Raw genomic sequence first — 131,497 nt, forward strand, 5'->3', positions numbered from 1 at the left:
GGGGGGCATGTTTTGAGACAGTGTTCTCAGTACACTCAGTACATTCTCAGTATGTAGCCCAGGCTGACCTCGAACTCATGACCCTCCTGCCTCAACCTCCTAAATTCAAAAATTAGGCATGCATCACCACACCCAGGTTAAACACTATTTTAATGAATTCATCTTTATTCTGTATATCCTTCAAGGGGAAGGGGATAAGGTTTTGAGTTTGTCCAATAGTCTTACACTGTCAAAATCAACTCAAAAAAACTTCTGATCCCCCAATGTGTGGTGGATTTCTCTCCAACAAGCAAGCAAGCATTCTGCAGCAGACACCAGCTATGTGTCTTCTAATCCAGTTTAGTTATGTATGATACTACCTGCCTGGAGATAACATCAGATCACACAGGATGAGGGCCCAGTCCCCAAGGCTGCTCCCTCTCACTTCAGATGTCAATCACAAGCACCAGATTGTTTCATTGTATTTCAGACCAAATGGCCCAAAATGGAGCTCACTATAATCTCTCCTCTTGTTCAATTAACTTGCTTCAATGGTTTACAGACTCATAAACATATTTTTATGAAGGGTAAAGTGAAGAGGTGATAGGCCAAGGTATGGGGAAGGGGTGTGGAAAGTCTACACCCTCTCTGGGCACACAGAGGTCAGCAATCTGGATGTTCTCCAAATCATGGCCTTTTGGAGTCTAAGGAGACTTCATTGCGCAGGCAGGACTGCAAATAGACTGGATGAAGAAACCTAAGGAGGCCTGGCCAGATAATGCAGTATTTCTTCTCTATGGGCCTGGGGCAAGTTCTTCTGGAATTAAAAGGATCTAACGACCTCCTGTTAAACAAAGGAGAGCAGACTTTCTTTTGATGACCTGCCCTAAAGACAATAGGATAAGATTAGGATGTATTTTTAGTCTCTGTGGTCTTCCTTGTTAGATTGCAAATCTAGTTTCTCTGGTCTGCCTTGGAGAGAAAAAAACAAGCAGGTGGAATGGCAGAAGAAGGAGAGACAGAAGGAGGAAGGGAGGAAAAGAGGAAGGGAAAAAATGAGGGAGAAAGGAAGAAAGACTGTTTTCTGGGGCTTTGGAGGTTTGCTTTGGAGGATGAAAATATCCTAACATTATTCTGTGACTTAGAAGACTTAGAAAATAAGAATTACAGGAGCAATGGGCCAAGAGTCACGGATGAAAACCAAAGTATGTATATCATAGTATCACAGACACTCTGAAAAGCCTAAGAAAAATAAAACCCTACAGACTTGAACATTACACAGACTTCAAATGCATTGCCTACACTTACAAAGCCATTAGGAGAGCCTCATTAATGTCCCCCCAGTCTGACACTCAGGTAACACCTGCTGCTTTCTTTTCTACTTCCTGAGTCTCACACAAGTGGAGACCAGGTGCCTAACAGAGAAAGTGATTCTGAGAAGCAGTTTCCAGTTGAAACTAAGTTGACAATTGCCAACACCAAAGCTGGAACCACCCAAGTGTCCATCAACGTAAGAATAGCTAAATAAATAGTGATACATTTGTATAGTGAATTTGACCAAACAGAAGAAAATCAAATCTTGCTTTGGGCAACAACAGAGATGAATCTCACCAATGTAGTATCGAGTAACAGGAATCAGACACAGAGATTGCAAACAGTGTTACTCTATTTACATGAAACTCAGAAGCAAATAAAATCCATGCTGATGACAGAATAGTGATTACTCTGGTGGAGGAGAATTTGACTAGGAGGCAAAAGACAAGCAATGGGTATTATTCTTTGAAGGACTTCCAGCAATGAAGAGAGTATTTTTTTTTTTTAACTAGAGAATATTTTTTTACCTTGCCTGTGTGGTAGCCGTGTGTAAAAATCAATAGACTTGTATGTTTATGATTTGTGCACTTCGTTGTAAGTTGTATTTAATTGTAAAAGTCCCTAAAGTCAATAGAAAAGACATTTGCAACACAAAGGAGGCAGTGTTAATATCAGCAATACTCAAATAAATCTTACAGATTTACGAAGGTTAACAATTCAATAGAAAAACGGGCAGAGCAAATGATAGATCATTTGAAATTTTTCAAAATCATTATTTTGGCTTAGCAATCTCCCTTCTATGTATTATCTTACAGATACATTTAACTCATATATCATAGTTGAACTGTATTTGCACCCATATGATTGATGACCTGTTTGCAGACTTATTGACTATTTGAGAAACATGTTTGCTCCTCAACTTTGACTTTAATACTTAAATCCTCAATCTATGAAGAACTTATTTATTTTTTAGTATAAAGATAAAAAACTTTTCTCCATAAGCCTTTACAAATGGTATGTTTATTGAAAGCACCATCACACACACACACACACACACACACACACAGTAGTATTAGCTTTGTTAAAGACAGAATTTGTATGGATCTTTCTCTGAATTCTGTTCTGTTCCGTTGATTGCCTTGCCTATCTTGGTGACAGTTACATTCTGATTACTATAGCTTCATAATAGGTATTGATTGGGCAGTTCAAATCTTCCACAGTTTTCTTCAAAATTGACTTCGTTATTCTTGGCTTTTTGTATTTTCGTTTGAATTGTAAGAATCAAATAGTCTTTTTTTTCTTTTACATTCTTAAAACCTGCTGGGATCTTACGCTCCACATACAAGGGACTATTGACGTTTTTATAATATGAGCTTTCCAAATCATGAATATGGCATCTCTCCATGTATTCAAGTCTTTAATTTCCTCTTTCTTTCACTAACATTTGATAGCTTCAGGGTTGGGCTCTTCAACATCTCCATTTCATTTATTTTCTGATATTAGGACTGGTATTTAAGTTCCCTTATCTATTTACTTGTTGGTGATATTTAAATATAATTTTGGGGGGCTGATTTTTATATTTGGGACATTATTAAATACATATTTACTTGAATTTCATATTTGCTTCTTTCCTCTGACTACTCATTTTAGAGCTCATGTCTATGAGTGACTTAAAACTACTTTCTGCTGCTGTCAAATCACAGAGGCCACAAATGGCTTTTATCTCTGTCACTGAAATTTGATTCTGATATTCAGATTCTTCTATTTCTTTTGTCTTTTGTGTTTCTAGAGAGTCTATATCCATCTTGTGTGAAGGACATTTTTCTCTTAGACCCTTAGCCTTGTTTGAGACCAGCCTAACAAAAACAGTAGAACACAGCGAGCATCTCATACTGCTCTAAATGATTCTTAGCATCAGAGAAGCTGAATTTACCAAAGAAAGACTCAACCTTAAGATTCCTTACGTCTCTGATGTTATTTGATTCTGCGAATACTGTTATTTTACTGGCATAATCAAAAGACAAATTTTGGGCTTTGGGATGTGACTCAGTTAGTAGAGCACTTGCTTAGCATCCACAAAACCCTGAGTTCAATCTCCAGCACTATATTAACTAGGGGTGGTGGCTCATTCCTGGAATCCCAGCATTCAGCACAATGGAGGGAGAAGGAGGGGGATCTGACATTCAAGGTCATCCTTGGCTAAATAGGGAGGTGGAGACCAGGTAAGACCCGGTCTCCCATAAAGACAAATTTCATAGGAATTTGTTTGGAAATCCAAGTTCACACTCTGGAGTTGGGTGATCAGGAGACCTCTGCGCATGAGTGAATTGGCGAATTTACATACGGGCACTTCCAAATTAAATGCCATCTAGAAGTACAAGGCCAGTGCAAGGGAAGCCAAAATGTAATACCATCTAAAGGCACGTGTGCCTCTACTAGTTAACTTGACCAGAAACTTCTACCTACTTTAGATTTAGTATTTAACCAAGGTGGGTCAGGAAAGGCAATATTTCCTAAAAGAATAACTACAGATTAATCATTAATGCTATGGGCAGAAGTAAAGCTGGACTATTCCTTGGGTAAAGGTTGGTGGGAGAGAAAACAGATGAAGAGTTTAATAAAAGCTGAGAAAACCTGGTCAAAGTCCAAGTTAAAGTTTAGAGGGGAAAAGATTTTATTTGCGGAAAAATAATTTAAATAGGTAATGTAAAATTTTTTCAAGAAATAGGACCATAGACTTTTCTTTTTTTATTTTTTAGTCAACATAGAAGATAACGAATTTCTTTATAAAAATTGTACATGTGCATTTTACTTAACTGATATTTGCCCTCTGCCTACATTGCCCTCCTTCTCCTTATCCCGCCACTCTCAATTTTCCGTAGTCTCAAGGGAAATTACTCATGTAGATATTGCCTGACTTGGTGGTTTATGCCTCACGGTGCAATCTTAAGGTTTAGAAAAAAAAATTTATAGCCTTTGGCAATATTTTCTCCTTTGCTTTTGACTTATAGTTGCATGGGCACTATGTTCTTTTGTGCCTCTCTTACCTCTTTGAATTGACCAAAAAATAATGCGATAAGGGGAGTGAGAGAAGGCAGGGCGGGGAGACTGTGTTCCGAATATATATTGTGCCTCTGTGGAAATGTCCTCATTAAAGCCAATACTTCTATAGAATTAATATATGCTAATAACATTCCAATGTTTTATACATTCGATTCGATGTAGAGTATAAATGTATCTATTGTCATCGTGTGTGTTCTAGCCCCTTCTTCTCATACGAACTAAGATTAGTATTCTAGAGTCAGAATAAAGTCAATCCACTGAAAGTTAGGAAAATGGAATGTTGGCAATAATACCTGGAAAGGAACTGGTTCATAATTTTTGCACAAAATTAAATTTTATTTTTTAAAAAAATGAATGGATTAATCTGGAAGTGAGAAATTGAAAATTCAAGGAGTGGCTTTAGCAAAGGACATCACCAACATTTTTTTTCTGTCATTCTCTTATATTTTTGGTTGTGAGCCTAGCCTTTAACAGCCGAGCCATCTCTCCAGCCCCTCCATCATTTTCTTGTCTTTTCTTTTTTTCTTTCTTTTTTTTTAATGGTTTTTTGAGACAGGGTTTCTCTCTGTAGCTTTGGAGCCTGTCCTGGAACTCACTGTGTGGACCAGGCTGGCCTTGAACTTACAGAGATCCTCCTGCCTCTGCCTCCCAAGTGCTGGGATTAAAGTCATGCGCCACCATCGCCCAGTGATCCATCATTTTTTTTTTAGCACTATCTTTTTTATTTACAGGTTTTTCTAGCTGAATGTTGCAATATTGAAAACCCAGGTCAGTTTCACCCTTATTCTCAGCTTCAGTTGTGAGATGATTTCCCCTGTTCAAAGAATTTTGATTTCCTTACAGTCCTACATGTCCATGGCTTCCATACCTGCAGAGCCTGCAGGGTCAGTGCTGATATCTATCTCTGCCTTTCCTATCTGTTGCCTCATAGTGAAAATTCCAGATCTGCCACTTTACTGGCCCTTTGATTTTTAGATAAGCTTCTCAATTTCTTGGAACAATAATTTCTGTATAATGGTGATAGCAGTAAAATTTATAGTAAACAAAATTATAGGTTGTATATGCACCCATATAACATGCATATAGCTCATATATAACATGTAACATAATTATACTAACATTGCACATGATAAGTGCCCAATAATGGCAGATATTATTAACCTGAAATCAACCTTCTGTATTTAAGATGTTGTATTCTTTTTTCCCCCCAAATCATTCACGATCAGATCCAGGACCTTGCATAGTGCTCTCCCACTGAGTTTTATCCCTAACCAAGATGTTGCATTCTTGAGTACTCTCTGGTATTCCTTCACAAAGACACTTCCCTGAAACAGATACCCCTAATCAATTCTCTAGCACTGTTTCTTTTCGTCTTGTGACTTGTGACGTGTTGTTCTTCCTCGTACCATACCTTTCACACAAACATTCTTTTGAAGTTGGTGTGCCCACTTTCTCCTCGCCTATAGCTTCCAGCTCTGCTCTGAGGCAAGCAGCTCCCGAAACTGACACCCACAGGGTTAAACCTAGTTGCTGTAGCCATCCCTCCTCCTCCCTAGTCCCCCTTTTCACTTAGGCTGGCAGCTATCCTAACTGCCTACTGAAGCCAAATGCTTGAGGAGAGAGAGAGTAAGGAGCCAGCCATGAATCCCTTCCAGAAAAATGAGTCCAAGGAAACTCTTTTTTCACCTGTCTCTACCGAAGAGGTGCTGCCTAGACCTCCAAGTCCTCCAAAGAAGCCATCTCCGGTGAGTCCCCAAATTCAGTTTGTCTCTTGACAATAACAGCGAACGCACTCTTTTGAAGTTCCTCCTTGGCTGTTGGAACTTCGCGCTGAGCTGTAGTAGAGTAGAAAAACTACTCTCTCATAGAATTAGAATTCACCTGAAAACTAATTCTAGCTTCTTCTGTTTCCGGAAGGAAGCCACGGGATAGGTTAGCCAGAATTTTCCTGTTGGGCCCCAGAGTTTTGCTGTATTTCATTGCATACTCCCTGGGGGAGAAAAAGCACTTTGAATGTCCAGGGAGACTTGGCAAGCATTCCTGTCTGGAGAACTGTATGTGATTGTTCTTTTACCAATCCGAAAGCTCAGCCTTTAGTTCCCCTTGTGTGCAGAGCCTTCTCTTTTGGGACACCAGCAGAAGTTTAGAATAGACCCACTCTCTGTTTCTAAGTGTCCCTACTTTAAAGTGGGAGGTTGGAGAGAGGAACAAAGAATAATATCTTGCATTATGTGCTTGTTAAAGTACTTCCGAATTTATCACCTCAGTTCATCCTCATATAATAGTAAAATCCTCTCCATAGAGAGGCTACAGTAATAGTAGCCAATATTTGCTGAATTCTTACTATCAACCATGAGCTTAGTATGATTCTTATTTATTTGGAATAACAGAATTGAAACACAGAGACAAGGTAGCAATGTAGCTTAAGTAAGGTTTGAATGTTAATCCAATTAGTGACAGTGCACACAGTTACTGTTAAATAAATTCTGTGTTCTGTAGTTCTCAAGCTGGGAGCTGGGAAGATAATATTTCAATTCATTGTATCTTTCAAGTAGTTATTATCATTAGTAACATGCGTGTAGAAAGATGGTTTATTCATATCTACATGGGAAGAAGACAGACTCTATTAATTTATTATATATAGTTAATCATATTATGTCTTGTTAAAGATGATTGAAAAGAGGTACATAGCTATGAAAAAAGAACATATAAATCTCTTGTTAATGTTTAATGTCCCAAGAGACAGATTATCTGTATCCATTTTCCATATTAGTGGAGCTATTGTAATGGAAAGAGATTTGAAATAAAAACGTGATATTCTTTATAGTCTGAATTACATAATGCATAAAATAGTACAGTTCCTCTAATGTGCAGGCTGCAAATGAACATCTTGGTGCTGGAGAGATGGCTCAGCAGTTGAGAGCACATGCTGTTCTTCCAAAGTTTGGCTCCTAGGTCCCATGTCAGAGAGCTCACAACAACCTGAAACTCCAGCTCCGGGAGATCCAGCACCTGTTTCTGGCCTCTGCAGGCACCCACATACACATGGCATACACTCCCACGTATACAAACACATACATGCATAAATACAAATAAAATTTAAAAGGAGATATTACAGAAGCGTACTAGTCGGGAGGGTGGACAATTTCACAGGATATCAGAATTCGCTTTCTAGAGTTAAGGTGATGGATCAGCTTACCCTTTAGGAATGTCTGGCCTCCATTTTGGTCTCTATGCCTATGAAAAGGAAGTCATCATATTGTTAAGATTTCTCCCAGAATGGTAAATATGGCAGTCAGTCTCTGTAAGGCAGCCATGTGAGATAGTGAGATCTGGCTCTGACTGCTTGCATATCAGGCACTCCAAAGGCCATTTCTTCATTTTATTCTTAACAACAAACATGATCGTCCTCTTGCCTAGAGCCATAGCCTTTAATTGAGATACTGTGGGAAGATGAGCAGGTCCTGATCAAGGAATGACCAGTTCCATGTTAAATAACAGACTAAGTAAGCTTCTGATTTTTTTTATCCCCACGTTGACAGTACGAGCACAGCTAGAATGACAATATATGTTTTATGAAGAGACCACTATTCCATGTTAACTAACAACAATGATTTAAAAATGAGTTTAGCCAGGCATGGTGGGGTTCACCTGCAACGTGAGCTCTCTGGGAGCCTGTGACAGGCATATCACAATATGGAGTTCAGCCTGGGCAACATGATGAGAACCTCTTCATACCCATCTATCTGAAGATACGTTTTTCAGGTGTAGACTTACCATGAAGTTTAAATGGGAAAGCAGCTCATCCTCCCCTTTTGCCTCTTTGTTGAATAGAAAATCTTTGGCTCCAGCTATCCACTCAGCATCGCCTTCATCGTGGTGAATGAATTCTGCGAGCGTTTTTCCTATTATGGCATGAAAGGTAATTCTGTGTCCCAGAGTGTTCTGCCTTACGTTTACAGCAGCCTGCTCTCCTTACAAGCACTTGTTTCCTTTGTCCATTCTTTCTGCCTTGGTATAAGTCTATCCTTCCCTCTGGCCATGATAGTAAATGCCTCGTGAGATTTTATTTAATAACTCATGCCAGTTAAGATCAAAAAGGCCAGCAGATCCAACACATAGCCAATGAAAACACAGTGGAAAAGCTCTCATCATGTGAGTTCCATCGAACTATGTTGTTGCTGGGAAGGAGAGGAGGAAGGGCTATGGGAAGTACCATGTTAACTTCTCACGGTCTAAATGATGCTATGGGTGCACCGAGAGTGAAGGGATGAGTATTGTGTTTGTGTATCCAGCATGCCTCATTGACTTCATAGTTCCCATGGGCCCTGCTTCTCCTGCCTGGCAGTCATCACTCAGTGATTTCACTAGTAGGAGTGCTGAAGGCCAGGCACATCTGTAAAGCCCTGAGATCAAATCTATTTCTCTGTAAATTGTTTTATTGCATCTATCTTATTTTGCCTCCCGTTTGTTTTCTTCTGTTTCTTCTCAGCTGTGCTGACCTTGTACTTCCTGTATTTCCTGCACTGGAATGAAGACACCTCCACATCTGTATACCATGCCTTCAGCAGCCTCTGCTATTTCACCCCCATCTTGGGAGCAGCCATTGCTGACTCATGGCTGGGAAAATTCAAGTAAGGATAATGGCAGGTCACAGCCTCAGGAGCCTCATAAGTTCATTGTCCAGAAAGTCACCTACAACTCCTAGTCTTTTATTTTCTAGCAAAAAAACAAAATAAAACAAAACAAACATCAACAAAAAATGAGACCAACACCAAAACCAAAAGAGCTCATGGCTACGACAAATACGTATCTCTCCAAGACTGACAACAACATAAAAATCTATTCTTTCTATGCTCACCCCCCAATATTTTCACATCCTTTTAGTCAAGAGTTCCCTCTTAAAATCTAATTTTAGTCTTCTACTCTGTAGCTTAGGACTGAATCTTATTTTATCTCAGCGAGGATAAAGATTGTTACCCACTGGGAAATGTCTATTAGTAAAGATTTACTGTGATTATCTAGTACTTTCTCCATGTCTTCTCCAGACTGTCACCTCACTCACTTTAGCATCTTATTGCTCTTTCTTCTCAGAGGTTTTTAAATCATCTCTGTGTACCTTTATCACCTCTTTCTGTAGTTTCCTTCTTTAGACTCTAATAAAGATTTCCACAAGCTAAAATAATAGTCCATTTAGTTCAGCTCTTCTGTTCCTAAAAATAGAAGCAGCAGACATGGTATAATGGTATAGTTGTCCTCTATAACATTGTCCTCATAGGCTAAAGATAAGCTTTTGATATCTACTATCTAATAATACTCTGTGGGTTTGCCATCCATGGATTTGTCTGAATTAGCATTTCTCGAAATACACTCTTTAAAACTTGATGGTATAAAGATATAACGAATTATGTAGGAAAATAAATCCTTTATGGCACTTGTTTAGAAAAATCCTGTTGTTTTGGAAACATTAAAAAAAGTTTCCTTACTGTATAACTTTTTTCAGTCTCCAATAAGTTAATATGTACTGTAAAGTCTCCAAGTGAAAGTTAAGTGTGCATTGTTTCCTAGAGTAGCTTGACTATGCGATATTGCATTTGCAGACCTAGCGTTTGAAAGACCTTGTCTCTGTTTCACTCCTGTTGCTATGACGAATACCCTGACCAAAAAAATCAAAAACCACAGGGAGGAGGGGGGGGGTTATTTGGCTTACAATTCCAAGTTATTGTCATCGTTTTGGCAAAGTCAAGGCCGGAATTCAAGCAGCTAATCACATCACTCCCCGTGTCAGAAGCAGTGAGAGAGTAAACTCGGGCCTGCTTGTTTTCTCTCAGCTAACTTTTCCCTCTACTATGTTCAGGACTCCCTAAGGAGTGGCACTACCCACAGTGGATTGTGTCTTCCTTCTACATCAATTAACAATCAAGACAATCTTCCTCCCACAGACATGGCTAATGGCCAACCAGATCTAGATAATTCCTCATTAAGATTCCCTTCCCAGGGGATTCTAGTTTTGTCAAGTTGACAGTTAAAACTAACCACATAGAATTCTAACTGTAGTATCTTAATTTGGTATATTTATGTACACATACATTCATATGAATATATGAATGCAGTCTCTTCGGAGAGACATGGCGGGCAAGTGGCTACATCTGTTACTTATGTAGTAGTAGTCACTGAATTCATTCAGCTATGGATTGGCATTACATGAAGAGTAAAAAATACAAGCTACGGTCTTTTCATTCAGTTATAGAATAAAGGCTGACACTGCAGTTGTATTTTTAAAACAACTTCCTTTGAGATTGAAGAAGTACAACCTCAGGATTTGGTGAACAATAGCTTCCTGAATATTTCAGAGACAATTTAATACTCTCTACTTGTACTCTTAATTCAATCTGACTTGAGTTTTTTTTTTCTTTTTAAACTTATTTTTACTGCAGTGTAACTTATATGAAGTACACAAATCCAAAAGTCTTGTGTATACAACTTGAATTTTTATAGAGATATCACCGTTGCCTCAACTACTTTCGTTAGCTTTCAAATCCCTAGGAGCTAGAATATTTTTCTGTACTGCAATCAGGTACAGGTTTCTAGTATCTCCAAATAAACAAACAAAAATCTCGAATGAATTCAGATTTATTTTCTCCTCTAGCCAGTCCCACAGTTTTAAAATGGCATCTCTAATGTTAGCCACTTTTCTCTCTCTCCATCAGCATTTCATATGACAGAGTAATATAACTCAATGTAAGGGAACACAATATAGTTCAATCTGATCCAAATTTAAATGTTAGTTAAACATCCCTTATTTGTCCAATTAATTATAAGCATAAAGAGATGAATTATACATACTATGTTTTCACATTGTTTGAGTTCAAATAGCTTTAATAAAAGCAAATTATGGGAGCTTTCATATGAAATAGTATAAATCACCTTTATTTTTTCATATTGGAATTTCTCAGAATACTGATGACTTCTATTAACAAATTACAGTGGCCATTTCTAGATTCTTGTTCATTCTGAACTTATATTTTCACTAATTCAGCCTGTTTATCATCCTCAAACTCTTGAAACTTACTGGCCTTCTCGAATACTGTATTTTTCTCCTTCTCTGACTTTTGTTTTTCTGGGTTGTTTTTAATCCACCTCCAGTTTTGCTTTTCATTTACTTAGCTCTTTCCTAAGTGTCAGATTTCTACCAGATGCTAACTCTCACTACTTACTTTCTCCAAACTGACTGCCCCTTCGCAAGGCTGGAGGTGCATAGTTTAGTCATCTGCAGACAGCTACTCCAAGTGTTGGAACATTGAGTTCAAATTCATCATGCATTTATAACTGCATATTCTTCTCAAGTTGACTGTTCTTTATACTGGCTTCCTTGTGTCCCCACATTGAATCAACTATGTGATTCTATGAATTCTGAGTGTGCAGTAGTACTTAGACTTATCACCTTCAATATTAACTCCAACTGCTATCAGTTGCCACCATTTCATTTTTTTTTTCTTTGTCTCTAAACCGGGAGATGGAAAAGGACACTCAAATGTTTTCATTGCTGTCTTTTTTCTATAATTGTGTCTACAAACTATTGTCTAAAACATGATTGAGACTGAGAATAGGTATGAAGAGTAATGAAGGTGATTTTTATTTACTTTGGGCCTTGTCTTTTTTAAACAACACACTTTGGGGAATGCTTTGAATCTCTTTCAAAAAGGGGATGATTTAAAATTTGAATAATTTGTCCTCCTGTAGACGTGTGTGTGTGTGTGTGTGTGTGTGTGTGTGTGTGTGTGTGTGTAGACATATATGTGAGAACCCTTGTACACAAATAGAACCATGACTACAATCTGGTAGAATAACTAGGTATTTCCTTCCAGCATACCTTATTCTTGATTTTTAAAAACTGGAATTGACTCCTCTTTCACTTTTTAAAACCTGATGTGGCAGCCTTGCTTCAGTGGAGGAAAGGGAATACTTACATGTTCAAACTTATCCCTCTACCCTTATCTCTCTGTCTGTTTTGTGCTTTTACCAACTTTCCTCTCTTTCTCCTTTTCTTCTTGCTCCTCTCTGTCTCTCTGTCTCTCTCTGGGTCTCTCCCTGCCCCCCCCCCCCCCATACTTTCCCCAGTGTTATCTTGGAGGTAGAAGACTTATGTTAGGAAGATGGTTTAAACATTCAAGGAATGATTTTATGGATTCCCCTAACAACTGCCAGAAGCTTTCCCCTGCTTACTAGCTGGGAATCCAAGCTCTATAAGAGGAAATGGGCACCCAGAATCCCCAACTCTTGTATAAGGAAATCTTAAAGATTTAGCTTTAGTATTTTTATGGTATGTGTCTGTGTGTCTTTGTGAGAGAATGCCACATGTGTGTGCATGCTTGCAGAGGCAAGGAAGAGATATCAGATCCCTTGGAGCTGGAGTTACAGGGGGCTACGAACCACCAAATACGATGGGATCCAGTCTCTAGAAGCACTAAGAGCTCATAACCACAGAGCCATCCCTCCAGCCCCATTTAGTTTGTTTCTCTCTGGTGATTTAGCATCCTCTCCTAGAGGTCCATAATAACTAGTTTTCCTTCAGTTTCTTTTTATTCCCTTTCTTTCTAATTGTTCCTTTTATCTCAATAAAGATTCCACCCCCAGGAAGCCAATCTAAGAAGATTAGGCATTTGGAATGAGGAATTCCCAAGTGGAGATTTCCAGTATTTCTGTGTACAATTATATAGAAACTATATAGTTCTGAAGGTTTATTATAGCATTAACCTTCTGCTTATATGGTAATATACATAATATACATTCCACTTATGGTAATACACACAAGGAATATAAGCGATACTGTGCATGGCAGTGTGCAGAGCTCTACATATGTTCTTATTGGAATTCCTTAATCTGCTACTTATTTGCTATTCAAGTTCATTGGGAAAAAAAATAACTCAACAGGTAGGGGTTTTTTTTTTTTCCCAAAAATTTCATTAATTTTTTTTTTTTTTAATCACCGAACAGCTTCCGTGTGGAAACTGTCCTGGGGTTTACAGTTAGCCCGAGTGCTCCAATTACCCAGATTTAACCTAAAATCCCTTCGCCTCTCTGTACATCTCAGTGCTTGTTTAGAGAAAATCCTTTGTATTAGTGCTCCTGTGTACTTGCAGTCATCTTTCACTCTTCCTGCTTCCTAGAGACAAAAGGTGTTGCCTGAGAAAAACAGCAGGGGGAGGGAGGCATCCTGTCCTACTGATTTTACCAATTGAAAACATCCCTGTGCTTGCTACAAACACACTTAGTTCTCGCAGTATCTGTTTAAAAGTAGGGTTGCTCTGGGAATGCAGAGTAGAGTGTAGATCTGGGAAGAGAACTTGAAAGACGTGCCTATAAATACTACATCCAAGTAAATACTACAGGCTGAAGAGTCACACACCTTTTCCCGCCTCTGTTTACCATTCACCATTGTTTCTACCTATGTTCCCAAGCTCTTTCTTTCCTCTCCACTCCCTTCTCCATCCTCCTCTGTTTACTGAAAACAGTGTGAAACCTGACTCTGTATTATTCATGTCTCGGAATAGTGTACTGACTGATTTAATTTTCTTCACAGGACAATCATCTATCTCTCCCTAGTGTACGTTCTTGGCCATGTATTCAAGTCTTTGGGTGCCATACCAATACTGGGAGGAAAGATGCTGCATACGTGAGTAAAATGGAGCTAATTGAGCTGCTTGCCTGACATCAGACAGGTGTACGTCTTAGAAAGCCACTACAGATGGCTTTCTATTTTACATCAGAGAGTCTCCTTTATTTTCTAGTGTATAATTATATTGCCAAGCTTATTAAAAGAAAAGGTTTTATGAGCAATTGAACCCTTTCCTACATTATCAGGTCTCATTTTTTTTATTAAGTGAACCTTTGAAGACACTTAGAATGCCTAATTAGTATTGTTCTCATAAAATTCTTCATTTGTTTGAAAGTAAGTAAAACTTTTATACCTTCTGTTTTCCTTCACATCTAACTATGTATCTGCACACTATTACAAACTGTATAAGTATTTACTTACTATATATTATAAAAGTGATATTCAAAGCTTGAGGTACTTCTATTTATATGTAGTACTGTATATTCCCATTTTACTGTCCCTCTTCACTTCAGATATTGGTTTTTATAGAGTAGAGATATTCGATAGATTTTAATATATATAATCAATTTAATGTAATCACACACCATATATGTACTCTGAGTTGAAGTTTTTTACTTTATTTGAAAAGTAATAAACATTAAATACCTTCTTATTATTGCTCCATAAAACTTATTGATGCCATTCCTGTTTATTATGATAAATTTTAATATTTTGCTTTGTAGTTAGTATGCAAGACTAGAGTCCTTAAGATCTTTCAACTGAATTGTTAAAATAATATTAAAAGCTAGTGTGCTAGCTTCCCAGTCCCAGCAGTGTCTTCTTCCACTTGATGCATGCGAAGGATAAAGGGAACTTACGGGAATCTTCCCAGAAAATACAATGTCTAGCAGAGGCACAAATGTGAAGACCATAAATTCTCATGAATAATGATTGAATTGAAGGCAAGTAGAAAATACCCACAAGGTAGACATGCAAAGAAGATATTCTCTTTAAATATCTTTTTTTCTCATATGCATCTTTATAGTCCATCTCTACAGTTGGTTTGGTATCCACATGGCTGTAGCATCCTTACCTCTCCATTTCAGAATCTTATCATTGGTTGGCCTGAGTCTAATAGCTCTGGGGACAGGAGGTATCAAACCCTGTGTGGCGGCTTTTGGTGGTGACCAGTTTGAAGAAAAACATGTAAGAGTCTTGTTATTTCTGTATTTCAAGAGTGTATAGCCAGCATCGAAATGGGGAACCAGTCAGGTGGCCATTTCCTAGGACTGAAGTAATCCCACTGATGAAGTCCTGTCTGGGGAGTTGAGTTCTGCACTGCATGCTGGTCATCAGCAGAGAGAAAACTAAATCTCAGTTAAAGGAAGGAAACAGAGTGGGAAGTGGACATGTCATATGACGAAAGACTGAAGAAGATGAGGACATATAGACCGAAGAAGACAAGCAGCAAGGGAGCTTGGATGTGGCTCAGTCAGTAGAGAACCTGAGTAGCACCCACAAAACCCTGGGTTCAGTCCCCAGCAAAGTATAAACTGAGTCCGGTGGTGCATACCTATAATCCCAGCATTCCATTCGGGAGGTAGAGTCAGAAGGATCAGAAGTTCAAGGCCACCCTCAGCTACATCTCTATTTCAAGGCCAGCCCAGGATATACAAGATCCTGACTCAAAAAAAAAAAAATACAAATTAACAAACAAAACACAAGGAGAAAATTACGTATAGCTGTTCATAAATATTGGGGGAGTGACAATGTTTAAATCTGAGCCCAAGAAATAAAAGCTATAGGAAATCGGGTGCCTGCTTCACTGAAGGAAAAACTTCACATAGGATTTGGAAATAGCGACCTTACTTTCACTTGAGGTACCTAAAAATTAATGTGGTGAGTACTTCAGGAATGGAAAGTATAATACAGAGATGATTTTGTGAATGATTTATTCTCCTAATGCATCAAGAAGAGCTAAAATGCCAGAATGAAGTAAGTACACCCTAGGTAGAGAATCACCTATTAGAAATATACTTGAAAGTTGTTGCTTGTAGTAGCTGGCCCACAGGTGTATTTCAATTAATAGAGCAAACTCACCCCCAGGCTTCTGCAAGCACTTCTGGGCCAGTAGGTGCCCCTTTACACTCTCTGGAAGATCTCCCTGGGACACCCTCCTAGATCAACAGCTTACCACACTGTCCTACCATATGCCCCACAAAATATATTCATTAACTTGAGGAGTCATTTGCTTAATTAATACAATCAGTAAACATTTATGGATGCCTAATACATGTTAGTGTTTGTTCTAGGTACTAGGCAATCCTGAAGGAACTCACAACATACTGAATAAAACAGATATTTAATACAAATGAATTAAAAGTATAATAAACATGTACAGGATGCAAGAATGGTATTGAGGACAGGTTGATCACTTTTTGTCCAGGTTCTAAGGGGCTTGTACTGGAGCTTAGAAAGTGAGTAAAAGCTTGTTCAGGGTCAGCCAGCCACTGTGTTAAAGAGCTAGCGAGAGGGTCACATACCATGGAAGCACTATCTGAAACCTGTTGATTTGTATGTACCTTCATCTGAATTTGAACATGCAGTGGGGGTGGAGCTAAGAGAACATTTCTCTGATGATCTGTCTCATTCCAGGCAGAGGCACGGACTAGATACTTCTCAGTCTTCTACCTCTCCATCAATGCAGGGAGCTTGATTTCTACGTTCATCACACCCATGTTGAGAGGTTAGGATTCCTTCTGTGGGGCTGACTGTGCAGGGCTTTACTCAACCAACCAAAAAGCTGTTGACAGCTGCAGGTGGTCCAGCTTCTCCTTTCATATGGGCTCATAAATATATGAGAGGTTGTTTGAGTTTTGATTTGTCTGGCCTAAAATAAGGGGTACGGGTTAGATTACGAGAAGAAAGAGGCTAGCTATGTCTGCACCAAGAACCCGACCTAATAGAGTAAAATATGATGTATAATTCATCATTGCTCTTCCCCTCCTGTTTCCTTCAGGAGATGTGAAGTGTTTTGGGGAAGACTGCTATGCACTTGCTTTTGGAGTTCCGGGATTGCTCATGGTAGTAGCTCTTGGTGAGTAGAGCAGGAAAGGAAACTGGTAGCGGTTGAGTCCTGCTACGTGAAAGGCATCGTGTAGGCACTCTACATGAACTGTTTCATTGAACCCTGATACTAGCCCTATTAAGCAAGTGGTATGCTAGTGATTTCCCTTTGATTTTGGAGATAAGTTATGAATGGCATCCGAATTTTCTTATTTTTATTATTTGTGTATCAGTTTATGTATGTGTATCACGTGTGTGCTTAGTGCCCATGGAAGCCAGGAGAGGGCATCAGATCCTGTGGAACTGGAGTTACAGACAAGTGTAAGCAACCATGTGGGTACTAGGGCTTTAATCCAGGTCCTCTGAAAGAGCAACAAGTACTCTTAACTTCTGAGCTGTCTCTCCAGTCTCATAAACAATTTTTCAAGGGCTACAGTCATGTAGTTAATACATTTCAAAGGAGTTTTTAAAAACCCAATCTTTGGAGCACATGCAGAACTGCCAATCAGGAGTTTGAGTGCCTAAAGATTTCAAAAATCTCAGGTGATCTTTTTTTTCCCCACCTGCCTCTGCCTCCTGATTGCTGGGATTAAAGGGGTGCACCACCACCGCCCCTGAGTTCTCAGCTGATTCTTGAGTGTAGTCAGGATCAAAGTCCATTGATTATTACTGAACTATACAAGGAAGGAAAGAAGATAATTCAGCCTCTATCTCAAACTAGTTTATGTTATCTGACACTTATTTTTCTGGTAAGTAGATGCCACTTTTGATTACCTGGGCATTAAAGTAGCTTCCAGTTTTAGCTGGTTTTGCTCTGCTCTGCAACGCTCCCCAAGGAATTTCTCCTTGAACAAAGAGAATTAAAGAGGAGTTGGATAAGTAGTTAGGGAGTAATGCAATTTAGATCAAGTGACATTCTTTCTAGCACTGAGAACTTTGTCCTGGAAAAGACAGGGGATATGTGGGCTTGTTGGCTTAGGCAAGTCCCCTCAGGGGAGGCTTGGGTGTGATTGTTTCTAGTCAATGACCTGGAAACCTGTTCTCACTCTGGGCCTCTGAGTGACAACCCTCTGGAACATATCCAGTCCAAACACATAAAGAGCTCAACAGAGGCTAGGGAGCCCAGAGATTCAATGTTTGGTCTGATTCTTTTCTCCCAGAGAGGCTGAAAGTAATACAGTTCCCAATTCCAAAGAAATTTATTCTGCAAGAGCCATGAGCCATGATCAAATACTCTCTCCTTCCTTCTCCCATCAATGCCAAAGGTTTTTCCCAAGTACTTTCTTATTTTTTCCATTTATTAGCATCATGACAGCTTCTCTATATTACTGACTGGTAATAATATCTAGACATTAAAGCAATTACAGAGTTCAAAAAAGATTCTGTAATTAGAATGTTTTATCTTAAATAGGTAGTATCTATCATTGTTAGTCAATTGCTTCATTTTAGGGTGCTAACAATATTTACTATGTGATCAGATTTTGTGCTAGGTATTGGAACCATATTGATGATTTAGACAGTTATAAAGTTCATATTCTCAAAGACTGTATATAGTACATGAAGAATAATACAGACAAATAAATAGGGATTTGCCGTATAGTAAGTCAATGTCATGACCAGGGAAGTATAGTGAAGGCTATGGAGCTCATAGAAGGGCTTCCTGATGAAGACGCTGAAGGTTGTAAGGGTTTGCCTACAGAGAAGACTTCTAAGATAAGCCCTCAAGAATGAACAGTGGTTCATCAAAGAAGGGACCATATGGAAAGACAATGTGGTTGGTATCTTTAGATGAGAGACAGCATGGTTGTTCAAAAGCCTTGGATGATTCAAGTTGTCTGGAGCACAAAGGAGAGAGACAAAGAAGAAACATTGCCAGAAACAAAACAATGAAGGATAATTTAGGCCATGAAAGAATTAAAACTTCATTGTGAAAACAGTGGAGAACAATCAAAATGGGTTCTGAACAGAGAAATGACTGTTAGATTTTTTTTTCATAGCATCTTATTTTTCAAAGGTCTGCACTTTTGAAAGATATTGGAGAAGATATTGGGTTGAGGATTGATCTAGTTTGTTCCATCTATTATACTCCTTTAAATTTTGTACTTGAGGTGAGTGCCTTACTCAGCTCACCCGGTCTTGGTCCCTGTTGAATTGTCAAGCCGTGGTATGATTGGATATGGGAAGTGAGGGAGAAGATAGGACGCCATTGAATACAGGGCTCTGACTTGAACTACAGGCTAGATAGATAGATTATTAACTGACATAGTGAGGATGAACAGGTTAAGGCAATGCGGATGGATTTTTTTCTGGGATAAGTTGTGTTATAGGTGCTCTTGAAACATCTAAGTGCATCCCCAAATAGTTATTTGGAAATACTGTCTTAGGGCCCAGAGAAAAAACAATTAGGTTTTAGACCCAGATATGGATTCATAAGGTGCAGCCAGCAACTAAGCCTTGAAAATAGACAACTCTGAGATAATTAGAGGACGGTAAAAAGAAGACCTAGGCCCAAACTTTAAAGGCACGCCACCATTTAAAAGACAGGCAACACGGAGAAGTTGACACATTTGTAATTCTAGCACTCTAGAGGAAGAGGCAGGAGGATCATGAGTTAGAGTCCAGCCTAGGCTGTATTAGTGACTTCCAGGCCAGGGTGGGCTATAAAGAGATACTCTGTCTCAAAGATGGAGGGAAGGAGATAAAGAACGGAGAGTGGATAGAATGGGTAGGAATTGTTCTAGGTAAAATAGAGGAAGCAATGGTAATGTAAAAGAACAGCTGAGCAATGCACTCAAGAAAGAAAAATAATCAAAATTGGTATCATATTAGATATGGAGATGGACCAAAAAGAAAAAAAGAAAAAAAGAAAGATAGAGGAAACCAAAGATGACTTCTGTCTCTGCTATCCCTTGAAAGTCTCTCAATGAATATCTCTTAACAATTGACCACTCTCTTCTCTTGGCTACTCTGAAGTTAGGGAGTGAGAGTCAGTTCTCTGTGGGAGGTGATGCTGACACACTGAATATTCTAAATGAGTGACTAAGAACATTGTCTGTGTATCACCTGCAGTTGTCTTTGCAATGGGAAGCAAGATGTACAGAAAACCACCCCCTGAAGGAAACATAGTAGCTGGAGTGATCCAATGCATATGGGTAAGTTCCTGAACTGTCTGCCTGCCAGCCTTTTTCAATAAAAAAGAGAGATGCCATGCTGAGCGTGCGTTTCTCCGCAGGTGGGCATATGTTTCCCTCTACCACCTTTCTTCTATGTGCCTACCTTCTGAAAAACTGAGCTTAATTTATTCTCCTTGCCACCACTTGACCATTAAGTTTCAGAAGCAGTCACTTTTTTAATAGGCAAAAAATCTTCTGAGTACAGTTATCTATGATGTTATTAGGAAATAAGGAGAGATAAAAAAAATTATACCTCAGGTATTGGGATCCGATGTTTGATGAAATTCAAAGTACTTGTTTGGGGGAAGGGGGAAGGAACCGGGAAAAATCAGGGGATGCTTTCTTTTGGTCTATCTCTGATTCTGGTCCCCACCCTAGTTTGCTGTCTGCAACCGCTTCAGGAACCGTTCTAGGGACGTTCCAAAGAGACCCCACTGGCTAGACTGGGCAGCGGAGAAATACCCAGTAAGTAGGAACTGCAGAAACACCTCATAATTCTGTGAGATCTTTCCAATTTTTTTCTTCTTCTTTTACTGTTTTGACCATTTCTACTCTAAGCAAGAAAAGCACATTTGGAACCTCTGGCAATTCTTTCTTCCTCCCTGCAGAAGCATCTCATTATGGATGTGAAGGCACTGACCAGGGTCCTGTTCCTTTATATCCCACTGCCCATGTTCTGGGCTCTTTTGGACCAACAGGTAATAGTGGTTTTTTTTTTTTTTTGAAAGATATGTCTTTTTTTATCCTCTTTCTTATCACAGGAAAAGGATGTCTCACAGCAAAATCTGTCTGCTCTAGGGCTCACGATGGACCCTGCAAGCTAACAAAATGAACGGTGATTTGGTGAGTGGACAAAACTTCCAAAGAAGCCTGTTAAGTTCTTCACACATAATTTGTAATTAATTTAATTTTTACGTAATTTTTATTTCTACATATTTAATTAATTTATTAGTTATTTTTCTTAAAAAACTGACTTAAGATCATTTAGAGATGAACATTAAGCCCCAAAACACTGAGCAGGTGAAGATAACCAAAGTTTGCCTAGAAATAAAAATCATAATCTTGTCTTTAGAAATTGGGGGGAAGGGTGAGACATGTGCAGCTACCCCCATGATGTGCTGAAAGGATACCAGATGAAGTCATGCAGGCCTGGTTGACAATTTTCTTACACTTATGCCTGTCCTAGACATACCAAGTGAAAGCTTGGTTGGTGCTTCTACACAGCTTGCCCCATTCGTTAGTCAAGATCAAGCAAGGGGAAATTAATAAAATATCTGATCTGTGGCTATGGGAAAAAACATTGTCAACATCATTTTCTCTTTTTTCAGTGTTCATTCTTTGGTCCACTCCGTCCTTTGGTCTATTCTCCATCTTAATCATTCCACCTCTGTATTATTATATTGATAGCTTTGAAGAAGACAGGGTGGAGTGACACCAGGATCCTCTGCCTTCCTCTAGCTGTCCAGGAGTTACCATGACAGTTCTCTTAGTGGTTCTCTGGAGAGCAGCTTTGGAAGTTAAACATAGTGTATCAGTGGCAACTTCACCCTGACCACAACACCCATCCTTCTGCTGTTACAACTATTGAATGTTGTTGAGGTTCAGTAAAGCATACCAACTCTATCACTCTCAAGCAAAGTGTAGTTCAGGTTGAACATCCCTAATCCAAAAATCTGTAATCCTAATTGCTCCAAAAGACAAAACTACTCTTGAGCAGCAACATGATAACACAAGTGAAATTTTCCCCACCATAAAACGTTCATGCCCAAAATTGTTGCCAATTATTGAGTAAATTACCTTCAGGCTAGTGTATGAGTCATACATAAGACATAAATGAATTTCATGTTTAAATTTCAGCCTCACTGCCTCTCCCCCAGTCTCACTATGCACATGCACAATGATTGCAAATCCCAAGCATTTTGGAGAATGAATACGTAACCCAGACACAAAAAGCAGTCTTCTCCCTAGGGCCCATCTGCCCTTAGTGAACAGTCACAATCCATCCCAAGTCTCTTCGCAGCCCATATACCTTAGCTAGTAAACAGGATATCTTGAACTGAAGGTTTGATGAATTTTCTTTTATGTGCTTCTTATCTACTATCAAGATGGGTAATTTAGGCTTTCGTTGTCTTCGGCTGCCATCTAACTATAATCTATTATGATGTGTGTTTCAGGGATTTTTTGTGCTTCAGCCAGACCAGATGCAGGTAGGAAACTTCTCTGTAGGCATGGGCATGTGATCCTTTCCTCCCCTGTACCTCTACCTGTTACTCGGGTTGACAACCGTCTCCCGATACACTCCTCATTGTGTGCCGAGGAGGCCCAAACATAGAGATGAAAACAGTTTCTTTCTCATCCTTTGTTAAAGTGTAGCTCTGTCCAGCTCCAGAGAGACTGAGTATGAGCCCACAGGTAGAGTGTGAGCTAAGAAAGAATTTGCTTTCTATGTCAAGAGAGTATAATTGAAAATATTGTCAAAGAAAGTATAAACCTGAGGCTAGTGCTGGAGCTCAGTGGTATGGCACTTGCCTGACATGCAGGATGTCCTAGGTTCAATGCCCAGTACTACCAAAACAAACAAAAAGAAAGTATAAACTTTTACTGTGTATCAAAATCTCTGCTTACCAATGGCAACCTTCAGGATACTTTTTAGCCCCTTATTTTTCCCTTTAGGCTGTGAAACTGAAGAGAAGGGACAATGGGAGAGAATGCTTTCTAATTTGACTGACAGAAAACAGGCTCAGTAAAACTAGTCCCTTGGTATATTTGGAGGTTAAGATGCTTTGCAAGAGAAGTAGAGCCATATATAGAGAGAAATGGAGACTCTCTTACCTACTAAGGTGGAAGTGAGTAGATGTGAGAGGATGCATGCAAGCAGATGCTCGCACTCACAACAGAGGGATGCTTGTATTAATCCTTGTTACCATGGTGTTTCAGGTACTAAATCCCTTTCTGGTTCTTATCTTCATCCCATTGTTTGACCTTGTCATTTACCGGCTGATCTCCAAGCTCAGAATTAACTTCTCGTAAGTGTTCACTACGCCATGTATTATTGCATACTGACTCAACATTTGTTCATTTTGGTGATGATTCAAAACTTGGACATTTCTATTTAATGATTAATTATTTTGATTTATCATTTATCTGTTTCTACTTTTCCAATGTTGACAAAATTCTAGTAATGTGGAAAAGTGGAAGTTAGAACTAACTCTTGGTTGTCAATGCCAGTGCTGCAGACTTGTGTGTCTGGTGTTGAAGGAGTAGGTCTAGGCAAGTATGTGATATCAGGTTTCTGAAAAACCATGCTGCTTTGCCCTTGAATGTTGCCTCTGCAAAGAAGTACACTTATTTACTTATTTCATGTGGCGGGGGAGGGGTTAATGTATGTGCAAAAGCAAGTGTATAGAGGTCAGAGGAAAGCCTGTGGGAATCAGTTCTTTCCCTCTACCATGTGAGTTCTGGGGACTGAGCTTGGGCCATGACCCTTCACAGAATTATGCTCTGAGCCATCTTTCTGGACCAAGTCCTAAGGTTTTTTGTTTTTTAGTCCTAAGGTTTTGATGATAACTAATTCTTTTAAATGTCCTGCTATTCCTATGAAACTAAGAAAGGACCTTGTAGGACTGAGTACAGCATCATTTTTAGCTAGTATTCACTGCAACCTGCCCCATGCTGAGTAGAAAATTTCATTTGTAAAGTTTGGCAGGGAACAGGTCAAGTCTCCTTCCATCTCTGATTTAACAGCAATCTAGCTATGACAATAAAGTGATGCCCACTTTACCACATACAAATGCCCCTGTCAGTTACCTACTGATCAGATAATAGGGTATCTAGGACCAAGTTCTATGCAAATCTATGTAAATACCATGTAAATCAAGTACACAATTCTTTAAGGTGTTCACTGGTTAGTGAGGGAACTAGAACATAGGCAAAGCTAACCATTACATGAGTAATGTGGTAAATACCCTGGGAGGGGAGGATGGGAATGCCACAGAGGTCAGCAAAGACTTCTGAAGAAGAAAATGAGTTGAAGAATTACAGCAGTTGGTGTACATTAAAGGACAAGGCCTGATTATATTGTTACTGTTATGTCATAATGGCTAAAAGTCATCATAATCATAAGTAAAGGTAGGAAAAGCGGTATATTATAGAGAAGAGGTGTTAACTGGTACTTGAGTAAAAAGGCTGTTTGAAGGAGAGTTCTAGAAATACTTTGAGAAGTCATTGGAACTAGCTAAGAAAGTCTTTCTGGAAAGGCTAAGGGGTCTAGGCTTTGTGCCTTAGAGCAATGGGTCGATATAACGGTCTCCCCTTTCCCTCCGCAGCTCACTTAGGAAAATGGCTGTCGGGATGATCCTAGCATGCCTGGCATTTGCAGTTGCAGCGTTTGTAGAGATAAAAATAAATGTGAGTTCAATAAACGTGAAGCTCCCAATCTGCTCCGTTCACCCTCCTAACACGTCCAATCTCGATTCCTCGGGACTCACCATTGTATCCATTTCACAGGACAGTCGTGGTAAACATTTCAGTGACTAGAGCAACAATACAAAAGGAGGCCCGTTTTCCACCTGAGTAATTCAGGGTTTATTTTCAGGAAACTCCACAACACAAATACCCAAGACACCCGGGGAACAAAGGTTTATCCGATGCCTTTGAAGCTCTACACATAATCCTTCTGGCCATCAAATAGCCACTATTAGTTAATGAACTGTAAGACCACAACTGAAGGGATGTGTTTGTCACCTTCCATTGGTGCTTGCTTCATGGGACTGGGTCTTCCATGATAAAAATAAATAAATAAAGTTTCCATTTCAGATTTCTAAGTCAACTGCTCTTCAGAGGGATAAACTTGTAAATCTTGGCTAGAAGGGCTAAGCTGTCAAACATAGGACTAAGGTATGTGTTCTTGTACCTAAAGGGTTATTTATAGGTAGTTCAAATAAGTATTGGCTGTCTTTCAGGGAATGACTCATCCCCAGCCAGCTTCCCAAGAGGTTTTCTTACAAGTCTTGAACCTGGCAGATGGTGAAATAAAGGTGACAGTGCTAGGGAGTAGAAATAATTCTCTCTTGGTGGAGTCCATCAACTCTTTCCAGGTGAGGTATGGGCCCAAATGAATTAGAAAGTGTATGTGTTATAGTTATAGCCTTGGTTGTGTAATGACATTAATCATATAATCTGATCATCATCGTCTTGTGTTCTTAAATAATCTCTGATAACTTTATTCCAGTGGTTGCATAACATCCTATCCTTTAACATAGTTCATTTAAGCATTGTCTTATAGATATTTTGTTGTTGTTCTTGTTTTTGTGGCAATACTGGGGATCGAACCTAGGGCAGCAAACATACAATGCAAGCATTCTACCATTTAGCTACAGTTACAGTCCCGCAAGGGCGGATGCATGTCTGTGTATCATATATGTGCCTGGTGCCTGCAGAGGTCAGAAGAGGATCTCCTGGAACTGCAGTTACAGATGGTTGTGAGCCACTATATGGGTGCTAAGAATCAAACCCAGGTCCTCTGAAAAAAGCAACCAGTGTTCTTAACCACTGAGCCATCTCTTCAGCCCTGCCCCTACATTTATTATTATGCATAATGCTATAATGAACTTCTCTACTCTTCCTTATGTATGCTTCTATGTCCTATGCCAGTGTCCTAAAAATGAAATAACTGGTTTAGAGAAAGAAATGACTGGGTTAAACATCCTGATGTCCACACTGAGGTAGAAAGTGATTATAACGGATTCTTCATTCTATAGAACACAACGCACTATTCCAAACTACACCTGGAAACAAAAGTCCAAGATTTACGTTTTCATCTGAAGCATAACAACTTGTCTGTCTACAATAAGCATCCTGTAGAGGAGAAGAACTGTTACCATTTGGTCGTTTATGAGGATGGGGAAAGTATCTCCAGTGTGCTGGTAAGTTAGGGAATTGCACAAGTTCTGTTTTGAAGTAAGATGGCTGACTCATCACAAGCTTACAAAGGATCTGCATGAAACTGGAATGTTCTGGTTATATGTTTCCATTTGTCTGCTCCTACTGATGTTTGCTTTTCTCTGTTGCAGGTAAAGGATATGGAAATCAAACCAGCCAACGGAATGACAGCCATCAGGTTTGGATGTTGGGGACTTCAGATGAAGAGGCCTCACATTTTACTTTTCTGAGCAGCGATGTTCCCCTCTTAGAAAGTCAAGGGTTCTGGTGTCTGTGGAATTTCCTATGACAGTGAAAGGCAAAGGGTGTGCTTCCTCCAAAAGGACTGGCAGATCACCCTGAATTAGTGATAGCCTTTTCTCCCTACCATAAAATTTTTTCTACTTAATATTTATCATACTCTCAGGAAAATACCTGTGTAAATGTCCGTGTTCATCAGATAAACATTTAGAACTGAGCAAATACTCCCACACCATTTTTTGTAGTTGGCTATCTGTCCTAAAGGGACAGGAATATCAAAAGAGTTGCTTTTTAATCCAGATAAGGCCGATGGTCTTGTCAGATGGCATGGGACAGATAGACAGGTACTCACCTGCTCTCTGTGGCTGGAATTGGATGTGAAACGGAGGAACGATGGCCCCAAGATCAGGTAGTTATTGTAGAAAGTACAGGAGAACCTGTGAAGAAAAGTCTGAATTCACTGAAGAGTAAAATACACGTAAGAACTTGCCCTTGAAAGGCTTCAGAAAAGACAACCCACACAAAAGTAAGTTAGACAAGAAGGGCAGCAGGCACCGATTGGTCTGCACAAGTGAAGGAAGACCTAGGAATCAACTGTTAGAACACTAGAAGGACCTGCCCTTCTCATCTCTAGAGCAAGACCAAGATTAAAATCATTAAAACAGAAAGATAACAAGACCCCCATTCTGAGGGGGACTTACTTTTAGAATACTAGAAAGAAGATTCTGGAAGGGCCCAAGATTCCTGAAGACTGGAATATAGTGACAATACCTCCTGTGGGCTGGGTCTCTAAATTTTGTGCAGGTCAAACTAGACTCCATTTATAAAAAGATAATTGCTTTCTATAAAATGTTATGTCTTTATATATGCTTCTATTTCTCTTGTTTTTCTTGAATCTTACTTGAGAAATTCCATTAGGAGGGAAAAATGGCTGGGGAGGTAACTAGGTTGGTAAAGTGTTTGCTGTGCAAGCATTATGTTCCAAGTTCAAGCCCCAGAACCCATGTAAAACACTGAGTGTGGTGAGGTGTAATACCAGCAGTGGGGAGGCTTGACTAGCCAGCTGCCTGGTCTTAATGAGTGGACCCCAGCTCTCAGTGGGTTACGGTCTCTGACAACAAGGTGGATGGCCATCCTGAGAAACATCTGTGGTTGACTTCAGGTCTCCATTCAACATGTGTACATACATGTACATCTGTATACACACACACACACACACACACACACACACACACACACACACAGAGTAAAAAAGAAAGAAAGAAGTTAGGTATTTCTAAACTAGATTGGAAAGGAAAGTCAGATTGCCATGTGTGACTGTGGCAGCATCCATCTAGCTGGCCATCTAGTGAGTGTCAGTCATAAGTTAATACTCCAGAAAAGTCTATTTTTCCTAGAGTAAGTTAAGGTTAGTGATTACTTCTTACATTAAAGGTCCTTGGATTGTTTGTTCTTGTCCCAGCCACTATTTTATGCACTTGGACTATAGCTATGAGCAACACAGTATCAGGTATCCTTCTTTGGATATTTTTGTCTGACATGTAAATAATTTGTCTACCCTCAGGTTTATTAACGCCTTGCACAAAGACATCAATATCTCCTTGGAATCAGATGCTCCTCTCAGTGTGGGCAAAGACTACGGAGTGTCTGCATACAGAACTGTGCTGAGAGGAGAGTAAGAGAGCCTCGTCCTTGTGGACATTTTACTTTTATCCAAACAGTCTTCTTCGAGTGCTGATTTTGTGTTTGGGTGATGGACACAGGCATGGCTGTGCTAGTTTGGAGTCTAGGAGGATTTCTGCTCCTTTTTAATCCTTGCCTTTTCTCCCGGGCTCATCTTCTTTCTGCATTGCTACGCTGAGACTGTGTGAGTTGTGCTGAACAGATTGTGTAGTTAATACAGTCCATTCTGTGAAGCTCACAAAGTTCACTGTGGGTTTGGGCTCCTGTTCTTTGGTGCCTGTCATCAGTACCTCATCACTTACAGTGCTAGTTCTCAATCTTCCTAATGCTGTGACCCTTGAATACTGCTCCTCATGCTGTGGTCACCCCACTCTCACCCCACCCCACCCCCGCCAACCGTAAAATTGTTTTTGTTGCTACTTTGTAACTGTAATTTTGCTACTGTTATTAATCATAATGTAAGTATCTGATATGCAGGATATCTGATATACAACCCCCAAAGGGTCATGACCCACAGTTTGAGAACCACTGACTTGGAATTTCTCTCTCACATTCCCTGTTTTATACTATCCTACTAAGTCATACGATTTACATGAAGAATGTTCACGGGCCTGAAATGCACAAAAGTTGATCTGTACAGTCTTTCTTCTGGATTAGGATTTTTAAAATGTACTTGGCAGGTAAAATAGAGTGCAGATCCAAGGCAGAAATCTGGGTCTATCTTCAAAGACATGTGGCTTAACTAGTTTCCTCATTAGAGTTGAGATCTCTCTTCCCCAGAGATGGGAGTGGTTTTCTAAGCCATGCTGTTTATTCTAACACCCTCTCATCTTGTTGCAGGTACCCTGCAGTGCACTGTAAGATGGAAGACAGAGACTTTTCTCTCGACTTAGGTCTCCTAAACTTTGGTTCAACGTATCTGTTTGTGATCACTAATGTAAGTAGCTTACCGCCACCTTCCCTTCCTTCTGTGTGCTTGTCTGCCTATGTCCTATGTCTCCTTTCTTTTTTTTTTTTTTTTTTTTTTTTGGTTTTTCGAGACAGAGTTTCTCTGTGTAGCTTTGCGCCTTTCCTGGATCTCGCTCTGTAGACCAGGCTGGCCTCGAACTCACAAAAATCCGCCTGCCTCTGCCTCCCAAGTGCTGGGATTAAAGGCATGCACCACCACCGCCCGGCTGATGTCTCCTTTCTTTACACACACACACACACACACACACACACACACACACACACATACACACACACACACACACACACACATCTTGAGATCTTCTTGGTGAGGACAAAGTGCGCATGAGAAGACTTTGTAGCAAAACAGGATTACATACTTCTTTCTGGTCCAGTATCAGACTTTCCCACCACTGTGACAAATGTCTGATAGAAATGACAAATGACAAGTGTTTGGTGCAGAGGCAGAAACATTGGTCTTGGCTCACGGTTTCAGATGTTTTAGTCTAGAGTTGGATGACTCGATTGTTTTTAAGTCTGTAGAAGAAACATCACAATGGAAGGACATGGTGGGGAAAAGGTGCCGGAAATGCCATAGTGACCAGGAAGCAGAGAGAGCAGTAGGGAAAGGAGTCAGGGACAAGGTGGACCCTTCAAAGGAATGCCCTCTTTGACTCACTTCCTCCACACCTATGCACCACCTCCCAACTGTCCATTCAGGATTTAAATCCATCAGTCATTAATTCATTGGTTAGGTCAGAGTCCCCATGATCTAACTGCACCCTTGAAGCACCATCTCTGAATATTCCATTGGGGACCAAGCCTTTAAACACGCCTTGGAAGAACATTTCATGTTGAAATAGCAATCATTCTGTGGTGGCTTTAGAAAGCCCACCATCTCTACTGGGCAAGAGGTAACATCAGAAGCAGGCAAAGAGTGTTGGGAATGGAGACATGATGTGTCCCAAGATATCACTATGAAATCTCATGGTCTGCTCCAGTATCATTATGACCTTAAGAAGCTAAACATTATTCATGGAAAATTACTTGTTTTTTTGTTTGTTTGCTTGTTTTTTTTTTTTCCCCTGACTTGATATATAGGTCTCTTGGGTCCCTGGAATTTTGATCTACTACTATACAACAGTCTGAAATATCAATCTCCACACAAAGTTTGGGTGTTATTGGTTGTTTTATTACTCTTTTGGGGGGGGCGCCACCCAGCTCCCAAATAAATACACACAGAGATGTATTCTTACTTATGAATGCCAGGTTTTCTTAACTTAAATTATCCCATCTACCTTCTGCCTCTGGGCTTTTCCCATTCTCTTACTTCTATAAATCTTACTCTTACTCCATGGCTTGGTGTATAGCTGGGTGGCTGGCCCCTGGAGTCCACCTCTTTCCCTGGCTCCTAGCTCCCCTTCCCCCAGATTTCTCCTTCTATTTATTCTCTCTGCCTGCCAGCCCCACCTTTCCTTTCTCATGCCTTGCTATTGGCCATTCAGTTCTTTATCAGACCATCAGGTATTTTAGACAGGCACAGTCTCACAGCTTCACAGAGTTAGTTAAACAAATACAACATAAACAAAAGTAACACCCCTTAAAATAATATTCTACAACATTTGGGGATTAACTGTGTTCTGTCAAAAGTAACTGCCTCTGGGCATAGTGGCACACACACACATCTTTAATCCCAGCACTCAAAAGGCAGAGCCAGGCAAATCTCTGTGAGTTCGAGGCCAGGCTGGTCTATGTAGGGAGCTTAAGATTAGTCAAAGCTGGCCGGGCGGTGGTGGCGCACGCCTTTAATCCCAGCACTCGGGAGGCAGAGCCAGGCGGATCTCTGTGAGTTTGAGGCCAGCCTGGTCTCCAAAGTGAGTTCCAGGAAAGGCGCAAAGCTACACAGAGAAACCCTGTCTCGAAAAACAACAACAAAAAAGATTAGTCAAAGCTATATAGTGAGACACTGTCTCAAATAAACAAATAGTAATTTTCTCAGTAACTAGAAGTTCTGAATCTTAATTTAATTTTTTTTGTGTGTGTGTGTATATGTTCACCACATGCATGCCTGGTGCCTGTGGAGGCCAGAAGAGGGCATCATATTTCAATTAACTTTTGTACATAAGGATATTTTGTTAAAGGTTTATATTCTACTCTTTCACACACAGACCTATAATTCATATAATAATTCATATATATGCATGATCTCCAGTTGTCTCAGGATAATTTATTGAAAAGACTGCACACTAAATTGTCATGATGCTCTTGTTGACAATCAATTGACCATAAAACGGTGTCTTATGTGTAGATTCTCAACTCTGTCCCATTGATCTACGTGTTCATCCTGGGTTGATTTCACATGGTTTTTGTTTCCTGTTGATTTGTAATCTATTTTGAATCAAGAGCGTGTCAGTTTCCACATATTCCCCTTTTTTTCTCTATCAAGCTTGGTTTGGAGGCTGGAGATGCAGCCCAGCATTATAGCACATGCCTGGTGTATGCAAAGCTGTGGAATCCATCCATACACTAAAAAGAAAAAGAAAAGATCAATTGTTCTGTATGACATGAATTCCCTACAAAGTTAGGATTAACCAAGATCAGAAGCCAGATGGGATTTTAATGAGATGAGACTGTACTGACTCTGAAGATTATTTGAGGAACCAGTTGCTATCTTAATAATCTTCATCCTTTTGTTCAGTGAATAAGAAATGCCTATCAATTTGTTTAGGTATCTATTCTTCCAACAATGTTTTTGTAGTTTTTAGAGCATATCTTTTACATTTACTTTATTACATTTATTCCCAATTATTTTATCATTTTTATTATTTCTTAAGTTCATTTTTCTAGTGGTTATTTTAAGTCATAAAATTAATTTTGTGTATTAACCTGTGCATATTATTATATTGAGCTAATTTGTTAGACCTAATACAACTTTAATGGAGCCCTTAAACTTTTCACATATGAGGTCACGTCATCTGTAAATAGGGATAGCTTCACTTTCTTTTCTGTCTAAATGCTTATTTTTTTTTCCTGCCCAGTTGCTCTGGCACAGTGTTAGACAGAAATGATGAGACAAGACATCTCTTGTGGGAAGGTCACCCAGTCTTATCACTAAGAAAGTTACCCATGGAGTTTAAGTAGATGCCGTTTATCAGATTGAGGACATCTCTGTCCACTTGTTTCTCAGGTTTTATCTGCCTGTTTCCTTGCTTGTCTATTTTACCTCATTTATATGGGGCTGGATTTTGTTAAATGCTTTTTGTGAATTCATTTAGAAGACAATGTGATTTTTGTCCTTTATCACTTTGATACAGTATATAACATTAATTGATTTTCAAATAATAAACCAATCTAGGCTTTACTTTTATGACAAACCAACATAAGCCAGGAGGCTTACAAAACAGAGGTTTAGTGTTTTGTATATATGTAGGCTTCAAGTTTGAGATCAAGATGTTTGTAAGGCTGGTTCCTTCTGAAAGCTTCGAGGAAGCCTTTTCCATGTCTCTGCTATAGCTCCTCAGGGTTTGCCAGGAATTTGATGTTTCTTGGTGTATAATATAATCAGCCTATTATCTACCCGTATCTTTGTATAGCACTTTTTTTGTATGCTTTCTATCTACATTTCCCCCTCTCTATTTAAGTATGCCTATCATATTCAATTAGCCCATCTTAATGACCCCATTTAACTTGGATAATTACATCTATAAGCACCCTATTTCCAAATAAGCTTATATTCTCAAATACTGGATATTATAACATCAACAATTGAATTTTTAGGGACACAATTTGACTTGGAAAGGTTGTATTCCTTGTATTATTCCAGTCTTTTCTTGTCCTGTCTCTCTAAATGCTTTGGAATCCCAACATCTACTAGGCATCTAAAATAGAAGTCTAAATTGAAGGTTGTAGAACCCAGTTCCTTCCACAGTCCTAGCTTGCTTGGCTTATACAGTGTTGACAAAAATGATAAAAGAAGCCAGGTGGTAGTGGCGTACCCCACCACTCCCAGCACTCGGGAGGCAGAGCCAGGTGGATCTTTGTGAGTTTGAGGCCAGCCTGGTCCACAGAGCAAGATCCAGGAAAGGTGCAAAGTTACACAGAGAAACCCTGTCTCAAAAAACAAAAACAACAACAACAAAAAAAAACCAAAAAAAAAAAAAGATAAAAGAATCAATGGCTGATGTTTAGAATTTCAGAGATTTTTACCTAAGAATTTATATTATTTCCATTGTAATAATGTCAGAAGATCCTGTGACAGATGTCACCATGTCAAGGGCTCTGCCCTTTGATGATTCAGTTCAGCAAAGTCCTTATCATTTCCACTCAGCAAGTTAATTACTTACCTTAGAACACTTGACTACCTGACTTTTAGAGGCTCTTTTAATCTGCTCTTATGCTGAACACACACACAGAGAGAGAGAGAGAGAGAGAGAGAGAGAGAGAGAGAGAGAGAGAGAGAGAGAGAAAGAGAGAGATTTCTAGATATTATGTACATTCTCAATTAAAGAAAAACCAGGATTCTTTTACTACACTATTTTGAATCTAATTCCCTTTTGACTTAGAGCCAGAAGCATTTGGACATTAAAGACTTTTAATCTCAGAGATTTTGACTGTAATTGACTGAACTGAAATGAATGTAGTGGTACCGAGAGAAAATTCAAAACAATGGAATTGTAAAGAAATATCTAATCTCTTGAAGGTAGCAGAGAAATGAAAATAAAAAGAAGGAATAGATATAGATGATAGGATGCCATAGTTAGATATATTTGCTTAAGATTACTGAGAAGTCCAATTCCTGTTTCTCCCACTAAGACCACCAGTCGAGGTCTTCAGACTTGGAAGACAGAAGAAATTCCAGCCAATAAACTGTCCATTGCATGGCAGCTACCACAATATATCCTGGTTACAGCAGCAGAGGTCATGTTTTCCGTCACAGGACTCGAGTTTTCTTATTCCCAGGTAATATTTTTGCATGTAGAAGTGGTGAAAATAGTGAGGTTTTTAATTCTGATACTTCTCACCTAGGTATGTCATCCTAGGACCTCCACCTCTTTAGTCTGTGAGTTCCTTATATATGACCCTGAACAGTCATCCTGATTTCCAGGATCATGACAATGCAGCATTTGACCCTATGTTGTTTTGCTCTGGAGGGGAAAAAAAGGATGAAGACTGAGGGTTCTAGGGTTAGACTACTCATGTTCAAGTGTTGGCTGCATGACCTGTTTTGGAACAGGAATAAGTAAATTATCTCTCTAATCCTGTTTTGTTTCCTTTTCTTTATGTTCTTTTTACTTTCTTTAGAGTACCACAGATTATCTCTTAAGGTTGTGACAATAATTATATAATAAATTAAAACATCCAATTAATAGATCCACTTTCTTCTTGCTGCTGTATTATTACCATCTTATGAGTCAACACAACAGCTGAACTTAGCGGAGAAGATGGGAAATGGAAGCTTTTCTGGGACATGTTTCATGGATAGGCTCATGGGGCAGGAAGGTGGATAAGGAGTTTGGATGTTTACAGATATGTCCTTCCTAGGCACCATCTAGCATGAAATCTGTGCTCCAGGCAGCCTGGTTGTTGACAGTTGCAGTTGGGAACATCATCGTGCTTATTGTGGCACAGTTCAGTGGCCTGGTACAGGTATGGATCTGAGGGGAAGAAGAGCTCAAGTCTATACAGTTTCCCTTCCAACTTCCTCGTCTCCCTTTTCCTCGGCCTCCTGATCCCCCAGCAGTGAGATGAGGGTTAGATGGATTAGATACCCGACTTCGCCAGGAAATAGACATATGCATGTGGCAATGATGACCACCATGTGCCTGTGGGAAAAGAGACCAGTCAACCTAGTGTTCTGCAAAGAAAAGTGGCTAAGGTTGTGATTCCCTAGTCGTCTTCCCATCCTGCCGCCCCTAAGTATCCCACACATGCTTTTTGTTTGTTTGTTTGTTTCTTCATAATATTCTCTTCTGTTTATTTCTCCTGCAGTGGGCCGAATTCATTCTGTTCTCCTGCCTCCTGCTGGTGGTCTGCCTGATTTTCTCCATCATGGGTTACTACTATGTTCCTCTAACGTCAAAGGGCGTTCAGGAGCCAACGGATAAGCAGGTTCCTCAGACCCAGGGGAACACGATCAACCTAGAAACCAAGAATACAAGGCTCTGATGACTCACTGGACTCGTGACTGATTCCTGGCTCTGGTTTCAGTCATCTCTTATCTTCGGGCCTATTTCACCCCTACCGGGTTAGGAGAAGGAAACAGCATTTTATCTGAGTGGATCTTCTCCATTTTTTTCTACCACAACAGAGGCAATTCTAGGATTAGGTTTTCAGGTATATCTTTAAACAAGAATCCAAGAGACTCTGTGTCCTCCGGGCTACCAATAAGCTCACTAAACATCAGGCAATGTTTCTCAAGCTAGCCTAGTATCTCCAAATGGCCATGAAAATACAAATGTGTCATAGAGATAAGTCTCTGTGGGCATGCTAAGTTTGGGAGACTCCTTTATCAGGTATTTAGAACTGATAACTCCATTTGTTGACATGTTGGTTTGGGAGCAAAAGTGCAGAATAGTAGAGGAATGGTATTTCACGTTTCTTTATCAGTAGTATAATTGTACTGTTCATGAAGATGTCAAGAATGGTATGTATGGTATGATCTAATCCAGAGGCCAGCTTGTCAGCCTCTAGCAAGTTTAATATGATTTTAAATGGCAGGCTACAGAATGGCATTTTATTACAGCATAGAAGATACATCTTTCTGATTACCACAGCGTTTCATCTACTCATCCAAACACTCCTTGTTTCTGTCCTGAACTGTGCTCTTCCGAGGACATCTGTCTAACAAACTAACTATAACTTTGCAACCCAGCTTTTTAAGTATTGCTGGAACAGCTTTATCTTATTATTACATCTCATTTTGCTTAGTACAGCAAATCTTCAGTAACAAAATGTTTTTCTAGCCCAACTTCCTTTAATTTTTTTCTATTTGGCTTGCTTGTGATGTATTTTTAGTTTTTTTCATAATTTTTGTTTACATTTCTCCCTTTAGTCTTAGAAATTTCCTGTTTATTGAAAAGGGATGACAATACTACTGTTTTGAATCTCTAAACTGTAATATTCAACAAATGGGCAAGGTCCTGCATGAGAAACCTATCAAAATCTGCAGGGGTGGGCAGAGCATGTGGACTTTCTGTTTGTGTGTGTGAACAAAAAGTGTCTGGAAACAGTATCTCACGTGCAATGTGTGGATCAAGGGACATGCTTGGGAGTAGCAGGACGGTGTCATGTGTTGCTAGGAGGAAAAATTCACAAGCTCTGTATGATAGACCTCATTTCCACCCCCTTTTACTACTTCGTTCCCATCTATAGCCACGCTGGATCGCATTTTGTTAATAATGTAATATATTCTTAAGAGAATCTGCTCCAGTTCTTCAAGCTTTAAATACTGTAGTTTTAATGACTAAGATTTCAGAAGCACAGAAGAGATCGCAATACCATTCATTTCCCCCAGATACCTTGTTGTGAACTTGTCCATACTCCTTTAGAAGATGTTCATTTCTAAGCAGCTTTAACTCAAACTATTTTTTGACTTTTGTTGTAAGAGATGTTAACACTGATCTGTGAATAAAAGGTTTTATGTACAAGTAAATTAGAGAAATTAGATATATTATTATCTTCTAAATATTCTATTTGTCTGTTAAAGAGTCTGCGATATCCTCAGGGAAGTCATAATGTCCCTGGATTATCTTAACATGTGGTAGTTTCCTCAGAACACCAGTTTCAGAAGAATCTTTACGCTGGCTAATGGCTTTACCTGCTTCCTGCTATTGAGCTGTGGACATAGCTCAATGGTAGAACATTTGCTAGTGTGCATAGGGTCCCAGATCTAATCCCCAGCACCACAAGCAAACAGACAAAGACTGTCTTACGACACTGGTTCTGTCCTTTATCACAAGTGAGGATAAGCATAGCTTTTTCTTTTGGGTCTTTGAGGTGTTTGGGAAAGCGCACCTTCGGTGTGAATTCTATGAATGGATCATCAAGCTAAATGTTCTCAGTTCTTGCAACAGTTCTTTATAAGGCATAGCTCTGTCTTTTTACCACCACAGCTTCTTTCTTCTAAAAATAATCCTTTATCTAAAATATAGCAATTAAGATTCAGATATGTGATGCCTAGAACCAACTATAATATTTCAGAAGTCCTCTGACCAACAAGGTTAGCACTATTTACTAAACAAAGCATTTTTGTTAAACCAGGTAAGGTAATATTTGATATTTTCTAAAATTATATTACTGTGTGAGATTACCTCAAAAAATTTAGAATGCTATTATTCATATTTTGAGTTCTACTATGTGCCATTCATTGAATTAGCTGAGAGAGACACAAAAAAGTAAACAATCCACTCTATCTATGCTCAAAGTTGCCTTTCACATCTTGTCTGACACCTGGTAAGCTCTTGGTGAATAGAACCTTAGGTAAGCAATGACACAATGAGATAGAGAAATAAACAGTGCTGTAAGAGTAGAGTACAAGAGGCAGAAGACTCATTTAGAGAGATCTAGGGGCCAAATCCTGTGGGGCCTTGAGACCATGGTGGTTGGGGAAATGGCTCAGTGGATAACATATTTGTTGTGCTAGCATGAGGACCTGAGTTCGGATTCCCAGTACCCACATGAAAGCTGGGCATGACAATACCAGTGCTAAGGAGAGACAGGCAGATTCCAGGGGCTCACTGGACAGCCAGTCTAGCCAAACCAGAGAACTTCAGGTTCAGTGAGAGACTGACTCAAAATTAAGGTAAAGAGTGATAGAGGAAGACACACAATGTCTTCTATATGTGTGAGCCCATGTGCACACATAGACACATTCCTTTATTGTTTTATTATCGTGTGTGTATGTGTGTGTGTGTGTGTGTGTGTGTGTGTGTGTGTGTGTGTGTGTGTAGAAGCCAGGAGAGAATGTTGGGTGTCCTTTTCTATCACTCTCCACTCCACTTGTATTCCCTTGAGTCACAGTCTCTCACTCAATCTAGAGCCAGGCTGGAGGGCAGTGAGCCCCAGGAATCCCCCTAACTCTATCCTCACACCACAGCACAGTGGTTACAGGCATGCACATGACTATGACTGGCTTTCTACATGGGTTCTAGGGATTTGAACTCAGATTCTCATGCTTGCACACCAAACATGCTTAACCACTGAGACATCTCCCAAGCCCCCATTCCCTTTTGAATAAAGTGTAATAAAACACCGAAATCTCCAAAGCTTGACATTTACAATTCAAGATCAACTTAGCAGATCATTAATAGATTAAAAAACTCTATCTTTAAAAAAATATTTATAGCCGGGTGGTGGTGGCACACGCCTTTAATCCCAGCACTCGGGAGGCAGAGGCAGGCGGATCTCTGTGAGTTCGAGGCCAGCCTGGACTACCCTCGACCCTCGCCCTTCACTACCCCCAGGAAAGGCGCAAAGCTACACAGAGAAATCCTGTCTTGAAAAACCAAAAAAAAAAAAAAAAATTTATAAACAAATGAACAACATCAGCAAAAAGTGCATAAGCAGAGAACTTTAGGCCCAGAATGGGAATGGCAGATGACTATCTCAAATGCTTGTCCCAATGGCTTCATAATGGCTTCTTGGAGAACTCTTTGTAGTGATTCTGGGGATTTGTACAAACTCAGCAGGAAAAAAATTAACAAACGGACACACAGAGTACAGGGAAGTGGACCGTCCTGGTTATGCTCAACTTTCTATTTTTAACTTCTTCCTGCATCTTCCAGCTTCATCCACTCAGCTACATTATCATTTCCCCAAAACAATTCTTCTCACCATGAATCTCACTGCTTTCGTAATTTCTTTCTTTCACTGTCTACACTGCTCTTGCCTGAACTTCCTCAAATGAGACTCTTTATCTTCTTCCTCAAGTCTTCCCCTGCCCGCCGCGTCTTCCACCCTCCTCACAGGGGACTTCTCAATCTGTATTTATTGGACAGCCCAGAAAGCATCATATGGGGAAGGAACAGGACACTCTAAGAAATCTTTAAGAGTTTTATAAGAGATTAAGTCACTGGGTCCAACTGACCCAGACAAGAAACAATACTATCAACATCATTGTTTATTAACCAATATCCACATGTTGCATTCAACATTTATGGTGGGTATTCATTTTAGAAGATTGCTTTCAATCTTTGTATTTGCTGTGTTCAGCTAATGATACATACACATGCGTTGTTCTGGGCATAGAAGAATACATAATTTAAGATTACAGCTATGCATTAGCTTAGTTCATAAAAGTTGGTTACATGGGCAATCCAAGGCAAGCAATGTTTGTTACATTGTTCTCTTAAAGGCAAATTAAACAAACAGGCTGAGTACACCGTCGGACAGCAGCCTTAAGTCTTAAGTAACTTCAAGGTGTGTTATTAACTCTGGCTGTGATGTCCAGCAAAAGTTCCAGTCTCTTAGAATGTGAAAGATATTTTCATAATATTGGCCCCACCACAATAAACAGCATTGCTGTGAACAGTAGCATTTGGGTATCTGTTCATGTTCCTGTTTTTTTTTTTTTTTTTACCAGGTGTCTTTCTACTTACTTCTTTTTTTATTTTTTATTTCTTATTATTAAGAAATTTTCTATGCATTTTACATACCAACCACAGAACTCCCTCTCCTCCCTCTTCCTGCCCCCAGCCTTACCCACCCCCCAACCTACTCCCCCATTCCTACCTCCTCCAAGGCAATCCTCAAGTCTTCTAACCAACACTCATACCACTTGGGAGCATGGGCCAACCTCCTTTGCTTTATAAATGTCATGTGTGTATACTATATGTTGTGTGAGTTTCTGCTTCTCAAATTGGGCAATAGACTTGTTGAAGACAGTAAAAAAAAATATTAAGTCACATACAGTTTTGTAATTTGACCAACAATGACTCACAGATGGGAGGTGATGGTACACGCCTTAAATCCCTGCACTCAGGAGACAGAGGCAGGTGGATCTCTGTGAGTTTGAAGCAAGCCTGGTCTACAAAGTGAGTTTCATGACAGCCAAGGCTACACAGAGAAACCCTGTCTCGAAAAAAGAAGAAGACAAAGAAGGAGGAGGAAGAGGAGGAGCGGAAGGAGGAGGAGGAAAAGGAGGAAGAGGAGGAGGAGGAGGAGGAGGAGGAGGAGGAGGAGGAGGAGGAGAAGAAGAAGAAGAAGAAGAAGAAGAAGAAGAAGAAGAAGAAGAAGAAGAAGAAGAAGAAGAATTTCTCCTCATCATAAAAATAGTGTGTCCAGTAGAAGCTGTAAAGGTGCATGGTCTCAGTACCATGCCTATCTTTGTGTGCTTGTAAGAACTGACCTGTGCCGAGGACTCATCAAGAGCCCAGTCAGGAGGACAATAACCTGCACCTGGGAACTCCACCAGCACAGTATCTGAATTTCTAGACTATTCCAGCTACTATTTAAAGACACCTACTTTCAAACTCGGGAGACAATTCAACCACCCAGCTTCTTCAGGCTCCATAGTTTTGCATCATCTGACATTCTTCAGTGGTCACCAGCACTTCCTGCATTCCTCTTAGCTCAGCTGTGGCAGAGAACACCACTGATATTCACTTAGGTAAGGGCTATTGTTTTACAGAAGTGTTCTTATCTCTGGGAAATTCACGTTGAACCAATTACATAAACTCACAGAGGCTTGGAGTCACTGGCAGTCAGCCCAAGCAACCATTTGTTGTGAAACTCCAAGTTTCCAATACCCACATGGCAGCTCAGTCACTTACAATTCCAGTTTCAGAGGATCTGATGTCCCCTTCTGGCCTCCTTGGTACCACGCACACCACGGAAGTAAATACTCATACACATTAAATAAAGTAAATCTTTAAAAAAAAAAAGTCTATTCAGAGAGATGCGCTTGGAATAGTATAGATAAATAAAAATGGAAATCTAGAAAAGATGTACATATAATCCACAGGAAGGTAGAAAGGGAAAAACAGACACCAGCATTTGGTGTCCTTAGTGTTTTGGATTAATAGGTGTCTACTGGTATCTCACTTTTTAAAATTTGCAGTTCCTTAATGATATGATATTGAACATGAGATGTATATCTCATTTTCCAACTGGATGTCTTCTTTGACAAATGTACTATTGATATACCTCTTTTATCCATTTTTAAACTGGGTCATTGTTTTCTTTTGAGTTTAAACTGTTCTTATTATAAGTTGGATATATATCCTTTATCAGATTTTTTTTTCAAATTCCCTCCCATATTCTATAGTTTGTCTTCTCATTAGTCACTATACTTTGAAGAAGTTTGTATGAAACTGAATTTGATCTGAATATGCTTTTGTACTTGAACCCTTCCCTAAGGAACCACAACTTAATTGAGTATGTAACTTAACTAAGCCTAACTTAGGGGTTTACCTATGTGACAAATTGCTGACTCTTGGCCAAGTTTCACAAATCACAGCCAGCCAATTGATCAGACCAAGTGCAAATAGAAAAATGCCAACTCTCTGTACTCACTTCCCCTTCCTAACCATAAATGCCAACCTGCCTGCTCTATTGAACATGCCTCTCTGAACTTCCCATTCTGAGAGCTGCCCAGTTTGTGAATGACTCCTTGCTCTATTGAACTCTATTAAGTTCAACTTGTCTACATGGCTTCTTTAAGCAATTGTTTGCCTTTACACAATAACACGGACATGGAAGACAAACATGACTCAGGAATGCATAAGATACCAAAGAATGATGTAGTTCTCAGAGCCGGCCTTGAATCCAAGTTTGCCTACCTTTCTTCCTTGATGAACAAAGCGCAGCAAGATTTTTTAAGACATAACCAAAGAACAGGACTTAGCTTTTTGTAAGCAGCAGACTGTGGGAAGGTAAATACATGATCGGTGAAGACTAGTTAGGAAAGGTTCTTAACAGTCCTTTGGTGCTGATATCCAGGCAATGGGTGGCCTAACATTGGCCTTTGCAATCCTCCTCTATTATTCCCGGTAGGCGAGATGGGAGAGGCTTGGTAAATGTATCTTCTGCTTTGGAGGCGAGAGAGATTTCCTTAAAACTTTTTCTGCATTTGTTCATTTGATTTTTTTTTTTGGGGGGGGGGTGCAGCAAGTGCTTCAAGCTGAGGGTGAAATTACCATATTGAACTGTCGTGAAGCTCTTAGCAAAAACTGCCTGAGCAGCTATTAGACCATATAAGGCACTGTTTCAAACCTGTTTTGATCCTCCATTTCCCAGAAAGCCTGTCAGGTAAACTTTCCAGTTCCCTTTACAGGGTTTCTGCTTTTGCAAAGGAAGATTTTTTTTTTCTAAGCTTGCTTTAGAATGTTTGTGCCACCACTTAACAGATGTACCTCTCTAATTAGATCTTTCCCCTGACTCAGTTCCCAAGCTTTGTGTCTGTTTGTCCCCACACTCAGGCTGCAGCTTATTGCCTGAGGCAAACCCCCTAGGGCTTCACTCGGGTCAGTGAGGCAAACCGAAAGCATTTGTTTCAGAAAGGTCCTTTCTCTGATAGAAAAAAAAGAGCTTCTCTCCTGGATAGCTCTCTATCTGGGTTTGGATCCTACCCCCCCCCCCAGGATCCCTGATGCTAGAGCACATCTACAGCTGAGAGGCTTGGCTTTATGGCTTTATCAGCAGCCCCTCCATCAGGGAGGAGTCTGCCTGCACTCTCCTCAGGCCCTTGCCTCAGGTGAAACTAATTTTGTTCTTACAGAAAAAGAAACAAAGAAAGTTCTGAAAAGCTTTTAGAGAGAGATTAAGTTTTTTCCCAGAGAGAGAGAGAGAGAAGTAAGTTTTCCCAAGACATCTGCTCTCTAAACTTTGGCTTCAATGGCCAAGAGGGAACTAACTCTGAGGGTGAGGTGTTGTACTTTTTTCATAGATATTTCCTCTGATTCTTCCCCAGGATTTTGTGTTCATAGCCCCATAGTTAGGCTTATCTTATCCCACTTTACCCTAAGCTTTTTCTTTTCTATATTCCTAACCCACTATTTCTATTTTCTACCTTCCTTAATTTTTATAGATAGGAGAGAGAGAGAGAGAGAGAGAGAGAGAGAGAGAGAGAGAGAGAGAGAGAGAGAGAGAGAGAGAATCTATATAGAGAGAAACCTAATGCTGCAGCCTTGAGGCATTTCACTCCCTAACCTATACACCAGAGAATAAAATACTGTTGCTTCATTTTTCAATTCCTTGTCCACATACCTACACTTGAAATGCCCCCTCAATCCTTTCACCAAGTCCTAGGGTTATTTTTCTTTTTTTAAATCTTTTTCTTTGTCTCTGTTCAGGCGCCATTTGTGGGGAACCAGCCCCCACATTTATTTACCCTTGAGGGACTCTTGAGGAATGAGGAATAAGAGACTTAGATAGAAATAGAGGGGAGAGAAACAGAGAGAAAACACAGGATAGATTCAGGTGGACCTGGATCCTTATTTACCGGCCCAGAACTTTATGCCAAAGGTCTATTTATAACAATGCCAAGGGGTGGAGCAAAAGACCTCCCCCTTGCTAGTTACCGTCAAGTGTAGACCCTTACAAACACCTGATACTCAGGCCCGTGATCCAATCAACCTCTTATGCAGTCCTGCTGGGTACAGCCACTAGGAAACCTAGTTGGCTCCAACACAACCTTATAGATTTTCTTAGTTTGAGTGCCTCACATGATGTCCAAGGGTATCCCCATGTGTTTTTTGAGTGACTTCCCCAGTAATGGGTAAAAAAAAATTATATATCAACTTCTGTGGTGATTCATCTAAAGTTTATTTTGTATTATAAGGCCTCAGCTCTCAGAGATTTAGGGTAGGGTAAAAGGTCTGAGCCCACTTCTGGGTTTGACTACTCCCCAAACCCCACCAACCCCTGAGCTCAAAATCCCACCAATCCTCACCCTGGAAATCTCCACCCTGGAAAACTCTTCCTCCAAGAAACCCTATGTAAGCCTGCCTCCTGCTCAGTTCCCTTCTGTTTCTCACCTGAGCAGAGGCAGCCACCCTGTGTGTTTCCCAATAAATCTCTTGTGTGAGGTTTGTTGTGTGGTGTGACTCTGTGGCATTCCTTGACTCCAGACTGACAGGACACCTTTCCTTTCAGAGCTGCAGCTCTTCCGTTGGGGAAACCATTCTTAGTGCGTCCTCCCATGTTCTCTAGTTTTGTGTTATCTCATTGAAGTTTGATAGACAAACAAAAACAGTTCAGTAGACATCCAACAAATATGCAACTCCTCTCAAAAGACAACCAAAAAATTCAAACTCAACAACAAAAACTTCTTTAAATTTATACTTGCTACACAAATTAACTCAGAATTCATAGATTTAGATATACTTAAAAAAATACAATTTTAATGAAAAAAATCACAGAGAAAAATCTTCAGGATATAGGTTTAGGCCAAGAGTTTTTTTTAGAGTTGGTATGCATGATTTATAAAAGGGAACAGGATAAGTTAAACCCATCAAAAGGTCTTTGGGAAAACTCATGAGAAGAAGTTTATTAAAAGACAAATTACAGACTAACAACAAAAAAAAGAAAACTTGCAAGCCACAATTCCAGTAAAGGACTAGTGTCTATACTATACTAAGAACTCTCAAAACTTGACACTAATAAAGCAATTGAACAACAAACAACTAAAATAAATTAAGAAACAGTTCTAAAAAATAAACAGATAGCAATTAAGCATGTAAGGAAGACATTTAGCATTATTAGCCACTAGGAAAGTAGAAATTAAAAACAACATTAAGATAGTAGCTACATACTTACTAGAACACCCAAAACAAAGCAAATAGTTGGGACTGAGGATTACTGCTCAGTGAGGCATCACATGCCTAGCACACGCAAGGCTGTTCTTCTTGGCTTCTCTTGTTACATTGACAAAACACTGACCAAATGCAACTTGGGGAGGAAAGGTTTTTTGTTTTGTTTTTGTTTTTGTTTTTACATTTTATAGGTTATAGTTCATCATGGAGAGAAGTCAAGGCAGGAACCTGGAGGCAGGAACTAAAGCGGAGACCTCCAAGGACCACTGCTTCCTTATACAGCCCAGTTATCATCTGCCCATAGTAGGCTAGATCCTCCTCCATCAATTAGCAATGAAATAAATGCCCCACAAACCTGCCCATAGGCCCATCTGCTGAAGGCCATTCCTCAACTGAGGTGCCCTCTTCCCACGTGTGTCAAGTTGATAACCTAGAACAGCACCACAAAGGACTTGTGGTGTTTGCTAAGAGGACAAAGAGCAACAACATTCAATGTTGCCAAGAACATACAAACAAGCAAATAAATAAGATATAAAAATAAATAAACAACAACAAAAAACTAACAACAACACAAATTCTAAATTCTGGTAAAGATGCAGAGAAACTACCACTCTTACACCTGCTGGTGTCAATGTAAAATGACAAAATTAGACTTTAAATGTTATAGTATTATGTCTGTGGAATAATTGTTCTGTATACTGTGAATATATATTACTCTGATTGGTTAATAAAAAGCTGATGGGCCAGTAGTCAGGCAAGAAGTATAGGCGGGACAGCCAGACACAGAAGACTCTGGGAAGAAGAAGGGCAGAGTCAGGGGAGACACTAGGATCTGCAGAGAGAGCAGGACATACTGGAGGTCAGGTAAAGCTACAAGACAAGTGGCAGAATGTAGATTAATAGAAATGGGTTAATTTAAGTTGTAAGAGCTAGTTTCAGTAATAAGCCCAAGCTATTGACTATATGCCCCACAAATCTGCCCATAGGCCCATCTGATGACATATAATTTGTAAGTAATATTCAGTCTCTGTGTGGTAATTTGGGAAGCGGCTACCAGTTATTTGAGAGCAGGTGGTCAAGACAGAAAAACTCTGCCTACAGATACTAGTTTGGCAGTTTCTGAAAACTTAATGTACACAGTTGGGGATATGGCTTGGTGGTAGAATGCTTGTGTAGCAAGCACAAACATACACACACACACACACACACACACACACACACACACACACGTAAATCCATAAATATGATATAACAGTTGCTCCTTGAGCATTCATTCCAGAACAAGGGAAATCTGTACAGAAATGCTTCATAGCAGCTTTACAGCTCTGTTGACCATATCCAAACCCTAGAAACACCCAGATGTTCTTCAGAGCACAAACAGTTAAGTTATAGCTATACTTAGCAAGAAAAAGGTAATCAACTGCTGTTTCACACAACAACTTGAATGCATCTCAAGAGAATCATTCAGTGTGCTAAGTATCAATCCTCAGAGGATGCATAACAATTATGCCATTTATACAACATTTTCAAATGCCAAAAACAGAAACAGAGAGCAAACTAGGGGTTGTTAGGGCTTAAGGAACTGTAAGAAATTTGTGGGCAAAAAGGAAGCAGATGCTGTGGTATGATACTGTAAGAGATCCAGTGACATTAGAAACAGTCTTCTTCACTGTATCAATGTCAATATGCTAATTTTGGTATTGCACTATCATTTTATATAAAAATATATTAATATATAAACATGGGTTGAGTATATGTTTAACGTGTTTACAAGCAAAACAATATATTATTTGGTTTTATATTTTAAATATAATCACATTTAGACTCAACATACCTCTCTGTGGCTTGCTTGCTACCCTCTTCAGTATAAACTGTGCATACAACTGAAATATAGCCAAATTAGCTAAACGGACATTTGATCCCACAGAGTTCACTACACATATATTAAAATATTTAAAAAAACAAAAATTCAATGTCAATTGCTAAGAGGACAAAGAGCAACAAGAATGTTCCTTCATTGCTTCTGGCAGTGCAAAGCAGTGCAGCCATTAAAAAAAAAAAAAAAAAAGTATGGCAGTTTCTTGTAAAGTTAAGCTTTATAGATAATTAAGCACATTCATATGCATATATTAATACAACCCATAAGTTGTCTAGTTGTTTTCTCAAGGGATAGGAGACTCATGTTCAAAGTAAAATCTGCACATAAATGTTTATAGCAACTTTTGTTATATTTATTCCCAAGCTGTAAGAAACCAAATTGTCCTACATCAGTTGAAACAATGAACTATGCAACTCTCATGCAACAGAACAAATAAAAAGAAACAAGAGACTGGTTTTCATACAGAGACATGTACTCATAACAAATAGATGAATGGTAGGTACGTTCCGCTAAGCGAAAGAAGCCATACCCAAAGGCTACATGCTGTTAACTTTATTCCTATGACTGCTGGAAGAGGCAGAACTCTAAGAGTGAAGAACAGATCAGTTGGTTGCTAAGGCTCTGAGACAGGAGATCTGCTGACTACAACAGAGAAGCACAAAAATGTGCTTCAGCTGAGGAACTGCTGTGTGTGGTGGGAGAGGGATGCTGACTACCACAACCAAGTCTCAACACAGAGACTTTGCAATGTCCAAGGCATTTTGCTTATCACAACTGAGGGTGCTTTGGGTGTCTACTGGGTGGATGTCTGGGATGCTTGTTATCATTCTGAATGGAATGAATGGCCCCTTTCTCCACAACAAAGGGCTATCTGACCCTTAATGTGCTAGAGTTCAGAAGCTGAGATCTATGCATAGCCAAACTTCACACCCCAGTTCATAAAGGCAGCAGAATTAGACTCAGTGGGTTAATAATAAACAAACAGGATGTGAAGTTGGGAGGAATATGTGCTGGGAGTTCTGAGGGAAGATAGAGAAGTTGCGAGGGCATAGATATAATCAAGATATGTTGTATACATAAAGTACATTTTCAAAGACTAAATAGAAATATTTTTAAACCTCAGAAGGTCACACAAAGTGAACACTAACATGTGAAGAAAAATTTAAATCAACTAAAATATCAAAATGCATCTACTAGATATGGACATAGATTAAAATATAGACCATTTCACAGTAAACAAATCATTATGGTGAGTATCTTAACTATAAAACATCGCAAATTTCTCCATGTATTTAGAGGTTTTAGTATCTTACAATAATGCCTCACAATATTTCCATAAGCCCCTTTCACACATTTTCTTATGTCTCTTCCTAGGTTTTTTTTTTTTTTTCTGTCTTCAGTAGGTTTTATTTTGAAATAGCTTCACTAACCAACACTCATATTGCAGGATCATTAATAAATACAGACATGTTAGCTTCTAGAATACATTTCCAAATGTAAGCACAGTCTTTGGCTTCTCGCCAAGATAGAAGAGCAGGAGTGGAATTTACCAGTTTGCCTCAAACCAACCAACTGGACAGAATCCATGAAGCTGAGTTTAATGACGCTGGATTCCAGGCAACCGGGACAGTACTCCCCGAAATGGAGAGTGACAGAAATGAGCCATACAACTTCTCAAGCTTGCCACCTTAAAAGAGATGAGAAGGGAGAACCTAGTTAGCCCCGTGGATGCACTGAAATAAGTTCAAAGATACCAGGGCAGAGCACCAGAGTGAGCAGAGCATCGTAAAGATAACACCTAGAGATCTGCATGAAGCCCCAGTTGTACGTTCCAAAGAACACTAGGTGCGTGCATGTGAGGAAACCACCAAAAGCAGGAAAAGGATCATTTGAGAGCAGGCGAGGCAATTGGGCCCAGAACTAACACAAGGCAAAGAACAGAGCATTTTATTGCATGCCAGATTAGAAAGTAGAAAATTCATGGGTGCTGGGCAGCGTGTTGAAGACATTTGTAAATGAGTAGTAGGGATTTATCAGACAGATGAACTACTCCAGAGCCACCTGACTAGCCATTGAAGTAAACTCTGAGAAGATGAAGATGCTCTTCCTTTGTAACTTCATTGTGCCCAAAAACAAATACACAGAAAATAGGACCACCAATGGAGGGCTCTGTTGGTGGTTCCCAGTTGCAGGCCTTTCTAACACCCAGTGAGGTATATGGAAGAGACCGAAGGGAAGCTCTAGGGAATTTACCATCATCCACTTGTTCCAAGATCCTTCCTCTCTGCTTCATCTTCCTATCCAGAGCTCTTCCTGTACTTGTAGGATTATGGCCAGGGTTGTTTTGTTTTGCTTTAGCTACAAGGAGCACTGGAAGGCCTGGGCACTGTATGGTGGTGCTTCTTGGTTATCAACATTACTGCATCTGGAACAAACTAAAACCTTACTGGCTTGGTATACCTGTGAGGTATTTTTTTCTTCATTAAACCATTTGAAGTGGAAAGACCCACTTTTAACCAGGATCTTTGAGGTGGGAAGATCCACCTTTAATCTGAGCCACACCTTCAGGAGGACTCAGATTAAAGGACATGGACAAAGGATGCTTGCACTCTTTGCCTGTTTGCTCTTGCTCTCATTGGCAAGTCCATTCTTTCACTGGCATTGGAGCCTACTTCTTTGGATTCTGACATAAAGTGAGGACCAGCAGGAGCATCCAGCTTCATGAACTGAACAACACACTGGGGATTCTTGGACTTTCCATGGGTAGACAGCCATCGTTGTACTAGCTGGATCACAGCCTGTAAGCCGTTCTAATCTCTGTCTCTCTGTCTTTCTCTCTCTGTCTCTCTCTCTCTCTTCCTGTCTGTCTGTCTCTCTGTCTCTGTCTCTGTCTCTCTCTTTCTCTCTCTCTCTCTTTCTCTCTGTCTCTCTCTCTCTTTCTCTCTTTCTCTCTGTCTCTCTCTTTCTCTCTCTCTCTCTCTCTCTCTCTCTCTCTCTCTCTCTCTCTCTCTCTCTCTCACACACACACACACACACACACACACACACACACACTGCCACAGAGTTTCTTGCTGATGGAGAGAGAGAGAGAGAAATCATCATACCTATTCAGGTCCCAGAAGTCTTTCACATGATTTCATTCTGAGACTAGAAGAACCAATTAATTCCCCCCTTTCTGTCCCCAACACACTTAAAGTCAACCATATGAGTTTTGTTCTGTCTTGCTGACCTTTTTATTTCTTCCACAGACTACAGCAAAGGGCTCTTTTGGGGTGACAGAAATACTTGGTATGGCAATAGGGGAAGGTTTGTCAGGTCTTCTGTGGTCCCCACGAGGCCTGTGCAGAGGTACATGGACTTAGGTTGTAATGTATTGCCTGAGTAAGGGCAGGTAGCCAGTTTCCTAGGCTGAACTCAAACCAAACAAGCCAGTCAGCCCAACCCACCCTTAGCAGAGCTGACATCTGCGTTGCTTAGATGCCATTCTAGGGCAGTAGACCCTTAATCTGAACTAAAGGCATGTTTGTTCTTGCTCTGTTCAGATGGGCACCTTTGTCCCCTTCCTGGCAAGAACACAGAGTAACAGACTACACTCTGGATTTCGATTCTGCTCTCTACTACTATGGTTGTCTGTATAAATATTCTTAATTTCTCTGAGCCTTGGGTCAAAGAGTGATAGTAACTTCTTTATAGGTTTATCAAGATAATAAAATAGGTGCCAAGCATCCGAGATAGTGCAAGTGCTCCATAAATGTTGTAATCTACCATATTACATTTAATAAGTAGGCAAGAAAGTTCAGTTCTTGGTAAGTTGGGGCCTTGTGTTTGTAAGCCTGTTCTGGGCCAATACCATCTGTGATCCCCATGATGTTTATTTACAGACACTCAAAAGGAGTCAGAAGTAAACACTGAGGCACAGAAGTCTCTGAGCTTGTGATGTTAAATTCCCTGATGACAAAGACCATATCTTGCATTTCTTTTACATTCTTCATAGGATACTATTTACTCAAGTATTTCTTTTTTTTTTTAAAGATTTATTTATTTATTATATATACAGTGTAATGTCTGCATGTATCCCTGCAGGCCAGAAGAGGGCACCAGATCTCATTACAGATGGTTGTGAGCCACCATGTGGGTGCTGGGAATTGAACTCAGGACCTCTGGAAGAACAGCCAGTGCTCTTAACTGTTGAGCCATCTCACCAGCCCTACTCAAGTATTTCTTTTATAAAAACTCTCCATCCACAACCCAGAAGAGGGGACTCTCTAGCCAGCACATGACCCCTGTCTTTCTTGGAGATTCAACTACAGGTTGATATTAACCCAAGCAGACTTAATAGTCTCTCGATAATTTAGAATTAAGACACAGTACATAGAATCAATCATATGTTGGGAGATATTAAACCGTTTGGGGGTGGGGCAGGTGTTGGCACCATGGTAACGTGGGCAGAAGCAGAAGTTACACAGGAATAAAATTAGGGTCACGTGCTGACGTGAGAAAAAAAGTGAGGTGGTCAACACAGAGTGCAGACGTACAAATGGTTCAGGAAAGAGGAAAACAAAAAAGGGAGGGAGGGAGAGAGAGGGAAGAGAGAGAGAGAGAGAGAGAGAGAGAGAGAGAGAGAGAGAGAGAGGGAGGGAGGGAGGACAGACTTCTAGGGAAGGGTGAGATAATTAGGTTAAGACTCCAATTAAGAAAACATCTAAGGTTGGAGATAGCTCAGTGGTTAAGGGCACTTACTGCTCTTGCAGAAGAACCAAGTTTGGTTCCCAGCACCTACATGGAGGCTCACAATCATCTTTAACTCCAGTTCCAAAGGATCCAACACCCCTTTCTGGCCTCCACAGGCTCCAGGCATGCACATGCACAGTGCACATACATACATATAGGCAAACCACTCATACACATAAAATAAAAATAATAGTGTTAAACGAAAGTGTGGAACCCATGAACTAGAATGTTACTGTAGATGACTCTGCTATATAATGGTACCACCTGTGCTATGTGTGCAGCAGAAGCCACCACCCTCTAATCCCCATCTGACGGTGATCCTGCTTTTGCGTAAAGACCTGATCCGAAGCCCATGTAAGTGATCATTGGGCAAATGTCAGTTGTCCTCATTCCCTATGCCACTCTCGCCTGTCCCCTCTGCGTGTACAGCTAAGAGACTGTCCTGAAATATCCATAGGGCCAAGCGCAAAATCATGATTAAAAGTAAAAGTTCTGTGTGGCAAAGGAATTAACAAAGTTTCTCTCAGCAAAACATGGAATTCTAAGAACACTGCCCTGGGATGGGGACAAACGAACAAGTTCAGCTGGGGTTATTACACAGGTACATTTCCCAGAGATTCCATAAGCAATATGCTTATGTGTGCAGCTGATGGTGTTCTGGTTGGATTCGAGGTGGCTTATGCCAAGTTCAAATCCCATAAATCTCCGGTTGATATAGGAGTAGAGGAATTTAGGGAGATGATAATATCACAGTGCAGTTGCTAGGTGTTACATCTAAGCCCAAAGGGCAAACTTGTCACCATGAGAACATTGAGAAATGCATTCAGGAAAACAATTCTGGCATACTTAAAAAGTACCATAGTGTCTGTCTTCTGAATACCAGAGGGGAGTGTGCAAAACACCGGTATTTGATAAACTTCTATCATTTTAATAAGGATAATATCATCTTGGGGTAGCAGAGACAATAATGAGCAGCCCTGAACTATCAGAGATACATTGGGCTGATTATTTTATTAACCAACTAATTATAATTGATCATAAGGTCTCCAGTGGTGAAATATAAGGGTTGTGGTACTTACCTGGGCAAAGCTCTCTGGAGGTGTAGCTCAGTAGTAGAGCTCCTGCCTAGAATATGAGAGGCCCTGAGTTCTATCCTAAGCACCACCATCCAATAGGGAGAAGAAAGATAACAGCAGCAAGCTTTCTCTTCAATAAAAGCTATTTGCTGAGTACTTACATATGACATAGGACACAAATACTCCCCTACTTTGAAGACACTCTAAAAATCCCTCCAGAAACCCATTTTTTCCAGAGAAGACACATTTCCCCCCAATTTGTTATCAGCCCTCATATCTTACTCTTTCTCTTGACTGTTCTGTTAAATCATTAACTCCTTCACACGTCTTACTCAGCAAATGGCTTTTATTCTTCCTCAGACCATCTTTCCTTTGGGTGAAATGGGCAATGAGATATCCTGCTTCAACACACCAGCAGAGATACTGCACTGCAAGTGTCCATCTCCAGCTTTCCTACAAAACTATAAACCAGGCTCATGGGTTTTTTTCCAGTCAACAGGCCACAGAGATCACCCTATGTGATGGTTAATTTTAATTGTCAACTTGACACAATCTAGAATCCATTGGAAAGAGAGCTTCAGTGAGGGATTGTTTTAGATCAGGTTGGCCTGTGGATATACCTATAGAGAATTATCCTGATTATTAATTAATGTGAAAAGCCTAGCCAACTGTGGGCAGTACCATTCCCTAGGCAGGGGATGTTGGACTGTATACATGTAGAGAAGTTTTAAGGACAAGCAGAACATGTATGCATTACCTCATTTCTTTCTGTACCAGACTGTGGATGTGATGTGACTAGCTACTTGGAGTTCCTTACCTTGACTTACTGCAATGATGGACAGTAACCTGGAATTAAAAGCTAAATAAAGTCTTTATCCTCTAAGTTACTTTTTGTCATGGTATTTTGTCAAAGCAGCAGAAATGAAACGATGGAAACCTATTTGGCTTAAATGTAAATGACGGCAGGATGACAGTGTCCTGGGAGCAGTTACACCAGGAGTGAACACCACTAGCTCATTCAATTTACTTTCAAGGCCTACCCAAGCCCAATTCTAAATGCTGTGTGCTCCTGAGGAAGGGGTGTTAATAGTGTGCCAGGCTCTTTGGCTTGGTATGGCCAGTGTGGCCAAACAGTTACTGGTAGCCACAAAGTTGCAATTGCCAATTAGGACAGCAGTTGCTTTAAGGGGCAGCTACTGAAATTAATGAAAAACAACAGTATAAAAAAAAGAAAGAAAAACAACAGTATATGGGCACCAATTCATGTGAGGCAGCTAGTATCCTACAGTTGATTAGATGTTCAGGCTTTATTATAGCCTAATGGCCAGTTGAAAGCTATCTCAAAATAAAGCTAGTTAAATTTCATAGCACATAGACATTCCTCCCAGACCTTATTTTTATTATCAGTTTGGTTGTTTTTTTAAACCTTTGGCTCAAGTTTAACAAAAAGAAAGAAAATGGAAATTTGAAAACTTCAAATTTCATTTCAAGAGATTTTTGTTTCTTAAAGGAGCCTACCCAGGTATGACCCAAAAAGATAAAGGAAAAAAATGAGCAGTTTGAGTCATTGTGTTCCGAACTTTGAAATGGACTTCCTGCATTATGAATGCCAGCACTCTTATAGTCTCTAATATTACTGCTCTTTCTTCCCAACTCAGTACTGTCGTTAAATAACACCGCCTGTTTGTTTTAGAAAACCCTACAAGGAGTGTGTTTATTCAAGGCTCTTCTCTAACTTCTACAGAAAGGAAACAAAGAATTCTGGTCAGCCTGAAAAAGCTACCTGGTCTTCTACAATTCTGTAAGAAAACAAAACGGAACCCTGCAGCAGGTTTGTGGAATTTCACAAAGGACAAAGCTTGTTGAACTCCCTTTAAGCTCGGGCATCTCAAGACATGAATTAGTTAATTATTTTAGGCATATTTCGCAACGCTTGACAAACATATTGGTTTACATGCAGGATAAGTCATTTGGCAGTTAGACAGCAAAAAGAGTCTTAATTTCTTCACACTGAATGGAAGGAAGGTAAGCAGAGAAATACCAGGTAAAGTTACAGTCAGGTTTCATATTCTAGGAACATAATCTGCCCCTGAGTTAGCTAGTAAATACAGCTTTATTCATACAGCTAGCACATAAATCTACAGTGCTCCCTAGGTTCTATTATCAGAAAAAAAGAGACTTACAACATAGTGTCTGAATGAAAAAAAATAAATTTTTAGTAGAAGTTGGAGAGGTGTCTCAGTGATTAAGGGTGCTTGCTGGTGGTTTTGTTTTTTAAGAATTTATTTATTTCTATTTTGCTTGCATATAACGTGCACCACCTGCAAGCCAGATATTCACAAAGACTAGAATAGGGAATTAGAATCCCTGAAACTGAAGTTACATATGGTTGTGGACTACCATGTGGGTGCTGGAAACTAAGTCTGGGTCCCCTGAAGAGTAGTGTGGACTCTTAGCTACTGAGCCATCTCTCCAGCCCCAGGAGTGCGTGCTGGTTTTGAAGAGAACCAAGGTTCAGTCTCTATGCAAGCTGGGGGGCTTGAGTTCAAATCCTTGGCATCAAGTAGAGACCCAGGTATGACCATGTGTGCTTGAGAACCTCATATGCAGGAGGGCAGGTGAATCTTGAGAACTCATTGGCTACCCACCCTAGCCAAAATGGTGAGCTTCTGAAATGTTCTGTATCAAAGTAATAAGGAAGTGAGTGATAGAAGAAGACAGCCAATTTTCTCTGGCCACGTGTCGCATATCTCTTAAGAGGGAGGGATGGGAGAGAATTCTCTTGATGGTGTCCCCTGCTGCCCAGGTTTGTCTGGGCCAGTGAATGGGAAGAGAATCTTGGTTCCTCAAAATGGCCTCTAAGACCAGGCTGGCAGGTCGGTTTTCCTGGTTCTACCCATCAGCCTTGGTGTCTCTGGGCAGGACAAGAGGCAAAGAGCTTTCCTGACTGAGCCTCCAGCTTTACCTTATCATAGACTTTTCTGACTTACCCTGTCTAGTGTCTCTCCACAGAAAAGGGTGGCTGGGAGCAGAGGGCCTCCCCTTGCCTGCTTTTCTTCAACAGGGCTCCCCACTGGCCCTCTTGTTTGACGTTGTAAGAGAAACTCTACCAGACTTGACCCAAGATGAAGAATCAAAGATTGTGGCTACTTTCTGTTGACTAGGGGATGAAGATGCCCTGATTCTGTGATAGTCTTGCAGCCCTATGTTCTCAGACACCCCATGCCCCCCATCCTAGCACCCTTCAGAGTTTTAGGCTGTCTTACGACATTTCTGGATTTACATAATTTGAAAATCAGGGATGGTGATACCTCCAGCAGTTCTTCTATTGCTTTATCTGTCCTGTGTTTTTTTGTTTTTCTATATGAACTTGAGAATTGTCCTTTCAAGGTATGTGAAGAATTGTGTTGGAATTTTGATGGGGATTGCATTGAATCTGTGGATTGCATTCTGGTAGAATGACCATTTTTATTATGTTAATCCTATTGATCCATGAGCATGGGAGATCTTTCCATCTTCTGATATCTTCTTCAATTTCTTCCTTCAAAGATTTGAAGTTTTTAACATACAAATCTTTCACACGCTTAGTTAGAGTTATCTCAAGATATTTTATAATATTTGAAACTTTTGTGAAAGATACTGTTTCCCTGATTTCTTTCTCAATCTGTTTGTCATTTGTATATAGGAGGGCTACTGGTTTTTTCAAGTCAATCTTGTATCCAACCATTTTGCTGAAAGTGTTTATCAGCTGTAGGAGTTCCCTGGTGGAATTTTTCAGGTCACTTAGGTATTCTATCATATCATCGACAAATAACAATGCTTTGACTTCTTCCTTTTCCATTTTTATCCCCTTGATCTCCTTCAGTTGTCTTACTGCTCCAGCTAGAACTTTAAGTACTATATTGAATAGATATGGAGAGTAGACAGCCTTGTCTATCCCCTGACTTTAGTGGAATTGCTTTGAGTTTCTCTCCACTTAATTTGACGTTGGTCATGGGCTTGCTGTAAATTGCCCTTATTATGTTTAGGTGTGTCCCTTGTATCTGTATTCTCTCCAGGATGTTTATCACGGATGGATGTTGTATTTTGCCAAAGACCTTTTCTGTATCTAATGAGACAATCATGGTTTTTTTTTCTTTTAATTGTTTATAAGGTGGGTTACATGTACTGGTTTTTGTATATTGAACAACACCTGCATCTCTGGGATGAAACCTGCTGGATAATGGTGGAAATTTGTAGGCAAATGTATGGAACTAGAAAAAAAAATTACCCTGAGTGAGGTAACCCAGGAAGACAAATATGGTATGTTTTCACCAAATATGGTAAGTAGTTATTAGATGTTAAGTAAGTGATAACCAAGCTATAATCCATAGACCCAGAGAGGTTGGGTAAAGTGGAAGATCTAGGAGGATGCATAGACCTCCCTGGGAAGGGGAAATAGAATAGATTTTATGGGTGGACTGGGGGCAGGAGGAATCAGGTGGTGGGGGGAGGAGTGAGTGAGAGAATCCTGGGAGAGACAGCTGGAATTGAGGGCTATTTGGGGTTGCTGTGGAAACCTAGTGCAGTGGAAACTTCCTGGAATCTATGAGGGTGATCCTAGTGAGGACTCCTAGTAATGGGGATACATAGTCTCAACTGGCCATATCTTGTAGCCAGGCAAGACTTCCAGTGGTTGGACAGGTTACATTTGGTTGACTTGTTGGCCAAGGGGTCTCATGGAGATCCCCAACAACCCAGGCTGATGCTAGGACAAATGATTGCTCTCTGAAAACTCACAGCAGGACCCCATTGCCAATGACAACATCCACAGCTCATTGAACACAGAGAGGTGGAGCTGGTGCCTGCATGGAGCCTTCATCTCTACTCTCTGATCTCTTTGGGACCAGAAAGGTATTCTGCAGGCTATGGGAAGAGAAACACAGAGACCAACCCAGCCACAAAACCCTTAGCCAAAAATCTGTCCTGCCTGCAAGATATGCTGAGACAATGGTAGAGCAGAACTTGTGGGAGTGGCCAATCAATTTCTTATCTAACTTGAGGCCCACTCCAGAAGAGGAAGCCCATGTCCTACACTGCTTGGATAGCCAGAAACTGGAGTCTGGTAAGCCCAGAGACCTAGGGTAGAACCAAACACAACTGTTAAACAAAAAAAAAAAAAAAAAAAGAAAAAACCCAAACATTTAACGAACAACTATGAAGTGATTCCTAATGATATTCCGCTATACTCATAGATCGATGCCTTGTCAGTCATCAGAGAGGCTCCCTCCCACAGCAGATGGGAGCAGATGCAGAGACACAGCCAGGCATCACGTAGAGAAAGCATAAACCAGAGGTCTCCATTAGGTCTCTCCTCTTGGAGGTTGGGGAATCCTGCAGAAGAGAGGGCCGGAGGACTCTAGGAGTCAGTGGGCATGGAAGACACCAGGAGAACACGACCCACTGCATCAATGAAGCAGGGCTCATGGGGGCTCACAGACACTGAGGCAGGAAGCACGGGGCCTGCACGGCTCTGCACCAGGCCCTCTGCACACACATTAGCTTGGTGATTTTAGGGGACTCCTGACTGTGGGAGCGGGTGTGTCTTTGACTCTTTTGCCTGCTCTTGGGACTCTTTCCTCCTTTTAGGTTGCCTTTTCCAGCTTCAGTGTGAGGAATTGGCCTTACTGTATTTTGTTTTGTCGTGTTTGACTGTTTTTCTCTTGTAGGCCTGCTCTTTTCTGATGGGTGATGGAGGGGGAGTGGATCCGGAAAAGAGGGGAGCTGGGAGGGAGCTGGGAGGGAGCTGGGAGGAATGAGAGGAGAGGAAACTGTGGTCGAGATGTATTGTATGAGATAAGAATCTATTTCCATAATTTTGATTTACAAAATTATACTTCACCAGGAAATAAGCTGAAAATTGGGTCTATGTCAACTCCTCCGTACAGAATAGTGCAACCTACTGAATTTTATGTCTACATTAGCTATTATTTTTTTTTGTTTCCTAATTTAAATTCATATTTCAAAAATCCTGAAAGCAACCTCTGACAAACAGGAATTTAGCTCCTGCCCCGCCCCCACGCACTTCTAATTATGAGTCTGGAGAAAAATGAATGAGTTGATACAATTAGCTCTAAATCGAGCTCACAACCATCCAGACAGGGATATTGCTGATTTTGTATAATATCAACATTGTTGGAGCCATCTCCTTTCAGGTTACTCAGAGAAAGCCTACACGTCAGTCATAAATCTACTTGTGAAGCAACCGTATGGAAAATGGGAAGCAGTGATGGTCCTACTATAGGAAGAGCTCAGTTCTTTCCTCCCGGGACTCTGAGTAGCAAAGCCTGCCTACATGCTAATGCTCGGGACACCGCAACCCGGAAACCTTTGTTAGTCCCAGAAGAAAGGTCGTTTCAGAACTACTCCCAGTGGCCTGATTCTTCTCTGAGATTTACTGGGGGAGAGGCTTAAATCAACAAAGAGAAGTAGAGACCCAAAGGAGAAAAGCAGATATTTACTTGGGATGCAATCTTTAGCCCATTACTTTTATTTTTTTCGTGTTTATACTGTGTGGTGCTTGAAAGTATTTAAAGTGATTTCAGCATTATTATACTATTATACATAAGAAATAAATTAAATGTAGGGGAAAGGAACAAGAAGGGAAAAAAAAGAAAAAACAAGAATACGGTTGGTGCAAAACTGCTTCCTTGTGATTTTCCGGAGTTGTGAAGAGCAGCCTATGAAAGGTACAGAGCCATCAAACTTCTGCTTGCCCTAGGACTGGAAACTCAGGGGTGCTCAGGACCGCAGGTGGAGACACTTAATGTGGAAAAAACCCCCAAGAAGTTCAAGAGAGGAAGGAAGTTCCCATGGGAATTTACCCATAATATTCCACAGGTTTCCTGTTCCTGAAATAGGTTTGATTTCTTCTTAAAGACTCCTGAGTTGTTATTATGGGAATGCCTTGGTCCTGAGCACTGTGACCCACTTCAACACTTGGGCCACTGTGTTCCCAAGGGATCACTTCCTAGCTAGGGTCCCTTACAAGTCAGAGATCATGTAATATGCAGAGGGCATAAACAAAGGGAGAACTTTCTATTAATCCCATAAACCCCTGTTTTGAAAACTCTTCTATTTGATGCTTAGAATTTATGTCCAAACTGAGAGACACAGATGTGCAGTGTCCTTCCCAATGCAGCTGGAAATCTTGGTGATGCTGAGAACACGTGGGATCCAAGAAGCAGCATTGTGCCTGGAGACTAAATGACCACACTCCGTCCACTATGGGAGCTCTCTCTCTCCTGAGGAACAAGAACACAAAAACTATAGTCAGCCCAATCTACAGTCCATGCGGATAATGCCCAAGGTGAACTGGTTCAACCTGCTAAGTGGCGGCTGACGTATTTCTTGACCTTTCACAGTGCCATTCTTTTTCTCTCAATGGCCTTCCTCAAACAATGTCAATTTCTGAAAATTTCTAATCTTCTTTACTCTACCCTCACTGTTGTTTCTGTAATACCTTTAAGTCTTCAGTAGACAGAAGAAAAGGCCTGCTTTCTGCTCAACAGTTCATCTCCTGACTTACCATGAAGACAGCTCTGCTCCCTGTTCATACTCGGAATTATTCCTCCCTAACCCTTTCATTCAGCTTCAGACTTTAGTATTCCTCTTAAGTTATTTTTCAGACTTTTCCTGATTAAACTCAACGGCTTGTCTTCCAAAGACCTCTTGTTATTTGTGGGTTTGCTTTTTGTTTGGCTGTTTCGTTGGTTTGTTTTTCTCACTTGATGAGGCAAGAATTATGGTTTAAGTTTCTCAAACCTCTCCATGCATTTCAGGTAGGGGGATCATTTCATTACATTTTTTACAATCTACAACTGGAGTTCAGGAAGGAGACCATCCGAATCTCATTTGAAAAGGGAAGACACCTGTGCTGTAATGAACAGTCCTAAAGACACTGCATAGGTGTGTGCATCAGATTGCTTCAAAAATCTGTTTCTCATTATTGGGAAAGTGAGTTTTAAGGGCCAAGGTTTCTAATCTGAATATTCTGTGGTGAATGTTCTCTGGCACAGAAGACAACACTGAAAATGACCAAAGGGACTTCGTCCAGGAAGACCTTGGCATGATCAAGGGATACTCAAAGTAGAAGATTGCAGATCCCAACACAACATTTTTTTTTTTAAACTAATAAAGAAGTTAAGGCAAAAATATAATACCTGGTGTTTACTACAGGTTAGCCCAGAAACAACACCATGGCTTTCTCCTCACTTAGAACAGATGTATGTGGGCCAAGTTTTGAAGATGCCAGAGGGTCTTGGAACTCATTCTATTAGGGCAAGATTGGAAAGAAAGATAGTCTGAAGGAGGCTAGGAACACAGGGCCCATTCAGTCTGAAGTCACTGGAGTGGAAAGCTTGAAGTTCCTGCTTCATTTTGACTGAATGAAAAGGCCACCAGTGAGCAAGAGCTCGGCCGGAGTCAAGCTGAGCGGGCGCTCCCACAGCAGAAGTTCATGTTTTCCTGGGCACTGAGCAAACAACACTTCTTGCCTAGTTTGGATTGCCATTGTGCGTTATGTGCACAGAAGTCTTTGTTTGTGTATGTGTATTAAACATTACTCTTGAGAGGGAGGGCCCCACATGAGCCTAAAAACATTTATTTCCTGTTTCTCTGATTAAAATATCTTAATGGATATTTATTAAAAATATTAAATATTTATCCAAAATATTTTAGTGGATATTTTATTTAAAGTTATGGTAAACCTGTCACTGATAAAGCCTGACTTAATGGTGATAACGTTATTTTTAAAGCAAGGAATAGAAAAACTTCAAGTGACACTCGAGCAAAAGTCACCATCTAGTGGCCTAACTGTGCACAATATTGAAAGTGCCAAGCTCCAGTGCCTTCAGAAACCCATGGAGGAAGGAAGCATGGAGCGCCAGTCAGCACAGAGAGTCTCCTTCACAGCAAAGCTACAAAGACAAACTGCATCCTCTAAATGAACTAATCTGCAGAGTCAAGCTTTGGTCCTGGACCTCTGGTCACTGTCAGAATGTAAGAAGAAGGTAGAGTCGGGCGGTGGTGGCGCACGCCTTTAATCCCAGCACTCGGGAGGCAGAGCCAGGTGGATCTCTGTGAGTTCGAGGCCAGCCTGGGCTACCAAGTGAGTTCCAGGAAAGGCGCAAAGCTACACAGAGAAACCCTGTCTTGAAAAAACCAAAAAAAAAAAAAAAAAAGAAGAAGAAGGTAGAATGCAATTAAGTGATATTTCTAAAAAAAACAAACTCAGACCCCAAACAATGGGGGGGGTAAATTATTTTAGACAAAATCTTTGCTTCTCAAAGATAACTTTATAAACGAAAATTGTGGTAGAATTACTTCTTATGCACATCTTGATGATTCTCTCTCTCTCTCTCTCTCTAAGTACTGATACTTGGAGAAAATTGGGAAGCTACAGTTGCTAGACAGCATTATTGATGTCAAAAATTGCCTTCTATCTGCGGGAACACTGTGGGTTATTAAAAAAGCTTACGAACCAGAGGGCTATGTTCAAGCTCGGGCTTCGTTCTTCATTGGCTATGCACCTTGTCTTTGGTGCTTTTCTGAGCCCTGTGAGGACTAAATAAGCAGGACTGGCTCTAGTGTCTAGAGCAAAATGTCTTGTACCCTTCCCTTAGATTCTAAGGCTTAGAAGGAGCTACATAATTTAACTGGAGGAAAACAAAGAAAAGAAAAAAGTATCTTCGAAGAAAATAGGGCTCAGACCTTGGAGCCAGAAACTTGAAAATCACATTTTTTCTGCTAAAAGGAAGAAGCATATTGAGTCACTATATAGAAAGGTCACCATGTGAGGGCGGTTCTAGACAGTCCAGCTTTAACTGGCTCTGTGCTTTTTCCAGGACTCCTTCTACTGACCCTATCACAGAGAAGCAACTATATCGTGTGTGGATGAGGTCACTCCTTAAGCTTCAGCTGAGACAGTCAAGGAGTGTGTGAGGGACCCACCCAGGGCAGAGGGCCATTGGCAAACAAATCTTTAACTCAAAGGCCTCACAGAACAGGACTGCTGCGGGGAGTATGTAACATGTGCAAACTGTACACAGCTCAGTGCCTGGGGCTGGTAGGAGTTTGTCACTTCTGCAGATCTCGGCGCTCACACGACGCCTGTGAGATGACGCCTGTGAGATGACGCAGGTGCCATTGATGATTTCAGAAGCACCATTGGGCTTCACTGCCTTCCTCACGCCACTCTTCCATCTCAGCTGGGCCTAGAGAAACACCCTGCACCTCCCCTGAAGGGCTTGCTCTTTCACACAGGTATTTGATTTAAAGTGTGTGTGTGTGTGTGTGTGTGTGTGTGTGTGTGTGTGTGTGTGTATTTGATGATGATGATGATAGGTATGTCCTTCAAAGCCCATAAGAGATTGCTGTTCTTAGATCATGCCCTTCCTCTGGGACTTCATCTAAGAGTGTCCTGAGACTTGACTGTCTCAGCAGACGAAAATGAGGAAAAGTTTTGGTCAGAGAAGATCTATTCATGGGTAGCCTGTAAATTGCCTCTGAGTAAGTAGTTCATTTACATTTGAGCAATGGCGGAATGTTTTCATAAAGTATCAGCTGGCACCTAGGTGGGTTAATTGTAAAATGATTTCTTAAAGTCATGGTGTTTCTGAGATGGGGGTCTCAGATAGTAGATCAGGTTAGCCTTGAACTTGTGGCAGTTTTCCAGCCTCAGCCTCCTGAGTGCTGGGATTACAGGTTGGGAGTAAAATTGTGCACTACCACACCTGCCTTAAAAATCATGCCTCTTGCTGAGCGGTGGTGGCGCACGCCTTTAATCCCAGCACTCGGGAGGCAGAGCCAGGCGGATCTCTGTGAGTTCAAGGCCAGCCTGGGCTACCAAGTGAGTTCCAGGAGAGGCGCAAAGCTACACAGAGAAACCCTGTCTCGAAAAACCAAAAAAAAAAAAAAAAAAAAAAGCCTGAGGCACTGATGTGGTGTATTTTCCTGCTACACAGCGACCCGCATCTTCAGTGTTCACAGCATCCCAAAGTTTTATTCCTAAGTGGGAGGCCAAGGGTGGTTTTCATCAGTCTGGTAAGCCTTTCCAGGGGTATCTGGGAAGACCTCATCCTCACACACAGCACAGTTGCTGCCCACTTAAGCACCCACAGCCCTGCCCATTTCTAATCTGGGCTGTGGAAATAAGGTTGCAAAGTCAAGGTCCAGGCGGCAGCTGGAACCCCACCAGCTCCCCACCAGGGGTGCTTAGTCATTCTGAGTCTCAGTTCCTCACCTGCATACCAGCAGAACCCACCTGACCTGCCTCCCGGGACAGGGAAGATGGCTGAATCCACACTGAGGCAGAGAAGGCCCTTTGCAAGCCCTGGGCCTCTTCTGCACCCTGCACTGACTCGGCCCTTTCATTCCAAGAAAAGGCAGTGCCCCGGCCTGCCTGGAACGTTATGCAGAACTAAGACCCTGCAGGGCCTGTGTCAGCTGTGGCCGAGACCGCTGGCTGAGGGGCTGCTGCCCATGCCCGACCCTCCACAGGATGCCCCAGGCTCACCAAGCGCCTCTCCACATTCCCTTTTTTCCTGTTGTTCTTGCCTGGAGTGACATCCAGTGAACGGTAGCTGGGTGGCTTCTCCTCAGGCCAGTTTGGGGACTGGGAACGGCGGCGGCGGTGGCGGTGGCGGTGCTGGGCACCCCAGTTCCTGGGCAGTGACTCTTTCTCCTCTTCAGAGCTCCAAGAACTGGGGCCCGAGGGCAAGGGAGGGGAGTAGCTGCGGTGCCTGTGTCTCCTGTGCCTCTGGGCACCTTCCCGGGGCTCTGGGCGTCTGGGGGGCCAAGGGGCCTCACTGGACGAGGGGCCTTCACTCAGGCTGTCCCAGTCTGACCAGGGCATGGAGGACTCGTTGGGCCTAGAGCGATGGTGCCTCCCACTCCAATTGGGGTCCAGTTCCCTTCTCCCTGGGGTCCAGGGTCTGATCCCCCGGTCCTGGAGCTCTTGGAGGAAATCCGAGTGATAGCGCTGTCTCCTGGCCTCACTCAGATCCCGGTGTCTAGAAGGAAGAGGGTCGAGCCACTGCTGGTGTGATGAGTTGCTGGTCCTGGAGGACAGTGGGTCTCTGATCAGCGGGGGCAGGTGGATGACTCTGCGTTCCACAACCTCTGCAGGGCCCAGGGAGGACAGCATGCTGCCAGGGTAGCCTGATTTGGCTCTGAGATCGGGAGGCTGGGCTGGGTTGAGGTTCCGCAATTCTTTCTCCAAATATTCCAGAACACCATTGGCCACCGGAGGGTGAGCGACCGTCTGGGTCATCGGCATCTGTGGAAGGCTGGACCGTAAGGACAGATCTGAATGGAGACAAGGGCAGAGCACACTGAACTGCGGGCCTCGGACATCCTTCTAGGAACCAGGGCATTAAGGGGTCGTGTTGTTTAGCAGGATTCCACTCCTTCCCACCCCATTGGTCATGCAGCTCTTCTGCCCGGGCCACACTCTGCCCTCACCCTCTGCCCTCTTCCTCCCATGACTTTCTGGCAAAGTTTACCTCGCTGCAGCAGCGGGTTCATTGCATAAGATGAAACTTGGGAGCTCCTGTCCGCCCCCCAGTACAGGGGTTTTTCCATCATCTGAGGACCTAGGGCCTGAACCTGCTTCATGTAGCGGTGGCGGGCCAGGGCTGCAGGGGGAGGAGGAGAAACACAGACCCTTAGCCAGCCAGAGTCCCACACCTCCCACCTCGCTTGGTCTGTGCTTCCAGCTTCTCGCCTTGGAACCCATTCTTTACCTATCTCTCATGGAAACAAGAGTTAAGGAACAATAGCTCAGCTATGTCTTTAGCAAGGGGGCTGGGAATGAATTTCCTGTATTAAAGGCTACACCTCTCGCACTTTAGAATGGTCTACGTTTAAAAAACTCAACTCAGCCTCAAAACATATCTTCTGCTCCTTGCTCTCCCGGTCACCTAAAGTGCATAGGCAGTATGCATGTACTAAGTAAGAAGTCAATCAAACTTCAGGCCTCACAGAGAAGTCTCACATAGTAAAAGGCTCTTGAGCCTTCAGGGCAAGCTCAGGGCCATCTGTTCTGAGGGCAAGAACAAGCCTACGGTGTGACGCTAAAGCATGTTTCCAGCTGGTACACCAGTCCTGGGTTAGGGAAAACACGTGGGAGGAAGGCCAGGGATACATAAAGCTGAAGTGCTTTGGAGTGGAGCCTTTACAACAAATAGGGATGGGACAGGCAAATGGAAAGGAAATAGCCCTGTATTGTGGGGACCGTGTAAATAAGCAACATAAGGGTCTATGAAATGTCACTTCGGTCCTCTAGGTGTGGCTGGCCTGAAGCACACAGTCCACAGCAAGTGCAATTAAAAATACAAACACTTATTTGTTTTCGTTTCCATTTTGAGGTAACTGTGGCCAAGTACCACTTGCTCCCAAAGACTCTGCCTATCCATGCGTGGAGCAGATGCATGCTGTGACAAACTGTGACAGGCCTCTACCCTGGGAGTCTCAACCAACTTCAGGGTTGGCTGTAAACCAGCCCCGCTCTGCCTCGGTCCCCCTCCAGTACAGAAGAACAGGGCAGAAGGCAGGTATTCTGTACCCAGCTACACAGGGTGGGAGGTCTGCTGAGGCCCTTGAGAGGCCATCTTCCAACACAACAGGAAGTGGTTGCCGCAGAACCTCCCAAAAGTGTCCAGGGCTCCAGCCCGATTGGTGAGTCACAGCCCAGGAGGAAATCAAATGCAAACTCAAAACAGCTCTTAGAGTTGCCACACCTTAACACCAGCCCACAGCTGTCCGGCCTCAAAGGAGACAGGGACAAGAGCTTAGCAACCCCCCACTGCTGGCCAGCTATCAGCACACCTGATAGTTTATGTAAACAAGTTAACCCTTCTCTCCCCTCCTAGCCCCTGTTTTTTTGAAATAGGGTCTCACTCTCTAGCCCCGGCAGGCATCAAACCTAATGATCTTCCTCGCCTCCGAAGTACTGAGCCACCACGCCTGGCCTTGAGATGTCTTTTAATGTGGGAAGTAGATGAGGAAGTTGAGATCACGGAAGTTGCATTCCGACCCAACGTCTCTTAGTGACCTGTGGTGTGATACACGGGAGGGTATGATGCAGTGTCTCTCAGCTTGGAGCTGGCTACTGAGGATTCAGGAAAATTCTGAGAAATGGGGCCATCGGGGATAGCCTTCTTTAAACAAAGGTTATGAAGGCCAGACTTCTAGCTGTGCGACTTGAAGTTTTTGGAGTCTCTGGGCCAGACATAATAGATCTCTCACAGAATTTCTGGAATTAAATGAGGCAAAACATATGGAGTGCCTAAAAGGTGAGTCAGTAGATAGAGACTATCATTGTTATCATAACAAATTGCTCCTTTTGCCTTGGCTCTAGGAGAAACACACACATATGGGGTCTAAACAGCACTCATCTTTGACTCTGAGAGAAGAGCCAGGGCATTACGTTTAAGGCATCTACTGGGGACAGAGTGACAACACTTCACCCTCCTCTGAGACCACTACTCCCTTCTCCACCTCCTCCCCGTGTCCCCGGAGACCTCACAACTTCCCTCGGCCATGACTGATCACCATTACTACCACCTCCTCTCCTTCTTTACCTCATGGCCACCCAGCCCTTTGCTTTTTCTCACTGGCCAGTCCTATCTCATCAACGTCCTCAGCAGCTTCTGGGAACACCATATTCATTTTAGCCTCAAGGAACTGTCAGCCGAGGATTCCTGGCCTCAGCCAAGCAATGGGACCTCCAATGGTCCTCCTCAGGATGGGCACCATTGGGAGATCTTTCTATCAAACATGCCTTTCCTCATCCTAGACACCCCACTGCTCAGGTCCCCATGAATTTCCAGCAGACTGCATCTTCTTTGCTAAGGACAGGAACTAGCCCTCACAGGGAGCCAACAGTGATGGGCCTAGATCGCCAAGGTCTGTGGAACTGGTGAAATCTCTCCGGGCCTCACTCTCCCCTGCTATATACAGAGAGAGATTCTCTGGGGAGGGGAGGCCAGAAACTCAGAGATAAGAGAAGCTGCTCTAGTTCTTGTAAAAAAAAAAAAAAATAGGCTAAATTTCAAAAACTTTCATCTCTAGGTCCTATGAGTGTTGTTTACCAATAGTAAGTGGATTATCTAGACCTACTAAAATGGAGGGCCACTTCCATTGTTCTCTGTAGCCCCCATCATAACTCAGGAAGGTGGGAGCTGGCTGGGGAGACGGACTGTGGTGGGAGATGTTCAAGAATCTCCAACATCCTTCTGGAGGTTTCCTTCTGTTGGTTTGTTTACGCTATTGGGATTGATCCTAGGGATCTTATCAAAGCCACTAAGCTGTGTCTCCAGCACTGGACTTTGACTTGCAGAAACTGTGGCCAGCTGTGGGCTCCCTCAACTTTCTCCTTCATACACTGACCATACTCCACCTGGAGTGACCTCTTTCTTCAGAGGTCAGGCTGCCTACACTCTTGTCTCTTTCCTTTTTAAGGCCAGCTCTTTCTTGGTAGACCTAATTCTGCTTCCAAGGGTAATGCCACTCATCCATGATCACCCCACTTCTTAAACGGGGCTTCCATATATTCCCTTTTGGTTCTTTGCTTATAAACATTCCTAGGGATGTCTCGGTCTAAAAATAAAATAAACCAGCATCAGAATCTGTCCCCTATTCAGAGAGCTTTCCTTAACCATCCCTGCCCCTCTCTGCCATCCATCTTGTTACCAAACTTGGCAGGAAAGTTAAAAACACGAGCTTGTCTGATCAAATCCAAGGACCTTAACTATGGCCTGCAGTTCTTTGTTACATAGGTTCTTTTACATGAGCAAACTCCAGCCACTGAAGAGAAACCAAACCTTTGCTTCTCAGCTCACTAACCACATGCATCCATCACCCAGGCCAGCTTTGCCTAGTCCTGCCTGCTTTTAATGCCCTGTGGCCTAAGGAGTCATCCTGTGAGGACTTATCTCATCTCCCATGTGACTACACCCATGACAGTGACATCTCCATGGTTTCTGTCCCAAAGGTAGGAAGCGCTACAGACTCATGTTGAGTTCTCGGCTATTTCCTCCTCTTTTAAGAGTCTATAACCTCAGCTAGTCCACAGAGGCTGTGACAGTTCCCATGTGGGACACACAGACACAAATCGGAGGTTTAACACTGTGCAAGTGACTGCTGCTTCCTAGCTGCGAGACTTCCCTGACCTTGCCTGTGCAATGGTGATGACATATGCCTTTGGTGGGTTGTGGTGAGGATCCATGAGGAAGTAGATGCAAAGAGCACACAGAACAGACATCCCATGGAAGCTATTTCTCTTTTCCTGTAAGACACCAGGCAACCTCTGAACACAATCCTGAAACCAGACTCAGACCACTGACCTTGACGTCACAGATTAAGGCGGGTGTCTATCATCATGAGTAATTCATCATGTTTTCCTTTCCAACTTCCTTCTTCCCCATGGACCATGATGACAGGAGTGGTTGTCTCTGGGGACTTGACTTAGTCTACTCTTTTTTTAATTTCTCAGATTTTTCTACCATGTAATACTTTACAGGAAAAGGAAATGTTACTTAAAACAAATACACAAAAAGAAAAACTTCCAGTTAAAACAGTTGATTCAACTCCCATCTCTTTACTAAGGAAAGAGCTCTACAGAACATTCTTTAAATTCTTTTGCCTTTAACATGTATTCTGCAACTTAAAATTTTAGGGCATATTGGAGCCATATATATATATATATATATATATATATATATATATATATATATATATATATATATATATATATATATAGTGTGTGTGTGTGTGTGTGTGTGTGTGCCAGGGCACACATGTGGAATTCAAAAGAGTCAGGTCTCTCTTTCCACCATACGGGTCTCAGGGATGGGACTCAGGGGGGTCAGACTTGGCGGCAAGCACCTTACCCACTAAGCTATTTTGCTGGTCCAAAATTTCTCCTTTATGGGATGAAATTCCAGTCCAAAGAAAGCTTATGCTAAGAGTTTCTGTTCCTTCTCCCCTTCCCCGGCACAAGTTTTACATCACCTGGGAATGTTTGAGAAATACACATTCTAGGACCCTACTCCCCCAGACCCATTGGGTTAGAAGCTGGGGGAGGAGCAGCAATTAATTTTGACCAAGACCGCTACATGATTCAGTGTGAGCTTCAGTTTGAGGACTAATGCTTTCTCGACTGTCCTGTTCTTTTCATCCCATCTTTATCCCATCCCTAAGTAATGCTGTGAAATTGTAGTAGAATAAGAAACATATTTGGCCTTTGTCCCTGGTTTCCAAACTACAACTCCTAAAATGCTTGGGCTCTCCAAAATGATGAGTATCTTCCACATACTAATTAGATGACTGGTGGCCGGGGCCCTTGGAGAGCTTTGGGATGGGGACAGGTTGCCAAAAAAGACCAAGGCATGGCTAGAGTGCTGGAACTTTCTATTCCACTTCTGACCCGGGAAAGAAAAGTTGACTTGCTCCAATACCCAAAAGGAAAAACTTGCATATAAAACAGTTGATCCGACTCCATCTGCATACTAAGAAAAGAATTTCGTAGGTAGAAATCCTATTATGGGCCTCCTTCCCTATGGCTTTAGAGCATTCCTGAGCATCATCCTCAGGGCTGCAGTTCCACATCTTCTGAACCTTCAAAGGAGGAAGGCATGAAGGAGATCCCGGAACGACGACGACGACGACGACGACGACGACGACGACGACGATGACGACGACGACGACCGTGAACTTTAACCTGAGAAAGCTAAACCCCTCTGCGTGGGGCATCGGGCACGTGTATCATCATGCCCAACCCACTGCCACTCGTGTTCACTTACCTTTCTCAGGGCAGCAGCAGCGGGCAGGACAGCAGGGGCAGCGGATGTAGCAGCAGCAGTACTGAGGGCAGCACTGGCACCAGCACACGCCAATCAGCAGCAGGAGAAGGAGCGCTCCAAGGATGATGAAGATCACTGTCAGCCAATCTACAGCGGAGCGAAAGCCAAAAGCGGATGAACTAACACTTCAGAGAGATGCCTCTACTCCAGCGTTCTAGACCACTCAACCTTCCTAACACTGAGACTCTTTAATTCAGCTCCTCATGCTGTGGTGACCCTCAACCATACAATTATTTTGGTTGCTACTTTGTAACTGTTATTTTTCTACTGTTATGAATCCTAATGGAACTATCTGCGTTTTCTGATAGTCTTAGGCAACCCCTGTGAAAGGGTCTTTCAACCCCAGAGGGGTCACCATCCATAGGCTGAGAACCAATGTTCTAGACCTTCGTAAATACAGCCATTAACCTAGAGGTTCAGTTCAAGTGATATGCTGGTAAAAAAGTTTAACTCTAGTAAGAGACCATTAGAAGCTCCCAGTCCAATGACAGCAATACAGACCTGTTTGTTTCTGGCTTTGCTGCTGCTATTGGTGGGTGTTTTTGCATGAAAACAAAAAACAAAAACAAACAAACAAAAAAGCACACTGATAGGTGACCTGACTGCGCCAGCAGCACTTACGCAGGACAATGAGCTTCACCTCCTTATCTGGGTCTCCTGATGTGTCTCCTGGAGCCTCAATGGTACAATAGTATACTCCATGATCCCACCACATCACTTCATTAATCACAAGATCTGCTCCTATGTAGGAGAGAATGGAAAAGGGCCAGTTACTGGGACATGGTAGCTTCGGGACCTCAGAACTGTCATTCCTAAGAAGGCCTGTAATTGATGAGAACGAGGTCCTAGGTCCCTCCTCAGATCTTCCTTTGTTCCCAGAGATGGGGTTGATGGACAAACTCCCCATTGAACCCCACCAGTAGTTTATAAGGCTCTGGATACATCATCTCATTTAATTTTCACTATATATCCCTGTATGTGGGTGAAGTAGAGTCCCAGTTGCCTCCCAAGGATGATGCTCCCTTCTCACAGGATCACAGAATTTTTGGGTATGTATACAGCTGCTATAGTTTAAGTAAATGTATGTTTGTTCCCTTTAAAACTCATGCTGAAATAAAATTGTATTTTATTAGTATTAAGAGATTAGGACCTTGATAGACTGTGCCCTGGAAGTTCAATCAAACACTTTCTGAGAAAGAGGGAGGAAGAGAGAGAAGAGACTTTTAAAAAAGCAGAATGAGCCATGAGGGCTCTATCCTCATGGGTAGGTAGGTTACAGCCATTCAAAAGGGTGAGTTTGGCTGGGTGTGGTGGTGCACACCTTTAATCCCAGTACTTGGGAGGCAGAGGCAGGCGGATCTCTGTGAGCTTCACACCAGCCTGGTCTACCCGCCTACATAGCAAGTTCCAGGACAGCCGGAGCTACATAGTGAAACCCTGCCACAATAAAACAAGAACGAACAAACAAATGGATGAGTTTGGTCCCCTCTTGCCCTCTTATTGCTGTGTGATAGTGTAGCAATAGACCCTCACCAGACTTCTTGGCCTCTATGAACATAAGCCACTGCATTGCCACGGATTATAATTACCTAGACTCGGGTACACTATTATGAAAGAGCATAAAATAGACTAAGTCGGGGACCACCTAGAATAAAGTCAGTGTTTTCCACCCTCTCTTCCAAGTGATGCAGTTGTGAATGTATGCAAGAGTGTTTCGGGAACTTTCTTTAAAAGAGCATGTGAACAGTCTTCTCTGGCTTCTTCATCTCTTCTACTTCATTCCTGGGTGCTGTGAATTGGATAGAGTCTGAGGATGTGTCCCAAAGTTTCACGTATGGGGAGCTTAGCCTCAGTGTGGCTTGTTGGAAGGCAGTGGAATCTTTAAGGGATGGAGATGAGAACAGTAATTAGGTCACTTGGATGATCTGTCATCCTGAGAGGAGATTCAAGTCGTCCTTACATCTCCTCAGTTCACAACAGAATGGGTGGTTACAGAAGAACAAGGATGGCCCTCTCTGCGCTCTGGTCTCCTGTATCCCCCTGGGAGCTCTGATTCTTGTAGGCACTTCTACAATAATGCTGTTCTCATGGTGGTGACCCAGCCGTGAGCCTTCATGAGACCAAACCAATGGCATCATCTTCTCTTGGACTTTCAGCATCCAGAGTGATGAGCTATATAAACCTCTTTTCTTTGCAAATTACACAGCCACGGGCCTTTTATTTTAGAAACAAAAAAATGGACCCATATATTTAGAAAGATGATGACAATCTGGGTAAGTAGAAATGAACTTGGGGCCCCCAAGAATTTAATGAAGTGCAGCCACCACCAGTTGTGGACTGTTTGTTTCTGATTTTATACAGAAGATCAAAGCAAGCTTCCCTTTGCTTACATTACTGATGTCTCTAGTTCCTGCTTATTTGCCAACTGAGATGATGGTATGATGACTTAGCTATATTTCAGATAAGGAAACTGAAGACAGAGAGAGGTTAAGGGAGTGGACAGCCAACACGCAGATAGCGCTCAGCATCGGTTCACACCCACAACTCTGCCTCACACTGGTGAACCCTGCTATTTCCTCCAAAACGGAGGGAAAGCGTCACAGCCTAGACCCCTTCCCAGGCCAAGATGATGGAGTGGCTCTGGTGTTTGAAGGGACAGCTGTGCAATGCCCTTAAAGGTGCACAGAAAATAGGGCCAGCGTTTTCAGAGTATTAGCCAAGGGAAGAATCTCCGTTCCTGTGAGTACCTGACGCGCCAGGGCCCGATGAAGAGCACCCAATGGTTAACATATACTTTCAAGTTAAGCGAATTTGACCAATGTTCTCAAACCCAATGGCTCAAACTGTTAAGTTACAACCTGTGGGGAAATTCAAGAGGAGCCAGCCCCTCTCTGTGCTGGCCGGTTTAAAAGCCAGTCAGAGCCCCAGAGCTGCACCAAATGATGGCCCGCAGGCTTCTCTCAGAAACTACAGAGATCAGACAGACCTCAGCGTTCCAAGGCTTGCTGCTGCACAGTTGGTGGTCCTATCTGCAACTGGTTATTGTCTGTTTGTCAAGAAATATCTACTGAGGAACCGAAACAAAAACGTGAGGTCATGCAAGACTGGAGCATACTTTGACTTCTGTTTCCTTCTCCTTTACGTCAGTCCTTGCGAAGCCTTTTTTCCTCATGATTCTCTAAATCTACCACTTTCCCGCCCACCCCCAGACCCGGTGGAATGATGAAAGTGCTGAGTGAGCAATGGAAACCTGACCCAACTTTCCTTGGAGTCATAAAGAGTTTCTGAGGAATGTCAACATGGCGAGGCTATTCAGACATGTTAGTATTTTAGACGACCCATGACCTTATGTGGCAGGGTCCTCTGGAATGATAGAAACTCGGACACGAAAGTGTCAGAAAACAAGGATTCTGAGCAGTCAGGCTGAGCCTGGAGGTAGAAATCCAGCCGTCGGGGAAATACTGCTTTCCCTTAGGAGTGAGAACAAGATGGGGTCTGACCAGAAAGTGGTCAGGAAGAGAGGTAGTGAAAGGTACTACTCAGAACTAGACACACAGGCGGCCCTCCAGATTCTCCACGGGGACTTCTCATCCTTCAGAAACTCTAAAGGAGACCAGCTAGTTAAAGTTGTGAGCCCAGGGGTCGGATCAGAGCCAATTCGGAGGAAGCAGAACCATCTAAGCCTCTGCAGATGCACATGGACACCGAGGGAGATGCAGATGGTCCCTAGGCTAAGAGTCAAAGGTGACCTTGGGGAAAATCAGAGGGCAAGTGTGAAAAGATCATATTAAAGTATTACAAAATTAGAAGCAATGGTTAAATTGGCCCTTTAAATGGTCATAAAATATTCACTAATTCCTTACACTGAGTACCACAAGCAGCCGGCTATGTGTTTTTTCCCTTATTGTGAGCAAATTTATTTTAAGATTTACTTTTATTGTTTTTATTTGAGTGTGTGTGTGTGTGTGTGTGTGTGTGTGTGTGTACGCTCATGCACGTGTGTGGTTTTGTGCATGTCAGAACAGTACTGCAAAGGCCAGAAAGAGAGCATTGGGCCTCATGGAACTGGAGTGACAGGCAGCTGTGAGCTGCCTGAAGTGAGTACTGGGAACCAAATTTGGGTTCTCTGAGAGAGCCACAAGTTCTGTTAACCACTGAGCTCTCCAGCCCCACAAATACTTTTTCGTTTTTTGTTTGTTTGTTTGTTCGTTTTTATGTATATTTATGTATTTTTATGTATATTTATGTATTTTTATGTATATAGGTGTGCTTTGCCACATGTGTCTGTGTGCATCACCTGCATGCCTGGTGCTCAAGGAAACCAAAAGGGGGTGTCAGGTCTCCTGGAAGTAGAGTTACAGACTGTTGCGAGCCACCATGTAAGTGCTGGGAATCGAACCTGGGTCCTCTGGAAGAATAGCTAGTGTTCTATTATTCTTAACTGTGGAGTCATCTCTCCATCCCCATCAATTTTTTTTTTTAACACGGCATATAAAGCTCACTGAAATAGTCTCTGTCACTATAACTTCACAGTAATCCAGGATGACAGGCGAGGAATGTGGGGCACTAGCCAATCCTTTGTGTATAAGAACATCCTGACTAGATGACTTAGGTTTACTCCGTATTAACTGTTGGGTAAGTGATTTTCATACACTACATCACAACTCCCTTTGAGATGGGCTCTACAGCCAGTCTCACTTAATAGAAACTGAGGCAAAAAAACAAACAAACAAACAAAAAAAACCCCAAAATGTGAAGGGGCTTGCTCCATGTCACATGCAAGTGCAGAACAGTCACCATGCCTGAGTCCAGCTGTGGGCCCAGTGCTGTGGGGGCTTCTTGTACCAGGTACAAAGAAAGGACCTACTTTAGACCCAGCTCCCAGCCCATGCATTTGATATTTACTGCAGCATGGGGACAGATGCCATGTGGCTCTCTCTCTCCGATGATAAGGAGAGGCAGAGAAAATGGCCAACCTGATGCAGTTAGCTAGGCTTGTGAGGGGAACCACTGCGACTCTTACCCAGGCTTGGGTCCAAGCCAGTGCTGTGTCCTCTGTCCAGGGATGGCAGTAGTCTCAAAGAATCCACTTGCCCTCAAGCTCCTGCTTTCAAGGCATCAAGAGTGACCAAGGGGACCTCAGGGACCTGGTGTGTGAATGGGCCCTGAGAGTGATTTGTAAAAAATATCAAAGAAGCCACATCTCAGCCTGAGTCTCAGGAAGCAAAAGAACCAGTGACGCCCTGACCTTTAGCCAAGGCTGAGGAACATCCTCTGGTCCACAGAGCAAGTTCCAGAGAAGCGGCTTCCGATGGTGGAATACATTCTAAGAATCCGGCACTTGCTTCAAACAACCCAGTGGCCAAGTCAGTTATCAGGCCCCAGAAGATCTTGGGGAATCCCGTGCTGACTCAGCCTGCTAGGCCTGTGTCTGGATCCTCTTCGAGCCTTAGTTCCCCTGCCACCGCCCCCGTACTCACGGTTCTGGATGGTGATCTTGCGCTGCCGGTAATCCACCCCCAGCACCGGCTCGTTCTGTCCCCGCCGCTGGGCCACAATGCGGACTTCCCTCTGGTTGTCATTGCAGTCGTTGGAGGGGTCCTGGCCCAGGGATAAGGCGGCCTGGTATGCTGAGAAGAGAGCAGCAAGTCACTCAGATCATTCAGATTCTGCAGGTCTGGAGGAGGTTAACAAGGCCCCGCCGACATCAGGAACTCCTCTCTCATCAATAAGACTTCAAATTTCTTGAAAGCCATCATGTCCAAAGCCTGTCTGCATGCGCCATCTCTCTTCCCAATTTCCCTTGTTTCATTTACAAAGTGCCCCCTCACACACGCGCGCGCGCTCAGCTTCTGCTCCAGTGGGAGGTCACTCACCCATCCTTCCCAGTAGAGAACCCCAAGGCTGCTAAATCTTCCAGGTGACTGCTGTCTACCACCCTAGTCTCCTCCCTCGTCACTTACCCAAGTGTTTAAGAATAACCCACAAGGAAACGATGCAGACTAAATGGGGAAGCTCAGTGAGATCTGGGGGCTCTGTCCAGTCCTGCTGTAAGGCATTAGCCCCAGAGCTACAGGAGGCACACAGCCATGCCTTCCTCCCTTGGCTTCACCTCAGAACGCCCACTTCCTTCCCCCAAACAGGGTACCTCCTTGTGCTCTCACACTCTCTATAGGTCTAATCACCACAGGCTGACTGTGGGGCTCCAGGCTCCTTTGGTGCTGGAGGGAGGTTAGAAATGGACATCTGGGAAGGAGGTGACGTGAATGGGCCCGTTGTTACTGAGAAGCAGGACTTGGCTAAAGTAACCTGAGGTGCCCGAGGGCAAAGAGGCTGCGTGGAGGCAGAGAGCTCTACATCACTCAAAGTGAGGCAGCAGCGGGCAGGGATCTTCCAAACGATGGCCACTGACGTGAGGTCCCACACGGCTCAGGGCTGGTTTGAATGAGTAGTGCCCAGGAGGCAGGACATGCTAGGTCTTTTACGTCTGCGCTGCCTGAACAGCATGGTGCAAAGGAACCGACATTGGCCCTTGAACAACTAGTGGTGCCACTTGGGTTCAGTTTATCTGAAAAGTGAAGGGACAGTGTCGGAGCAGCTCCTCGTGATGACAACTTGTGATCTATAATGATTCCTCGACCCCGATGATAGCTTACAGACAGATGCCTGGGAACGATGGGCAGAACAAGAACCGGGGTACTCACAGGCAGAGAAGTAGTCAAAGATGGGGTCCTTGCAGAAGGACTTGAAGCGCCATGTCACCACCACGTCCTGGAGCTGAGCAGAGGTGGTGTAGTCACATTTGAGGGTGATGGAGGCGAACAGGGTGACATAGCGTTCTGTGTGCTGAACTGTGACCAGCAAGGACAGACACCCTGAAGGCAGGAGCAGGAGACAATGCTAAAGGTGACCTACTTCTGTGCCTGAGCAATAAAAGCCATGCAAATGAACAAAAGCAGCACGGGCCCCTGCCCTCCTGCCCACCTCTGGCTGGGCGCTCAAATACGCAGGCTCCTGCTGAGCAGTCTACAGAAAGAAAGGGCCCAATTCACCACCCGCCACCTCCCAACTCGGGGGGGGGGGGGGGGGGGGGGAGGTGTGAGAAAAACTCCCAGAATTCAGTCTATTAACACGCCCAACACCAACCCAACAGTAACAACCACACACCCACCACAATAAAAGAACTGTATTTAAATAAGGCCACAGTTATAGTGGCGTGATCCTGCTAAAACCAGTTTTCCCCATCCCTTCTCTTCTAAAAGTGGTTCCCCATTTGTGACCAGGCTCAGGTAGCACAGCCTTTTCATCCCAGCACTCACAATGCCTAGGCAGGTGGATCTTTGTGAGTCTGAAGTCAGCTCGGTCTACATAGTGAGGCCTCCCGTCTTAGAAAAGGTGGAAGGAAGGAGGGAGGGAGTAAGGGAAGGAGGAAGGGAGGGAGGGGTGGAGGGAGGGAGGAAGGAAGTACAGAGAAAAGAAAAGAAAAGAAAAGAAAAGAAAAGAAAAGAAAAGAAAAGAAAAGAAAAGAAAAGAAAAGAAAAGAGAAAAAAAAAATGGTTTCTCATTTCCCTAACATTCAAACTGTATCCTCTGACCAAAAGGTGAGTTAGTTGGTCAACCTCTTCTCCCAGCTACCTCATCTCACTTCCTTCCCATCTCGCTTCACACATGCCTCAGCCCTTCTGAACTGAATTCCTCAGGGCTGGGGTTACTCCCCGCTCCAGATCTTCACACGGTGGCCACTCAGTCTGGACTGCTCTCTCTATCACCCGCCCCCACTCCCCTGCTTTTCCTGCTGTCTGTCCTGCAGCTCCTTAGAGGAACCCTTGTCCTCTCAGGAAGTCTTACAGGCAGCAAGGCTGAGAGAAGGGCCTCCCCAGGCCTTCCTCAAAGCGCCCTGCCCTGGGGGCAGAGGACACTTTCCCGGTTGGTGGATATGGAGGCTCTGAGAAAACGTCTGAATTCGTCTCTCACTCTTCAAATACAAACCCTGGCCTCTATGCCCATCGCACAGATGGCGGTTGGATACATGACTAAGGACATAGCAAGCAGTGGACATTGAGCTGCACAGACAGAGCAAATGAAACAGCAAGGGCCACAGAAAATAGCAAGAAAGCTTTGGTGGAATTAAGAGACTTTTTTCTGTTGTAAAATTCCTCGTAGAGCCCTGAAGCCATCAAGCCTACTTCAAGCTCCACGTGTCTTGATGAGGAGACAGGCAGCACAGAAGCGCCAGACGGAATGGTGAGAGATCTATCCACAGCCAGCATCTTGGGATGCTCCCGTGGGTTCTAGGTTGCATTGCAAGGGGCTCTTCTCCGGCCACACTAGTAGAAGCCCATGAACTGTAGACTAGTGGCTGTGGAGCCCCCATGAGACTAGACTAGGCCCTCTGGATACGGAAGATGGTTGTTTGGCTTGAACTGTTTGGGGTGCACCCAGGCAGGGGGATCGGGATCCGTCCCTGGTGCATGGGCAGGCTTTTGGGAATCTGGTGCCTGTGGTGTCACGCCTTGCTCAGCCTTGGTGCAGTGGGAAGGGGCTTAGACCTGCCTAGGCTCAGTGTGCTGGGCTCTGCTGACTCCCCATGGGAGACCTTGATTTGGGGGATGTGAGGATGGGGGGGGGCTTGGGAGAGAGGGCTAGAGGTGGGAGGAGCGAAGAGGTGGAATCTGTGGATGATATGTAGAGTGAGTAGAAATTTTCTTAATAAAGAAGAATGAAAAAACAAAAACAAGGGGGTCTTCTTGGGGAGCGGTTGGAGGGCTAGTGCAGAGAAGTGGAACTCAAGGCTGAGTTTATGTCACTATGAGGGCTGTTGACAGCCCAGGTTGTTTGGCCCTGTGCCAGGAGTTTCTGGCTCAGCAGGATTTGGGTGGGGCCCAAGAACTTACATTTCTAAGAGATTTCCGGGAGAAAATAGGAAACTGAAGCTTCGGGAACTTGGAGAACAGCCGGAAGAGACTACATGTTAAAGGTCAACTGTGCAGGCTTTGGATTCAGACACAGATCATGTCACTTGGACAACAGATGAACTTCTTCCTTCTCTAGCCTCAGCTATTGAGTAGGATAAGGATAGCACTACAAGTTGGGCATCCTTCATCTGAAAACCCAGATCTGAAATGCTCTGAAATCCTAAATCGCTTTTCCTTTTTGCTGTGTCTGTGTGTGTTGTGCATATCTGTGGGTCCCACGCAGAGGGCAGAGGAAGAATGTCTTGTCTACTGCTCTTCACTTCATTCCCTTGAGACAGAGTCACTGTCCATGGAAATCACCATTTTCTAGCACCCAACAAACCCCAGCAAACGTCTCCACCCTCCCCAGTGCTGAGGTTCCAAGCGCATGGTCTAGTTTTTCCATGGGTGATGGGGATGTGAACTCAGGTCCTCATGCTTGTACAATAAGCTCTCTTACCCACGGAGCCATGTCCCCAGCACCTCCCAAACTTCCTGAGTGCCAACATGACACTCAAAAGGTGTCTGATTTTAGACCATCTCAGAGATTGTATTTTCAGACTTAGGATACTCAGCCAATAAAGACTATGCAAATATTCCCAAATTTGAAAACCTCAATCTGAAACGCTTCCGGTCCCAAGCACTTTGGATGGGAGATACTCAGCCTACACTGACTGACTCTACCATGTCCTTGCAAAAGGGCATTCAGGGGTTCTGCTGCTCCTGCTCCCCTCTTGTTCCCTCTAGCAGAGCTCCCCAAAAGAACCACCTTCCCCTCTGCCATCCCTTTAGAGCAGTGGTTCTCAACCTTCCTGATGCTTCCGCCTTTTATTTAATACAGTTCCTCATGTGGTGGTGACCACCCCAACTATAAAATTATTTGTTGCCACTTCATAACTGTAATTTTGTTATTGTTATAAAGTGTAATGTAAATATCTGATAGGCAGGGTATCTGGTATTCGACTACCCCCCCCACACGCACATACAGGGGTCATGACCCACAGGTTGAGAACCACTGCTTTAGAAGCAGCTAACTGGACCTATCTTATCATCATCATTGTTGTTGTTATTATTATTTTTATTATTATTGGTGGTGGTGGTAGAGGAAAATGTGTGGAGATCAGATTCATACTCCGTGGAATCGGTTTTCTCCTTCTACCTTTCTGTGGGTTCCAGAGATCGAATTCAGGTCATCAGGTTTTCACTGTCAGCCTACAAGCCTGTGTCCGCTGAGCCATCACCTCTGGGACCGAGATGGGCCTCTTTTTTTTTTTTCTTTAAGTCCATCACTGTTTTATGCAATTCTACACTGTACCCTGCTTTGTGCCATGTGATGGCATCTTACATATTGCCAGTGGTATGTGTATAGTCACATTTTGGAAAACTGACATATTTTATCATGGTAACAAAATGATGCATAGGCTTCTAAGATGCAGCTGCCTGGGTCTTGTGCAGTGGGTACAATGGCCACTTAGAAACTAGTTTATGAAGAAGAGGCTGGGGGGAATCAACTCTTTAACCTGATTTTCCACAAATGACTCAAAGGTCAAGTTCTAGCTCTAATAGTGGTCTTTCGGGGAAGCAAATCACCTCTGACTCCAGGCGAACCTGAGACCCCCCTCAGAGATGGCCTGTCTTGAAAGCTAGAGCCACATGATTCCAGGTTGGGTGCTCCACCTTTGGCCATGGGTCTCCTAAGAGCCCTCAGACAAGATTATGCTGGGCACTTTTGTCTGCTTTTCTCACGTCTCTGGTCTCTGAAGAGACAGCAGAACACTGCTCAGGGCAGGCTCTGGCAGTCAGAAATGATCTGGCCAGTCTCTAGGACTGGGCTATGATCAGGATGCTCCGTGGCAGACAGGCTGGAGAGATGCTCTTCAGCAGTGAAAGCTGTGTGTGAAGACTGCACAGGAGCAAGACATTTAAGTCAAAACCCAGGGGCTCACTCAGGTGGGATTCAGACCACGTATCAGAAGCAGGGAGATGGAGGGAGACTTCGGCTTCAGGAGGCAAGAAAAAGAAGGTGCCAAGCTTCTCAGTAGGAAGGCATGTTGTTTAGGGAGCCTGGAGAAAACCAATCTGGCTGAGGCAGTTGAAGGGAGGGAGGCAGGGCTGGTGGTGAGTGGGTGACGGGAGGATGGAGGGGAGTCAAGACATATCCATTCCCTAGTTCATGGATAATCACTGATGGCGTCCCAGAAGAAGAGAAACGGGGAAGGGTGGGATGTGCTTAGGTGTGTTAGTCAACTGTGAACGGAAAAAAGGGACATTTTCAGAATAAACCTTCAAGAGTTTGGTGGGAATGAACCGCTGCCTTTACCAGCTGCAGGATTCTGAGAACTCAGGCCAAGCAGAACGGAACTGCTATGGCGGGACGGACCTCAAGCCTTCCATGGAAGACAACACAATGCTGTTCTTGTGCATGAAATGATTCCTGCTCCTCCTTCCTCACCATTGTGGTTTGAATGTGAACTGTCTCTCACAGACACACGTATGTGTACACTTAGTGTGCAGGGAATGGTGCTGTTCTGGAAGATTCTGAAACCCTTAGGAAGTGGAGCTTTGCTAGAAGAAGTGATTCACTAGTGGAGGGCCTTAAAGCATTATAGCCCAACCTTACTGCCTTTCTACTCACTGCTTCTTGACTGGGAAGAACAACGTGACCAGCTGCCTCACACTTGTTCCACCATGCCTCTCCTATCCTGATGCACTCGGCTGTTCTTAAACTGTGAGCCAATTTTCCCCCTAAATGTCTTCTTATTAGATAGTCACAGCAAGGGCAAAAGTAATGAATCTTTATTTTTAATTTTTGCTCCTCTCCCCCCATGCCCCATAAGAGACCTAAATTGTCCTTACAGCTTTCCCCCATCACGGCTTTCACACAGCTAAAAGAGAAGATGTGTGGGGGGTGGGGGGGGGCGGAGAGATGGCTCAGCGGTTAAGAGCATTGGCTACTCTTCCAGAGGACCAGGGTTCAATTCCCAGCACCCACATGGCCGCTCACAACTGTCTGTAACTCCAGTTCTAGGGGACCTGACACCTTCACACCAATGCACATAAAATAAAGTTAAATAAATTAAAAAAAAAATGCCCTTGCTAACACTTGTTCATCGATTCGTTTTCTCACTGCTGTCACCAAATTCCCAACAAATGCAGGAAGGCTCTGTTTCGGCTCACAGTTTGCAGGCACAGTCCCTTCACAGCAGGGAACAGTGTTCGTGGTGTTGGGAACACATGCTCCTCACATCTCGGCAAGACCAGGAAGCAGCGAACGGTAAATGCTGATGTTCCAATCACTTTCACCTTTGTATGCTGTCTGGGACAGCAGCCTAGGAGAAGGCACCACCCACATTCACGGTGGGTCTTCTCTCCTCAGTTAAATCCCTCTGGCAGCACCTTCAAAGACACCCCAGAATACCAACCACCACACACACTGATTGGGATACACAGAAAAATCACATGGTTCTAAACAAAACCTTCACTTCACACGGCACCTTCAGATACTTTCTTTTAAGCAATAAATGCGATCCGGGAAGAAGACTCTGCACGGCTTTACACTCAATGTGGACATGTGACTTGCCTGTGGTCACTCTAAGGGGCTCAGGGTAAGGATTCTCTCCCTGTGCTGTATTCTTGCTGTTCCTCTCGGCTCTCCTTCAGTTAGAGGGATGAGGAGGCTCGGCAATCCTAACTCATGTGCTCTCTATTTGGCTGAAGGGTAATTTGGTATTACTCAAATTCCAGTCAGCTTTTGTGCAAAGACAAGCACTTGAGAGGGGAGAATGTGTGTTGACAGTCAGGAAGGGGAATTTGGTGCTCTGGGAGCTTTGAAGACTGCCGACTCTAACCCCTCAGGGGAAGGAGAATGGGATCTGGGTGATGGCCTTGATTACCAAATGCGCACCTAGCTCCTCTTACATGAATGCCCTTATTATGGGCAAGTCATAGCCGGAGTGACCACGTCACCTTTACCAACGTCAGTGCTGGCTTTGCTGCCCTGGGACTCAGCCTCTGTGTCATTTCATCCCTAACGTGAATCTCAAGGCTTAAAACATTTCAGGTCTCAGTGGGTTCGGAGTGTTAATCTTATTTGTCCTTCCTCCTGAGGACTACCCATAGCACCCTGTATGGATCACACACCTTCGCCTCTGCTCTGACACACCCGCCCCAGTGTTGGCGGCAAGTTCTGGGAGAGGAAGGACCGAACACTTTTGAACCTTTGTGTCCTTGCTGCTGGTCCTCAGAATCTACTAGACCCTGGGGGATGGATGGATGGTCTTTGTTCCTAACACTCCCCCCCCCTCCATGATAGGGATAAGCTCTTGCTCATTCACCTGGACAAAAGCGCAGAGGGTATAAACCAAGACCTATGTGCCCAGCAGCACTAATCTAACTTAATGAGGTCAGTGTTAGAATCGAACTCAAAACTACAATGTTTCCTAAACAAGTGGACAACAGGCACCAGACGATCAGAAGCAGCAGGATTTTTCAGATTGGGAGAGAGAAAAAGGAAGTAGCAATTAGTCCATCTCAAATGCAAAATTGTCCCAGCTTCCTTTTTCTTTAGTTCTAACCTTTACTCTGTACAATAAACCACACTGGACATGCATGGTAGTCAACCCATAGGTTTTTAGGAAGAGACTCAAGAGACAGCAGAACCCGAGCAGAAAAAGCTCATTCACATGAGAAATGCCCTGATTGTGGATGACCTGGTTACCTGTTTGTTCTTTCAAACTTAGCACTAAACGTTTTCAAATTCTTGACTTCCCTCCAATCTTGTGACCCTTCCTGTGCCCGATCTGACTGTCACCTAATGCCCTCGCCGACTCTCATTTTTCTCCTGAAAACTTTAAAGCCTAGGGCCTGGTTGCCTACATTCTAAACCTAACACCCTCTCCCAATCCTAAAGACCTGGTGAGCTATTTCCAAACCATGGACAATCAGACAATGGCAATTATCTGTCTCATCATAGAGAATGATAAATGTCCCAAAAAGCAAAGAGCCCGGCACATAGTAGACCTTCAATGAGCATTGCCCATTTACCGTGTTCTTTGCATTTAGTTCAGCTAAATTAAGAGGTTAAGATCAATTAAGGCCAGAATGTTAAAAGAAATTATCTTGAAGAACTGAAATTATCCAAATGTAAGCAGTTAGTGGACTGAGTTCTTTATAGCCCCATACCCCAGCAAACTCATTCACAGTTTACCTCTTCTGTGAAAGAGGAAGGCAGCGGAGTCCTGTCATTTAAGGGTAGAATGGAAACTTCAGATCAGCTCTGAGAACACATGGGAAGGAGGGAAGGGGAAGGGGATTCTTCGTTTCCCGCCACCAGGTACTTTCCGAGGCCATTTTTGCTGTGCCAAGTGGGGACTGGCATCCTACAGTAAAGTGGAAGGAAAGCAGACTGACGAAGACACAGTATCTCACCAGCCAAATGCCATACATATTCCAAAGTGCTTGCAGAACCTAGTGCATTCCTTACTTTAGTGTAGTATCAGATGGGAAAAGAGGTTGCAGTTTCTAGAAAATGCCATCCATACAGACTAGAAATGTATGTGCCAATTTTTTTTCTTTGAATCAAGACTTGGGTGGGGGTAGGGGGGAGAACTAGATGGTATTTCCCCTTCTGTCCCATATAAGGTTCTTCTTGGAGGACATAAGCTATAGTTTGTACTTGGGATGTCCCAAAGGGCCCATGTGTTAAAGGCTGGGTCCCCAAGATGGTAAAACCTCTGAGAGGGGGAACTAAGTAAGGTTTTCTACTACTGTGCCATGTCACCAAAGAGGACTGACTTATGGAATGCTGGCCTTCCTCTCTTCTGAACCACCTGGCTGCCATGGAGTGAGTTGCTTGGCTCCACCACAGACTTACCACAGACCCCAAAGCAACCACGAGTGGACACCTCCAAGACTGTGAGCCAAAACAAACCTCTTCCCTTCCCAAGCTGAGTGTCTCTTGTTACAGCAACGCAAAGTTGACCCACACAAGGTGGTAGATAGGGACACAGAGCCCAGCCAGGGAGTGTGGGGCCTGGAGCCCTACTCCTGGGAGTTGGGTCTGTTGAGGGTTTGCAAATACACAGGCACTTCAGCTCCACCCAGCGGGTTAACAAAAAGCACACAAGTCCAATCCTATCAGAGTTTATGTCTGAGCAAGCTATCTCCTTGAGTGTATTTACCATCAGCACTTGCTACATTCCCTTAGACAGCAGAGCAAATATGAGAGACGTTAAAAGAAAAGGGACCAGCAATGAGCAGTGGACAAGAAGGAACAGGGAGCACTGGGAGAGAACTGTGGATGAGTGGAAAGTGGGTGAGGCGGGAATTATGCCCAAGCATACAGAGCTGGGCTGGGGGAGGGGTGATAAGCACCCGCTTCTATGAAGACACCAAAAGAGACTGAGCATCCCCTGCATCGTCCAACACAGTACTGACTGTGTTATCACACATTATCTCATTCTACCTTCGAAGGAAAAAAAAAAAGACAAATAGATGTTCCTTTTTTAATTTTATTTTTCTCAAGTTTATCAGTGGAGACAGACCCCAAAGGGATGGCCCAAACTGGCACACAGCCAGGAAACCACAAAGATGCTTTTGAAATGAAACCTCCTAAAATCCCAAGCTCTGAACTGTCCTTCTTATACTACCCTGTTTTCCAGATAAGTTTTCAAGAGTGGTTGAAATTCAACCATTTAAGGAATACTCTCGGGCTAGAGAGGTGGCTCATTGGGGAGGAGCACTTGCTACTTGCCCAGAGGCCCCGAGTTTAGTTCCCAGCAGGTGAGTCATAACACCTGTACCTCCATCCAGGGGAACTGATACCCTCTCCTGGCCTCCGCTGGTACCTAGACACACGGAAGCAGACCCATACAGACACACAAAGTAAAATTCTAAAGGAAAAAATATTCACGAATTTTAAAGGACGTTCACAAATTTATTCATTGTGTATAGAAACGCTTTCCCTTTTTGTTTACTAATATAAAATAAGCAAGACGCTCCAAACAACACAACAGGTAAAAGCAAAAATGTCCCTCCCTGCTCGCCATTAATTTCACTCCATGGAGCTGTCACTGTTGATAACCTGGTGGGCATCCTTCCATATCTTTCCCTCTCTTTCTAAAATGAATTATGTGTACATTGATTAGCAACTTTGTTTTAACTTCAAACGACTGACATAATCTATATAAGTATCTACAGATCTATTTGTTTCCAGTGACTGCATGGAAATTACTCTGTGAAGTATAATTTATTACAAATTTTCATAATAATGAGAGTTTGGGTTGCTTTTGATTTTTCACTGTTAGAAACAATGATGATGTGAATTGCTGAAATGGATATTTTAATAATAATAATAAATGTGATTATCTGCTTACCTGCACATTTTTACTCCATAGTGTTTGCCCAGTCAAAGGAAATAAGCCTTTTATGTTTTAATAGCTATTTCAGAAATTAAATTTCTATTCCTATAAACAGTAAGTGACATTACTGTGCTTTACCACAGTCTTTCCAAAAGGGGAAACTTGAAATCTTAAAAAAAAAAAATTTTTTTTTTGATGAAAAACTACTAGGTGGAAAAAATTTAAAAAAAAGGTATCAACTCAGGTAACTTGAACTTGACATTCCTTTGGTTACTAGTGGGAAAGGACAGGACCTGTTTGAGGGGCAAACAGGGGTTTCCCAAAGTCATCTGCCCAGGTTGGTGATTCATGACCCCACACACTAATCTCAGAGCATATGCAAATTTGGGCCCCACCAGAATGCACACATACATTTATTTTTGAGTGCATACTCTGAGCCAGACACTGTTCCAGAAGACAAGGTCTGTCTCTTGGAACTCATCCTCTTGGGAGGACTCGGTAATAAATAATAAAACACACAGACAAAATAATCTGTCCTGAGCAAGTCTGGCTGGATTCTCAGAAACCATCAGAGCTTTGAGGCCAGCTCCTGCCAGTGTATACTAAGGGACTGGCAGATACATGGATCCAAATGCTCCTGACAGCTCTTCTTCGGTGTTTCAAATTCTAAATCAAGCCCAACTCCTAAATCAACATCCCTCCCTACAAGCTTGGGCCTCTTTCATGTTCCCATTTTAGCAGATGAGCAAGACCAAAACTCAGGAGTCACCTTTAATGTCTCTTTCTACCTTGTTATTCATAGTCAACCTTGCCACATTGGGTTTACTTACCTCTTAAATACCCCGGGGAATCTCTGCTCATCTTTACAACCCTCTCAATACAAACTGCCATCACCTCCAGCCTGCACATTGCCTTTGCTTAGCTGTTACAGTAAGCCTCTGTGGTTCCCCAATGTGTGGATTCCACGGTGCTGTTCATCTCCCAACGCAAACTCCTAAGTTCCTCCAACAGCTCTCCATTGCTCTTCACAACACACACACACACACACACACACACACACACACACACACACACACACACACTCACACACCCCTTCCCACCATGACCCATGAAAACATTCATATCAGGCCCTCCATCCTGCTTTGCTCTCACCACATCACCACGCTCTAGCTTTCTCCACTCAGCCTCACTGAAATTTTTTTCCTGCCTCATATCCCCTGAGCTCCTATCCAGTCATCTGGCACATGCTAGTCCTGGTTTTAGATAATCATTCCTCAACTCACACATGTCTTCGAAGAGGGCCTCCTGGTTGGAAAGAATCCAACCATTATGTGCTCTCCTGGCGCCTTAACCCTGCCTTCATAGCCTGAGTCACAGTTCTGTCTCAGCAACGGTGTGTGTTCTCCCAGCACGGGAATCTTAGGGGCCAGGCCTATGGCTGCTTTTGTTTGCCAACACAGGAGCCTTGTCTAAGATGATTCGTTAAGTGTGTGCTGGCTTAAAAAAAAAAAAAAAAGAATTAACTAAATTGCTCAGAACACATTTTAAGTTTAGAATTAAAATTTTAATTCTAAAAAGTTCATAAAATAAAGTCAGAGTCAACCATTAGTAATATAGCCATACAAAAGAAAATAATGGCCTGTAATGGGGTATATTAAGCCATCCCTTTATCAGTGGAGAGACAGGGCTGCCGATTGGTGAGCCCTGACGTTATAGGATCTTGAATTCCACACAGTTTAGAAGCTATAGGAAGTTGCTTGAATGGACAGTTCAAGTGCAGGTGAGAAGGATTAACCTAGGCAGGTTAGCCTGTCCTTCTGCCGGTAGAGGATGGCTGGTAGTCAAGAGAGGCAAGGAGACGGTGCTGACCGTGGGCTAGTGAGGATATGGGCACCTAGAATAAAAAACAAGCCACGCCTGGAACTAAGCAACAGAAGCTGGTGATTAAAAATGGGAAATGAATAATAGCAAAACCACCCTCCTTTGACCTGGCCTTACCCACTAACTTTTGAAAACTAGGAGAGAAAAAAACCCTGCAAGTAATTAAAGAGGGGAGAATCTCGGCAATTCTGAAAAGGCACAGTTGTATTTCTCCCAAGGACGTCATAAACAAAACAAATTATTATGCTAAAAATGAACCCAGGTAGAAGGTACTCCCATTGCCCAACCTTTCACTCCAGCACATTGCATTTGGGGCTAGACATTTGATTGGCATCTGTTCGGACACTGAGGGTTAATCACCTGCTCTAGTTCTGTATATCAGGATTCGACCGAACCAAACCAACCTGTTCTACTGTGTGAAATGGGAAAAGGAGCAGTGGGGCCAGCTTTCATGCATGGCGTCTCACTATAACACACCGGGCTTCCCTGGATCTATATTTTCTTCTCTGTATTAAGGGCTTGGGGGGAGTGAGGTAAGGCAGGTGTGGAATGATTTCTCCTTATGTGTACAGGGCATGGGAATTCTGGAAGGAATTTCAGGAGCCCTCAAGGGGACAGGAGGTTCCAAGTGGGCAGTTAACCATCACATATGACCATCTCATCCCGAGAGGTTCCGGAGTCACTATCAACCATATTGGGGATTTTATAAGAGTTTACTAGTTCTAAGTATGACCCACCTCTCCACCTCCAGCACCTCGGAGAAATCACTGCTGCTTTGTCTAAGGATCTTGTCTTTATGTGTCAGTTGTTGGATTTCCCAAAGCCTAAGAATGTGGCTGGATAACTGGTGGCTTCTGTAAAGTAATATAATTCTTCTGCAGGTGGGGAAGAGCGGTGGTAGCCTTTAATCCTCACCCTCTGGAGGCAGAGGCAGGCGGAGCTCTGTGAACTTGAGGGCAGCCTAGTTTATGTAGGGTTCCAGGACAGCTAGGGCCACATAGAGAGACCCTGTCTCAAACAAAACAAAACAAAACAACAACAAACTTTCACAAAAGCATACATGACACTCACCCTTTTAGAATCAGAGGGAAGCAAAACTTTCACTCCAAAAATAAACTCTGAGAGTCGACAGAAACAAGCAAAGCTATGAGTCAATAACGCCAAATGTAAAGCGCTTAGTTTAGCCTTACTCGGTATTTTGCATCAAGGAACAAGAATTCAGATATCATTTATATGATAAAAAATTTCTCCCCCCTGCCTCCCCCCATAAAATAGACTTCAAAGAATAACAAAAGCAGCCCACAGCTGGCAAGTGATCTTTACAGAGCTCAGAGCCTGGTGATGGGAACTTCACAAGACTACCTGACCTCAGCACCTTCCTCTGGGACTTCACAATTCTATCACTGGCCTACACTTCTCAATTGTGGAAACCCAGATGCTAATCAGGGAGCTGGGCTGACTCTTCTAAACAACCAAAATGGAACAAATTTACAGACCACAAAGGAGCACACTTAAGTTCAGGGTTTTCCAATTAGTGCACTTCAATTTGGGATGGGTCTTCAGAAAACTGACTTAACAGAGTTTCCTATTTCATGGCGTGAATGTGGGGATTATTGTCTCTGAGTTTTAATAGTAATAACATTTCGTGCTAATCATCATTTTATCTGATAAAGTAACAGATTTTGTGAACCTTTTGTCTTTAGGTTATAAATCTTGCCTATGTGCACAGAGTACAGCTGCTGTACTGCTAACTCTATGTGTAACACACATAAGTCCTGTTACTGCAAGTTGTGGGAGAATTTTTGATAAGCATTGTTTTATGGGATACTGTAAACAAGGAATGTCTCTACAGTGTTAGCTGAAAGATACTTTGTGATGTTTGGTTTAAAAATTGGGGAAAAGGTAAAAACTAGGGGATGGGCTCATTCCCAGAATTGCCTGAGTAAATACCATGTCACGGTCACTGTTCTTGACTGTAAACCACCCAAAAAGAGATGGCCTGGCTGGGTGTGTGGGCAGCAGCAGCAGGAAGGATTTGATTCAGTTGTTTTCAAGATGGAAAGAACTAATTCACTCAAAGTTATTAAGAGGCAGGAACTGAATTCTAACTGCACAGTCTCTGCTATAGTTTGGGCTGAGAGTGTCTCCCAAAGGCTGGAGTGTTAAAGACTTGATCCCAGGTTGGCACCCTTCAGGAGGTGATAGAAGCTTTAGTAGGTGGGGCCTAGAGGAAGGTTATTGGAAAAGTGCCCTGGAGGGGAATATTGGGACCCTGGCCCTATCCTGTTTCTCTGTCTCTATTCCTAGGCACCTTGTGACAGGCATCTGCTTCTTCCGCCACATTAAAGCCTCCCCTTTAATGTACTGCCTGGCCACAGGCCCAAAACCAATAAGGCCAACCAACCATGGACTGAAAATTCCCAGACTGTGAGCCGAAATAAACCATTCCTCTTTTGGACCTGATTACCTCAGTTCTTTTGTTACAGTAACCCTCAGTTTCTTAGCCACAGGGGAAGGAGGAGTTAGTTCCCTTAAGCTTAGCTTCAAACAGTTCGACTTCACAGCTAGCATCATCACCATGGCTAATATTTATTAAACTCTCGTTCTCTTTGTACAAGCAATATATAAAGTACTTTAAAACCTTCATTTTAATTAATCCTTCCAAAAGCCTTATGAAATGTATATTATCATCCCTGTTTGCCGCAGGCCTTAAACAGTTCAGTAAATTGCCAGAGTCATGCAGACATCAGCTATCCAAACCCAACAGACATCACCTATACAGACCCATAGTAAACAGCAGCTGCGGTATTACTGCCAGCCCTCCACATATTCAGGGCCATATCTGTCAAAGTAGCCACTTCCCCTCAGAGTGCTGGGGTCTCTGTTTCTCGCATATGAAATGAAAGTGAATCTAGGTTATCACTCAAGACTTCACTTTCTGTCCTCTTGTAAAACACGGGCCAACTTCTACTTAAGGGAGGCCCAAGGCAATCACCACACCCTGTAAGATTGCCCTGTTTCAGAGTCATAGTGACTAACACGGTGTGGCTGCCTCAGAGACCTTGGGCCATGTTTCCTGAAATCTGTGTACAGTTAGCAAGATGTGTACTCTAAGACATGTTTGGCTATAGTGTCTGTATTTGAAAATGTCCATTGTCAATATTAATTTAAAAAAAAAAAAACTGGACCGTGTAAACCAACAACAACATGCTGGTGGGTTAAGGCACTAAGGACCAGGGTGTATACACTGATGGATTTGTCATCTGCAAGTGTTCTTATTCTATCCGGAAGACTGCTAGATCAGAAGTCCCAGTCTGGGAGACACGATGCTCAGGGGCTGATGAAAGCAGACCTCTCTTTTCCTAAGACAGCTCAAAGAGGAATTTTGTCCCCAGCTCCCACAGTCTTGGAGAAGAAAATTGGACACACAGCGGAAAAGACTGTAGATGACTCCAGGATTCTTACAAATTTGCACTTAAGGACTAAGCTGGTTAACTGTTCTGGTGACATTTGGAGCACCTAAACTCAGGTGAGGCTTCACATGCTTCTTGTGTGCATTGGCATCTTGTTAGCGTCAGACAATTTATAAAACCTACACCTGGCCAAAAATGTTGCAAGCCAGCCTGCCTCCGGAACACTGATTTTTCCCCACCCTTCCCTACCTTTCCCAGGCCTCCCTCCTTTTATTCTCGGCATTAAGCTTAAATTCTCACAGACTATCTGAGTGAGATTTGGTTACGTCTGAGCAATTCTCTAATTAGCTCACAGAAAGGAAATTCTGATTCCACCTTCATATTACATCGGTTCGTCCAAACCATGCAAGCTTCTAATTGGTCTGCGAGCAAACGGTGAGCTGGCCTTCCACAGACAACCTGGGAAAGAGGGCAGCTATTCCCAAGGGGGATGAAGTGGGAAATAAGCCGATTAAAACAACAACAACAACAACAACAACAATAACAACAAAAACAAAAACAAAACCTGGGTGGATCGTCCCAAGGAAATGAAAATTCTTGTTTACAGAGTCACAGCTACATGCTAATGTGAACAGGGCTGAGAGAGCCTTCCCTTAGCTCTCTTTTCCTATGCGGCTTCACTCCCAGACAGGACCGCTGTCCTGTTTCCAAGAGATACCTTAAAGACACACAAATCGCAAGTGAGGGGTTCAGTGTGGAGGTCAAAAGGATGGTGCCGGGACAGCGAGTGACTACGCACCTGAACGGAGAGGATAATGAGAAAGGTGGACACAAAACGTAGGAAAATGGCAGGCGCTAGACGGGGAAGCATGTAAAAGATTCGGAATTACGCCCAACACTCCTTCACACACTAACGAAGCAATCTAACTTGTCCCGAAAAAAATAAAATAAAATAAATGCACTCTGGGCCAATACGGTTGTCCCTGTATCTACACCCTGAAAGCGAGTACGACAGGGAGGCGGCGGGGGTGGGGTGGGGTGGGGGGATGTTAGGAAGTTTAAGAATGGGGATTTGGCCTCTATCGATTCAATTGTAGCCCTCAAGTGTCTAACACCTGTTACAGGGGAAATGCAAAGGCGAGGTTGCTTTTCAGATGCATCTGTTTCAGGCGGCCCTAGGCTAATCAAGGAGGAAAACAACAGGTTCCTATGGGCAGATACTCGATCTGGCCCCTGTACCTCCTGGTGCGCGTGCCAAGCGCTACCTGCGCGGGCCCCAGGTTTCCACCGCCCTGCGGGTGAGCAGCTCCGCTAGCCGGGCAATAATGGCTTCCTGCCTCGCGCGGCCCAGGAAGGGACCAAGTTTTTGTTTTGTTTTGTTTTTTTCCAGGGCTCACCTGCTGGGAGCCCGACGAAGAGGAGCAGGCAAGGTGCGTGCAGCCCGCGGCCCATGCTGGCCCCACTCTAGCCGCTAAGGCTCAAGGGCCTCGGGGAGCCGCGCCTTCCTTCTTCAGCGGTCGGCCCGGGACGCGCATCTCCGAGGTGCCTGCAGGTCTTGCAGCGCAGCGAGCCCGGACCCCGTGGTCCCCACAGGTACGGCCCAGCCCACCCGCACCTGAGCCTCTCGGGGCTCCGCCCCAGGCCTGGGCGGTCGCGATTTCCTGCTCCGCCCAGGTTTGGGGACCGCAAGCCTCCGCCCTACCTGTCGCAGGCTGCCAGGTGATTCAGCTCCGCAGGAAACGGAGCCTCTAGCCACCCGGCCCTGCCTGGGCGCCGAGAAACTTGTCGCCGGCTTCCCGAAGTTCGAAGTCACTCTCACCCCCTTGCAGTTCTTCCTCTCTGGTTCTAGAACTAGGTGGATACAACTTCTTATGGAGTATTTCCCGTAGTGTGTATCTCCACCACCACCACTACCACCACCACCACCAACAACAACAACAACAACCACACACACACACACACACACACACACACACACACACACACACACGACTTCTGATGTTTACACGTAATGTCTGCTCAGGTTTTTCTTGTGTGTGTGTGTGTGTGTGTGTGTGTGTGTGTGTGTTGCAAACTAAAGATTCTAAAAAGTAAAGCATAAACCATAAGTTTATTTTTCCACACTTATAAAATTAACAGGTGCTCATATGAAAAGTGTAATGGAAAAAGAAAATTCCTCTGTCATTGTATATCGACGAAGTTAATGTTGGTGTATTTCTTCTTAGGCTTCCCACCCATTTTTTCCTTGAGGCTCAGCAACCATGCACAGATCTCAGCCAGCCAAGCTTTAGACCTTTGACCTTGTGATGACTACTAGAAGTGAGTGGGGACATGGGAATTTGGAGCTGCTAAAGGAAAGGGGAGCAAGGCACACTGGCCTTCAGGAACCAACCAACTTGGAAAGTCACCTATAATCCGAGCAATGTAAGTAGATAGCAAGGCATTTTACACACCTTCCCTCCTTCTCTGGGGTTTTCCTTGGCTTTGCTTTCCTCCTGTAAGACTATTGTCCTTCCTCCCACACCCCTCCCACCTCCAGCCTCCCCCTGCCCCATCATCTTCAAGGATAGCATTAGAAAGTGCCATTAAACTTGGTTCAAGTGGCTCCCACCCTGGTCAGTGAACTAGATGTGACTACTATTTCTCATAAGCACCTCTGCTGCCCTGCTTTGCTTTCGAGAGCATTCTCTTCACTGGTGCTGCTAGAGTCCCTTCATCTCATCCTCACCCAAAGAAGCATGCTTGTCCTGGACCTATTAGGTCAAACCCAACACACACACACACACACACACACACACACACACACACACACACACACACTTCTGGGTTAGCCCTCTGCTCCCCTCAGCCAGCCTCTTCACTTTAAATGTTTTTCTTGTAGTCTCTTCCAGAAAATAGGAAGTAAATTTAGGAAGTGTGCGGCCAAAGGCAGATGGTGAAGAGTGTGGAGGAGCCCTTAGATCTTTCAGGGTGGAGAGCATCATGGCAGCAGGAGGAGGCGGCAGTAGTGTGTGTGTGTGTGGGGGGCTCCATCCCCTCCAGAGATTCCCCCATAAATCGCTAGGAACACTGGTCATGGGGTTTGGCATTGTCCTTAGCAAATTTTCATCGCTAGTCTAAAGTGTATGAGCTCTTCTCTTCTCTCACTTACCTCCTATACCCCTCCCTCTGTCCCCACTCTGGTAGAAAGATCATTTTAGTTTTCATCTAAGCAATCATTTCTCCATGTTTGTTCCATAGAATTTTAATAGATACATAATAAGTGGAAGTGGGGCTAACTGAGCCATGGTCTTGTGATCTCATCATTTATCATCACCTTTCTGGGGCTGGAGAGCTGGCTCAGCCGTTAAGAGCACTGACTGCTCTTCCAGAGGACCTGGGTTCATTTCCTAGTACTCACATGGCCGCTCACAACTGTCTGTAACTCCAGGGATTCCAACACCCTTACAGACACACATGAAGGCAAAACACCAATGCATATGACATAAAAATATTAAAAAGGGGAAAAGATCATCTTTCTTTGAAACTTTGTCCATAAATAATTCTGAATATCGTGTGTTTCCCAAACACTATGCATATACCTCCACATTAAAAAAAAATGCAGCAGGGGGGTGGGAGGAAGGAGAAGGGGGGATCTGTGGATAGTATGTGGAGTGAGTAAAAAATTTCTTAATAAATAAAAATGAAAGAAAAAAATAAAATAGGACCATAAAAAAAGAAAATGCCAGCATTGATTATTATCTTTTCTCTGTAATTGACTATTTGAATAAAGGAAATGGTATTTGATTAAAAAAAACAATGCAGCATTTATTTTTAAGTTTACTTACCAAGAATGAAAATTGCCCAATCCACATTTTAAAAAAGAATCAGGTAAGTAAAATCATGTGCCAGATGCTTGGAGCTAAAGGAAGGAAGTAAAAAAGTAGTTAATCAAATATTACCAGACAGACCATGCCTTCTGCAGTTTTATAGAGCATAGTTTTATACAGCATAGTACCTACCAGATAGTACTTAACAAATATTTGCTTAGTTCTAGCTGTAGGTCCTGGAGGAAGTGACATCTGAGCTGGGATTAAATGAAGAAAACATTGCCAGAGTCACACAACCAGAGATGCCAGAATGTACAGAATTCATGGCATGAGGAAACAGCAGAGCTGAACTGTGAGCATTTCAGTTTTGCTAGGCTACTATGTCAGAAAACCAATCACATTGCATAAAGGGCCTTGTGTGGGCAGCTGAAGAACCAGGGCTTTATATCACAGACAATGAGCGCAGTGTTTTAAGTTGGGCAAGGCATGGTCAGGCGCGTATTTTAGGAAGAGAAACTTGGCAACAATAAGAGGAATGGCAGGTAGGCAGGTGAGAGCTGCCACCTAAAATAAGGAGACTAATCAGGAAACTGTTGCTATAGTTAAGATAGGAGATACTGGTGGCCGGGCGGTGGTGGCGCACGCCTTTAATCCCAGCACTCGGGAGGCAGAGCCAGGCGGATCTCTGTGAGTTCGAGGCCGGCCTGGGCTACCAAGTGAGTTCCAGGACAGGCGCAAAGCTACACAGAGAAACCCTGTCTCGAAAAACCAAAAAAAAAAAAAAAAAAAAAAAAAAAGGAGATACTGGTGGAAACACCAAGGTTCTAAACCAGTCAGTGCTCTTTAAAGGAAGGTTGAGAGAACACTTCAGCAGATAATAGAAGGTAGAACTGATAAGATCTGTCAGTATGGATACCAAGAAAGGAGTATAGGTGTATGCCTATTGATAGTAGGTAGTAGCATATTTACAGACCACAGACACACAGAAAGCATAACAAGGTGTGAAATACTCAGATACACTGCCCTAGACAGAACAGTGGATCATCAAAATAAAAGTCCTATGGCCTGGACACAGTCATTAACTGGAATTGTCTGAATGAGGTTGGTATGAATTTTGTACGTGACCGGGAAGATCTGAGTCAGTAGAGGTTTGGGAACCTAATTACTGGATGTAACAAAGTCAAAAGGTGGTGTAATCCAGTGAAGGACATTTTAGAACAAGTGTGTGTACTGTTTTCACTCCTGTTAGCACCACACTGGATAGCAGCACAATGAGAAATAGGAAGAACCCTGGAAATGAAGAATGGAAGTGTTACTTACAGTTTCATGATTATCCATATAGAAGAACAAAATGAATCTGTATGTTTGATATAATCCTGACAAGAGAGATTGCTAAAACAAGGTCAATATAGTAATGTGACTGAAGTTTATAGAGAGATTGCTAAAACAAGGTCAATATAGTAATGTGACTGAAGTTCATATATGTCAACACAATATATTTGGAAGACACTATTTTAAAATATACGTTTACCAAAGAAGACAACCTAAAGGTAACTAGACAAAAGATAACAAGTGTGTGGAATATTTTAATTAAAATCTTAAGCAGCTAGTGAAATAATTTTTTAAAGAGAAAAAAATTTCAAAAATGTGTTTTGTTCTTAGAGAAGAAAACTCAATATGACCAAGGACTATTCTCACCAAGTTAGTAAATTCTATATCTTTCTAGTAAAAATCTGAAAACAATTCTAAGAATTTTACAAATTGTTCCTAAAATTGAATAGAAATTAGAGGTGGTTAATTAGCCAACACCTCTAATTTTAAGAAGAAGGAACTAGGGGAATTTTTCTCTTCCAGACATCAAAGCTAGAAAACCTGACCAATGAAAACAGTGTAATGTTGGATAAACAGACAAGGGGGACATAGAAGATTCTAGAAATGTACAACCACAGACTTGAGATAGGTGATCAAGTTGAGTCCTATCTCAACTTGGTTTTGAACGGTTGGTCCCTAGTTGGTGGCACTGTTTGGAGAGAGTATGGGCAGGTTCGGCCTTCCTGGAGCTCTTGCTGTGCCTACCTGTTGCCATGCCAAGAGTCCCCCCAGGATGGACTCTTATTCTTCCGGAACCCTAAGCCCAGTATAGCCTTTCCTTCCTTCCATAAGCTGCCTCAGTCATGCTATTTTTATCTCTGCAACAGAAAAGTAACACACACACACACACACACACACACACACACACACACACACACACACGGACCCCAAGGAGTAGCATTATGGTAAGAATGTCAAGTGTGCCCCCCAAAGGCACATATGTTACAGGCCTAGTACCCAGCTTCTGGTGGTAGTGGGATGCAAATGGATTATGATGGGGCTAACTTCATCAATGCACTAACCCACTGATGGGTTCACCAGCTTATTAGAAGATGGATGGAAGGAAGAAAGGAAGGAAGGAATCTGACTAACAGAAACCAGTGGTGGGAACTGAGTTGCTGCTATGCACATTCCTGACCACCAGAAGCCTTTGGAACCAGTTTCCAGGAGAAACTGGAAAAGTCTAGAGAAATAGGCAAGAAAAACTGAATGTTCCAGGCTCTGCTGACTCCCCATGGGAGACCTTACCTTTTCAGAGGAGGGAATGGAGGGTGGGTTGCGGGGTGGGGTGGGGTTGGAGGGCAGGAGGAGGGAAGAGAAGGGGATCTGTGATTAGTATGTAAAATGAATAAAAAATTTCTTAATAAAAAAAAGAAGATGTGTAGATGTAAGTCTTTTTTAAATAAGAAACACAGAGCCAAATGCAGAGTTAAAAGCCCAAGAGGTCAGAGCAGTAGCTAAGAGCTAAAAATCTTTTCTTACTCTTCATTGCCGCTGCTGTCTTTCCTCTCAGCAAGAGACCTACTTCCTGTGTATCTATCTTTTTATTGACTTTCTGTTCTGCCTTCTCATTGGTTGTAAACCCAACCACATGACCTCCTTGTCACTGCTTGTCTATACAGACCTTCAGGTCTTCTATGGTTGGTATTGAGATTAAAGGCGTGTGTCTCCATGCTGGCTGTATCCTTAAACACACACAGAGATCTGCCTTGCATGTGATCTGGATTAAAGGTGTGCACCACCACCACCACCACCACCACCACCACCACCACCTGGCTTCTGCTATGGCTTGCTATTAGCTCTGATCCCCAGGCAACTTTATTTATTAACATACAAATAAAATCACATTTCAGTACAAATAAAATATCACCATAAAGATGGATGTAGCACAAATTGCTAAACAGTCTTATTAATAGAAAACTCAGAGCCAGATATTGGGGTGAAAGCCAGATATTGGGGTGAAATAGAACAAGCCAGCCATGTTCTTACCTCTACAAAATCCTCAGCCTTAAGAGAGAGACTTCCTGTTTACTCATGCCTTATATACCTTTCTGTGCCCTGCCATCTTCCTTCCTTCCTAGTGCTGGGATTAAAGGTGTGTGCCACCACTGTCTGGCTCTGTTCCCAGTGTGGCCTTGAACTCACAGAGATCTGGATGGATCTCTGCCTCCTGAATGCTAGGATAAAAGGCGTGTGCTACCACTGCCTGACCTCTATGTTTAATTTGGTAGCTGGCTCTGTCCTCTGATCCCCAGGCCAGCTTTATTTGGGTACACCATATATCACCACAGATGGGGAAAAAAGCTGTGCAGAGAAATCAAATATTTCTTTCATCAAATTGTTTTTGCCAGGAGTGAATAGATTTAAAAGTAATGAGGTGAATGAAGTGGGGAATGAAGATAAAGTAGGCACACAAAGTTGGAAATACCATACATTTGTGTGTATACATATATATTTTTACATATATAAAGCATAAATTGTGCTTTGTATGAACTGTGTTCATCTAATCTTCTATGTATTGTCCCAATGTGATCATAAGTTTTCTCCGGCCCTGCCTGGCCCTGCAGTCTGCAGCTGCTTATAAAATAATCACTCAGAAGCTTATATTAATTATAACTGCTCAGCCATTAGCTCAGGCTTATTGCTGACTAGCTCTTACACTTAAATTAACCCATAATTCTTATCTATGTTTAGCCACATGGTGTGGTACCTTTTCTCAGTTCTGCCTTGTCATCTTGCCTCCTCTGTGTCTGGCTGGCGACTCCTGACTCTGCCCTTCCTCTTCCTGTTTCTCTCCTGGATTTCTTGCCTGGCTATAACCTGACTCACCATAGGCCAGAGCAGCTTCTTCATTAACCAACCATAGCAACACATATTCACAGTGCACAGAAAGATATCCCATGGTATCCCAATAGAGAATTAACTAGTTTACACTATGAAAAAATAGGAATAAAACTGAATGCCAGGGAAATGACAAATAAAATAATAAGAATTACTATGACTAATTAAAAAAAAAGAAAAGAAAAAGCTTAGAGTCCTATTGGCAGAGCTTACAGAGTGATTCTGTTGTGAGCACTGAAGAGCAAATTGCTGACAGGAATGTAGACATTAAAGGCTGCCGTGAGGTTTCTGACAGAATAAAGGACTCTTCTGAGAACTGGAGCAGCGGCCATGGGTACTACATTCTGGAAAAGAACTTGTATCCATCTTGTCCATGGCCTGCGACTTGCAAAAGGTGATGGACTAATTAATCTGGTAGAGGACATTTCAAGGCAGTGAAGAATACAGGCTGTTGCATGGGTTTTACTGGCCACTTTTAGCAAATCTGCAGTGAGAATCAGAAGCAAAAAATCAGAGCAGAAAATTTTGAAAAACTGAGTTTTGTTGTTGTTGTTGTTGTTGTTGTTCTAGAAAAGAAGTGTGGTTAAAGTTGAGGCCAAAGAGGGCATGGGTGTTAAAGAGAGTAACACAATTCATTACAAAAAAGCCAAGTGCTTTGTACTGGGACAGTAAGATGGATGCCTTGAGAGATCTGTGAAACACCATCTATCTATCCCAGGATCAAGGGTACAAGTGTAAAGCTTCCTTTAGAAGCCAGCACTGGCGGGTACTCTGTTGGCCCAGGAATGCCTAGGAGGTTATCATCCCATGATCCTTTTCTCTCGTCCAGCCATTTAGATACTCACGGGCCACTACAACCACGATCCAAGAAGATCTGGCTATTGCTTGAGTTTGAGTCATTCATGTGATGATGGTTTTATGTCAATGCACAAAGCAAGAGTCGTGGGGACCCCACGGCTTTCACCTAGATTTCAAAGGGAAGTGTGGGAAACCAAGCACCGTGTAGTAAGGTCAGTGACCCTGCCAGAAGCCCTTGAAAGGGTAATGGACAAAGCTGTGAGAGCGAAGCCTTGCTGCCATGGAGTCCCCAGGAAGTCGGAAATGCCAGGAACATGGAATGTCTGCCAAAGAAAGGTACAGGAAGCAGATAAGGCCATCCTAAGTGAGTAGCCGTGCCCAAATGAGGAAGACCTCGGCTGTGTTTTTACTTTCACTTTTCTGCCACTGGTTCAGCTATTTGTACCATCATGTGTTCTTTCCATGATGTGCTGTGCCACCAGAAGCCCAAAATAAAGGAGCAATCAGCCATGGACTGAAATCTACAAAACCCCGAGAAAAATAAACATTTCCTTTTTAAATGGTTGATTTACCTCAATTATACAAATGGAAACCTGTACAATACTGAAGCTGAGTTACAGAGTGTGGAGTTCTCAGTTACAGCAACAAAGACAGAGAGAGAGAGAGACAGAGAGACAGAGACAGAACATAGAGATAGTGGAGAAGCAAATGTGCCACTAAAGTGTTACTCTGATCCCCTGCCTGTGTCTCTCTATTCTCTTCTGGACCAAAATGGAAGATGTGATTAGTAGAGATGAATTTCTCCTATTCATTCTTACCACCACTCACTGCAACCAATTATGAGTACTCTAATGGTTCCCTTTCCAGTGTCTGTGAGCTCAGCGCTGGAACAAGGGATCAAAGGGGATGAGGGGGATGACCACCACCACCACCACCCACTGCCACCACCACCATCACCACCTCCACCACCACCACCACCCACTGCCACCACCACCATCACCACCTCCACCACCACCACCACCACCACCACCCCCCACTGCCACCACCACCACCACCTCCACCACCACCACCACCACCACCACCACCACCACCCACTGCCACCACCACCATCACCACCATCACCACCACCTCCACCACCATCACCACCACCACCACTACCCACTGCCACCACCACCATCACCACCTCCACCACCACCACCACCACCACCCACTGCCACCACCACCATCACCACCTCCACCACCACCACCACCACCACCCACTGCCACCACCACCATCACCACCTCCACCACCACCACCACCACCACCACCACCACCACCCACTGCCACCACCACCATCACCACCACCACCACCATCACCACCCACTGCCACCACCACCATCACCACCTCCACCACCACCACCACCACCACCACCACCACCACCACCACCCACTGCCACCACCACCTCCACCACCATCACCACCACCACCACCACCCACTGCCACCACCACCACCACCACCACCACCACACACTGCCACCACCACCATCACCACCTCCACCACCACCACCACCACCCACTGCAATCACCACCATCACCACCACCACCACCCACTGCAACCACCACCATCACCACCATCACCACCACCACCTCCACCACAATCACCATCACCACCACTACCTCTACTACCACCATCACCACCTCCACCACCACCACCATCACCACCACCACCACCTCCACCACAATCACCATCACCACCACTACCTCTACTACCACCATCACCACCTCCACCACCACCACCATCACCACCACCACCATCACCACCTCCACCATCACCACCACTACCACCACCACCACCACCATTACCACAACCTCCACCTCCACCACCATCATCACCACCATCACCACCACATTAATTTATACAAAAGTGTGTGAAGATATATAGACGGTTATAGACATGAAAACAGATTTCAGGTACAAAGGAAAACACTTGGATGAGAAAGGATTTTATATGGTAGTTTTGTTCTAAATATAAAAGGCTGTTTCAGATGGAAATAGAGTAATAAGAGCGAAACCATGTTAGTAAATCTGTCTTAAGAGGGTTTGCAAAAGTTAAAAAGAAAGATGGTGTGGATATGACTAAGTTGATGATTAAAACATCCCTGAGACCAAATTTAAGACACTGATGTAGAATTGGAGCCTGATTTTCTATGTAAAACAATAAGGTTTTCTTAAAAATGTTGATCTCATTTTAATCACATTTACAGAAAGCTGGCCGAAAGAACAGGATTTCATATTTGATCAAGATAATAACTAATATTTTCTACTGAGTTTGTCAAGCTCTTAACTACTTGAGAAACTAAGTCTTAACAGAATCAAGATTTGTTTAAAAGTCTGTTTTTGTCCAGCTTTATCTCAGCATTATACAAGAGGTAAATTTTAAATCACTATTCCTTCCTTAAGATTGGTATAATTGGCCTGAGTGTTCTGTAGCCACTTGGAGGCTAATGTCAGGGAGGGTAAGGCATCGGTTCTCAACCTGGGGGTCAGACGACCCTTTCACAGAGGTCACATATCAGATATTTACATTATGGCAACAGTAGCAAAGTTACAGTTAGGAAGTAGCAACAAAAATAATTTTATGGCTGGGACCACTACAACATGAGGAACTGTGTTAAAGGGTCACAGCGTTAGGAAGGTTGAGAACCATGGTCTAAGGAACTAAGAGACAGTCAATATTTCAGCCTTTATCTCAGCTTTGCCAAGTCCCAGGGGACGATGGGACACTTTTAAAAGAATCCTAAGCTCCAGGTCATCACCAGTTCTCTTGATTAGAGAGGTCACTGGCAACCCAAGAAGCCGCCCTCTAGCCAATGTGCATTCTGCAGAGAGGAGGCTACTCCCAGAGGAAAATGTCCTCAGCTCTTCCAAAGGAAGCCACACCCCAGCAAGTCCTGACCCATCCCCACAGATGGTACACTTGGTAAAGGAAAATCCAAAGGCACCGCGGGGGGCTTAAGCCTCCTAAATTACCCCAAGGTGTCTCAAGTGACCTTAACAGTAAAAATAAAGGTTGGATTTTGGCCACCTACATGGTCATCAACACCCAGCAGGAAAGAGCAGAGTAGAGTAAAGCAATTGGGAATAACAGAAAACAAACAAAATGGCTAGACTCTGTTTTTAAAAAGGACGAAAGTGAGTCGGTCCTCATATGTATCCATTAACTGACTTGACAGGTAGGTCAGTCACAGCTGCTCTGGCTAGAATCAGGTTAAAGGACTTTCCCTAACTATGATCAATATTTTTTTTTTTCCAATCTGAGGGAGGCCTCAGAGAGCACTCAGTCCTTAATTGGTAAATTCCTCTGCAATAGGCTTTTTAATTTCCCGACTGTTAACCCTGCAACACCCCAATTTTGTCCATTAAAATTATCCCTTGATTTGACCTCCCAAGACCTCTTTAAAGTGATAATGGCTCTTTGCTTATTTCCCAGATCACTCAGTCTCTAGGAAGTAGGTATCATCAGATGCTAAAATTTTCCACTAAAAACTTTGCCAGGAGACTCATCTTCCCTGAGAGGCAATGTTGCCACTAACTCTCTTAGATCACAAGGTCCCCACTCAGTAGGTTAGCTTTGGACTCAGAGGTAATCCTCATGCCTTGGTCCCCAAGTGCTCGGTCCCACCTCTCTCAGGCCCTGAGTACTCTCTGATGCCCTCTCACGGGCATCTACTATTTTTACTGTAGCTCAATTTGTCCATCTATCCCTGATGCTCACTCCGTTTTGGTTCTGATAAAGAGATCTCTGCCTACCTAAGTCAGGAATATTTTCTCTTCTATTATCTCCTAGGAACCTGTTGTTTTGCCTTAAGATCTGTGATACTCCTGGGAATGATTTTTGTAGGGGCAGCTTTCATTTTTCTCTCAAGTGACTATCCAGTAGGCTCAGTATCAGTCACTGAAAATGCTGTTTTTCTTACTGTTTTGTGTCACTTCTGTTATGAAATACCTATATCCACAGAGGGCTGTTTTCTATTGTTTTTCATTGATCTAGTGTCTGTTTTTTTTTTAAACAAAAATATCATACTTATTTTTTGTGACCTTATAATGACTCTTGAAATCTAGTGAGCTACATTATCTAATTGTCTTCTTCCTTGGCATCATCTTGGATTCTCTTGGCCCTTTGCTGAGACCATTCCCACAGGCATGCCCTGAGGCTCATTCCCAGGTGATTCTTGATCTCATCAAGTTGACAGTGGAGATCAACCATGACAGAAGGAAATCTGACACTATCTTCCCAAAGTCCGAATTTGCATATTTTTTGACTTAGTAATGTCACCTCTAAGAAGTAATGTGTAAAATATCTAAACCATAAGAACCTGTTCTGCAGAGGATAAATGGTATTTCATAGAGAACTTTCCTGCTGATAGAAGTGGAAACTCCTTTATCAATATTTATCAAAGATTCAAAACTTCCATTCCTTTTGATATTGTAAATTTCTTCCTGCCAAATTATTGAGATAAAATTACCCTAGTAATGATGAAAAGTTTCCTACCTAGAAATGTTCTCAAGTCATTATCTTTAGTAGCAAAACTCATATATTTCTCAAAGAGAATGTAAATGTCCACCAAACCATGGAAAAGCTATCCAATGGACTGCCACCATACCACTGAGGAATACCATTCTTAGGAAGACACTATTTTGGAAAGAAAAACCATTGGGTAGATGATCCACGAGTTATTGTCACAGATGCAGTGAGAAAACACTCGAACTTAAGTGGCCCCCACTTGAAAAGCCCCTTTCCATAAAAAGGCACCAGGGCTGCCTACCCACGTGCTACTTCCTCATTCTCTGTCTCCTGGTAAGTGGGGTTGGGGGCCGCCCTGCCCACTGGTCAGCTCCTCTCCGTCCGCCTGAACTGCTGACTCCCTCTCTGCTCATCCCTGGCTTCTGCTATTTCTCTCAGCATCTGTAGCTGGCTCTGCCTTCTCTTCTACCTCTCTTTACAGGAACCACCCTCTTCCTTTGCTCCCCAAGACTTCAGGAATACAAGGTGGTTATACCCAAGTTATGTGCAGCATAGCAACATTTTAGGCAAGAACATACCACATATGTGACTGGGAAACCCTAAGATTATAACAGAGCTGAAAAATTCCTGTTGCTCACTGTTTTTACGGGGCTTTTCCTGTGTTTAGATGCTATAGTTATTATTGCATTACAATTGCCTATGCCCAGTACAGTAGTATCCACATAGGTTTGTTTGCAGCTTGGGAGCAACAGACTTTGACATGTAGCCTAGGGGTGCAGCAGGCTACACCGTCTAGGTTCATGGAAACATGATATAATCTATTGTATTTATACCTTGATGAAGTCACCTTTCCACATATTTCTCAGATCAGAGACCATCACTAATCACGTGACTGTACTAGAGTCTTACTGAGCACTTGCGGGGCAAAGGAAACGGGAGCATTAAAAATAACTCTGCAAACAGCATTGAAGTGAATGTATGCTACTGTCTGTTGCTCTAACCGGTTGTCGCCAACCCTCAGTGGGATTCTGGTGCCAACTATGAAGAAAGTCGGGTGTCTTTGCCCCGTCAGTGAACGGAATCATACCCATCTTCAAACTGAAGAAACGCCTCGCCAATGAGGCTGCTGGTGTCCGCCGCCGTAGGTGGGACCAAGAGCTTTGCCGTCTGTGGTCAGGCCGGGTTTGAGGGGTAGATTTCTGCTGTCCGCTGCGTCTAGGGGGTTCTCAGTTTGGGCCGTCTTAGTCAGGTCAGAGTTAACATCCTGAGACTAACTGGGGCTATGTGTTGAGCCCCTTTCCACAGGCAAGAGAGGAAGTCAGATTCTCCAGTCTCAGCTTCATGCTGTGCCAGGGCCACATGAGGCCAAATGACCCAGAACTGTGCCTTTCCCAGCCGTGGTGAGGCCCTCACATCCAAGTGCCGGAAGAAAGATGAGTCATGTGGCTCTGTGCCCTGGTCAGCCATGTCCACAGGCTGTGGGTGGCACTCAGCAGAGGGCAGGAAGTGACCCCGAGTTGCCCACCACCATTCGCTAGTGGGGAGGAGAGCAGAGGTGTCTCCAGGGCATCTGAGGGGGCAATCTTATTACGCCTCTTAATAAGCACGGCTTCCTTATTGGTCAGGGTAATGTGTTCTGGGCTCAGAGAGAGAAAGTAGCTTTTATTTTTCGGGACTATTTTTATAACCTATGCTTTTTCCATCTGACCTCACAGCTGCAGACCTAGGAGTAACCACCTTGCTGTCACAGGCCTGACCTTCACTGTGTGGCAATAAGTTCATTTCCAGGTGTTCATTTGACCCAGTCCTTGGTTTTTAAAGTTGTTTCTGAATGACGGCTAAGGAAATTGTAGTTGGAAATAGCAAACTCCCTTCCCAAATGCTGCCAAGGTACTTTGGAGAAGACAAATTCCAACCCCATTTTCCTTCTGAGCATCTCTCCTTGGGTTTTATAGATGAGCTGTGAATTGAGGTAATCAAAATTTTTATTTTTTTCTGGAACGAACTTTATCCCTTCAGGTAGAAAAACTTGCAGGATTCTCTAAGAATCCCTTGGTATTCCATGCCCTGGCCTGTTGGGGGCTGGGTGTAGTTCAGAGAGAGTCTCTCTCTGCCGCAGGTGCCAGGCCCCCACAGAAGTGTGGACCAGGGAAGCTAAAGTCACCACTGAGTACACAGGGAAGAGGTCAGAGGTCACACATCATCACTTAGTTACCAGTTCGGCATTTGCACCTGGGGGAGAGAAAGCAGACTGACAGAGTAGAAGAGTCAAATAGAGTGGACTCAAGCCCTCTGGGCTGCAGGACGGAACTCTGGATTCAGGTGTGAGGCCAGCACCATGTTGGTGTCTTGTTAGGGAAAGCTGGTGCCAGGCACTCTTCTGTGCCAAGCAGTTGGGTGGTGAAACATCCGAGACTGGACTGAGCTTTCCTTTTAGCTAAGCTTGGCTGAGGAGGTATATTTTCAAGTCTTACTATTATATTTAAGTGGTTTAAGAATCAATGGTCTGTGGACAATGAATAGGGCCAGCTGAGTCAAAGATCTCCTTGGCACTCAGGTCCCTGTGTGGACTTCTCAGGACTGCATACCGTGGGACATCTCTCAGGCATCTGGGAGCCTCTGTGAAGTTGCAGAGACCAGTTGCACAGTTCACTGGAGAGCTATATCCTCACTACTTGAGGAAGCCCCCCAATAATGGAAATACAGGTAAGCAAGCAATCAAGATGTGTGCTAAGCAGTATGCTGGGTGCTAAAAGTTCATAGAATAATACTTATCATGTGTTAAGCATTCAGAAAGACTCAAGGGACCATTGCTATTCCCACTGTCCTGTGCAGAGAAATAGGCAGAGTGAGTGAGGTGAAACAACCTCCCAAGACATGTAGCCTGGGAGCACAGAGCTGGCTACAGATGCTGGGGCCCAGCAGGAGGAAGATGTGGGAGGTCTTTCACTCATCCCTCTAGAGTTTCCTCTAAGATCCTGAATCTTGTGGCAGATGGGGACTTGCCTTTCATAAATTAGAAGGGAAAGTGTGGATTCATAGAATCCATGTCCTGTTTGATTCAGAATTCAGATATTTAGGTTTGGTTTTGTAACAATGCCGCTATTATGACTATAAGGAGTTTTTGAAGGCATTTATACTTCACTGTTCCTAGCGGCACTCAAAATATACTTTTATTTACTTCATTATCTGTTTGTTCATCTAGCACCTGCTATGTTATCTGGATCAGGTTTATCTGAGAACTCCAGAGTGCTTTTTTTCCACCCCTATATGCTCCAAATCCCTGACACCAGGAGTTTGATGTTTCTGTCACCTGGTCCTTGTCTCAGTTTCTCAGAACTTGGTTTCTTACTGTGAGAGTGACTCATGCCATGCTTAGTCAGCAAGCCACCTGGGGAGAGAGGGATGCAGTCAACCCTGGAGCTGATCCTGTAAGGGAAGATGGCTCTGAAGAGAACGGAGCCAGACACACAGTATGTTGGTGACCACCATTAAAGAGCAAGAGAGGTCAGGCAGCAGACTATAGAATGAAGAGAGTTGTCACAGAGAGAGGTGTACATCATTCCCTGTGATGCACTCTGTCCTTCCTCTCACGCTCAGTGCAGTGTGTCAGGAATCACCAAACATCCACCCTTACATCGTACATGGGTGATGTAGGCTCATCCCAGCTGACTCCATGAGTCCAGGAAGACGGCCTGGTCTTCTTCACTCACTGCTGCATCTCCACAGGCACAGCACTGTGTCTCACCCAGGGAAGTACGGAGTAAGGGTTAACTGAATAAATGAACACATGGTGGTCATTTCTTCCTGTAAGGAACCAAGGTTTGCATCTCACAAGCTGTGCAGAGCACGATGTGGGGTGGATAGGGATATGGAGGGGAGAGACTCAGTAATGAGTTACAGGCAAAGCACCCATGGGTACCTTCTGAATTTGGTGTGGTGCATTCCTATTTTTTAAAAGAAAGCCTTTCCAATAATATACTGAAATAAAGTATCCTAGTTACTTCTCTATTTTCATTGTAAGATACAATGACCAAGGCAACTTAGAAGACATCGTTTACTTGGGCTTACAATTTCAGAGGGTTAGAGTCTATGACCATCATGGAGGGGAGCATGGCAGCAGGCCAGCAGGCATGGCACTGGAGCAGTGGCTGAGAGTTCACATCCTGAGACACAACCATGAGGCAGACAGACAGAGAGAGAGAAAGACAGAGAGCAAGACAGAGACTGAGACCATCATGAGTCTTTGACATCTCAAAACCCACACTCAGTAACACACCTCCTCCCATAAGACCATTCCTCTTAATCCTTCTGTAGTGATTTGAAAGAAAATGGCCCCCAAAAGAAGTGGCACTATTAGGAGGTGTGGCCTTGTTGGAGGAAGTGTGTCACTGTGGGATGGAGTCCTGCTACCGCCTTCAAGAACAACTCCCTAGTGATCACAAATCTCCAACTAAGCCCCGCCTCCTTAAGTTGATTATTTCAGGTGTTTTGTTAGAGTAATAGAAAGCTGATTAACACAGAAGGCAATCTGGCAATACTCATTAAAAAAAAATACCATTAAGTCTTACCTAGTAATTCTCCTTGTCAATACTGTAGAGAAAAACTTGCATGCCAAGGAGGCACACTCAAGTACAGCCATTAAAAACATATTTCAATAATTGACTTCAAGTCTTTGTGTATTTTTTAAAATGGAAACATAAAGTAAATAAAATCAAATTTATTCCATCATTTGGACCATAAGATAGAAAATAGGCATGCCGCTGTGGACAAAAGAACAATGTTAATGTCAATGGCATGGTCTGGGCCTCTGTGGAAGTAGCCCATATTCAACAGGTGTGTTTCTGTTCCTTCAAAACAAACTTTATAAAGAAAAGGAGCCAATTACTGGAGAAGACAGATGGTGTAGGGAGGGTTGAGGTGACTTCTAAAAACATATGGGCATGTCTAATCCCCCATATGTGTGGACTCGGTCCCATCTGGGAAATGTTTGTAAGTACACTGGAGAGGTGTAATCCTCTGGAGAAGAGAGAGTTCTGCATCACTGTGGGAGGCACAGGTCGCAGGACCAGAGTCTTAGCAAGTGATAAAAGGCAAGAAGTCAGACATAGTAGACTGGAAATGTCGAGTGATGGAGCCGCAAGCTGAGGAGCACCTGAAGCCTCCAGAAGCTGGAAGGAACATGGAAGGATTGGCTCTTAGAGCCTTTATCAGGAGCATGGCCCTGCTGCCAAGTTGTCCACCGACTCCACATATGTGCCTTGGCAAAGGTGGACACACACACACACACACACACACACACACACACACACACACACCAAATAAATTTTTAAAGAAATTAGAAAGACTTCTGCCCTTCAGAAATGTCAGAGAATAAATTTCTGCTGTATTAAGCCACCAATTTTGTGAAAATTAATATAATAGTTAATACAAAATGTGGCATTTGTATTTAGTAAAGGGTAATCTTGCTTTCCTTTTTAAATAAAGGCATTGCCCTTCTAGAGGCTGATTCATATTTTCCTCAGGAGTCCTGAAAAGACCTTCGTTGTATGTGTAAGAAGTGAATTAAGACTTTCAGGACCCAGAGACAGCACTGAGTTCTACATTCCTAGATGATAAGTACTCTGTCAATGGCCCAGAGACATTGTCTGTTGAGTGACAGATAAGCTGGGGATGAGAACACATGGTTACTTCTTCAGTTTACTCAGATTTGAACAGAAAGCCAAACAATAACACAGGGGAAATGTGCAGGTGAAACTTTGAGTGTTATCTCCTTGGGGACGAGGAGAATCAGAAATGACCCAGCTCCAGCAGGCTGATGCAGCTGGAGCTCCCACCCCTTGGGTCAGCCATGTACTTCTATCTGAGATCTTGGCTTCCTGTAGTCTGGGTGAGAATCCTCTCCATTCCAGAAGAAGGCATTTTCATTCTAATCTATAAGTATTTCTTTTTTTTTTTTTTTTTTTTTTTTTTTTTAAAGATTTTATTTATTTATTATGTATACAGTGTTCTGTCTGCACATATCCCTGCAGGCCAGAAGAGGGCGCCAGATCTCATTACAGATGGTTGTGAGCCACCATGTGGTTGCTGGGAATTGAACTCAGGACCTTTGGAAGAGCAAGCAGTGCTCTTAACCTCTGAGCCATCTCTCCAGCCCTATAAGTATTTCTATAAAATCAGGAATGATGAGCCAACAAACAAAGACAGCCACGTGCCAAGAGGAAGTGAGAATCACGGACATATTTACCTGGATTTGGGACACCTGTCACTATAAAGCAACCATGTCTGAACACACATTGAGTTTTGTGCCACTCCCTTTTATAGGCTGATAATCTCTAGAGCAGTAATATTTAAGGGGGACTTTGGTAGGTGACTATGCCATGAAGAAAGAGCCCTCACTAAGAAGATTCTGTGTCCTCACAAGGGCGAGCTTAGAGAAACCCCTTTCTCCTCCCACTGTTAAGACAGTGAGAAGCTGGTCATCTATGAACAGGAAGCAGGAAGCAGGCTGTCATCAGATGCTGCATTGCCGGAACCTTGCTCTTGGGAGTCCTAGCCTCTGGAAAGGTGAAGGATACACTTCTGTTGTTTGCAAGCCATCTTGTTTATGGTATTTTGTTATAGTATTTCAAATGGACTATGAAACGTCAACAGGGAATAGGGAGCTCCAAGTATGAGAAAGGAACCTGTAGAGCTTATAAAATGCAAAGCTTATAGTGAGAATTGAAAACTGGGTGGAAATTTTTAGTAGTAGGTGGACACAGGCAACAGTAGATAGTGAATTAAAAGATAGGACGGAAAAAAAATCTAAAGAAAAACCTGGGAAATATACATGAGATTTAAAAGAAAATTAAGAGGGTCAGCCAGAGGGCTCAGTGGTAGAGACACCTGCAGCCAAGCCTCATGATTTGAGTGTGATCCCCAGAACCCACATGATGGAAAGAGAGAGCCAACTTCCACAAGATGTCCTCTGATCTCCACACTCTTCCATGTGGGGACACAGGAACACACACACACACACACACACACACACACACACACACACACACACACCAGATAAATATTTTAAAATTATAAAGAAGGTTAACATGGGAAGCTCTTAGTATTTCTACTAACTGTTTTAGTAGAAAGAGAAGTAATATCAAAGAGACACTGGAAATTGCTTACTGAGAATGGAAAAGAGACACCATATATTAACTCAAGAAGGTCGGTGTACTGTGTGCATCATATACAAAGACAAATCTACATAAATACACACAGTAGTGAAAAGGTTAGGACTCCAAAGACAAAGAAAAGATTTGAAAAGAAGCCAGAGAGAGAAAAAGTAAGTTTGTTTTGAAAAAAGCAATAATATGTCAGCGGATTCCCAGGTATCATGGGAAGCTAAAGGACAGTGGAATATTTTGAATATGGGGGAATATTTGCAAACATGAAATTTTCTTATCTACAGTAAAATAGAGGGAGCTTTCCCATACCTGACCTTCATCAGACAAAATTACTCTGCATATGCTCCAGATAGAAGTGATGTCAGAGAAGAGTCTACGTGCAGAAAGAAACAGGGAGGTGGAAACTCCTAATATGTGGCGAGGTCCAAAGGCATGGATGTGTTAAAACTGAAATATACGGTAAAAGAGTATGTGAGTCTTTGGGCTGGGTGTTTTATAAAAAGACACAGTAATAAAGTTTAACTTTGCATATGCTGATGTGTACAGCAGCCTTTAATAGAGACAGCATATTTTATTTTACCTGTAATTGAGGACAAATCTTGAATGCTGGAAAACAATCCTGAAGAAGGCAAGAAGGAAGAGAAAAATACACATACAACACGTGGGATCAATGAACACTAAATAAAATGATAGAGTTAAACAGAAACATGCTAGTAATTACAATGATTATAGTAAATTGATCATTAGAGATATAAAAACTAAGAATATGTTGTTGTTTGACACATCTAAAGCATAAAGATACTGGTAAGATAAAAGTAAAAGTCCAAAAAAAAAAAATAAGAAAAACATAGCATCCAAATGCTTTTTAATTAAAAATTTTCAAACAGTATATTTGATCATATTCTGCCCCCACTACTTTCAGATCCTCTCCACCTCTGTACCCCCCAACTTCACAAAGCTAAAATAAATTTATCATACCATCTAGCTATACCATTCCTGGTCATATGCCCAAGGGACTTGACATCTTACTCTACAGATAGTTGCTCAGTCACGTTCATTCCCACTGTATTCACTATAGCCACAACCTAAGGTCCATTAACTGACAAGTGGATAGTAAAAGTGTGGTATGTATACCCTATGGAACACTCTTTAGCTGTCAGGAAAAATGAAATCATGGAATTTGCAGGTAAATAGATGGAACTAGAAAATATCATATTGTGTGAGGCAATTCAGCCGCAGAAAGACAAATATCTCTCTTCTTGAGGTCTAGCTTTAATGGCACCATGGAGTGCCATGCGAATTTCCAAGGGAGGGAAGCAACCAATACTTATACCCAGTTATAACACCTATGAACTGAAAGGTTTGCGCGGTTTACATGGTTTGCTGCACAGTTTGTGTGGTTTGCTGAACGGTTTGCGCGGTTTGCTGCGCGGTTTGAGCGGTTTGCAACACGCTTTGCTGCACGCTTTGCGTGCTTTGTGCTCTTTGCACTGGGGTCATAGAAAAGGAACCTTGAGGGCAATACCCCAACCATCAAAGTTTCCATCTTGTGAAGCTGCAAATGCGTTTGAAAGGACAGACCCAGCAAGAAACAAAACATAATCTTGGGAAAGTTTTCTGGGACCAGCACATGGAGACAGTATAATCCGAAGGAGTTGGACTACATCTGCTGGCAGCAGAACTTGGAAGCATTGTAAACATAATTTCATAGGCATAAAAGATTGAAGGATGAGGGGCTAATGGCAGTTTGTGCCAAGGTTCCTGAAGGCCACTGGGGCCAGGTAATGTGTGTCAGGTTCAGAATCTCTATAAGGAGGCTCTGAGGGGACATTGTGTAGAGTTGTGAAGATGAGGTTTAAGATTAAATAGAGAGCCCAGGATGTCAGAGATGCCAGGGACACCGGACATCTGCTGCAGAAAGCTGTAGGCAGGCAGCAGAGTCAGCCCAAGACAGGGGTTATATACACAACAGGAGACAGGGCTAGAGGGGCAGGGCTCCCCGGACGCTTTGGATTCCAGATGATCTCATCACAAGTCCCAGACCACAAACATGGACCTGCAGGATTTGGTGTTTTTGTCCTGCTGGAGTTTTGGCTTACTGTTTCTTGCTATGTCCCTATTTTTTCATTTTGGAATTGGGATTTTTGTATGCCATGCCAGGGTACATTGGATGTGTGTGGCTTCTTTTTTTATTGCATAGGAGATTGCAATTAAGAGATTTTCCCTTGAGTCTCAGACAAGAATTAGACTTTGGACTGTTAAACATTGCTGGAACTGTTAAAGACTGTGGGAACTTTTGAAGTTGAGCAGAATACATTTTTGCATTATGAGATGGCCATTAGCCTGTGGAGACAAGGGATGGATGGTTATAGTTTAAAAGTGATGTATTTGAGCATCCAGTTGGCAAGAGATAGATTTGTGATGGTTAATGTTGATTCTCAGCTTGCTAAGATCTAGCATCACCTAGGTGACAAAATTCTATGGATGTCCATGAGGGAGTTTCTAAATCAGATCAATTGATCCATCCTAAATGGGTGGCACCACCCCATTTGTTAGAGACTCAGACTGAATAAAGCAGAGAAAGCACATAGAGCACCAGGATCCATCACTCTCTGCTTCCTGATTACAGATGCAATGCAACCAGCCGCCTCGGGCTCCTGCTACCACATCTACCTGTAATGATAGACTGTACCCTCAAACTGTGAGCCTTCTCCACCTCCCTCCCTCCCTCCCTCCCTCCCTCCCTCCCTCCCTCCCTCCCTCCTTCCCTCCTACTGTTACCTTTGTGAGGTATTTTGTCCCAGCGATGAGAAAGTAACCCATACAGAGAGGAATAATAAATACACAAGCAGAAATTAATGAAGTGGGAAACAGATACATAGTGGAGAGAGAGCAACAAAACCAAAGGATCATAATTTGAAAAGACCAATAAATTGAGAAAGTTTTGCTGGGATTAAGGGCATGCGTGACAGAGAGATTAAGGAGAGAGGAAAGAAAGGTAAAAATAACTAATACCGTGCATGAAAAGGGAGCTATTACTACAGATCTTGCCTGTATTAAAATAAGAGGATTGTGTGAATAATTTTATGTCAATATACTTGAAAATTCAGATAAAATAGAAACATTCCTAGAAAAACACAACAATTAAAATTATTCAAAAAGGAAAAAAATTTGAATAGCCTTATGCTACTAAAGAAATTTAATTAACATTCAAAAACTCTAACAAGAAAACCCTATATGGAGGCAGCTTCATCAGAAGTCTAACAACTGGTCTGTAGCTCGAGTTTTCCTGCCTGGCCCACAGTCAGGACAAATCTCTCTCACCTGCCAGTCCCACAGCCCCTCAGACCAAGTAAACACAGACTTATATTGGTTACAAACTGTATGGCCATGGCAGGCTTCTTGCTAACTGTTCTTATAGCTTAAATTAATCCATTTCTATAAATCTATACCTTGCCACGTGGCTTGTGTCTTACCGGCATCTTCACATGCTATTTCTCATCGTGGCGGCTGGCAGTGTCTCTCTGACTCAGCCTTCCACTTCCCAGCTTTATTCTCCTCCTTGTCCCGCCTATACTTCCTGCCTAGCCAGTGACTAATCAGTGTTTTATTTATTGACCAATCAGCAACACATTTGCCATACAGAACATCCCACAGCACTGGTCAGTGCAGATTCCAGAATGACTCCAAGTCTTCCTGAAAGGGCAAAGACATGTCAATGTCCACAACTCACTACCAAAAGCAAATGCATTGTTGATATCAAAACTAGACCGATACAGAACAGAGGGAGAGAAATTACCAAATAATCTCTCTTGAAATGGATGCAAAAACCTGAAACCAAGTCCAAAAACATAGAAAAAGGGTAAATACGAAGTTGACTTTCACAAAGAAGAACTTCAGGAACGCAGTATGATTTACCACATTTTCAGAATAACATAAAAGTCATATTTAAAAATACAGAAAACATGTTCACATTTAATAAGGATTTATAATAATGACATAAAACTCTTCAACTAGGAATAGAATAAACTGAATATGATAAATATCATCTGTAAGGACCCCTACCCCATGCATGATGGCATTTGAACATGAGCAACATTTCTTTTGAAAGCAAAGAGAAGCAAATGCCCCGTCTTTTTTAGTCAGCACTGTGGTGGAAATTCTGGGAAATGGAGTAAGCAAGGAATAGAAAAGAAGAAATAAAGCTGTCACCGTCTTCTATGACATGTGCACACACACACACACACACACACACACACACACACAGACATATCTCACACAAGTAAATAATATAAAACACAAATTCAAAACAACAATCATTAAACCAGGAGCAGAACTCTCTTAGTATAGGGGCCATTGGCCACTGTGTCAGATGGTTTTACAAGGTAAGATGTAGATGCACACAGTCTGAAGAAGCTACACAACGTATCTCATGCCTTCACCTTTAGTCTATGAGGAAGTGGGAAAACATTTGATCTGACTTAGTTTATATAGGACTGGAAACTGGGCAGATTAAACTACTGTTTAGGGTAGGTGCACAAGCTGTAAAAAAAATTAAACAAGCCAGGTGGCAGTGGTGCATGCCTTTAATCCCAGCACTCGGGAGGCAGAGCCAGGCAGATCTCTGTGAGTTCGAGGCCAGCCTGGTCTACAGAGTGAGATCCAGGACAGGCACCAAAACTACACAGAGAAACCCTGTCTGGAAAAACCAAAATAAACAAAAAAATGAGTATCATAAAAACAAGATGAAGGTAACTAGGTGGGCTTCTTACATGTCACCTAATTTTCTTTGCTCCTATTCTTGCCCCTCCCCATGAGTATATATTTTAAACAGGATTCTGATAGCTGCCCATTTCCTTGCCCATAGTAACACCATGCTCTGTGAGATTGTTCAAAGCTGCTGCCCATCTCACCAATTAGGTCATTTCTGGTGTTCAGGTGCTACCTCTGCCCCTGGTACCCCAGGATCCTGTTATTCCCTTGACATTGAAAGAGCCATCTGTCAATCACATGTAAAGAGCAGAAATCCCTGGACTTTCAACAATGCTTATTTCCCCCTCACCAGCTTATTTCTCATCAGCTTGGTTAGTGACCCATCTTCCCTCTAGAGAATGCTGGGTCATCAGAGCATTCCCTCATTCCAATCCCTCTAATCCTTCTATGCTGAGTTCACTGTACCATGATGGGCCCTCTAATTCACTTACTATGGGCCATTCTTCTATTCTAGGCCTCCAAGAGTTATGGCAACAGTGTCCTGGAACTGTCACTTAGGGCCCTTGCCGGGGTACATCCCTCATCCAGACACTCACTGTGCCTGTTTTGATCTAGCAGTCCCAGGATTCCCTTCCCGGGATGTGAACCAGGGCTTCCATACCTCCTCTTTCCTTAGCAAGCCTCATACTTTCCCAGGCAGATTCTTCTGACATTGACCCCACAAAGCACCTAGGAGCCAGATAGGAGCTAGGGGGAGCCCCTGAAGAGGGGAAGCAGATGAAGTTGTCAGATCAACAAATGAAAATTCAGTATATGGGGCTGGAGAGATGGCTCAGTGGTTAAGAGCACTGGCTGTTCTTCCAGAGGACCCAGGTTCAATCCCCAGCACCCACATGGAAGCTCACAACTGTCTGTAACTCCAGTTCCAGGGGATCTGACACCCTCACCCAGACGGACATGCAGGCAGAACACCAATGCACATAAAGAAAAATAAACAAATAATTAAAAAATACAGTATATAAAAGACTAGGGCACTAAAATTTATTCCCTGTTAATTTAGAATTAAAATTTAACAGGGTGTTCTGCATCATATATGGCAAGAGTATTTGCAGAGCACTGGCTCACTGACTCCTCCTTAGAGCCCTCACGCAACGGACAGGTCCTATTTCCAACAAGAAGCTTGCCCCATCTGCAGACCCAGAGAATTCCAGATTCCCATCAGTTTTTCAGCTCTGTCTTCCAGTGTGCGTGCTCTCCCACCTCAGGGAACCAGTGTCCCTATAATGCCGTGAAAGCATTCAGACTCTCCCATTACTCTTCTGCGATTTTTTCCCTCTCTACACAGAGTCAGTGGTAATTACTGACAGCTATCCAGTTCTGTGGTTCTTCTTTCCAGTCCCTTTCCCCTCCAGCTCCTCAAATATGCCTCAACTAGATCATAGATGCTAAATCTGTCAACACAGAGCAACTACCTAGGAGCTCCCCCAGTGCTGATACCCGAGTCCTCTCCAGGAAAGGTGATGTAATTAGCCTCAGGTGTGGTTGGGCTTAGGCAGTACCCTGGGCCAGTGGTCCAGAGGACTCTTCTTAAAGGGTACCGCACCAATTACAGCATCCCATCACAGCTCACTGCAGGTAAATGTCTCAGAGACCCACTACCCTGGTGTCATCGTCTGTCACTGTTGCTACCACAAAAAACACCTTAGAAGGAGTAACTTGTAAAGGACAGCGATCCATTGCTTACTGTTCAAGAGACTGGCACATTGCAGGTCTGGTGAAAGCTTGCTCTGTTTCCTGGCACAGAGCTTTCTTGTTATGTCCCTACATGGGAGAGGGCACAAAGATAAAGGAACTATGGCCCTCCCTTCAACCTCCTTTATAGAGGTCTAACCCTGTTCCCCAGGGCAGAGCACCTATGCATTGATCATGTCCCCCAGATCCCCACCTCTAACAGAGTTACTGTGGATGGCAGGTCTCAGCATATGTGTTTGGGAGGATACATGCATTCAAAGCAAGGCACACGGCATCCAGGTCATATCAACACCCCGTTGTTCTGGTCTGCCATCTAGCTCAAAAGCCAAAGACCAAATCCCACCCTTAGCGTCTCTTTCGTAGGATGCCAGCGGGCATCGGCTTTCTTTGGTCAAATCTCTCCTAGATGCAGAGCTTCAGGGGATGTTATCCATGTGATGTCTGTGGAGTTAGCTAAGGAAAGGGGAATATGGGAGGCAGCCATAATTCAGGGATGAAGTCATCTAGAATGTGATCCCAGCTGGAAACCAGCATTAGAGCCTGATTGTGTGTGTGTGTGTGTGTGTGTGTGTGTGTGTGTGTGTGTGTGTGTAGCTACAGCACAGCAATTCTACCAGAGTAAGCTCTACTTTGGGGCAGAAGGGGTGACCTTTTGTACCCCTACATTAGTTAATCATTGGCTGAAGTCTGCCCTTCGAGGTGTGATGGAAGCCTGGAACACAGCTCCTTAACCAGGTCCAGGCCTGGGGGAGGAGAACAGGATAACATTTGAGTGAGTTCCCCACACCCCAGTAATCAAGATGATGTTATTTTAATGTAATATTTTGAATAAATCAAATCAATCCAAAAAAGTCATCATGAACAAAATCGAATTTTAAAGCCGGACTAAAGGCCTAAGGGAGAAGCTTCCTGTTTGACCAAGGCCAGTTCTCAGAGGGGAGGGAGCTGTGGGTTATCTGTGAACATTCAGCCTCTGGGGGACCACTGCCTTGGCCAAGTGAAGCAAGCCTGGGTGAGAACCAGAGGCATCCATTTTTGTACTTTACCCCAATTCCATCTGTCTAAGTTTGGCTTGAACCCATTCCCCCAGGATTCTTTGGAGACAGCCAGGGAGAACAATACCCCAGCCCATGTAATAATGCTAAAAATCTCTGGCTCTGGAGACTGCCTCCAGAACTCGTGATTCAAGCAAGCTCAAACAGCTCTCTCTTAAGGTGAGCTGCATTGGAGCAAACAGAAAAAAAAAATGCTCAGGGAAACAGAAGTGGGGGTTTGGGGTCATCTTCCCCAGCTGGGTGACAGATACTAGTTTCCTAAAAATCCACTCCCCGTTGACAACAGTTTCTGATTCCTAAGTCAAATACCTATACACAACAATCCCTTCATTTAGGGGAATTCTTTCCAAGCCCCTAACCACTCAACATTCATCTGACATCACCTCTATGCAGGCAAGTTTTATGCCAACTTGACACAGCTAGAGACATTTGAAAAGAGGGAACCTCAATTGAGAAAAATGCCTCCATAAGATCCAGCTGAAGGGCATTTTCTTAATTAGTGATTGAGCAAGGAAGGCGCAGCCAACTCCACATCCAATAGAGGATTGATCTCCAATCATACATAAATCTCCAATATATACTAAAGAACTCAAGAAACTAGACACCAACAAACCAAATAATCCAATTGAAAAATGGGGTACAGATCTAAACAGAGAATTCTCAACAGAGGAATTGTAAATGGCCAAGAAACATTTAAAGAAATGTTCAACATCCTTAGCCATCAGAAATGCAAATCAAAATGACTCTAAGATTCCATCTTACACCTGTCAGAATGGTTAAGCTCAAAACCACAAGTGACAGATCATGCTGGAGAGGATGTGGAGCAAGGGAACCCTCCTTCATTGCTAGTGGGAGTGCAAACGTGTACAGCCACTTTGGAAGTCAGTGTGGTGGTTTCTCAGAAAACTGGAAATCAATCTTCCACAAGACCCCAGTTATACTACTCCTGTGCACATACCCAAAGAATATTCAATCCTACCACAAGGACACTTGCTCAACTATGTTCACAGCAGCTTTATTTTTAATAGCCAGAACCTGGAAACAACCTAGATGTCCCTCAACCAAGGAATGAATAAAGAAAATGTGGTACATTTACACAATGGAGTATTATTCAGCTGTTAAAAACAATGACATCATGACATTTGAAGACAAATGGATAGAACTAGAAAAAAAATCATTCTGAGTGAGGTAACCCAGACCCAGGAAGAGAAACATGGTATGTACTCACTCATAAGTAGATATTAGCTGTAAAATAAAGGCTAACTATGCTACAATCCACAGGCCCTTAGAGACTAGTTAACAAAGAGGGTTCATGGCGGGTGGGGTGGGGGGACCTGGACCCTGGGAAGGGGAAATAGAAGAGATTTCTTGCATGTACTGAGGGCAGGTGGAGATGGGAACATGAGCAGCCAGGTTTTGGGACGCAGGGGAGAGTACTAATAGAGACTACTAGAAGGGGGGCATTTCAGGGTCAGGTAAAATCTGGTGCAAGGGAATTTCCCAGGAATCTACAAGGATGACCCCAGCTAAGACTCCTAGCAATAGCGGATGTGTAGCCTGAACTGGCCATCTCCTGTGACCAGGCAAGACTTCAAGTGGAGGGAGTGGGACACCAACCTTCAACCTATAGTCTGTCCTGCCTGTGGGATGTGCTGGGATAAGGCTTGCCTAGGCCTGCCTGTGGGCTGTGCTGGGATAAGGCTTGCCTAGGGATTGAGGGAGAGGCCAGCCAATAATTGGTCTAGCCTAAAACCCATGCCAGGGGAGTTAGCCCATCCCTGAGACTGTCTGGAGTACCCGGATCCACAGGCTGGATGACCCAGAGATCTAGGATAGCACCAAATAGAACTGGAGGGGGAAAATGTCAATGTAATGACGCCTGATGATATTCTGCTGTACTCATAGATTGATGCCTACCATCACCATCATCATCACCATCACCCTACCACCCCACCCCACCCCACCCCACCCCGTGCTTCTTGCTTCTCTGGCAGGGCCGTTTTGATAAGAAGCAGCCACTACGCACACGTTTTCTGTAAGGTGTGAGGCGAGTCAGAATAGCTAGAGAATGTATGATTCATTCAGTCTTCGGGAAGACCCAGGCAAGCGTTCCAATGTGTAGTCAGAGTTGAGAATCTAAGTGAAGAGTAAACTGAAGGAGAGAATGTCCCACCTAGCTGCATCCAAATAGGGCATTCCCCAGGGCAGTCCCCAGATGGAATACTTCCTAACCATCACTTTTCATATCAGCTCTCACTAGTAACCACGCTGCCAACTTCTATGATGACAGAATGGGAGAATTTCTACTCCAAAGATCAAGACTTATGATATGTAATTCTCTCCCCTTTCTTGCTCCTCTACCAGGACAACGTGACATACTCCTCATACACTCAAACAGATGCGACTCTCCATCAAGTACTTGTATAATCCAACACAACTAACAGAGTCTCTCAAACCCCGGATCCTTTGTTCGTAACACTGGATGAGTAGGTACATCAGTGGTTTTCACACTATGTCCCGGGCAGTTCTGAATTCTTGCAGACAGATTGTTCTGAAAAATCACTGGACCAAATGATTCAATGGTCTTTTCTGGACCCAACATACTACAGTTCTAAATTCTAAGGGGACAGATTAATTCCACCAGAGTTTGCGGTAAGCCATATGTTTCTCTGTCTACTAAAGACTATTTACTTACTGCTGTTAACAGGATGTTTATGTATCCAAAACATTTTTTAAGATTAGAACTTACTCCCCAATGTGGTAGTCCTTGGAGATGAGGTCTTGAAGATGAGTTTGTCGGGGAGCTGATTAGATCATGAGATGACAGCCTCACAAATGAGATTAGTGCCTTTTTAAGAAACACCCCAGAGAGCTCCTTTTCATGTTCTGCCATGTGAAGAGTCATTAAAAAGGTGGGCACCCACATACCAACCCTAGAGCCTTTACCAGATGCCAGATCTGCCAGTCCCTTTACCTTGGATTTCCTAGCCCTCAAAATTTTGAGAAATAAGTTTTTGGTGTTTATAAACTGCCTGCTCTGTAATAGATTTAAAAAGTCTTTTCAACATTTATTTATTTACTGACAGGGGTCACATGCCAAGGACAACTTAAGGGAATTTGCTCTATTGTACCATGTGGGTCTCAGTGTTGACCTCATACCACCAGGCTTGATGATAAGTGCCTTTACCTGCCAAGCCCTATCACCAGCCCTACAATAGGTTTTTATAGTAACGTGAGCAGACTAAGACGTGAGCCCTAGTCAAAAGCAGATATTACAAACTGATTATTCAGAAGCCAAATTCAACATGTGTGCACCTGTTTTCTTTACCTGATGACTATTTTTTTTGTTCCTTTACATCTTTTAAAGACTTTTGTAAATTGGGATGTATGATAAATCTGTGATATACATAAATAAGAGATGTATGGCTCAATGGACTGCCATGATGTAAAAACCAGTTCCTTCTTCCTATTCTGAAGGTAAATGCCATCTTGACTTCTTACATTATAGATTAATTTTGCCTCCTTTTATATAAATGTTTATATACAGTGCTTACATAAAAATAACCTAGTTCACATTCTGAGTGTGTCTCTTTTGCTTAATTATATATTCATCAGATTCATCTATGTTTAAGATGTATTTATATAGTTCATTTTCATTTCTGAATAATGATCCATTATATTAGAATATGCTAAAAATTTTAGCCACACTATTATTGACAGACATTGGTGTTGTTTCTACTATTTGGCTATGTGAATGATGGTATACTACTTTGTACATCTTTCTAGGTACACACCTAGCTATTTTTGCTTCTGAAGCTAAAGGTTAAAAAAATGTGTTATTGGGTACGTGCTGCAATTTTAAGATCAGTCCATAAATTTTTCAATTCTCCTCCCTTCAGAAGAAAGAGGATAAATCCATAACCCTCACATGTGAGCTACAATGACTCATGTCTAATGAACAGAATAGGAGAAGTCAGGGTGTGTTGTGTCCAAGAGTAAATCAAATAGGCTTTATAGCTGTGAGAAACCAGCCATCATTTCAGGAGAACGTTTGAGCTGGTCTATAGAGAGATCTCTATATGAGGAGAAGCCAAAGCCTTGTGTGGATAGTCATGTGACTGAGTCATCGTGAAAGCAAAGTCTGCAACTAGTCAAGTCTGCAGAAGAGCTGATATCGACTAATAACTCACGAGAGACCTTCAGGCCCAAATCAGACTGCTGAGGCTCTTTCACAGTCCTGACACAGAAAAAGCAAGAACACATATATGTGTATCGTTCCCAGTCACTAAGTGGTGCAACAGTCCATTACCCAGATACTTATTATGCACATGTTCAACCTGAGTGGACATACCAATCTTTTTTTTTCCCCCCTCAAACCAGTGTGTTTGAGATTTGTATTTGTTCCGAATACTTGGGCAACATTCAGAAAGAACAGAATTTTCAATTTTAGCTCTCCTGAGTGGGTGAGTTGATTGCACTGTGGTTTAGTTTGCATTTCCCTGATGACTAAGGAAGCTGAGTGCTTTTTGTGTGGTAACTGGACTTTTGAACTTTTAGATAGATACCATTTGCTCCAGTCTTTTCTATTTAGTTTTCTATCTTCTTATAAGGGTCTGTAAGACATCCATACACATAAAAATAAAAATAAACCATTTTTTAAAGACCTTCTGGTTTGTGACTTGCCTTTTTGTTCTCTAACCAATACTGGTTGATGAGCTGACAGTTTTTCTTTATTTTAATGACATTTAACAGTTTTTCATGTATGTGTGGAAACATCTTGTTTATATATTGTCCTTATATCCAAAGAACTCATGTCAGAATATACTTTCATTAGTTTTTTTTTTTTCTTGGCGCGGGGGGGGGGGGCACAGTCTCACTGGCTAGACTCAATATATAGACCAGATTGGTCTTTGAACTCACAGAGATCCACTTGCCTCTGCTGGGATTTAAGGGTATACACCATGCCTGGTCAGATTTTAGAAAAAAAAATATACGGAAAAGTATGGAGATTAATTCTAGCTTTATCTTAAAGATGTAGAGAGCTAGAAAGAGTTGCTCCCACCCTTATGAAAAAGAAAAATTGTTGGACAAAATTCAAGCTAATGAAACTGTTTGAGCTTTTAAGAGAATTGAGGTCACAGTAAAAAAATTAACAAAATCTGGGAAGGCACTGGTTCATATCTGGGAAACAGTGTGGGCTCCTTCAGATGCCATCTAAACCAGCAACAATCATTGCCTGGAAATGTATTTATTTTTAATGATTTACTTATTTATTTGTGTGGGGGGGCTTATTTTGACAGAAGTGGGCATCCAATCCCCTAGAACTGGAGTTGTAGATGATTGTGAACCTCCATATGAGTGCTGAAAGTTGAACCCTGGGTCTTCTGTAAGAGCAGCCAGTGAATGCCCTTAACCACTAGGCTACCTCTCCAGCTCCTCACCTATAATTTTATAATTAACTGCTAAAGGTTGAGTGTGGCTGGTGATATAGTGAACTCACTGGTATTTACCCCTTGCAGAGTTTTGCTCTAAGAATCCTAGTAGGAGCTCACAAGGAAAATTGTAAGAAATTGTGAGGAAGTTTTTCCTTATTAAGTACATTAAATTTCCTTGGTTGGGTGAGGAGAACAGTAGCCACCATCCTCTGCCAAGAGTCCATCTGTCCTATCTGCCCTGTCTTATCCTATCCCTCTAGGCCAGAGTCCTGTATGCGGCAAAGACAAGTAGGAACGTTATATCCTCTGACAGTTTAGACACTCACTGCTCTGAGAGGAGGAAAAGGGAAAAAGTGTTTGTCCCTGGGAGAAAGGCAAGAACAGAATCTAGAATCAGCAATGAATGTGGAGGATGGGTGGGAACACCAATGGAGACTTCTAAGAACTAGTATCTGATTAAAATGGAAACCTAATTAGAACATCAGAGACCCTCCCCTTCCCATCATAACTACTCTAAGGGGGTCCAGCTGCAGCAGAATGGATGACTAGAAGTGGTGGGTGTATTCCTCTCTGTGTTAGTTTCATTTTCTGTTTTCTGATGCAAAATCCCTCACAACAGCAACTCGAGGAAAAGTATTGGAGCTTACAGTTTGAAGGGATACGGTCCATCGTGGTGAGGAGGGCATGACGGCAGGAGCTTGAGCAGCTGCTCACATTAATCAGCAGTCAGGAAGCAGAGGGACATGGATGCTGGTGCTCAGCTTGCTTTATCTTTGCTGATTAGTCCAGGACTCCCGCCCAAGGAACGATGCTATACAAAGTTAAGGTGGTTCCTCCCACCTCCATTAAACCAATCAAGATAATCCCTTATAGCCAAACCCAAAAGCAAACCTAATCTAAATAACCCCTCACACGTGTATCTGGGGACATGCCTGCTAGGTGAGTCTAGATCCAATCAAGTTGGCAATCAAGATTAAGCATTATAGTCTCTATGAGGAAGGGCCAAAACAAAGAAGACCCGTTCTGCTGCAGGCTCTGAGCACCTGGGTATGGTGAAGATGAGGCAGAGATGCTGTAGAGCACAGAACTGCACCATGGCCTCACAAAGAAGGGGATTTAGTGCATGTAGTCACTGTTCCACTTTGCAAGTCAGGGACTAAGTCTGAATCAGAAGGGACTTGCTTATAGACACCCGAAGGAACCGCTTTAGGAGAGGCTCGCCCCCTCATAGGCCACTTGCCAAGTATGGGGAGCTGCTAGGGATGGAGAATGAGCTACGTGGTGCCCACCCTACCCCAGGCCCCTGCTGCAGTGTCATCTTGAGAGCTTGCCTACTCAAAGTCCTCTGAAACAGTGGGGAAAGCTGTCCCAGAGGCTTAGTCAGCCTGTCTACTACCTAGCTGAACCTGCCGACCCCTTACCTCTGAGGAGCAGTTAGGAAGCCCTCTCACCCTGAGGATCTCGGCCTCTCAGAAGCAGCTAGGTGACCCTGCTCACCAAACTCAGGCAAGGGAAGGAGCTGGGAAGCCTGTATCTAGTCAGTCATCACCCATAATGCCTTGCAAAGGCACCCAAGTGGCCTTTGGACAGAAAAGCTCCGCCCTTTGTAGCCCCTAACACTACATGGCCAATAAGAATTTGTTCTCGCTGTTATGGGTGTTGCATTGCACCTGTCTGGGCCCCCTGCAGTGACTGGTCAGTGGGTGTCCTGTTCCAGATACTGTGTACTGCTCTGTTGGAGTGATCCTCTCCCAGGGTGGCCTGTGGAGACTGAAGGCCTCCTTTGCCCTATTACTACGTGCACTGTGCCCAAAGCCAGAAATTGCAGTGAAAGAAGCTATATAGAAATGAGACTACTGTGTCTAGTTAAAGCCAAAGTCAGGCTGACCACTGGAAATGATACCCTAAGATGCATCTTCAGGAGAAAGCCTTTTACTACAAGGGCCACCCTCTAAAACCCACAGAGACAACAGATCAGCTGTCCAAACGCAAATTCATTGGCTCTAGAACCATCAAAAAGCAATTAGCAGGGTGCCTCAAAAGGAACACAGTAACTCCAGGAAATAACAAAAGGAAAAGGACATTGCTAAGATGCCTGGAAATCATTCCAAGTAAGATGTCTAAGGAAACATTTCAGGATCCAAAGGAATAGACCATTCAACAACATCAGGAAAACAATTGATGACCCAAATTAAAAATTAATCACAGAGATGAGACCATTAAAAAAAGAAAAAGAACCAGATTCAAATCTCGGAGCTGAAGAATTCAGAAGATCATATTTAAAAATGGAAGTACAGCTGACAACCTCAACAAAAGCCTCACTCAAGCAGAAGGGTTTCTGAGCCCTAAGATTAGTTCTTTGAAATAACCTGAGTCATAGAAACACCCCAATACGTCAAGTAAGAATGGGATGCAGCTAGAATTATGGGATTCAGATTCTTTCTGGGGAGCACTACCAAGTGGGGGACTCAATTAAAAAAAAAAAAACGTGCAGAGGAACCCAAAGCCAAACAGACATTCAGAGAACAGCTTGGGCAAGTAACCTTGACCCCAACCCAGGTATTCCCAGAAAGATCCGAGGCTCATCATTCACTGGGTTAACCACAGCAACAGCAAACTTAGACTCCAACGTGAGTGTGAATTAACAGAAATCCCTCTGCTACTGTCTGATTGAGAGACTCTGGTCCATTACTAGGAAGTATTTTAAATCAGTGGAAGAGAAAGCCAGAAGTAAACGGAGGATATAGAATGACTTCCTGAGAAGTTAGTTATCTCTTAGGGTTCTCATCTCAGACAACTTAGTGAAGTCAAATGTCATGAGAGCAATCTCAGAGACTAGAAATAAAAACAGTTACACTTCTACAGAGAAATAAGACCCTGTCTGATTAAAAGGGGTTGGGAAAAAAATGTCTGAATTTTAATGCCAACAAACTTGGAAAACAATGTATAAAGATAAATAGATTACAGCATCACCCACTTTTTAAGTACTAGGAATTTTAGGAGGTGGGGTCTGGCTGGAGAAGCAGCTCATGGGGGCGTATGCTGAGGGACTGTATCTTTTCCCAGGTTCCTCTCCCTTGCTGGCCCTGTTTCCTGCTGGCATGACTTGAAGAAACTCCCTGACACGGTCCCACTCCCACAATGCTCCACGACACCAAAGAACATGGATTGGCCCCCAGAAACCGGGACCCTAAATAAATGTCCCCACCTTTCAATTGTTTCCTCATGTAGTTCATACAGGGATGTACCTAACACAGAAAACAGTTGTTAGAGCAGAAACAATCACCAAGGGAACTCTGGCTATGGTGCTACAGGCTGCTCTTGCCCATCCTAAAACTTCACTTGAAGACTCTAACAGCTTCATTCTTCTATGCTAGGAGGATGCCGCACACCTACCCCCAACCCCAGTCAGACGTAAGAAATTTCAGAAAAAGAATCTCTATCCCAGAAGCCCTCAAAGCTGAGGAATAAAACGTTGGGGGGGGGGTGATCATTTGTTGGTTGCTAAGGGAGGCAGACATCTTTAGGGAAAATGTTAACTCACCTTCGAAGCGGCCTGTCCTTTGTTTCAGCTGAACCCTTTTGGGGGAGGGGGGAACTGAAAGAAAAAGTGAAGAGTAGAAAGTAAGAAACTGAGAAGTAAGGAAAGAGCCGGTGTGTTGGTGTGTTGCATCGGGGGTTTCCCTCAGGGTGGCTGCTTCAACTACTTGCTGATATTTTGTCCAATCAGCCCTTCTCTCTTCTCACTCTTCCTTTACAATGACCCTGTCTTCCCTGTATGTTGAAGTATGTAATCTTTTTCTTTCTTTCTTTTTTTAACAGAGGATCACAGCTGAACGTTGGTTTTGAAGCTCTGAGGAGACTTTGAACTTGGAATTTCGAGAAAAGACGGAGCTGTGTGTTTATGGAGATTCGCCGGGAGAAACCACACATTTTCGCATTATGAAATGAACATGAGCCTTTGGGGTCAGAGATGGAGTATTACAGTTTGAAAATGAAATGTCACCTACAGACCCTCACGCTGGGAGCTTGTTGCCAGCTGATGAGGTTTTGGATCCTGGTTGGATCCTAAGGGCTTTGACCACTTGCTGGATTCATAATATAATGACAGGGAGTTGTAAGAAGTAAGAGGCAGAGTCTAGTTAAAGGAAGTAGGCCTACTTAGTGAGAAGACATCTTGTCCCCTCCCTTCCCTCTGTCTGTGTTTCCTAGCTGCTGCGATGTCCTGCTTTAATTCATGACCCAAATGTGATCCAGCCAATCCTGTCCTGACATCTCCGGAAGACTGAGCCCAAATAAATCCTTTCCCCTTTAAATTCTTCCTTTCAGGTGTTCATTCCAGTGATGAAAAGTCTGAAGAACACAGTCCCTCTGCCTATTAGCTGTATTGTATGTCCAGTAGAATAATAACACAGAGTGCAGAATTTTGGCCCATAGCAGGCTTTGGTCATCTAGAGTATGTAAAGCCTGGTCACTGTCTGATTTTTGATTACACAAACAAGTTTTGGATGGTTACTATTAACCATCAACTTGATTGGATTGAGATTATGTCTGGAAGGGTACTTCCAGAGAGGGTTAGTTCATGAGGGTCATGAGTTCATGAGGGTCATGACCTAATAGATGGGTTAATGTTTTTGTGGATTCATAATATGATGCTATTGTTGGGAGGGGGTGGAAAGTAGGAGGTGTGACTTAGTTGGAGAACGGAAGTCGCCACTGGTCTCATGGTTTAGGGATGTATCTTGCCCTGCCCTTGTCCTATGTCATCCCTTGTAAAATGAGCAATTTACCCACTTGCTCTCCCACTGGATACTGTTCTGCTCAAGTGCACAAAGCTAAGGAATCATAGACTGAAGCATGAGTCAAAAATAAATGGTTCTTCCTTGATTTTTTTTCTCTGGCATTTTGGTTAAAACAATTAGAGTTCCTCGACCAGACTCTTTTTTGTTTGGTTTTTGGTTTTATGAGACAGGGTTTCTCTGTGTACTTTTGGTGCCTGTCCTGGATCTTGCTCTATAGACCAGGTTGGCCTCGAACTCACAGAGATCCTCCTAGCTCTGCCTCCTGAGTGCTAGGATTAACAGTGTGTGCCACCGCTGCCTGGCTTTGGCCAGACTCTTAAAAAGTCAGAATACTGAATGCACTCTTCTCTTTTATTCCCCCCCTGGTGGGGGGTCACCAAACTGGACTGCCCCCTACTGTACTCCTGAGCCTGCTGGAGCAGCATCTCGCCCATTTATTTCTTTTCAGAAGCCCTCAAGTATCTACAGTATGCTAGGTCCTGTCGGTGCACTAAGGCATACATGAAAGATACCAAGACCTCATATATACCCCTCCCCACAAAATAGGAGCATTAGATGCATACTCCAGTCCCCGAGGGCAAGTCTATGGCAATATCTGCCTGTGTCTGGTATGCTGAAGGCACTCTGGAGCAGTGGGGCACAGCTCTGCTCTTTCATACACTGTTTCCAGTCATTTAGACAACTCTAGGTCCCCTCAGTTCTGTGAGACACACAAGACAGAAGAATTTCCTCATGTACCCCTTCTCCCGAATTAGAGCTTTGCATACACGGTCCATCTCTGTCTCTCCACAGGGACTATCCAAGTATTAGGAATTCTTTCTACCTGTGTGGAGCTGGACCAAGGGAACAGATTCCTGTGCCAGTGTGCTGCAAAGGTTCCCTCTGGCTTTGATGTAGCTCGGTTTGCACTCACCTGGTATGAAGGGGTTTCTTAACTGGCTTCCAGATTTCTCACACAGAGAACTGTGAACATTGTTTATCATTTATATTTTAATTTAGTAGTAGTAGTAGTAGTAGTAGTAGTAGTGGTGGTGGTGGTGGTGGTGGTGGTTGGTGGTGGTGGTGGTGGTAGTAGTGGTGGTGTGTGTGTGTGTGTGTGTGTGTGTGTGTGTGTGTGTGTGTGTGTGATGAATGTGCTTGGCATCTGGGTGGAGTCACAAGACAGCTTTCCTGAGTTGCTTCTGCCTTCCACACGGAATCCCTTTTACTTTCTGAGCCATCTCAGCCAGACCGTGTGCACTGTTCTTGAACGGACATCTTCGTGGGAGGAGGGAGGGACAGAGGTTTCCTATTCTGCCATTT

General features: G+C 43.0%; 2 protein-coding genes across 2 annotated transcripts; one reads left to right on the forward strand and one right to left on the reverse strand.

Annotated features, from left to right (window-relative positions):
- The first annotated feature begins 5,802 nt into the window (after positions 1-5,802).
- Slc15a2 (solute carrier family 15 member 2) lies at positions 5,803-36,655 on the forward strand. Its single transcript, XM_059277598.1, has 22 exons — positions 5,803-6,101; positions 8,191-8,278; positions 8,849-8,990; positions 13,940-14,032; positions 15,061-15,160; positions 16,610-16,700; positions 16,974-17,051; positions 20,090-20,172; positions 20,572-20,658; positions 20,802-20,891; positions 20,992-21,036; positions 22,368-22,400; positions 23,131-23,219; positions 24,519-24,600; positions 25,155-25,289; positions 25,953-26,117; positions 26,265-26,311; positions 27,938-28,048; positions 28,897-28,993; positions 33,817-33,963; positions 34,546-34,650; positions 34,993-36,655. Exons 1-22 carry the CDS (start codon positions 5,964-5,966, stop codon positions 35,167-35,169), a joined length of 2,223 nt encoding a protein of 740 aa, XP_059133581.1. The 5' UTR covers positions 5,803-5,963; the 3' UTR covers positions 35,170-36,655.
- A 22,290-nt stretch (positions 36,656-58,945) lies between these two features.
- Positions 58,946-93,567, reverse strand: Ildr1 (immunoglobulin like domain containing receptor 1). The gene is made up of 8 exons (XM_059277444.1): positions 93,346-93,567; positions 77,047-77,217; positions 75,823-75,972; positions 70,964-71,083; positions 70,283-70,429; positions 64,982-65,113; positions 63,994-64,784; positions 58,946-59,722 (listed from the first exon to the last, which is right to left on the reverse strand). Exons 1-8 carry the CDS (start codon positions 93,398-93,400, stop codon positions 59,681-59,683), a joined length of 1,608 nt encoding a protein of 535 aa, XP_059133427.1. The 5' UTR covers positions 93,401-93,567; the 3' UTR covers positions 58,946-59,680.
- Between the last annotated feature and the right edge of the window lie 37,930 nt (positions 93,568-131,497).

This window comes from Peromyscus eremicus, chromosome 12 (genome assembly GCF_949786415.1).
Source record: "Peromyscus eremicus chromosome 12, PerEre_H2_v1, whole genome shotgun sequence".
Taxonomy (NCBI): domain Eukaryota; kingdom Metazoa; phylum Chordata; class Mammalia; order Rodentia; family Cricetidae; genus Peromyscus; species Peromyscus eremicus.

What these genes read in the sequence shown, in the direction of transcription:
- Ildr1 (XM_059277444.1), bottom strand. Translation starts at nt 93,400, where the DNA reads ATGGGCCGCGGGCTGCACGCACCTTGCCTGCTCCTCTTCGTCGGGCTC. An exon ending in CTTCGTCGGGCTCCCAGCAG is followed by an intron (nt 77,218 to 93,345) that starts GTGAGCCCTGGA and finishes TCCTGCCTTCAG; the next exon opens with GGTGTCTGTCCTTGCTGGTC. An exon ending in GGTGAAGCTCATTGTCCTGC is followed by an intron (nt 70,430 to 70,963) that starts GTAAGTGCTGCT and finishes GCTCCGCTGTAG; the next exon opens with ATTGGCTGACAGTGATCTTC.
- Slc15a2 (XM_059277598.1), top strand. Translation starts at nt 5,964, where the DNA reads ATGCTTGAGGAGAGAGAGAGTAAGGAGCCAGCCATGAATCCCTTCCAG. An exon ending in ACCAGTTTGAAGAAAAACAT is followed by an intron (nt 15,161 to 16,609) that starts GTAAGAGTCTTG and finishes GTCTCATTCCAG; the next exon opens with GCAGAGGCACGGACTAGATA. An exon ending in GGGCAGCGGAGAAATACCCA is followed by an intron (nt 20,659 to 20,801) that starts GTAAGTAGGAAC and finishes TCCTCCCTGCAG; the next exon opens with AAGCATCTCATTATGGATGT.